The 144,179-nt window shown below is 44.6% G+C and overlaps 1 pseudogene; it reads right to left on the bottom strand.

Annotated features, from left to right (window-relative positions):
- Window positions 1–99,855: 99,855 nt before the first annotated feature.
- Window positions 99,856–100,723, bottom strand: LOC138515616 (acyl-protein thioesterase 2 pseudogene; annotated as a pseudogene).
- Window positions 100,724–144,179: the final 43,456 nt, after the last annotated feature.

Raw genomic sequence — 144,179 nt, forward strand, 5'->3', positions numbered from 1 at the left:
CCATAGGAAGCTGGCCCCTGCCTCCCTTTGAAGCTAAGCATGGTTTGTCCTGGTTACTGCATAGATGGGTGACCTGGATGGCAGATTTCAGCCATGACGAGTGATTTTTGCCCATGATGCCATGGCTATCCATAGTCCTTTATAGCTGTGAATAACAGAAAAAATGGGTGAAAAAAATAATGCTTTACCTGCCCTCACCAAGTGCCCACTTCATAGCTCTCCCAGATGGCTTCCTCATCTCCCCTGCCCTCTCCCTTTCCCCCCGCAACACATGCTGTTTCTGTGACACAGTTTGCTTTGGGATAGGCTACAGAAAGCTTTGTGTTGAAAACTCAGTCCATAGACCCACTCCAACTACCAAATTTCACTGCCCTCTAGCAGTCCCCATACCTCCTGCCTCTAGCCTAATGACATTTGCATTGTTTTTGACCTGCAAATAGCTTTTTTCCTGCTTTTCATTTTCACATATCCTCGGCTATAGCTATCTATTTTTGAGCCACCCCCTTCTCCGTAAAATATTTTAAAAACTACTGCATGGAATAACCCCTGAAAGAATTACAAGTCAATGCTTTGTGCCAAGTAGTTTCGCCCCTGGTCTAAATCCATCCATAGGTGTGGGCTGTGTGCTTTGGCAAAAATGTAACTTGTTTGTCTAACGGAAAATGAATGAAAAATAGGCCGTACTTTAAAAAAAAATGTTTTTGTCTTATTAACCTTTTTATTTTTTGACAAATCTTTACGAAACTTACCAGTCTTGGGGGGCTGTGAGTCCTCAATCACTTTAGAAATTCCTGTTAAATCAAAAATGATTAATGTTAGAATTTTGAGGGGTTCCTATGGCAGTCCAACTCACCTTGACTATAGGTTGGAGACCACCGCCCTATAATATATATTTGCCTTGATCTGTGTCTTTTACTTAACAACAGTAGGGTTGTTGATTGTTTTAACTACTTGTCTATGTTTGAATAAAGGAGCTATATTTTTTAAGAACCCTGTGTGGTGACTCATTTTATTTAGGTAGCACACTGCTGTTGTAGCTTGGATGCTTCTGTACTGGTCCACACATCCCCGGCGAGTATGCCTGGCTTCTACCAATGCTACCATAAAAGGTGATAATAATATCCAACTTCATTATTGCACAGGATAGACAGAGCATATACCCCATCTACTAATATGAATTCTTAAGTTGACAAAGAACCGGCCCGGAGAGAACACGATAAGTAACCACTATAATTGAAGAAAATTGGCTTGTTGAAGGAACTTGAGAGGTGCCAATAAAGAGAAATAAGCAAATGATGGGAGGAACATTCCATGCAAATTACATTGATGAAAGATGTATTGCCCCTGGTTTACAGATTTTAATTGAACCCTTGTTTGAGGAGAAAGGCCCGACAATGTTGCAAGAGTAGGGTGATGCCACAAATAACTGTTCCAATAAATTCCTCAATATTCTAATAAAGTATGCATGACTGGATTGAAGCAAGATATTACAGAATATATGAGATTAGAACAAATCAAAGGCCTAAACCGAAGTGAGGAAGGCACGAAATTGTGTAATAACATTGGGATGAGCATGAAAAAGATGAACAAAGATTACAAAGAGAGTTACATACATTTCTTCGAAATAAAGAAGACTACGAGACAGGGCGTGTGTACACGTTTGCAAACAGGTTTGACACCATGAGGAAACAGTCAGTGATACCAATTGAATGACAAGAAGAAGATGAATTGAGACAAAGTGATTTTCCAACGACATGTTGTAAAGGTCCAGGTTCAACGCTGCCGGGGGGGGGTGCATGTACCAGTTGCATAAGTAACGTGTTGATGTCGAGAGTGACATGGCGAGTGACATCTGGGGTGGGGAAAACATTGAAAGTGGTGCTGCTTGAATAAAGTGACAGAGAAGCAGGCGCAGCGTGATACATCCCATTGTGGAATGCAATGAGGTGTGGGCGCTTTGGGTGCAGTACAGGGTAGCTGTTTAGAGCAGGCACCGGGTGGGGGTGCATGATGTCATGGAGTGCATATACTAGGGGGGTCTTTGAGCAATATGTGAATAGTGGAGAAGCCATTTTGTTTGTAGGCCCACATTAGGAAAGCATTTATCGCAGATAGCTCATAAGAAAAGAGCTGCAGGCCTTGTGTGACAAGCAGTTTGTATTTCTTGAACATGATATGATATGATATGGCATTTATAAGGTGTCTGTACATATGTCTGTCTAGCTCTTTGGGTCCAACAAATTTGCATAACTTCTAGCTTGGTTTACACTGCTTTTTAGATAGGTTTTTTGTTCTTGTGATTACTATCAGCAGAGGTCCTCATGTACAGATATCTGAGTCAGAAGCCACAACCAGTGAAAGTCAAGAACCAGTGGGGAATTTCTTTTTTTTTTTTAGAAGAGATGCGTCTATTATGCAAAGATGGCAGCCAATACAAGAAGATACGATGAAGAGGTTGAGGACAAGAAACTGGCAAACAAAGAACCCCAGGCAAGGGGAAAGAGGGCAAAAAAGGAGGTCAGCATCACTTCAGAGAGATCCACATGTTATGGGAAACAGACAGGCAGGAATAAAAAGACCTGATTCAGATGAAGATCATTAATTTGTCAGATCATGTTCTCACTGAGGAATAAGCGTGCATTGATTTTTAGCTATACATGCGCAGGATTCACCTTAGAAATGTCTTCATTATCAACCCTCACAATGAACAATGATGACAATCTCAAACAGGTAAAACAGATATTGCTATCAATGACATTCACATCTTAAGTGGCCTGATGTATTTGGAAAAACAACTAGGTATGGATGACACCACTGTTCCGATTAATTGGGGTCGAATCAATGTTGATTGGCACAAAAAAGTAACTTGAGATGCAAATCAAAATGTAATCTGCCTTTGCAACCTGGCAGTTATATAGAAACTTTCCAAAGTCTCATCATTCAAGATCTTTAAAAATTCAGAAGATCTAAAACTTATGGCATGGTGTAAAATGTGAGTAAAAAAGAGCGGAAGATGCTAGCTGGATTGCAATATGTACCTACATGCATCATAAAGCTTTCAGATAAAGGAAGGAACATAGTTATTATGAACAGGCAAGACTATACACGAAAGGTCAATCGACAACTCAATGATGCAGCTTGTTATGTCAGGGTTTACTGCACAAAGATGATTATAGGTTTTTGTTTATCCCAAAGTCCACTATACCCACAATTTATTTCCTCCCAAAAGTGCACAAGATCCTCAAAAGACCACCATGGATGCCAATTGTAACGTTAGTTTGGGCACTGTATGAAAATGTATCCAAGTATGTGGATGAACTAGTGCTACCATTTGTCTCAACTCTGCCATCTTACGTAAGAGACGCAACTGATTTCTCAAAAAAGATTGAAGATATACCATGGGAAGATAACTTCCTCTTAGCCATTATGAACGTGTTTTCTCTCTATTATTCAATTCAACATGCGACAGGATTAAAAGCCTGTGAATGTTTCCTGAATACAAGGTTTTTAAACTTTCTCAAACACACCAAGATGATTTTAGGAATAATTAAATTGTGTTTGACAAACAGTGTTTTCCTGTTTAATTCAAGTTTTTTTAGGCAGTTGCAGGGAACTGCAATGGTTGCCACAATCACACCAACTATGCTAATTTACCATGAGGTTGTGGGTGAAGTTTGTAGTTTGGTCAGAAGGCAATATCATATACACAGAGAAAATAACGTTGTGGTTACAGTTTATAGATTACCTTTTTATCATCTGGACTTTGTGAAACAACTTAATAAAAATACTCAAAATGTAAAGTTCCCTGTACCCCACAGTTTCAACTGTTTATTATTTCTTCATGTAATAGTAAGACATGAAGAGGACAGAATCATAACAGATTTATACAGAAAACCCACAGGATCAAATGTGCCCCTCCATGTCCAAAGCAGTCACCCAAAGAGGTGATTCTTTGCTAGATATATGAAAAAAGGTCATGTATTAGAAGGAGAACGTGGGTGAAATGGAGAGGGTAATGGGGAACAAGTTGAATAGGTATGAATGGGGTGACATGCTCCTGATATTGTTTAAGTGGGTCTACAGAAAGTGACATAGTTCCTGGTTGCTTTTTAAACCAGTGTTGCAGGTGTCCATCAAACAAATCCAGCGGGCTTCTTGTTGTCTAAGTTTTTGTTCCAAATTACCTCTGCAGGGGATAGGTTTCATATATGTAGCAAAGCTAAAATGCTATCAATCACCTTCGAAGTCAACCCTATCTTATCCGACTTGGACTTTTATGTAACAGTCCAAGCTCACTCATATCGAGCATGTCTCGTGCCTTCAGTTATTAATCACAATTTTTCAGCGTCCTATCATTACATCTACCGTGATTCCAATACAATTTTCTCCCGATCCTTTTGGACTCCGAACGGGAAGGACATTCATTCTGACATAGCGGTAAGAACTCATCTTCTCCTTTGATCTCAGTCCAACCTTTCTCTGCCATTATTTTCAAGCATAATAATGATTTTTTACAAGCAACTGGTCTATAAATTCTATGTACAAAACAAACATATATGTCCAGCCCTGCACTTAGGACTGCTAGCATTTTAATATATAAAACCTTTTCTAGAAAGAAGTATCCTTATCCACTTATGTTTTTTTACAGACCATATTTTGAGCTAAAGACCATGACAGACTACTTCTGATCAAACAGAATTCACCATATTGACAACATTTATTCCACAAACATGTAAGTACCTAATGTTATACACTTGTCATCGCATTGGGTTACATTGTTTGTATGAAGCACTAGACTTAATGCTCCCCCTCATTTGACCTCCACTTCTTCCTTCTTCCTCTCAGGCTATAACAGTACTAACTCATCCAACAATCCTCCTGAAGAACCGCCGTAATTACACGACGGGGAACCACGTGTTGAGGAATTATATAATTTATTTCTGCTCTATACCTTCCACACTGAGTCCAAAACAGGACCCTTCTTTCAACAGCAATATTTCAATTTAAGAAAACCAATTGTACTGATACCAGAAATCAAGATCAATCAACCATTCAGGCCACAGCCAAATTTCTGAATCCATTTCTGCAACCCTGCCTTAGTGACAGCAACTAAGCATATACCAAGTCTCAGCTAATCCACACCCTTCATTCTAACCTAGTGAAAGCAACTAAGGTTATCTGAAGCCTCGACCAATCTGCAACCTTTCTATTTTGCAACTTGTACCATATTTTCAATGCCTAGTGCAAACAACTAAGGACATCAAAATCTGGAAATTGATTGAACTTTCATCGCAGTACAAGTGAAAACAAATTAATCAAGAATTCATCATTGGCTTAGTGCAATCCAACTAAGGACAATACATTCCTGCATGGACAAAACACTTAATCCTGATAAGACTCAAATCTGAATAAGACTATTTTCTCATTTGTGTTCAACTGTCCAATTTTTCTTTTTCTTCCCTATTCAAGACCTGTGTGTCACATACGTGTTCATACTTTGAGACTTGAAATTTAAAAATAAATTACTTCCTGCAAAACTTACTACTTGTGCCAACATATATCCTTATTTGAGAAGCGCGACAGGAGGGCTCTTTTTTCTTCTAGTTTTTTCTAGCCCAGGTCAGCCTCTGTGGCATCCCTCAGTTGCAGCATCTCTAGTTTGTATGTTTATTATTCTGCCTAATATCTTCCACTTAGAGCGCCATCACTGCCTCCAAGGCTGACCCTTCTTTTCTTTCCCATTTTATATGGCATTGTAAATTCCTTCTCTTCTAATATATATGTGCTCTTGGGCTTTGCAACAGGAACACAGAGACTTAAGCCCATCCTGAGTTTCCCAATGTGCTGAATTTCAAGGGTTTTGTTGCTTTACGTTTACTCACCTTAACTGCACTTCAACTAAAGTTTTTCCTTGAACTTCAAGGGTTTTGTTATACCATAGTCTTTTTCATGCCAATTGTATATTTTTTGGTGTCACTTGCCACGGCCCTTGGCCATAGCCAGTGGGCATGGACTTTGGCCATACCCACAGTATATTTTTCAGCGCCACTGTCCATGTCCTTCGGCCGTGGCCACTGTATATTTTTTAGCACCACTGTCTATGGCCTTCGAATGTGCCTTGGCCATGATTTTGCACCCCCCCCTCCCGACGTCACTTTAGCTGTACAAATATAACAAAATGTATTATAAGAATAGTTCTATAACCATGGTTGAATTGTGATGAACTACACACCCGTGGTTATTTATGATCATTGTACCTACAGTTATTGGTAAAAATGGCAAAAGAATTATGCTTTGCCCTCCCAAACCCTCATCAAGTGCCCCCTCATGTGTGCCTGCTTCCTCCACTCTCCTGATAACCTCCTCACCTCCCCTGCCCTCTCCCATTCCCCCCACAACACTTGTTGTTTCTGTGATGCAGTTTCAGATGAAATGTCGGGTAGCATAGTTATACCTCAGTTTATACCTGTGGGTATGTGAAAAATATTTGAGCCCTGGGTTGCAAACTTGGTCCGTAGCCCCCCTCTAACTCTCACATTTTAACTGGTGTCTTCTTGTCTCCCACACCCACCTCTAGCCTTTCTGTTTTTTATTTTCCGATATCCTGGGGTTTACCCTGGGGTATAACATTGGGTATCTCTCACAGGGAGAAAAGAAAAGAGATGGCAGCTGTTTCATTTATAAACACCCGGGTTCTCGAAGTACCCTGGTAGATATAGCTATTTATTCTGGAGAAGGGGAACCCTCTTCTCCATCAAATATTTTTAAAAAGAACTGGACCGAATAACCCTAAACCACAAAAGGATCGTGAGTAAATGCTTCATGCCTAGTACAAATCCATCCAGCGGTTTTGGCTGTGCAGTGGAGTAAATATTGACCTTTTTAAGCCATGTTGCCTAATAAATTAGCCCAAGTTACAAGACCACTTAGAGCAGCATGTACTGAGGGGGCCAGCCCTTTCCTTGCTTTAAAGCTAAGTAGGGACGGTCCGTGTTATTGCATGAATGGGAGACAGTACACAGTCCCGGATGTAATGTGGCAAAAGTAAAGGACACACGTGGGTGGTCAGTGCAACTTGAAAGATAGTACACACAATATACTATTTATGAGGGTAAAACAATAATGTATGTGTACAACTGTAACTAATTGTTTTTCATAAAATATGTTTTGTAACTAAATATATATTACAGACAGAATTGTGGCAATTATGACATATTAACTGTGCATATTTTACTGTGGCCATGGCTAATGTCTCCACCTCTGCGCACCTAGTGCACCCAACTTTTGCTACATCGATGCAACCAGACCCATCCCCTCCATACCAGCCACCCACTTTCTAACCATACTTACATCTTTTGTGCCACCACTGTCTCCCCATCATCTCTTTTCCTACCCACACCTTCTCTGTCCTTACCCAGCCTACTCCCACCCTCTTGACCTCTATCCAGCCAGCCTACAGCTACAGAATCAATTAATGATTCTGCACCATACTTCCACCGTCTTGTATACTGCATATATCTCAAAATACAATTTACACACATATATAAATATGTCAATTTAACAAAATATATTTTTGAATAACTAGTCACGGCTACTTAATAAGCGATGTGATTGGGGGAACCGCACACACGGATAATTGCAGCAACGGCTGCGGGGCGTACCCATGGCTACGAAAGTGCAAATAATTGCAGGGCACACATGGTTTGCTTCTATATATAGGGGCACGTATAATCACGGCTATATACAGGCCAATGGTATGTTGTGTATTTTTCCACTTTGCATAGCCACGGTTATCGAACATTTTTATCGTAAATGCGCCACAGGAATGATGAGTGTTATAGGGGGAATGGGAGTGGGCAGTGGATGTGAGGAGGACATCAGGGAAGTGGGGGGAGGTGGCATAGATGATGAGGGCACTTGGTGGGGGCTTGGGAGTGCAGGAAAGCATTTCATTTTTCCATTTTTCCAGATAGTTGTGGCTACAGAAAAAAGGACACCCCTGGATGTTGCAATACCCACAGGTAGGAGAGCATGCCGCCTGGACCACATAGGTGCATTAATGTATCACTTCAGTTGATTAGCTTCTGGTGTATGCACAGCTATGTGAATATCCGTGGGTATTATGCCATGTATTTCTGTGCAATAATCATATTATTCTGTGGATGTTAGACTGCACAATTGTACATGTGTTTGTGATTCCATGTCCTCCCCTCTAGCCTTGTCTCCTTTTAACTTTTAAAGTTTGGACATCTCAGTTTTCAAGTTAGTAAAACATGTATGAGGGTGCTTATAGCAGTGGGTTGAAAGGATGCAGGTATAAAGAATGTTTGATTAAAAAAGGTTTTGTATTTGTTTCGGTGTTTGCAATTGGCTGGTGGTACTGTTGCAATTGTGTACTTGCCTGTGATAGGTTGCAGTGAAAATGTATCTCGGCCATGTTAGTACTTTGCTTACTATATAGTCCTATTTTTGTTCTATTGATTTTGGAAAATATAAAAACCATAATTTTGTATACTTTTATCATTCGTATTGTAGAGCTCAAACTGTGCACATACTGGGTATGTGGCTAATGTGAAAGTAAGTGTTAGTAAATATTTTTCTATTTATAAAGCTATACTATGTTATAAACACTGCCATCAAATTACATGCAGTGCAGACATAGTACACTGTTCCATTTATCAGTATTATAGACATGTTTTGCAATTGCTTTTTCCTTACTTGTAAATACGGTACAAATGGCGGGGCTCTTAATTCACCTATGCATTTTTTTTAACTTCCACTAAAATGCTGCTAAAATAATATTTAAAAAAAAACAGCATTCATATTCAACCATTTCCCTTTTTCTATGCAGATTACTTTTTAATAAAACATTTGAACATTTTTTTTAAAAACAATATGCACATAGGTTTTGGGAATTAACATATTGTCAGTGTTTTACTGAGTTGCTATTACATATAGTTATTCTTGTTCCTATAACTATGCATTGGTAGTGTTATATTCGGATGCTCTTATAAATAGCTATCTCCAAAATGTGGCATGTTTCTCTATATATAAAGCCACACTATTTTATAAGCACTGCTTTCAGATTACATGTAGTGCCATCATAGTACACCTGCTCTCACCAAGTTCTACTTACCAGTATTGTAGAAATGTTTGGCAACTACATTTTCCTTATTTGTGAAAAAGCTACACATTATGAATTGCTTTACATTTGCAAAAAATGAGGCTAACAAATATATTTTATAAAAGAACGACATTCATATTGAAGTAATTCCCTTTTTCTACACAGTTTACATTTTAATGAAAAACATGAACATTTTAAAAGAACAGTTTAAACATAGCTTTTGCGGAACTAACATATGTGTAAAACTGTAACTAATTGTTATTCTGAAAGTATGCTGTCTAACTAATCATATTTTCCTTTTTTTTTTACAGACAGAGAAGCACAAATTATGACATAATCACTGTGAAGATATTACTGTGGCCATGGCCATGGCTGGAACAATCCAATCGTGGCATATAGTGCAGAGGATTTTAATTACTGAAACATTGGGTGCCAGTGGAAAGGCAGCAGGTGGATTTGAGGTAACACTAGGAGAAGTTGTGGGTTCGATGTTGGTTGGAGTAGCTGCGATGGTGGATAGAGGTGTTGATGGTGGAGGCAGAGATATTCGCCGAAGTAATGAGCGAGGCCCATGCACCCTCAGCTTGTGGTGCTTATGGGCCTACTTGCATGCATTTCCAACATTATTCTAGTGGACCTGTAGAAGATGATTGACAAGGACAGATGTGATCAAGCTCTGTGATGGAACAGTTGAAGGGCTATGTCGTTGCAGTGCAAATTCTTATATAATCACTGTGGACTTATTACTGTGTCAAAGGGTAGTGTTTCTACCTGTGTGACTGTTCTGTATCCCACCTTCTATACGTTTACTCAACCTACCCCATCCTCTCTACTGCAACCACCCACCATACTCCCCCCTGTTTATCTTCACCGAGTTTATCGCACCCTGAGTATCCACAACCACCCATTGTACGGACACTTTTTCTACCTTTATTGTACCCCTACCGTCTCTTCCCTTATCGACATACCCAGTCTATCCCTGTCTGGATAAGTATTAATTCCTGTATGCTTCTTCTGTGGCAGGGATGGATATGGAACTAAAACTCAAACACCTTCTGTCAGACATTATGTTAAAAGTCTGACGGGGAGGAACATATAACACATAGCCTACCTACTCTATAACCACCAAACCTACCCCCACACTTTCTACTCCAACCACCCACCATACTCCCTCCTCTTTACTCTTACCCATGTTACCTAACCCTTACTATTCTTACCCACGGATCCTACTGACACCTTCTTTTCTAACCACCTTTGTACCGCTATCATCTCTTCCCTCATTCATACTGCTTACTATCACTCTCTCTACCCCTACCCAGACTACCCCCACCTTCTTGACACCTACCCAGCCATCTTCTATTTAATATATTTACCCCTTTTTGGGGAATGGTGGTCATTCACAAGGAGCTCTCAGAAACTGTAAAGCTATACCATAGATTTTCTTGTATAGGTTTTTCAATCCATCTTGGATTATCTTTCTCAATGATTATTATATGTGAAGACAGCAATAGTGTATTTCACACAAGTGTTGTATAAAATACAGTGCACTACTTATGAGGGTAAACAAATTAAACAATGTGTACAAGTGTAACTAATTGTTTTTCATAAAGTATGTTCTGTAACTAATTATATATATTTATTTGTTTACAGACAGAAAAGTGCAAATGATGACATAATCACTGTGGACATGTTATTGAAGCCATGGCCAGTGTCTCTACATGTGTGCATGCATTGTATCCGACTTTCTCTACATTCACTGAACCTACCCCACCCTCTCTACTGCAACCACCCACCATAATCCCTCCTATTTATTCTCACCCAGTTTATCTAACCCTGACTACCACAACCCATTCATCTTGCTGACACTTTTTCTATCCTCATTGTACAGCTACCATCTATTTCCACATCGGTATACCATATTTACACCCTCAAAACCCTACTCAGTCTATTCCAACCCTTTTGACCCCTATCCACCCATTCTACAGTTACAGAATGTATTCATGCTTCTGTACCCTATTCCCACTTTCTCTTACACTGTATATATTGCAAAATACAACTTACAAGTAATACAGAATACATGCATGTATATACACATATCACATAGGCACAAATAAATGAAATATAATTGCATAGCCGCGGCTACCCAAACAACCAATGAGATTCTGAGCTTTGGAGACGTGTGTAATAGAAGCATTGACTGGAAGTTGTAACCTCGGATACAGGAGCTCAATCACAGTGCTGCAAATCCAGTTGCCGCTATCTTCACGGTGCACTTCTATGCGCGGCTATTCTGATGCCAATGTGTCTAAGTGTGCATTTGGCAGCTGGAAGCATGTGCCCTTACCGGGAGTCTCCAGTCATTGGAAGATAGCTTGGCCGAGTTATTGTTCCAGTATACAAGCAGCACACTTGGTGTGCTCGAATGGATGTGCCCAATCAGCGTGTGCCTGGTTGTGAGTTTACATTAGCCCCTGGTTGCCAGCTTGACTCATATGAGTTTTGTTTGGTACAGGTTTCCCTGAAAATTAACTGACTATCCAGGGGAATCACAATGGTAGTTGCTATGTATGCACATGATCTGTAGACAACGAGAAATTCCTGTCTCTACAGAGCCCTTGGCTGTATGATGAGTGGTATGTTCTCTACTATAAGAATTGAGTGATGCCATGAGTCCTTTGGATAGTTGACTACTAATAGTAGTGTTAAAAAATGGCAAATTGCTGGTTGAAAAATAATGCAGCTGCGCCTTTTGATTTTACAGAGATATGACATATAGCCTGTGAGCTATTTGGTCAGCTGTCTGGTATCCGACTGATCAGGTGGTTTGACTTAGACAAACAGGTAAGAGAAGTCCACCTACAGTTGATATGAGCACCAGCAATTGTGTGTACTGGTGTAGCTGATGGTGGTTTCTGTACCCTGATTTATCACACCACTACTACACAATCCATTTATATATGTGACTTGTGCACTGGCTTTCTGACGAAGCACTTTGCGTGCATGGTATGTGGATAATACACCAAGCTGAGGGTTATCCCCATGGAAAGATATATTCTGAGTGGTGGGGGCAGGTTGGGGGTAGCTGGGAGCACCGACACCTTACTGACTGTGACCCAGGTAGTAACACATGGGTGTAATTAGGTCTTTGCAATTAATAATTTAGTCCCTGTTAGATGGGCTACACTCTAGTGAGTATATTTTAATTTGTTGTATTCCTTGACAGAAATTTAGCCCGAACCATTCTCGTACTGAGTATTGGGGGTCAGAGGAATAAGTTACATTCAACCCACCAGATGGTTATGTTTCCTGAAGAAGGCTGAGTCGTGGCAAATCATTAGTTGACCCATAGAACCGAAACTATAGTTGGCAATTGGTGATTACAGTACATGCTATACCATAAGAGATGTGTTTTTTTAACAAATATTTTCTGTATTGTAATTTAGTTAATGTAGGTGTCACAACACTGTCTCCACGTAATACAGAGTAGTGGCACATGGTATTAGTCTAATCAGTGCCGGGTGGGAACTGGTTGTACCACCCACCCTTATCTATGGCTTATTGTAATGTTTATTATGTGCGTATGTGAGGAGAGACTGCTTTGTGTTTGATCCTTGGGGTTTGATTGCAGATGTATGCTTAGGGATTTGGTCGTGTGGTGGGTTAGATATGAGCGGTGTGCAGAATTAATTATTTCTGTTGGGTGGATCTATGTGTATCATTATTTGCTAAAAATGTAATACATTTGGATTAATTTTATATTCATCCTTGGCCCATGACTGTTGTTTTGTTCTATGCTGAAATTGTAAACCTTGTTGTCTTAAGACATGAACTTTGTTCGTTCTGACTCTTACAATTGTGTAATTTCTTGATACCTCTGCAGCATGCGTTCTGATTGGTCAATTTTGTATGCACAGATTTCATGGCCCATGTGGGCATAGCCATCTCGCACAGTAATTGGCTGATTGTTTTATGCAAATATATGTCATGTGCACCTGCGGCGCACATTCTGATTGGTCAAGTCTGTGCATCGAATTTGTCATAAGCTTGGCTACAAAATGCACACGGTGGACAAAAAACACTGAGAACCCTGACATCCAGACCTGGCTGTCTGCTATGAACCTCAATGGCTTCACGCAGCAGCTGAACACCTGCTCCAAGTCACTTGGGTTCAACTGCGACCCTCATCGAACTGCACCAGGTACCACTGCAATCATGTATCATTTTTTAATCCTTCTCCTTCATCTAAAAGGCTGTTGCCCTGAAGTTGCCAAGCAAAGTCACTGATGAACTATTCATCTACATTGGACTACGATACACCATAAGTAAGGATGCGTGAAGATGAAAGCTCCAACCATTGCTGGAAGGAAAGAACAAGAAGGCAGGACTTTCTGTCTATGCCCCAAAATCCTGTACCTCCTCCCTGTCAACCCCCTTTGACTTCTACATTTCACGATTGAGCTCAAGACCCTACTCTTTAAGCAATGGCTCCTCCATCACACCTAGGCCAACAAATCCTCCACTCCCTTCCAAACATGAGACTGGTTGGTGTGCTCCCCTTCTGTTTCCTCCCCTGGTTGCCTGTGGATCCCTTGATGCTAAATAGCCCACCCTCCTCCTCCCCTATTGCTAGCTCTCTGCTCCCATGGATCTCTGCCTCCCTCACTGTGCCCTTCCCCCCTATGACATGCAAAGCGTTCTGGTGCTTTGCAAAGCTAGGTCCTAGCTCAGTAAATAGCCTAATAATAATAATGTACACAGGGAGACTACACATAACTACAAAACCAACATTTGAAAGCTACACGCATACTGACATACTACTTTCTGAAAGATTACAAACCCACAACTCTTCATGCAGCCATGCACATGTGGCAAATGATAATCAGGAGCAGGAGTTGTGGAAACAGTGAGCCCACTACCCAGGGGTTGCCTCTCAATGCTGCCAACCAGATGTAAACTGTCAAAAAGAAAAGGTCAGGCGCACACTCTAGTTCCCAGTCTTTTTAATCTTTAAACTAGTAATAACAGGGTTTGATCCCAGCAATGTAAAAAAAGAATAGGGTTAAATCCCAATTGTAAGTGGTAACAGGGTTGGATCCCACAAAATGTTCAAAAAATATACCAGGGTTAAATCCCAACTGCCAGTTCAAATGCACAGTAGTTCTGCTCCTCCAAGTACGTTCGAGTCTCCAACTCTCTTCAGGGAGGCTGTGTTTCTTTTCAGCTGTTGCCAATTGCTTTTTTTAATTACAGTCTCAATGAATTCTAGTCTTTGTAGTGATGGCACAATGTTTTGTTCAGGAGACCAGGAATTAACTCCCCTCCAAACACACACATCTTCGAGGGCATGATAACCCCCGGTGCTGCTGCCTCCAGGACCTGGGCTTCCTGCAACATTAAGTAAAAAAGAAAAGGTCAGGCACGCATTCTAGTTCCCAGTCTTTTTCATCTTTAAACTAGTAATAACAGGGTTTGATCCCAGCAATGTTAAAAGTAACAGGGTTAAATTCCAAATGTAAGTGGTAACAGGGTCGGATCCCACAAAATGTTTACAAAATATACCAGGGTTAAATCACAACTGCCACAAAATGTTCAAAAAATATACCAGGGTTAAATCCCAACTGCCAGTTCAAATGCACAGTAGTTCTGCTCCTCCAAGTACTTTCGAGTCTCCAACTCTCTTCAGGGAGGCTGTGTTTATTTTCAGCTGTTGCCAATTGCTTTTTTAATTACAGTCTCAAGGAATTCTGGTCTTTGTAGTGATGGCACAATGTTTTGTTCAGGAGACCAGGATCTAACTCCCCTCCAAACACACACATCTTACCCAAAATTATGGTTCTCCAAAGTGAGGGCATGATAACCCCTGGTGCTGCTGCCTCCAGGACCCGGGCTTCCTGCAACATTAAGTAAAAAAGAAAAGGTCAGGCGCGCACTCTAGTTCCGAGTCTTTTTAATCTTTAAACTATTAATAACAGGGTTTGATACCAGAAATGTTAAAAAATAACAGGGTTAAATCCCAACTGCCACAAAATGTTCAAAAAATATACCAAGGTTAAATCCCAACTGCCAGTTAAAATGCACAGTAGTTCTGCTCCTCCAGGTACTTTCATAATTCCAACTCTCTTCAGGGAGGCTGTGTTTCTTTTCAGCTGTTGCCAATTGCTTTTTTAATTACAGTCTCAAGGAAATCTGGTCTTTGTAGTGATGGCACAATGGTTTGTAAACTGTCATTTCATGTGTTTTTTCATGGAGAGAGCCCAGGTTTCATGTTTTCTGTAGTATTTGGGCTGCTCTCTTCCCATAGCGAACAGACAAGGAGAAGCTCTCAGAGGAACTTCGGTATGCTCCACCAACAGGTGGAGCGTGTAGTAGGCTGAGGAAGATTTGGAATGATTCCTGTCAGGAGGCTGCTGCGATGCAGCGCCTTCTGGGAAGGTCGGAAGGATATATATTGTATCCCATGAGGCGTGAGAGAAAGAGCTTCCAGAAGATCCAGCGAGAGCAGTCCGGCTCTCGACTGCTGGTTGGAACGCCTTTCCAGCTGTCCTTGTCTCGGCTGGCCTGCCTTTCTCTCCCCAATCCTGGGTTGAGAGTTTGGGCCTGGCTTGAGGCAAGGGATCAAGGTCAGGAGGAGGCCTCAATCCGCTTGTGCTGCTCTGCTAGAGCACGGCCCGGGTGCTGTTCCCGAGTGACGGCAGGTGTTGCTCTGCTGCTGAGATAGGAGGTGGACAGTTTTGATTGATTGATATTTTATTTCTATCGCGCTCGTACACAAGTGTTTCAGAGCACGGCAAAGCAAGGGAAGGGAACAGGGGAGAACAAAACAGCGATCTTACTATGTCCAGTGGCATTGAGAACGCCCAAGTGCATGGGAGAGGGGGGAGGGGAAAAGTGCATGGAAGGGGGAGAGGTGGAAAGTGCGAAGCAGAGGAGAAACAGATAAATAACAAAAAATAAATAATAAAGGCAACAAAACAGTGGTAATGCAGCTAGCAATTTGCAAGTGCTAGGTTTAAGGCAGCAGACAGGGTAGGTCCGATAAGTGCAGGAAGAGAAAGGGGGGGCTTTATGAGTACAGATACAGACCCCAGTGCAAGGGGTGGCCCGGAGGCAGTGTGGGAGGGTGACAGGATGAGCAGGTACCTGGGCCCAAAAGACAGAGGAGGGCCAGGTGCACGGCGCCAAGAGAGAACAGATCAGCAGGGGACAGGGGGAGCGAAGGCAGAAGAAAAGAGGAAGGTCTTGAGGTGCTTCCGGAACCGGAGCTGGTTCCCCTCAAGTTTTAGAGTGGCAGGGAGGCTGTTCCAGAGGGAGGCCCCAGCCGAAGACAGAGATCTACCCCCGGCTCGTTTCTTAGAAAAACGACTGACCCTGAGTGAGTTGGAGGTAGAGGAGCGAAGAGCTTGAGAGTGGAGGTATTTGCGGAGGGATAGCTGAAGGTATTTTGGACCCAGACCCCAGAAAGCCTTGTGGACAATGCAGAGGGTTTTGAATTTAATCCTTGCATCCACTGGGAGCCAGTGAAGAGATTTCAGAGCTGTAGAGATACGATCCCAGGGCTTGAGGCCAAGGACAAGTCTCGCAGTCCTGTTCTGGAGTAGTTGCAGAGGGCGGAGAGTAGAGGCAGGTAGATTTAGAAAGAGGCTGTTACAATATTCCAAGCTAGAGAGAACTAGAGCTTGAGATACCACAAGCTTCTGGGGGAAGGAGAGGAAAGGCAGAGTACCTCTGAGGAGGTGCAGTCGGAAATTTGACTTTTTAGAGACCTCAGAGATGTGGGCAGAGAAGGAAAGGGTGGAGTCAAAGATGACCCCAAGGTTCTTAGCCTCTTAGCCCGCTAAAGTGAGAGAGAGGAGCAAACAAACATTGAACTGTGTAAAAGTAAACGCACTCGCCAGCAACACACATGCGGCCAGTGCTTTGTGTACGTTTTCCTTTCCTGCCAGAGTGAAGTGGGAACGAAGGGGCGAACAAATATGGAACTGTGTAAAAGTAAACCCACTCACAAGCAATGCACAAGCGGGCAGTGCCGTGTATTCATTTTCCTGTCCTGTCAGAGTGAGGGGGAACAAAAGAGTGAACAAATATTGAACTGTGTAAAAGCAGCAATGCACAAGCGGGCAGTCCAGTGTATTCATTTTCCTTTCCTGTCTGAGTTAAGGGGGAATGAAAGAGCGAACAAATATTGAACTGCGTAAAAGTAAACGCACTCGCCAGCAGCGCACATGCGGGAGGTGCAGTGTATTAATTTTCCTTTCCTGTCAGAGTGAGTGGGAACGAAAAAGCGAACAAATATTGAACTGTGTAAAAGTAAATCCATGCGCCAGAAACGCACAAGTGGGCAGCTCCGTGTATTCATTTTCCTTTTCCTGTCAGAGGGAAAGGGAATGAAAGGGGGAACAGATAGTGAACTGTGTAAAAGTAAACACATTCGCCAGCAACACACACGCGAGCAGTGTCTAGTATACACTTTCCTCCCCTGTCAGAGTTAAGGGGAACAAAGGGGCGAACAGATAGTGAACTGTGTAAAAGTAAATGCACTCGCCAGCAACGCACAAGCGGGCAACACACAAGTGTTGCTGGGGGCCAGTATACTGTTTCCTGCCCAAGTGAAGGGAGCAGTCATGTGCCTCTTTGATTTTTTCCCCCTGTGGTGGCTGCAGGAGCAGGCAGGAGTCCGTAAGTGTGGGGGGTTCAGTCACTACGTGGTGTAGTGGTTTTGGTCTCCCCCTCGAGGGGTACTGTTTCTGTTTTTACGATCACTGAGGAAAATAGGGGAGAGCTAGGTTATGTAAACTTTTAAGCGAGGAGAGGTCAGGACTCTGCCAGTTTAAAGGTTAACAATCAATTATTTAGTTACAAGAGTGTATTGGAGCTTCCACTGGTGACCCAATGTATGCTAGGCCATCATATATGTTACAAATGTGAACAAACCGATTTAACAGTGTCTCAACGGTTAACAATCAATAATTTATTTATCAGAGTGTATTTGAGCTCTCTCAGGTGACCCAATGTACGCTATTTCATCATTCATGTTACCAATGTGAGTTAACTGATCTAACATTGTTTCAAGGTTAATGATTAATTATTTAATTAGCAGAAGGGAATTGACCCGCTATCGGGTGAACTCATGTATGTTGCTCAACCGTTTATGTAACAGATGTAAACTGACTGCCTTACCCTCAATGTTATGACCTGTGTAATGTTACAATGTGCTATTTGAACCAAATGTGGCCTGTATAAAACAGGTTGTCAAGCTGGTGCACTGAAGATAAGTCTGTAACTGTTTTATTTTCCCTATGTGCACCCTACCCAATCTGAGCAACCAGATTGAACATATCTCATAGGAGAGGACCCACGCTGCCCAGAGCCCATATCCCCTCTGCAAGCAGGCCATGGACATCATAATAATGCCCACTCATTCCCCTGGGAGATCATTTTGCACATGTGTGTGGTAAAGTGTGATACCCCATTCTCAGGACTCCTACAGGTTGTGGCACACACCACTTTTCCGATATCTATGGGAGTAACAAATTCACACACAAACAACTTTGACGCTAGGAGCATGTGACACCACAACATATGACAACTACAACCAGGCATATTGCATATGCAGCCTGCCATACAGAGAGAACAGACCACACACACACAGACAGTGGCCCTCATTACAACCCTGGCGTTAAGGGATTAACGGCACCGTAAAAGGTGGCGGCGCCGTTAACCCCTTAATGCCTGATTACGAGGTCCCTTTGCGGGTTGGCGATTTTAACGCCTGCTTTTTGCAGGCGGTAAAATCCAACCCGCAAAGGGACCTTGGTGCTAAGTACGGTGCCACAATTTGCGGCACCGTTCTTAGCGCCTTCCCCATTTCCATTGAGCCCTATGGGGCAAAAATGGGAATGGGGAAGGGCCATGGTGGCATGGGGAATTACCGCCCCGCCAACCTCGGAATGGGGCGGTAATTCCCCACTCCGCCATGGCGGAGTCGGTAAGTTACCGGCATGGACCATGGTGCTATTAGCACCATGGTCCAACACCAGGGTCGTAATGAGGGCCAGTATGATGAAATGACTACTGCTCTGCAGGAGTACAGAGAGGAATAGTAGCTTAAATGACTATTCAGTACAATACTAGTACTAAACCAGCAGTGGTGCCAACCATAAAGGTAAACCAGCCACAGCTCGACAGGTATAACTCCTTTGCTTTTTGTAGTAATGTGGGCCGAGGGCCGGGTACATTCTTAGGAGGGGTATGAAGTGATAACAGGAACCCAAACAACTTAAGTACAATAATCCAAAATGAAAGTCCTGTTGGGTCAATGCAGTGCTTGAAGATGTGGCTAGTTGAAGGCTTCTGCAGTGGTGAGCTGGTGTTTGAGTCGAGGCTGTGATGAGCGATGCTAGTTGAAGCAGCGTCATGCAAGGGTGGAAGGGACAGGCGAGCAATTTAAAGTCATGTAGTGCCTAAAGGAGCAATGAAGGTCCTGTGTCATTTTGAAGGGCGTCGATTATTGTTTGTTTATTTATTTATTTAATATGCATATAGCCAAATTAGACTTTACATATATATTTTAAAATCATCCTCTCATCTTACGTCACAATAAACAATCTATATAAAAATACAACAAACTACGTAAATCACAAGAAAGTAAATAAAACAGTTCTAAAATTTTATAAAATACATCCTGAGATAACTGTTTAAGGATTGCAAGGCAATACTCATAAAAATGCATCATATGATAAATAACGTTACGATCATGTCCTATTAAAGGTTTTTCCAAAATCTCTTCCATATTGTTTAGATCACAGTTGTTGTCGTATACTTTGACATATCTCAATCTTATGACAGATAAACTTTCACAAACACAAATCAAATGATGGTCTGTCTCAATAACATCATACCCACATAGCCAACATCTTCTTTCTTTTCTCATAATGCCAAGTCTAGCCCCCAAGATTTCAAGGCATTCAGACATGTTAAATTTGAAGATCAGATAACAACGAATTGTGCTACCATCACGATATGCAGTTAAATAGGATGGAATACCAAAACAGTTCTCTATACTGTAAAAACATACACCTATTACTTTTTGTCGCTAATTGCATCGTGTCTCTTTCTTGGCCAAATGCCAGTATCTCCTTTTTCTGAAAGAATTTAATTTTCACAGTTGAGTATGTTAGCCAACCAATAGCATTCTCTTTTGTCCCTTTGTAATATGTGGATTTACACCAGTTAAGTGTTTGTAAAACCTGATTTCAGTCTACAATATCAAATGTCTTGAACATGTCTACCATCAACATTCCATTAGCTAAAATACATAACTTTGTATATAGCATAGCAGCCATGTATTCCACAACATCACAATGTAGTTTAAAGCTGTCAGCTGCTGTTGTGCTATCTGATTACAGGGAGTCCGAATAGCTCCCAAAAGACAAGGTGAGTCCTTTTTGCTTTGTTCTACAAGTCCATTGAGTTTGACTGGCACGACACCACATGTTTCTTCATATACAGTGAGGAATCTAGTCCCAATGCAGTTGGCTGACTGGTCAGCCTTGGTTCACAAGGATCTGTTTGTGATCACTGTGACTAAAAAATACTGAAAGACAAAATACCAATTATATTTTCCCCCACAGCCCTCCCCATACTCCCCTTACATAATCGATTATCCTTACCCATCTCCCACATATAACTGTGCCGATTTTTTTAAAAAAGAACGTAGGCATTTTGGCATTCTTTTTTTGCACTTGCACTAAATGAGTGATACCGTCCACAATAGTTCACTCTCACTGTTCCCTTTGGGATTGTTAGGAGACAGAGATCACCTGTTCCTTGGGTCATTCTATCTACATCTCACTGGTGGAGAACTTTAAAAATGGACAGCACTCCCATTAGAGGTCCAATTAATTATGCTTGATTTCTTCAACGCCCACAGATGAATCAAGGAAGGAGTGGGAGACCGCTTACCTATGAAGATTTATTGTCAATAGGGATTGCACCAAAGCGAACCTGCTGGAAGGGGTCCCATCCCTGCTGCTGTAACAAGTGTCCCGTGCTTTATTACATCATATGCAGAGTGCCTTTTCCTGCAGGAAATGGAGGGAACATGAAGGGAAAGATCCCCAACATAAAAAACAACCTGGTGGAACCCTATCTCAGGTCAATCTCTCTCTCTTTGACTATTGTAACTCCACTCTTTCCGATGCCTGCTGACTTCAAATGCTCTCTGCAGTGCACCATCCTGGTGTGAGACTGGCCTTTTCTATGTGGCGGCTTTAATAATTGTGTGCTCTTTCCAGTCACCATACCATAACGATAACCATATATGGCTTGCTGTTACAGATTACCCTGCCACCCGACTAATAAGTCAATAATTATAACGTTTTAGTTCAGAGTACATATGGCTGAAATGGCTTTGGGTCAAGCAGCTGTTATGGATTCACAATTGACCTTTGAACCTGCTCTGTGCCACTGGAGCACAGGAGCCAAGGATGTTAGGTGACTGGTGCAGCTAAAGCACATGAATGCAGTATGTGTTGGCATGGAGATTTATGAAAGGATGGCCTGATTAGCAAACCACTTGTTTGCGAGCAGAATGAACTGCATCATTGTATTATTTTACATAAATGAAAACCGAAAAAGCTATGGCCTTAACATCCTTAGCAGATGCCATTATCTCTCTCTCTCTCTCTCTCTCTCTCTCTCTCTCTCTCTCGATCTATCTCTCTCTCTCTCTCTCCCTCTCTCTCTCTCTCTCTCTCTCTCTCTATTTCTCTCTGTTTCTCTCTCACACACACAAATAATGCTAATTCACCAATCATCCCCTCGTGCTCTCCAGCAGCATAAGCAACAAACCCAGCAGAATAAACTCAAGAGTCCTATCCCACGTACCCTAGGCAAATAGCAAATAGGTAGAACTTCAGTGGCTTCCCAACCACATCTCAGGAATTATCTTGCAACCAGCACAGTATGTAATTTCAAGCACACCACACCATAACCCCATATCATGATCAAGCATAACTCACTACCAAACATGCAGGGTCCCTAGTAGAATACTGTGGGATGTTTTTACCCATGCATCCGAGCCCTACCACAGAAACTGTGCATTACTGGCATTGAAAATATCATGATGGCCAGAACTTCCCAGAAAATGCACAGGGAAATGCATGAAGAATAGGCTGCCACCCATTTTTGCCTATGTTGTGGGCACAGAAGGGCCCTGCCTAAAACCACCATTGGGCTACACACAGTAGCCTGAAACCATTGCAAAAGGGGCAATGCTGATTGCCAAAAGCAACCCATAACTATTGGGAATTTTCTTCATGTCAAATATGGCTAAATTATGGGCACAAAATTATTTTACTGCAGAACCACACCAGTGCCATGTGCTGAACCTGGGTAATATACTTCCATGTAAAATCTCTTGTTTGAAATGCATTAATTCAAGACTGATCCAAAAAAAATGCATGCAGTACCCGCTTTGGAGATAAGGCGGCGCTAGCGGTCTAAACTCTGACAGGGAAACTGTATTTAGGAGTTGCAAGAGGGGCAGGGACTTAAAAGATTGTTAGTTCATTGAAAATCTAACCACCTGCTGTTCCCAGAGACAATCTGATTTGATCAACAGGCCAAAAGGCTGGGAAACCTTCTCACCTCAGAAAGCCCGGGATATCACATGGTCATGCTAACCAAATGCAAAGTGGCCCCCTGGTCTGTTGACCTCAGCTTGCTGGTGCCCACATAAAAGACCTTTTCTCTTGAATAGGGTATGGTGATTTTGACTGTTTCCTGTCAACAAAGATCTGCCAGCCAGGAGAGACATGTGATCACTGTCATCCCCAAACTTTGGGGGCGGACTCAAACACTGAAGTACTTTGAATTGAAAGCAGATATATATTTTACAGAAACACTGTTAACTCTTGGTAACCAGATGACAGAAATGTGAAATTTGGGGATCCTTAAAATGAAAACTTTGCCCACAATTCAAGCCCAAACTCCAATTTGTGTGATGTTCTGGGGCAAAACCCCGCTATTTATTGATACTACAGACTGTGTGTTTAAGCTAGAGACATGGGAATTTACTGGAGTATGTATGGACAGGCCGTGTATATGTGTATAATTTTTAATGAAAAACCAATGTTGCATAACCCACTAAAATCGAAAATAAGTTGCCATTTCTTTACCCAAGCTCCTAGAAACGCCAGAGTCAGAACAGTGCCTATCTCATGTGATATATGTTGTGTGTAGGTGATGTAAAAACAACTGTGTATTTGGGAAATATGTATTTGGATCAAATATAGATTTATGTGTAAAGATGACAGGGGAGGGCCCCCTGACTCATCATGATGACAATCCATTTCCTTCCCCCAATCATGGGAGAGGGGAGAACTGGGCCAATGACAAGTAGAGAGGGGCAGGCTTAGCTAGGCCCAGGCACACACCCATTTTCAAAACACATAAAAAGAGACTGCTGGGACAGGTAGAGACATTCAATTCCATTTGCTGCGGAGCATGCTGACCGACGACTTCACATCCAGAGATCCAGACTTCAAATCCATCAGTCTCCAGAACCTGTAGCAGAAATTAACTGTCACCTGTCATTTTGAGTTTACTTTAAATCCGAAAAACAACCTTTATTTAATCGTCCGTATCTCTGGAACCATTTGGGCTAGGAACGAAATTTAACTTTCATCTGAAAGCTTAGAATCTAGGCTTTCCAACCAACCTAGAACCGACTTTTCCCGTAATCGCGAGACACGCACTCGCGAAATTTACAGCGATTTGCGATTTGGCCCGATTTCTTCATCTGTAGAAATAAGCAGCTTTTTGCTTCTCTTTGCTAAAATTCGTTTGCAATCTGCTAATCATTCATAGAGTATTGCTAAAGTGAGCCTGAACTAATACCAACACGCATCTCCTACTCACCCTGAATCTCTAGAGGGAATTAAAATCAGTTGGCACATTTCCCATCCATTGCCATCACATTTAAAAAGCATTTTGGGCCTGTGTTTCAAACTCCTACCTGTTTCCTCTAAGCTTGCTGGGGGGGCAACTGAATTTCGCATTGTATTTGATTGCATTCCTGAAGACTGTGTGCTCCCCTTCCATTTCTTACATTGCATAGGGTGGGTGAATTGTCAAGGAAAAGTGATCACATTGTCTTTTGTTGAAATCATATCAAGTATTTCTGTACTGCATTTTATTCCTCATTGCATTTCCTTGAAACCATAAAGCATTCTCAGCTACCTCATCCTCTATACTACTCCTAAGTAATCAAGTGTACCACTGTAACATTACCCATTGTGGATCCACATCATATGTCTCAGTGTACTATCAGATATTAATATATTATAAAAGTGTGATAGATATATATTGTTGAATTGTCCAAATAAACCTTTTAATTTGCAAAACAAACCTACTTCTTGGCTCAGTGGGGTCAAGGGGATTCTAAGAGGGGGGTGTTATACAAGGGTTGTCATCCAGAGTACTGAACTGGATATAAAAATACATCAATAAGGGTTTTCCTCAGCATCCCAGACTAGGCATTGACTTAGCTGTGGTGTTGATTGAATATCGCTTACAAAGGTGGGGGCTCGTCCGGGATATTCTGGGTTAGAGTTACCACTTGTGCAGATTAATACAGTGTGACAACTGACCAGATAACCATATCCGGTTAGATCACTACGCTGTTTTACACTGTGAAAGCATCCCTCAAAGGGAACGCTCTAAGCGAACGGTCTGTTTTGCAAAATAAAATACAAACTTCTGTAAGTCAGGAAGGAACTCAAATTCCAGAATGACGACCTTAGTAGATATGAAAATAGCCAGAGAGCACTTCTTACATAAGCTATTTGTGAGAGGTGAGTGGACTCATCAGGACCAAACGGTCTGGTTGCAGGCAATCGCGCAACAGGTCACTGAAACAGGGTTAGATATATGGGGAGATCAGGGTCCCCTACATGTGGCCCTGGGTGAACTATATATAGCCCCTAAAGCCAAAGATGAACATAATAAGATTGCCAGGATAGCGGCATATTTGTATCTATATATGGGAGCCATGCAGGACAAATGTGCTGAAGGCCAAGATCTGGCAAATAGGCAACAGATGGCGTTGAGCAGGCCCAATCTTATCTGGACTCTTCTGAGCAGAGGCTGCTCAGGAGCCAGGAGTCAGAAAAGGACAGCAGACAGTACATCACTAAAATAAAGGAGGATATGGATGTGCTGCAACAGGAAAAGGCGGACCAGGATACCAGATTTCTGGCCTTGCAGAAGGAGTACCAAGAAGGTTTGGACTCCCTACTGCAGAGCCAGAAAAAGCTGGAGCAGCCATTAGATTTCAATAGGGCATGTGCCGAGCTGGTAGTCACCGTGCAAAGCCACCTAGATAGGGAGAAGGCAGAGAGCAATAAACTGATTTTGAAAGACCTGGATACCCAGGCAGAGTTTGACCAGGAGCGCCAGAAAGCTGGTGCCTTCCAAAGGCAAAGGGACGACCTGGCGGCACAGATGCAGGCTCTTAGTCAGAAAAGGGATACCTTAGGCCAGGAAGTCTGCCACTTAAAAAGGAAAATGGAAGAAAATCACCTGGCCCTCCAGGGACTGGGTGACCTCCAAAAAGAACACCAGAACTTGTTAGAGCACACCAGGAGGGTGGAGGATGCTCTGGCAAGAAATGAGCAGGCCAATAGGGACACAGCTCAGGAGGTAACCCTCCTGCAGCAGAGACTGGCCCAGTACTCCAGGACCAATCAGGAGGCACAGAGAGAAAATGAGGCTCTCTGTCAGCATAATGATAGGCTCCAGCAACAGGTAGCGATGCAGGAGAGACTGATAGAGTCTAGTAAGGCCTTAACTGAGGAACTGAAAGCGCAGGCTCTTGCATTGCAACAGGGAGCAGGGGCTGATAGAGACGAGGTCCGCTGGGAAAGGGAAACGCCTGAGCATAACCTCAGGAGCCCTGGTACCAGAGGCCTTCATCTCTCCCAGTCCCTGGACTCTGCCACCCCCATGTCCCCTCGCGCACATGAGCCCAGGGCCACGGAGATGGCAGATTACTATCCAGCTAGAAGTATGGGGCTCATAGGCCAGTACCTCCCAGGAATGGATGGGCGGGCATCCGGGTATGGGCACCCAAGCACAGTGCATTTTAGTGGGGAACCCCAGGAGAGTAGGCCCATTAAGGGCATCCTGAAAACCTCTGCCCAGTTAGGTCAGTGGGGGGGTACCCATCAAATCCTGGCAGCAAGGAGGGGTCTGAAGACTCCTCTGAGCATTACAGGTCACAGGAGACCAGGTCCCCACATTCTGCCAGCCATTCCCAGGCTCGCAGAATCCGGGAAAACCTGGAAGATCAGACGGGCACCTCTGGGAGCAGCGCTTCTGAGTCGGAGGATGCATGGACCAGGGTTACCCGAACCAAAAAGGCCAATAAGGCAAAAAGGGCCTTGCTTAAGGACCCATTGAAACAAATAAAGGCAATGAAGAGTGTCATCATGCCTTATCATAAGATTCTGTTTGGGAACACTTGGAGCTCTATGAGCAAATGATGGAGACTTTCCATTTGAAGGACAGCCAAAGCTGTATTCAATATGTAAAGTGGACCTTCTCACCAGAATACTCCAGTTTCTTTGCGGGGCTGGCGGATCAAAACCATTCAATGTGGTCCACATACAGGGCGGCCATCGTGAAACATTTTTCTGTGCACAGAAATCCTCAAGAGGCTTGCAAGGCAGCCTACAATTTGCAATGTGGGGAGGATCAGGCCCCACAAGAGTTTGTGCAAGAATTAAAGCGTGCTTTTGCGCAGACCACCAGAAGGGTGCGCACGGATAGCAGAGAATTTATCAATACGTTTTTCCATGCCTTACCCAAATACATAATGACCCAGCTCGTGAGAGATTTTCATGAGAAAAGATCTTTAGACTGGGTCAATGAACAGGCTACCCGGATCTATGAGGTGCAGAAGCCTATCGAAAATAAAAATAACACGCCGAAAAACCCCAAAACCAACAGCACCCCTGCTGCTGCCAAGGTGGCAGAGGTAAAGGTTGCCCCCGTTTTAGATTTGGAGATGGGGGGGCCTAAAAACCTGCATGCACCAAATAATTCACATCCCAGAAGGCCCTCGGGCCAGTCAGAGACAGGGAGTCGAGGAGGTAGTCCCACAAATGGGGTCCCCCGCTCCCCTGACTATGTAAATCCCAGCTACAAGGGAAACCGACCAATCCTGGGTTATGTGTGGACTCCTCCAGCCCAAGGGGGGGGGAATCCAGCCAAGCACCTAACCCAGGGAACTTCCCTCCCAACTTCCCACAGGAGGGCAGAAATTCTCCAAATCCTGGGCAGAACTTTTTCCCCAGGTATCCACCCAATTTCCAGCCCCAAAATCATCCATCCTTCTTTCCCCAATTCCCTGAGCCCAGACAACCTAATCCGGGAGAGGGGAGGCCAAGGGTGGAGGGGTACCAAAATCTTCCCAACCAGGGGTACTACCAGAGAAGGGATAGCTACCCTTCCCGGGATCAGCCCAGGGGAGAAAATAGAGCCCCTTATTAGCCTGAGCGGGTTTCACAACTTGAGCGCCAGGTCCAAAATATGGCACGGGATCTGGGTCACATACTGAGGGCTCAACAGAACCCTCAGATGAACATGCCACAGCAGAATGCCCCAAACTCTGAACCTGGTGCTCCAGAACAATGACGGGGGCAGCACCCCGATAACCCACCGGTTCCCAGGGAGGAGGCACAAGGGGAAGGGGGGTGTAAAGCCTTGGAGGAAGCTTCCTTCCCAACTTGTAAACAGCCCCAGGAAAACTAGGAACTGGAAACACAATCTCCTGCCCCTGAAAGCCTGCCTCCCAAGGAGCAGAGGGGGGGTAGGAGAAACAAAGGACCCAAACAGACCCACTTTGTGGAGGAGGTACAGGTCTTCCAATTTGAGGGAGAGGGATCCTCAGAAGATCCTGGGAAAAGGATCTTCTCCTTCAGAGATGGGGGAACTCCTCCCAAGGAAAAATGGGTCCACAGGGATGCCAATTCAGACTGGGGAGATATGGAGACTGAGCTGCCGCCGCCCATCATCTCATCCCAGAACCAACAATACTAAAATCCCAAGGGTCAAACCCATCCTGATGACTGCCTCCAAAAAGGGCGGGGCGGCCCAGAACCGGAACAAGGGGAACCCACAATGGCTCTGATCTCCAGTTGCCAACTTTTTCTTTCAGATTCCCAAGGCTCTCCACAGAATTCTACCCAAATCTCTTCGCTAGCAATGTCCAAAACCAGAAAGTTAGCCCACCAGTTGTCCAAAAATGTGCATTATCTGTGCCCCCTTGAGGAGAAGGAGGGAAGATACTATGCCCCGGTACAAGTACAGGGGCAGGGTACAATTTTGGCACTGGTGGACACTGGATCCCAAGCTACCCTTCTGTCCAAAAGGGCCTTTGAGGAACTAAATGCAGGAAGGGGGGAGAATTACTGAATTCCTCTCACCTCTCTTCCTGGACAACTGCAGAACTTTGACGGGAAGGAAATTCCCGTTGAGGGGACTGCCGACTTGGACATTAAAATTGGGCGACACAAGGTGAAACGCCCGGTCATAGTAGTGATTCCAGAGGGCACTCCTTGTTTACTAGGGAATGACCTCCTGAGAAGGTTGTCACACCTAATAGATTGTGTAAACAAGGTCCTCTGGAACCAGACTAGCCGACCAATAAAATTAAAACAGAGTGTCAACCATGTTAGTTTAAACGGCACCTGCCACATGGTTGAACAAAAATCTGACCAAGTAGAATTTCACTTCCAGAACAACCAAACTCCAGACGTGACAGTAATAGCAGTAGGACAACAGACTGGTGATGGGGGGTCCTCTCTATTTCTGAAAATCAACCTTCTTTCCAGTTTAAGGTGGTATTCCACCCTGGAAGGAAACACCCTGAAATTCTTTACTAATCCACAATCAGAAACTCCCACTCCTATAGTCCAGAAAGTTGTGAAATCAGCTCAGAGCCTGGCTGATATTCAGCAAATTGGAGAGCAGCTGTTCATGCCTGTTCAGTTAAATGATGGGAAGGACTCTGTTCTGGCTCGAGTGTGTGTGAAGAATGGTAAGAGCTTCATCAGCGAAGCCATGTCCGCCAACTCCCAAAAGATCCAGCCATTCCCACATTAAAACTGATAGACAAATGGGAAATGGACCTGGAAGCACCTAATTCCAAACATCTCCTGCCAAGCAGGTGTATGCTCAAAATCTCCATTGGCAACAAGAGCATAGTCCATAATTGTTGGGTCGTGCGAGACGTCACTGCCGCCTTTTACTTAGGCAGTGACATTCTCAATCGCTTTGCCATTAGTTTGGACCTAATAAACTTCAAAGCTTGGTCCCGATTAGCGGATAATCCCATGGGCTTTGATGATCCAGAAAAAGCATTTAGGTCAGCTCAATTGCTACCTTATGCAGTTGAAATTCAGATCAAAGAGGAAGTCACCATCCCAGAAAGGACCCGACAATTCTCCCTGGAAGTGAAAGTTAGAAGAGGACAAAAATTGAAAAACCCTGATGCTTATATACATCTAAATGCTTCTCTCCAACAGCAAGGGTTAGGGGTAAACCCCACACCATTAGTCAACATAGAACATGACATCATTCCAATAGAAGTGGATAACAGCGACTTAAAGAGTATTACTCTAGCCGCAGGCACCATTATTGGAATGGCCATTGATGACTGACATTTCTCCATTGATTTAGGAAATTAACTGTTAGGACCAATCCCCAAGGACTGTTTTGACAGTGACAGTGATGACAATACAACACCAGACAGGATTTTCACCCGGCATGGGGGGAACTTCCTGGTGTACACTTCTTGCCCTTATGGTAAGGAAGATGTGACTTGTGACTTCAGGAGGGATGAGGTGATTGTCCAGGTCCATGAGGGCTGCCTTTCCCACCTGAAGCCTCCAGTCCAAATCAGCACTCTAACCAGGGACTTCTCCACCCAGCTGGAGGAGGCCGCTGAGATAGACAAACCAGAATTCTTTCCAGGCTTCAGGCAGATGGTGGAAGAGAGAGTCAACCTAGCTGATGCCTGTGTGACTCTGGAACAGAAGCAAAAGTTGAAACAAGTTTTCTTGGATTTCCAAGATCTCTTTGCGGTAGACTCATATGACTGTGGTTGCACCGACATCCACACCACAACAATTCCCACGGACCCTGGAATGACTCCAGTGTTTGTGAAGCAATATCGCTTGCCTCTCGCATCCATGGAGTCCCTTACTGAAATAATTAAGAACCTTGAGTCCCGGGGAATAATCCGTCCAGTCCCCAGCACTTTCAATAATCTGGTGCTGGAAATATTGAAGCCAAACGGCTAGTGGAGACTCTGCGCCGACCTTAGGGAGCTCAACAAATGGGTCCATACTTCCCGATGACCCCTGCCCTACATTGACCAAGGGCTGGCCCAGATTCAGGGGTCACAGGTATTCACAGCAATAGACCTGACCAATGGATACTGGACCGTGCCTGTCAGTAGGGAGGACCAATACAAACTGGATTTTACCTTTGGGGGCCAGCGGTACACATGGACCCGGACTCCCTTCGGATACCTCAACTCCGGCAATGAATTCAACATTTTCCTACATAAGGCCATGCCCGACCTGGGTGCGAGGGGTAACATGGCTTATGTAGATGATGTCCTCATCAAAAGTTCATCTGTGGAGGAACACATAGCGGAGATCCGTTATGTTCTGACACAGTTGAGGGCCGCCGGAGCAAAACTTTCCTTTCAGAAAGAAAAGTGGTGTAGAACCCGTGTTAATTTCTTGTGGCATGAGATTACTCCTCAGGGTCTCTGTCCCCAAGAAAAGAAAGTGGAAGCACTCCAGAAACTGAAAGACCACACAACTCTGCGGGAACTAAGGAGCCTCCTTGGACTGACTAATTACAGCAGAAAGTTCATTGAAGGCTACGCAGAGATCACTAGACCCCTGATTCATCTCTTGAAGGGGGGGTCAAGTGGGAATGGGAACAATCCGAGGCAGTAAGACAACTCAAAAGAAGCCTCTCACAAGCGCCTTGCCTAGCTTACCCTGTCAGAAACAAGGAGTTCTTCCTGGAGACAGGGTTCTCTAATATGTGCTTGACGGCAGTATTATACCAAAAGCATGACAAGGTCAATAAAGTAAACTCCTATGTGAGCAAATCTTTATCCTCTGTGGAGGAAAAATTCAACGATTGTGAGAAGGCACTCCTGGCAACGGTGTGGGCATTAAAGAATTACCACCCGTTTATCCAGGGGGAACACATCATAGTGGAGACTCCACACCAGCCTCTGCAATATCTCCAAAGTGACAGAATCCGGGCCGGAAATGTGAGTAATTCCCGAATGACTTCCTGGATTCTGTCAATGCAAGGCTTTCCTGTGGAGGTCAGATATGGCCAAAACAAGAAGAGTCCCCTCGCACAAGGTCTGGCTGACTTGCATGATTGTGCCAGAGAAAACTGTCTCGAGGACGAAAGTCTAAAAATCAAGGACAACATGGAGGCATACCTTAATTCCCCACACAAAGTCTTTGAACAAGACAAGTGTGAGGGAATGCCCACTGTCTATGTGGATGGATGCTCTTACCATGTTGACAACAACGGGGAGAAAGAACTGGTGGCCGGCGTAGGGAATGCATGGGTGAAGTAGTTTCCAGAACCCTCCGCTGGATACAAAATTGGTCCCCGAAGTAGTCAGGTGGCAGAATTGATGGCTGTGCATCAGGCCATCCTCACTGCTGTCCAACATCAACTCCATGAACTGGTCATAATCACAGATTTGGATTATGTACGGAACGGGTTCGTGGAGCACCTGGTTAATTGGAAAACCAGAGGCATGTTAAGTGCTAATAACAAACCCTTGAAACATGGGAAGTTAATCCAAAACATTGATGATCTGGTCACATCGAATGGGATGACCATCTACTGGAAAAAGATCAAGGGTCATTCCAAAATAGAGGGACCAGACAAAACTGGAAATGACTTAGCTGATCAGCTGGCCAAAACCGGGGCCATCCAAGGGGATTTAATAGAAATAGAGTCCCTGTTGGGGGAAATCCAGGTCACTGCTATCACTAGGTCCCAGACAAATGCTCACAATGATCTTTCAACTGCACAATGGAGTAAGGAGACCCCAGATGCTGATTTAATGACAGCTCAGAAGGGGGATCCAATTATTGGTAAGTTTTACTAACACCTTGAGGACCCTGAGAACTTTCCCCTGACGGATACCGATTACATTGGGAAAGAGGACCTAAGAGTGTTGATGAAATCTCCAAAAATGTTCCGAATCCAAGACGGTTTGTTGGTAAGGAAATCCCAAGCTGGCCATGATCAGTGGGTGGTTCCTACCTCATTCCGAAGCCTGATGTTAAGTCACACCCATGATGCGGCCACCGCCGGTCATAGGGGGTTTCACACAACACTGGAAATCTTAAGAGAGGTTGCATACTGGCCACACATGCGGCAGGACCTCGACCAATACTTGAAGGGGTGTCTTGTGTGTGCACAATTTCAGCCATCATCCCTCACACACCGTGCGCCTCTCCAAAAGAGGGGGATGACACTGCCATGGTCAGATTTGCAAATCGACTTTGTAGGCTCTGTGATTCGCTCGTCTAGAGGAAACAAGTACATGTTGACCGTTACATGCTTGTTTACCAAGTGGGTGGAATGTCTCCCGGCCCCAAATTGCAAAGCAGAAACAGCAGCTGCCCTGATGATTAACCACATCTTTTCCCGTTTTGGTCTACCTCAAAGGATTGAGTCAGACAGCGGTAGCCACTTCACCAGAGAAGTAATTACAAAGATGTGGGAGATACTGGGGGTTAAAAGGAAGCTACACACTGCTTACAGGCCTGCTTCTTCTGGAGCGGTAGAACGCTACAACCGGACAATTGTGAGCATCTTAAAAAAGTTTGTGGCAGATTCTGGGCCAAGTTGGGATATCCGATTACCTCTGGTCCTAATGGCCATCAGATCTACCCCTTCATCTGCAAACAAAATGTCACCATTTGAGTTGATGACGGGACGCAAGATGGTGCTTCCCCAGCATTTGCTCTACAGGACCCAAGAGCAGACACTGATAAATGCCTCCACAACTCATGAGTATGTGGAGAATTTAAGGAAACACCTTCAACATGCTTTTGCCTATGCTCAGCGGAATCTAGAAAGATCAGCCAAGAGCATGAAGACCCACTCCGACCTGAAGACCACCCGGAAGCAATATAAGGTGGGTGATCGGGTTTATCTATACAATTTCCAAAGAAACCAGGCCAAACAGAGAAAATGTTTGCCTACATGGAAGGGACCGTTTGAAATTATAGACAGGATCTCCCCTGTAGCTTATAAAATCCGCATCCCCAAAGGCGGTTTGGCAGAGGGGGAAGACAAGTGGGTCCATATTAACCAGCTAAAGTGTTGCCATCCCAGGCACACTTTGCAGCAACTGGAGGAGTCCTCTGCAATAGCAGAGGGGACCGCTCCAGATTAATTCAGTTCCAACCCTAAAATATCCCACATATAGTCTCTAAAATATTATACTCTTGTAAGCCACTGTCTTTGAATGATAACTTGTACCTCAAAAGTAAAATGTTAGGTATATTAAAGTTTAAAATGTATATGTCTGCCACACCATTAGTAGTGATGGAAAAATGTCTACGAATAGGTATTGTCGCTTTTCCTTTGTCGTCCTAGGAGAAAGAAAACCTGGAGACTGGCCAAGGAGAACGATCCAAGGACCGGGAGCAAAGATCCGAGGGGCCCGGGGTACCGCCCAATATTCCCATCAGGACCGGCGAGGAAAACCGATCGATCTAACCGGATGGGGGAAAAGATGCTGAACTGTGCCATCTACCGGAAGAAGATGAGGAGAACATCCCAGATCTTGCGAGTTCCATCTGTGAAGGATCAGAATGGCCATCGCAAGAAGGGGGGGCTTGTGGGATGTTTTTACCCATGCATTCGAGCCCTACCACAAAAACTGTGCATTACTGGCATTGAAAACATCATGATGGCTAGAACTTCCCAGAAAATGCACAGGGAAATGAATGAAGAATAGGCTGCCACCCATTTTTGCCCATGTTGTGGGCACAGAAGGGCACTGCCTAAAACCACCATTGGGCTACACACAGTAGCCTGAAACCATTGCAAAAGGGGCAATGCTGATTGCCAAAAGCAACCCATAACTATTGGGAATTCATTTTCTTCAGGTCAAATATGGCTAAATTATGGCCACAAAATTATTTTACTGCAGAACCACACCAGTGCCATGTGCTGAACCTGGATAATATACTTCCATGTAAAATCTCTTGTTTGAAATGCATTAATTCAAGACTGATCCAAAAAAATGCATGCAGTACCCGCTTTGGACTCAAGCGGTCTAAACTCTGACAGGGAAACTGTATTTAGGAGTTGCAAGAGGGGCAGGGACTTCAAAGCTTGTTAGTTAATTGAAAATCTAACCCCCTGCTGTTCCCAGAGACAATCTGATTTGATTAACAGGCCAAAAGGCTGGGAAACCTTCTCACCTCAGAAAGCCCAGGATATCACATGGTCATGCTAACCAAATGCAAAGTGGCCCCCTGGTCTGTTGACCTCAGCTTGCTGGAGCCCACACAAAAGACCTTTTCTCTTGAATAGGATATGGTGATTTTGACTGTTTCCTGTCAACAAAGATCTGCCAGCCAGGAGAGACATGTGATCACTGTCTTTGGGGGAGGACTCAAACACTGAAGTACTTTGAATTGAAAGCAAATATATATTTTACAGAAACACTGATAACTCTTGGTAACCAGATGACAGAAATGTGAAATCTGGGGATCCTTAAAATGAAAACTTTGCCCACAATTCAAGCCCAAACTCCAATTTGTGTGATGTTCTGGGGCAAAACCCCGCTATTTATTGATACTACAGACTCTGTGTTTAAGCTAGAGACATGGGAATTTACTGGAGTATGTATGGACAGGCCGTGTATATGTGTATAATTTTTAATGAAAAACCAATGTTGCATAACCCACTAAAATCAAAAATAAGTTGCCATTTCTTTACCCAAGCTCCTAGAAACGCCAGAGTCGGAACAGTGCCTACCTCATGTGATATATGATGTGTATAGGTGATGTAAAAACAACTGTGTATTTGGGAAATATGTATGGGATCAAATATAGATTTGTGTGTAAAGATGACAGGGGAGGGCCCTCTGACCCATAAACAGACCTCATCATGATGACAATCCATTTCCTTCCCCCAATCATGGGAGAGGGGAGAATTGGGCCAATGACAAGTAGAGAGGGGCAGGCTTAGCTAGGCCCAGGCACACACCCATTTTCAAAACACATAAAAAGAGACTGCTGGGACAGGTAGAGACATTCAATTCCATTTGCTGCGGAGCATGCTGACCGACGACTTCACATCCAGAGATCCAGACTTCAAATCCATCAATCTCCAGAACCTGTAGCAGAAATTAACTCCAGAATTTGTAGCAGAGAGGCCTGAAGCCACCAGCTGAATCCTCTTCAGCATGCCAAAAAAATAACCAAACTATTCAACAGCCGGGCGAACTGTTTGATGTTTTGCCGAGAATTTTTGCAAGAACCTGTAGCAGTACCCAGAAAGCAGTGTTACATCCAGAATCCAGAGAGGCTAGACCAGCAGAGCAGAGCTGACCCAGATCGCTGTGAGCAGAACCGGTGCCTGATTGTCCCGCCGAGCAGACAGAGCCGCAGCCGGACGTGTTGACCAGATCCGTGACGAGGCCTAGTGCAAATTTATATTGTGAGTACCTAGCAGAACTGTGCAGAACCAATCTCTTAGTTAAAATAATCTAATCCAAACTATTTTAACCTAAGTAGAACTGCCTCCTAGAAATCGTGTCATCTGTCATTTTTAAAGCTGCCCATCTGTCACCTGTCAATTCTGCAGCTGCAAGCTGTCACCTGTCATTTTGAGTTTACTTTAAATCTGAAAAACTACCTTTATTTAATTGTCCGTATGTCTGGAACCGTTTGGGCTAGGAACGAAATTTTAAAAAGCTTAGAATCTAGGCTTTCCAACAAACCTAGAACTGACTTCCTACTCCCTATACTTTTCCCGTAATCGCGAGACACGCACTCGCGAAATTTACCGCGATTTGCGTTTTGGCCCGATTTCTTACTCTGTAGAAATCAGCAGCTTTTTGCTTCTCTTTGCTAAAATTCGTTTGCAATCTGCTAATCATTCATAGAGTATTGCTAAAGTGAGCCTGAACTAATACCAACACGCATCTCCCACTCACCCTGAATCTCTAGAGGGAATTAAAATCAGTTGGCACATTTTCACATCCATTGCCATCACATTTAAAAAGCATTTTGGGCCTGTGTTTCAAACTCCTACCTGTTTCCTCTAAGCTTGCTGGGGGGGAACTGAATTTCGTACTGTATTTGATTGCATTCCTGAAGACTGTGTGCTCCCCTTCCATTTCTTAAATTGCATAGGGGGGGTGAATTGTCAAGGAAAAGTGATTACATTGTCTTTTGTTGAAATCATATCAAGTATTTCTGTACTGCATTTTATTCCTCATTGCATTTCCTTGAAACCATAAAGCATTCTCAGCTACCTCATCCTCTATACTACTCCTAAGTAATCAAGTGTACCACTGTAACATTACCCATTGTGGATCCACATGATATGTCTCAGTGTACTATCAGATATTAATATATTATAAAAGTGTGATAGATATATATTGTTGAATTGTCCAAATAAACCTTTTAATTTGCAAAACAAACCTACTTCTTGGCTCAGTGGGGTCAGCGGGATTCTAAGAGGGGGGGTGTTATACAAGGGTTGTCATCCAGAGTACTGAACTGGATATAAAAATACATCAATAAGGGTTTTCCTCAGCATCCCAGACTAGGCATTGAGTTAGCTGTGGTGTTGATTGAATATCGCTTGCAGTACACAGCATACCATAGAAAAAGGGATCCAACATATAACATCAGAAGCAATGGCAACTATATCCTCCTTAAACTATAACACATTAAGTGAATGATACCAAAATGTTTAACAATGGTTGGGATACCCAGGCACTAATTAACTAAGCCAACACCACAATTATCCTATGGGGAAGTTTACCACAGGCGACTAATAGCCAAACAACATCATCAAACCATAAAAACATTTTTCATTCGGCCAACCACACTTAAGTCACACACCTATGAATCTAAAGCTCCTAAAATGTATGATGAGCCCCCATCCTCCGACCCTTTACAGGCAAGTATAAATGATTACACTACCTCAGTAAATAACAGTCTAAAGAACTACTGCTAATTAATCCTAACATTACTGTGGCCAATAATATTCATGGGAGTAATGAACCCCATTACACTACTAGGCTAATTTCTTGAATCCTTTATCTTCATAACCAGGGTTCGTAGCTCCAGGGAAAACTCCATAAGGGTCCTCATCAAAAATAAGCAGCAATCTTAGAGACATGTGGATTGCCTCAATTTAAATCAATTTAAATCAAGATGCACTGGAATAAGGCATGGCTTCATGCACGATATGTGTTTCCCACCAGCTACCATGAAAACAGTGCACATGAGGGATGTAGATACTTGGTTCCATGAGAGACAGCACCTGACAAATGACAGGGATTATGTCACATATCAGGAGCATTGCTGAATTGTAAGGCAAGAATGCACCGAAAGCCCACAAACATGGTTCTGCAGAAAGGTAAATATCACAACAAAGTTTTCCGAGAGTATCTTTTAAAAAATAAAACATTTGTAATTTATCAGGATGGCCATGTGTTTTGAATGGTGTGCCTCCCTGCTACCGATGAAGAAAGGAGAATGTAGATAAGAAGATTAACACTTCTACTCTGATTCATGGAATTATTTGCACCGAAAATGCAGATTTGCACTCCTTTCTGCCCGAAAATCCCTGTTTAAAGTATATGGATTTTAGGGCAGAAAGGAGCGCAAATCTGCATTTTCGGCGCAAATAATTCCATGAATCAGGCAGTTCATTGGAAAAATTATTATGTGAGGAATGCTGGTAAGTCCAGCAGAAGACTTAGTTTGCATTGTTGAAATGTATATGAACTGTAGTTCAGTTTTGAAAGCAAACCATTGTTAATTGTATAAGTTTACATACAAAGTGCTCCAAATGCAGCACATGAGTCGATAATCATGAATTAATGAAATGACTTTTTTTTAAATACAATATTTCTTTTGGGAAGCATCTCCTGAACAAAAAGGAGAGAAGTCATTGTAAAATATTTGATGACAATGGCTTAGACTCCTTCAATGCAGTATAAGTGAGTTACCCTTTCATGCATATACAATCATATGTTGTTTTCAGTTAGCTTAGTGGATTTGGCTTGATCAATGCTATTTTCCTAGTGATTCGATCTCAAGTTAAACTGAATTGTTGCCATGCCCTCATCTTGAAATGGGGGAGGTTTAACTATTCCAGGACAAATGTGGCTGGGCCACCTGGAGTGAATATGGTTTGTTGGATATTAATCATAAAACACATTGGAGTTGGAGAACAACAGGCCCTTTAAACCAGGTCCCAAAGTTCATGAGACAGATCTCACTTATTTCAAAGACGTATTTCTAATAAATACTTTCTAAATTTCCAGCAGTGTCTGAAACATGTTGCTTGTGCTGATAAGAATTAGGGCTGTTCACGTGTTATGATCCAGCCTGTAAAAACTAATCGTCTTCAAGGATGCATTATTCCAATTTAAGTGTCCCCTTTGACAACATTTAAAGCTATAAAGCTGACCATGTGCTAAGAAATGAAGAATAGAATGTGGGGCGTCTCGGAGCTTTTTGCATTACTCATTCTGCTGAACATAGGGTTTTACAATTCTAAGAAACAGAACTTAAGGCAGGAACTCTCTTCCAAGAATATAATGGGCTGTTTGAATCAACACTATTCATGCTTTTAAACGTGATTTGTGCTTAGCCAGATTACCTAGAAAGAAATGGGAAGGTGTTTTATGATTGTAAATAATGTTTTTAAATTATGAATATGAATAACTTCATGAAAATATATTGTATGAACTTATGCTGCATGCCCCAATATTCATAACTGCTGGGGATCCCAAAAATCCATGTTTCATCATTGTGGCATGTTGCTAAAATGAAATATGGAATCAAAATAATTTTGCATTCAAAAGTGTTAAGAGCAAATTAGCCACCACACCATTCCTTTTCATGTATAGACATGTTGACCAGCCCGTGAATATTGGGGGGGGGGTATTATATGGGAGTGTCTGACTGTTAAGTAAACCAACGGAAAGAGTTGACTAATCCTACATTGTGATATAATGACGGCAAAGCATGGGAATATCACCCATTATTAAAACATAAACACACAGGGAATAGAGAGTTGACTCTGGAATAAAAAGCTTCATAGAAGGGATAACACCTGATTCAAATGGATTCAAATGGATGAGACTTGAGTCTGGATATCACCTTGAGGATATCGTCCTATTCTCGAGGAAACTGTTTATTGCCTTTGGTAGACCTGCTTTCCAAGAGGGAGAAAAGACAGACAGGGAGTTTCTTGAAAACTCACAAGGGTCCATCCTGAATCAGCATCTTAAAGAATGTTTCCAAAATGGGTATACACAGTCCCCTGGGAGCATTGCCCTGTTAGGTCCCCGGAGTGGGAGAGAAAGGGACAAGGTGGGCATTCCAAATGTTATATTTCAATATTTTTGTGTGAAATGCAGCAGTGCTTTCTCACTATATTTAAGGCTTAGGAGGATTTTAATTCTTGTAGAAAAGACAGCATGTTTCTGCAAACAGATCAGAGGGCTGATATATTATTATTGACAGAATGATATGATGTTGTTGTTCGCTAGTGTGAGGTATATCATGCTTTCACTGTACTAAAGCTGAGGGCGATTACATTTAAATATGAAATAAATTGCTTTCTCTGTGATGTGTGCACTGTGTAAAGCAGGTAACACTTCATTGGGAAACAGTGGACTTGCAGCATTTTGTAACTGGTAGCTAAAATGAACAGAATCCTGCATTATTCACAGGTATAGTCAAACATTTTAGGCAATAAATCGGGTGCCATGCCATGGAGCCTTAATAGACAATTGATAAATTAACACCTCTGAAAGCTGTAGATATTTAAAAAGACAAATGGGAATGCAAGGTTTAGCATTGTTATTCCTATAGAAAAGTTGCACTTCCAAAAGAAATGCTATTAGTTCACCATGGATTTTCTAACTAAATATCTCCAAGGAAATTGAGGGCACTGGGGGGATCTGGTTGTCGTCCTTTCAGAAAGTCAGATTCCTGGTTGAACACATAGAGTAGATAAGTCAATATTGTGTGTTGTAAATTGATAACACCGATTTGCTAATCCAAACCAGCAGAATTAGATAAAACTCATTGTAAAATGCATTCAAATTGCAACTCCACATTTGCACATTTGCACACATAGGATGGAGGAATTCGTGTAAATGTTCTTGTCTAACTGCTAATTTGCTATGACATTTTTCTCTAGGATAACAATGTTTATTATTCATATTGTAGAAAGTAAAAGTTTTAATTTGCCTTCTATTAACAGAAAATTATTTTTGTAAGTGTTCAGTGAAGAGACCTTTCATATACTGATCCATAAACAAAAAGGTTTTCATAGCATTGACAATGCCGCTTCGAGGGGGCATTGTATCATTTAGGATTACAACTGTTAGAAATATATTTTTATTGATATACTGTGACTGAATATGTGTGCTACCTCATAGTGAAATTGTCACAGGGATGAAAATTGTAATGGTGTAAACAATATTCTGTATCTTATTGTGATGAATTTCTCTACAGAAAACCACTTGATGTTCTTTACATTTTCAATTATGCACACAGTTTGTTTCTTCTCCCAAAACTGTGTGGTGGGATTCTATGCCAGGGGACATTATATTCGGCACTGCCATTTAGTGAAAAGAGCAGCATATCAACAATACTCTCAATGAGGAGCACTTCACTCACGAGACACACCTCACAGCTGAATAAGTTGGAAAATGGTGCTCAAACAACCTTGACAGAGCCCACTCCAGTAGTCCTGCTGCAATCGCTTAATGTGCGATCACCACAAAGTCCTCCACTGTTACTTGCCTTGCTGACCCATTACTGAAACCAACCCCACATCAGATGCTGTTCAGCATCTATGCCAGTTGTAGGAAAGGACTGTGATGCAACACTAGAAAACCTGCCTGCAGTCCCACCCCAGCACAATTCCAATACCTTATTCCATGCATCCTGAAAGAGCATATTTATGGCAGCACACATCAGGACCCAGCCATCACTGTCACCTGTCATAGCCCCAGCATTCTAAATGTCCAGGCTGAAACATGCCATCATGTGTTCGCAGATGCCATGGTGATCGGATATCCCACGTGTACCATATCACTACCACTGACTCATGGCCTGATAAACTGTACTGACCACTGTTCCCTATGCTCTATCTCACACCTACAAGCCAGTAGAAAGGTGATGGATTCACTACAAAGCCAAAGGCAGACTCTGAAGCGTCGCTGTTCCATGCTGCAGTACAACACAAACATCTAGCTTCCACTGGGAGTAGTGGACAGTCAAAAGCTGCCCACCCCCCACTGCAGCACTGCTCAAAGTCCCTCTGCTTTTCATGTCATTTTCACTTGCAACAAGTTAGGTAGCCACACGAAGCGGGATAACGCCAAACTCAGGTATTGCCATATTTACACGTCATTTATATGTACAGTGGCACAACAACCAATGGGCCGATCGGGCTTTACGTTTATTTGACCTGGCTGACCAACATAGCCGTAGATGGACAGAAAGACACGGCAGCTGCAGAGTTAACAAATATCCAGCAATTACTAATGCAAAGGTTTTCATTGTTAGCAACTGCATTCGTATGCATACATTTTTAGGCAACTTAAATCATGATGGGGGATCGTACGTGCATGTCAGGGGAGTGATCAGACGGGTGGGGGGCAGTAGACTGCTCATTCTCACAGCAGTCATTAAGTATGTGGTTTCACGCGGGAAGGAGAGACTTAACTGCTTGTAACATTGAAGCTGTGGCGGTATAGTCTCATTAGAATCTGCCCACACACAAGTAAGTTTGCCCCTCCACCCGTGGCTCGACTCCTAGTATGTAAAGGGTTATCTCCCCTCCCTTAAATTGTAGCCTAGGTGCACCCCTGTATATGTACACATCCAACATTACACTTGAGTATACACATGTGGCACATTCCAGAGCAACAGGGGTGGCCGTACCACGCTGCTCTATGAATATATCATATACGGCCTAGTTTGCAAATGCATGCACCATGAAATCCGAGAAAAATAAAATCTTCACGTGCTATTTTATCTTCTGGTATTTTTAGTTCATATGCAGATTCTAAATACAAAATAAAATAAAAATCGAGCATTTTGTTTATTATATATTCACTGCGGTTCCAGGAAGAAATTTTTCGAATGTTATGCAAGTGCTTCCTTTTCTTGCAATCTCAACGTTATTCCTTTTTACCAAAAGAAATGGGACACACCGAATAGGGCACAGTGCATCTTCCAGAGTAACGGTCTACCATGGCGTAAGGGAAGGTATTCACTGAAATCGATGTTACATTGAAGCGAGTCATTTCTGTAAACTTCATCGAGACTGGTGTGTTTACAGGCAGCTGGTCTTGACGATCTGCTGAAGCAAGTGATATAACAAATGGTCCCTTTTATAACTATGTCAAAAATCACTTCTTCGTTGATACATTTTGGAAAATCTGCTTTAGAATGCACCTTTTGGCGTTACTTTTTTAGTTAAATTATTTTGAGCTTTAATTTACCCTCCCAACAGTCTAGGCAGAAAGGTGGTTTCATGCGGAAGCATCGCCCACTGACTGCGCTCTCAAGGAGACATTTCACCCTCATGATCTGCGCGAAATGCACGAGGGATTGCGTCTCTGGCATTGCTTTTCATTTTCGGATTTTTAAGATTCTCGAGTCTACCTCTCTAGGAATTAACTTTGGAAAAATTCGTAGTTCACAGAGAAGCATTATGCAAATGCTTCAGAAAAGGCCAGCCACGTGTGCCTTCGTGTATTTGAGAATTAGCAATGTGCAAAGACAGGCGCACAGTATGCATAGTAACTTACAACTACACGGTATGATTAGTAATGTACAGCTACATGGTATGCATAATAACTTACAGCTAAACGGTATGCATACATAGTAACTTACAGCTACACCGAATGCATGGTAACTCACAGCTACACCGAATGCATAGTAATTTACAGCTACACAGTATGCATAGTAACTTAGAGCTACACGGTATGCATAGTGATTTACAGCTATACCTGCATAAGCTCGTTCTCAAGAGTACTTCCCGGGAGGATAGCTGAGCAGCAGTGTGCGCGTCGACAGGAAACAACACAGGTTCGATCCCCGGTCCGCGCTTAGACATCTCTGGGTGTTTAAGCCCGTTATAAATACGTAACTAAGACAAAAACATAATTAGCAACTAAGAAAAACAAACAATTCTTGTAACAGCACCTCGATGTTGTGTGAGCGCTTTATAAATGTTAAATAAAATAATGCAAATATTGCAGAAAAACACAATTGTAACTTGCATAATTATATGTATTTTCCAATGACATTCTCATTCTTCTCTGCACACATGCATGATATAGGCAAAAGTAGTGCAGGTACGTTGGTATATGTAGGATAAACCACCTCGATTGGCGGCATGAGTGTATTAAAGTAGTTGTAGCAATGAGAAACAAGTATTGGCAATACCAACCAATTTGGCTTTCTTATAGGCATGGCAAAAGCCCCTACCAATGGTATTAATTTGGGATTGATGACAGCAGTTGCCAAAAGGGAACCAGTACATGTGCATCCAATAGGAGTGCCCGGTAAATGCATAATATGTCTACAGAAGCTGCAACTATTGGCTTTGCCAATGCTTGTTGTTACCAGGACTTTAGTGAAGGACAAGAATAGTGCTTATAAATAGAGTGGCTAAAGCCAGACCTGGTTAAGTCATTTTTATTACCCCAGTAGCGCATGTACAACTCCAATTAAGTCATTCATTCTCAGAAGACTGCTATGAAAAAACACAGGCATATACTTCCAGTGCAAAGTTTAATGGTAAGGCTTGATTAAAGCGAGCACAGAGTTCCCCTGAGGAGGTGTTTTGGGTGGAGTAGGGGTAGGAGCTGGGTGGAAATGGGCATAGGGATTAGCAAGGCCATGGGTTGTCAATGGATGGGCAAATACACCAAAGAACACCTACAAGCTTTGTGTCTCTCCGCATATGCCATGTCTCCCTGCAATAGTTTCAGCTAATATGTGGCGCTAAAGCACTACCTAAGGAGCTAAACTAAAAATGTAATCATATGTAACATACGAGTATATTTCCGTATTGCAAATCTAGACATGTGTGCTGTGCATAGTAGAGTATGCAAATGAATGAAGAGAAATCCAGGCCTCAGCGCACTGATGCATGTGCGATTTCGGCACGCCTAAGTGATGCACACGTTGTACATGGTTTTCTGTGAGTACAAAGACGAATATTTGCGTTCGCACAAGGCCGTGGCATATGCATAGTGGTGTAAATGCTGTAATTGCTTAACTTTTGCAAATCTGCGCCAAACTGCTATAAAATAACTGTAGCAAATATTGCGGAACTAGTGGAAGCAGGTGGACGATATGTTATTGCCCTCCCTTAAGAGCTAATGGATTTTAGTTGTCTTTTACTTCCGGGTTGTTGCACTCCGGCTGCATATCGTGTGTGAGACTGTGAAAATGCTCTTATGTTCACTCGCTAGCGGATGTTCGCTCTTCCTTGCTGCCTTTTTCTCCTGGGCTTTGGATGGGTTCATGACTGGGTCAATTTTCCAGGCCAGCGTTCCAGCCTCTCGTTGGGGAACCATGAGAAATGTTAACAACCGTTGTTTCCAGATCACATTCTTCTTCCGAAAAATCTAGGATATTGTTGCGATGTGAGCACCGAACCACAGGGCTCGCGCTGGGTCACAGTCACACTATAATAAAAGAGTGGAGCGTTGTACCGCTCCGCAGTTGCTGACAAGCTATTGGTCCGTGCGGCTACTGAGCAATGGCCCAGATGGCCCCCCTGCTTCCCACGTCATCCTCGCACTGTGGGCGGCCAGACACAGCAGCCCCCTAATAATCCGTGGAGCCCAGAGCCGGCTGACCTGTTACCTTGGTGGTCTGATGAAAAGACTACCGGAGGCGTGCTCTTATGGTTGGCAATAAAAAGGCTGTGTTTTTTTATTGCAAACAGTATTGTCATTAAACATTTTGGTAAATGTATTTATCCAAAACAAACACACAATGATAAAGAACTGTTATCTTTTGGGCACCAGGCTAGTGGCATCGACCTGGCCCGTGCCGCAAACTTCTTCGCACGACTTTGTGGGCCCTGTTCGTTGCCTTGTTGCTCAGCTCTTCTCCTTTCCGTTGGGGTGTTAGGTTTTGAAAAAAGAAGAAAAGTCTCTTCTGCGTACACAGGATGACTGATGGTGCTCCGTATAGAGTACCAAAGAGAACTGGTTTCCTTCTGCCTGTCCTCTGCTTATATTCATTTTGCAATGCCCGAAGGCGTGCATGTTTCCAGGGAATTCCTGTCCCTCTGGCCGGCTGCCGCCGACGGCCGTTCACATCTAGGTGTGGCCTTAGACCTACCTTCCTGCCATGCACCTTGCACCCAATGAGTCCCCCATTGTTGCACCCCATTCCCTGTGGTGTGATAGGTGTTTGGGAGGGGGGCTATCAGGAGAAGCGGCGCCAGGCTGCCTCACACTTCCTATTTCCAGCAAGGGCTGCCTGCCGTGCCCTTGCACGATACAACTGCTCCCTTGCCCTGCCCCCTTGATTATCCCCATGTGCCCTTGAGCTCCCTTGGTGCCCAATTCCGCAGCAGTTGGCTACAACTGGCGATGAGGGGTCATTCATGGGCTGCTGCTGGCTTCTCTGGTGCACTCATGTTGGCTCCCGCCTTGAGGGGTGAGCCTGGACCTGCGCTGTGTGGTCTGCCAGGGACATCAATGAACAAAAGAATAATGCTCCCGGGTGGTGGGGCCGAGCCATGGTCCCTGCAGCCTGGGTGCTGCTGCCAGAGCATGGCACTCAGGCCCTGAGGCTGACCTGTGGTGCCGGCCTTTCCAGCCCGCCATCGTCAGTCCCTGCCTGGGTGGGGCAAGTAGGATACGCAACCCATGATGTATCCAAAGAGAAAACAAACAAAACATTAATGCCCACCTGAAGGGAGAGAGGTGGCGTAGTGAGGACCACTGCTGCCTTCGTAGCCTGAGCTCCCGCCTGTGGGAGAGGAACAGTGCTGCCGCCATCGCATCCAGTGTGCATGACTCCTGAGGGAGAGCTTCTGCCGCCGCCACATTGAGTTAAGGTAATATTACCACCTGAGGGAGACAGGTGGCATGGACCACTGCAAGAGAGAGACATCTGCCACAGCGCGCCACCTGCCTTGTTGCATGCACAAAGCTCCTGCCTGGGGGATTCTGAATGTGGCACAGCCCAGACAGTTGCTGCATTAAGTAAGTGAGCTCCCTCCTGGGGGAGTCTGTCATTGGCGTGGCCATCCTGCTGCCTGGTTCACTATCATACCAGCACATTCCCAGCCATGGCTCTCCTCTGAGAGAGGGCTCATGTGGCTGGGCTGAAGGAGGGGGGGGGTCCTGCTGCCATCCCTCCTCCAAGAAGACTGCAAAGTCAATTGCCTACTCCTATCTGGGGGATATGTGCTTCAAATTAAAGTAATCCTGCCCAGAAGACAGGTGAATTGACTGAAGGTACTCCTGTCTGGGGGAGAAGCCTGTCCTTCTGCATGATGTTATGGTACTCCTGCCTGGGGAGAGGTGAATTACCAGAAGGTACTCCTGCCTGGGGAGAGGAATCAGCCTGTGCCGTTTCAGTAAAGTGGAACTCCCACCTTGGGGAGAAGACAGAGACGCGGCCTGCCTTTCTGTTAATTAAAGATACGCCTGCATGTGGCGCAGGCTGAGTGCCACTGCTGCAGTGTGACGAAAGAGGAGCAAGGAGTTGGCGCGACCTGGACTGCTGCCTTTCCTGCGGCATCCATCACCACAAATTGCTCCCACCTCGGGGGAGACTGCAGATGGTGCTACCTGGACAACAGCCACAGCGTACACCCGCCTGGGGTAGATAATAGCGGCGCAGCCCTCATTGCTCACTCAGCATTGGAACCTTTTCCTGTTGGGGGAGAGAGAACATATCATGGCTGTTGCCACTGCCACGTTGGGTAAATGCGGTTGACCACTGGGGACGGAGATGGCGCGCCCTGGACCGCTGCCTCTCCTGCGCCCCACCCATCATGACAAACTGCTACCGCCTTAGGAGCCCATAGATGGCGTGACCTCGACCGAAGCCACAGCGAATCCCCGACCTGCGGGAGAAGATGACAAGGGCACAGCAACATTGAGCTGACTGCTGCTCTTCCGTGAGAGAGTGCTCATGCGTTCAAGTAAAATGTGGGTGTGGAAAAACGGACAGCCCAGATCACTGCTGTCAGCTTCCCCCGCCCGAAGGGGGTCACAAGGATAGGATCCACCCCTTTACCCTATGTGAGAAACATGAGGTTATTCTCCCATTAAGATCTCGAGAATCCCTTATTGAGGTGGCCAGGACACAGCCATCGCTGTTGGATCCAGTTCCTGGGGGTGGACCACTGGGGGAGGATCACCTGGGTAGGTCAACCTGTGGTTATGCTCGGGAGAGTACGTGATATTGTGCCAGAGAAGGAGAGAAGGGTGAGATATCTGAAGCGTTCATGGGCAGTATTGCATCTGTCTCCCTTCCTCCTGTTAGAACACTCTGGCCCAGTTCCAACTACCCCTCCATACGTAATCAGTCCTCTACCGTCCCAAACCCAGTTACACTCAAAAGGCATAACTCCCAGGATCCTTGTTTCACCAGTCTCCATTCGAATACACCCTGTCCTTCTTCTTTCCGTTCCTCTGATTTTCATTTTCCGCCTTCCCAACCAGATCAGAGAAAACCCTACGATTCCCGCAATCCCTTTGTTCATGTCACAACCCCAGCCATCCCTGCTTATCCTGCAAACCCTACCAATCCCGTCCCTCTAATTGTCATTGTCCAAAATCTCACCCTACTATGACAGAACAGTACTGTTCCCACCATTCCCTATGTTCTGTTCTTCATTCTGGTCATTCTCGTCCATTACACAAATCCTTTTCCTCATCCCGGCCCATAGGATACTCTGACACTCCAGCCCCCACCCCCTTTTCCGACATGAATACTTTTTGTTACTGTGATAGAAAACAGACTAATGATGAAAGTGTTTACCTGACATGTCCCAAACAAAGGGTCAGGCAGAGTCAGGTAACCACGCATACCTGATGGCCCTTCCCTTTCCCAAAGGAATAAAAGGTGGAGTAAGAAAGCACAGTACGAGCAAGGCGAGTACAGCAGACAGCATGGCGAGACAGCTACCATGCAACAGTTCAAAAGAAGGAGAAAGGTGTCAGGAATCGACAGGGTGACCTTGCCCTTTTCGAACCAGGCCCACAGAACCTTCGAAGAAGAGAGCCTAAGACTGCGAACAATAGCACAAGTTTCCAGCAGCAGATGTCAACGTACACGCAGCAAGCCTATGACGATAAGCAGGAGTGAGGGAAGCTCCTGCGCCCATGTTACCGGCCTTGACTCCTGAGAAGCTAAACGCCAAGCGGTTCATCACATCCGTTGAGTCGAGGGGGGAACCGATAAGAACCGGGCTGTGTTGAGTGACAATCACAGGAGTGGCAAGCTTCGAACAAAAATTATGGAACTTTGAATGTACTGTTGAAAGGAGAAGAGGAGACCAGTTGCAGAGGGAAAGCAGCACCCCGTGGGTGCTAATTCAAGAGACTCTGGTCGAGCCCCATATGAGAGAAAATGAAAAACACCAGAATGTCGGAGGAGGGCCAGCAAAATAGGTCAAAGTGGTCATACAGCGGGTCAAGCAAAATCCCTGTACGCCCTCTGATTCCTTGTCCATTCGTAACCCAGTCTGATTCAGCTTTGGACATGCTAGTATAAAGATAAGATCCATACAGAGCACATGGAAGCCAAGAGGATGCTGGATTTTTGATTTGTATACTGGCATGTCCAAAGTTGAATGGTTTTGTTAAGGTTATGAATGAACCAGTCATGATAGAGCCATCAGGCAGCCTGAAAGCAAAGCCTCCTCTCATGTCTATTAGAGGCAGTCATGAGTGTGAGACTGGATGTGAGGGAGAGGGAGTGAGTGGAAGAGAGAGTGTGTGTGTCGACCAATAAGATTGCACATGTAAACATTAACACTTTCAACACCAGAGAAGATATCCAGTGCATTCCTTGTAAAAGGTTAATCTAAGAGAAACGTCTTACATGGATTCAATTATTGTACAATGGCATATAACGTTTTAAACGTAATTTTTAGCAAAAAGTTAGATTGACTCTGTGGGAGCTGAAGATCTATAAACCACAACGTTCCTACACTCGTGCACACATTGTACAACCTTTTCAATAGACAACATATGTTATTTCGTGTGCACAGAACCCATGAGTCGTGATAATGTTATTTATGGGAGCTATGCTTCAGTGTATTAAGCAGCTCCCCTATAGTAGTAGTAGCGCATGTCAAATTTTAGTGAATGCATAATTACGTGTGATAAATACTGTGTTAATCTGTCGGAATAATACCCCGACATACAGCACCCCACATTACAAAGTTACATATTATTATATGCAATGTGTTTAATTCTACGACTTATCATCAAGCTGAGATCGGAGACACGAGGTACACACAGTAAAATGCACTAATGTACTAAATGAGAAAGAACGTGCGCCTATCTGCTGCAGCTGTGCCTAAAAAGCAGTCCCGCTGTTTTGTTACAAATGGAGGCATTGTTCTCACCCTTACCAGCATTGCTCCTCACTTCATGGAAGTGTTAATTAATAAAGCATGGGTGCAAAATACAACCTCTGGGAATCTGGAGGCAATGCGCCAAAGAGCATGTTTGTGGGGTACTTGCATTAGTTTTATTTTTACATTACACTCGGTATAGATATTTCGATTGATCCCGGCTGGAGAGTTCAACAAAAGTTATTTTTCCTCCTGCCTAACATTTCATTCGAACACCATAACACTCCCCTCCACATCCCCAGACACATGGATCGCTCACCTAAAATATGCACGTGTCATGCGTACATGCAACCTACCTACAACCGGTAGGATAGCTCCGTGGATTAAGCACTTACCGCTGACATGGAGCCAAACTGCGTACTATTGAAAAAGGTAATTATAACAGCTGCTGTTAATGTTCTTATATTCACGGTAATCCGGCATGAAGCGCTGTATTGAAGCCTGATATTATTGGTGCAGATAACATCCAGTTATCTTCTGTGGTACATCCATGCAAAAATAGCTGCATGCTTTGTAAGACGTGCATGCACACGTTTTATTCTTCCTATGCAAGTTGGCGTCTTAAAGTAATGTTTATGATGAGGCAGAAGAAGCCCCCTTTGCAACCACAGTCAGAATTCCACATGCTTTAGAATGCAGCGATTGTTTCTATTTTTTAGGATCGTACATAGCAGTTTCTACCAAATATGAAAGTACCACAAAACAAAGAAATGCTGTTGTGTTGCGGCCTGGGAGCCAGAAAGAAGCAGGGGGAACACATAAGTTAAAGGCAAGTATTTAATGACCAGCAATACACCCCAGCATGTTTAATGAACAGGAATGCCCTGAGCGCTTCAGTCGCCCCTAATTGTTCTGGGCAATGCCGCAGGGCTGCCCAAGGCGAGGCAGGGTAACTGATGTTACCATCCAGCAGGCCAGGAGAGGGGCAGCCCCCACACCCATAACTGCTCCTTTCCCCCCACGGCTGCAGAGACACGCAGTCTCTGCCACACAAAGCCAAGGAAGGGTGAGGTGTGAGCAATCACCTCACCCTTCCTCTAAGCAACAAGGTGCTAAGCACCAGAAAAAACCGACAGTCGGGCAGGGCTCAGGTTCAAAGACCTGCCCATGCTCAGGGAGCCAGACAGTCTGCTATCCGGCATGGGGGCAGGAGCACAGCCCACACCACTATGCACATCAAAGAACCAGGGCTCCCCTGGGTCTTATAAATAAGAGCTGCATGCTCTAAGAAAACACAATCTGTTTGTGGACCCTGAACGGGGACCCAAACAAACAGGAGGTTCGCTGTTCACTCAGCATCTTCCACCACTCTTTGCTTCTTTACCACAAAACCCTCCCACCCTATAGAATAAGGGAGAATAACAAAGGAAAAGAAGTACAAGGCACTGTCAGGTGCCCACAACAAGTCGTTGGACAAGAGAAGGCAGCACTGGCCAGAGGGGGTAACCTCTGGACCCGGTGCCCAAAAGTATGATACTATTATGATACGTGATTATTGTTATCTCCATAACCATATATGCACAATAATCCTAACAATCCTACGGCCTTTTATTGCCAACACTTGACAAATGTTGTGAGCCAAATTATTTACTGGTGAGATTAAGGGGTCGGCTAACACAAGTTGCATGCATATGGGTTCAGCAGTTATTGCTCTTGTGCCCCCTGATCCATGCCATTGTTCTAGAACAGGGTGGCTCATGCAGCAGCTGCATGAGGATATGCAGATACTACACATGCCTGTCAGTTAGCTCAGTCAATTAAGTGCTGGCTTCTGGACAATGCTAAATCTGCAGTTCAAGCTTAAAACATACAGGAGACTTTCAACAAACAGCAGCAAGCATGAAATCAGGGTACAAGAATTGGGTGCATCATGACAGCCACGGACGCAACAGAGCTAAGCACATAAGGACTGTCTGCAGAGGCACACGGCTACTCACTGACCGACAGATGGGCCCCCTATTGTGTATTGTTTACCCTCCTTTCTTCCTCATTTACCTTCAGACTTTGCTTGGGAGAAAGTTTGGCATTGGACGGTCACTCACACCACAGCGAGATCAGAGCAGTGTCTCAGGCAGCACTGTAGCACACAGCACCTCTTGCGCAGGCTGCCTGTCTGCACCTTCGCCGTGCATGTTGAGTAAGCAGCAGGCTGCAGCCAATAAAGAGTGAACCACCCAGGGTTGCTCAGGCTGGCCTGGATGTTTCATTCAGATCAGATGATTCGTTCGGATCGGATGATCATTCATATTCATTCTCCCCCAAGCCCTCCAAAGAGGCGCTATGCCACAAGGCCTACCAGGGAAACTGCCGGTGTCCCGGTAGGCCAGTCCGGCACTGATAAACACCTGTGAACTGTGATCACTCTTGTCTGTCTTACTTGTCACCATGAGTTCCTCACACCCACCATCCTCATGGGCGGGCACAAAAGTATCCTGAAGGACCACCTTAAGTAACAACCCTTCCAGGCCTTGCCAGAAGCATCACCCTGCTGAATCGGGAACCATGGGAACAGGTTCTTTGAAGATCCTCTACCGGCTCCTGAACGGTGGCCTGCAAGCTCAGCCCAGAATGAGCATTGTCTTGCTTGTGAGACGACAACCGATGTGGCCTCCGGAGTACCTTGGTGTGGCTTTGCCAGCTAATGGAGTGCTCTAAAAAAGAGGGACTGTCCCCATTACCTAACTGCCGATGTGGCCCCAGTGTCCGCAGTGTGGCTTTGCTGGCTAGTAGGAAAATCCTTACTCTTTTCTGTACTGCTAAAGAGGAACTGTCTCCATTACCAACTTGCTGTTGTGGCCCCGTTGTCCACGGTGCAGCTTTGCTGGCTAGTGGGAGGCTCTCTACTACTTTTGGGGCTAATAGTGTGATCAGAGTGTCAAGGTCCTGAATGCGTGTAGTGTAAACAAATGTGCTATCCTTAAAGTGGACTGCGTAGCGAAGTGTATATGAAGCTGTTATCCTGCGTATAAGATAGGATATCATAATTGTTTGCTAGAACTACCTGTGGGACAAGTAGTTACCACCATCACTCACGAGCTAACAAACCAAGCCAACAAATGGTGATGGTGGGCCTCCAGTAAATAGTGTACAGGGGAAGGCCCCAAAACGACCTACGAGTACAATGTGAGTTTTTATTAATTATGATAACCATGTTATCCTGCGTATAAGATAGGATATCATAATTGTTTGCTAGAACTACCTGTGGGACAAGTAGTTACCACCATCACTCAAGAGCTAACAAGTCAAACCAACAAATGGTGATGGTGGACCTCCTGTAAATAGTGTACAGGATAAGGCCCCAAAACGACCTACGAGTACAATGTGAGTTTTTATTAATTATGATAATGCATGCCATTTGATGTGGTCGTTATTGTGCGTGTTACTTGTCTTTACCTTTGGCATTGGATGTTGTGAGCTCAGCACTGTGCCACAGGACTCGTGCTGAGTCACATGTTGTAGATCACATGGGTGAACAGGTGACCTGCTCTAATAAAAGAGGTGAGCGGTCTCCTGCACAGCAGTTGCAGCCACATCACCCGTGTCAGTGTCATTATTGCAGCCCAGCTGCGCAATGGGCCCAAAGGACTGCCCTGCCTCGCAGGGCATCCTCACACCGTGGAGGCTGGACTGACCGGCCCCCTAACAGACGTCTTCAGAATCAGACTTTGCTGCCAGAAACTGTTATATATAAATATGACTTTGCAAAAACAGAAATAATAATGCATCTGTAGACTTAAAATTCTCAATTAACACATTAATGAAGTTCAAAGAAAATATGACATCTGACGTAACACAGGAGGACAGAATGTTTGCATCTTTCATAGCTCAGCCTGTTTAAATGATATTATAGAAATCACCTATTTCTGTACCTGCAACATCCTTGCAGTAGACTAAAGGGCAATCTCTGAAGGGAAGAATGGTCCAGTTTGATGTTCCAATGTCCACCAGTTTGATGCATTCCCAGGCAATGCTAAATTAGATAAAACAAGTTCCAATGGTACGCACACCAATTTTAGTGGGATTCGTTTCCAATTTATTGCACATTTTAAAGGTCAAGTAGAGTGACTTGGAGTGTGGAGGAGAAAAATGCAGCTCTGGCACAAGAAGCTGCTACTATAACACAATATGTAAGTAGTGTCCTTAAGTGTCAGACGCTCCCATCCCCTCAGCATAGATACTGTACAAGGTCAACCAATAGTTAGATTATGGTAAATATCTTACATTCGTTTGCAGAAATACATTTGACATATCAATACCAGATTGTCCATTTATATCTCTATTTTAATAAACAACAAATAAAACAGTGAGCACCACAGATTTCGGGATCAACCTTTTCGTAAGGAGCAATATTCTTTAACACAACATTTCATGAATCATGAATCATCTGAGTAATAAGTATAGAATATATCAATTTTAGATCAAAAATTACTTCTGGATTGATTGTAAGTGATTTCAACCCGGCACTCCACCTAAGTCAATGCCTAGCATGTGATGCACAGTTGGAACCCTTAATTATATATTTTTATGTCTAAAAGTTCTTTTATTTCTGAATCATGTACCCTTATATCACGCCCCTCTCTTTGAATCTCCCCCAGTCTCACTGAACCAAGAAGAAGGTTGTTTTGCAAAATTAAAATATTTATTTTGGGAATTGAACAAGATGTATGTCACACATTTATGAATTTGAACAATATGTAGATATCACACTATTCATATTTACACAATGATCACCATTGGATGATGTCACAACAATCAACAATCTCTTTAATCAGTAGGAGTATGGATGAGAAAATAATGCAGCCTAGAATAATACTTGATATGGATAGGAACACAATGCAGCACAAAATAATACTTGATATGGGTTCAATCCAATGCAAAGTCACTTTTTCCCCTGATACTACTCAATCCCCCCTAATATGCAATATAGAGATGGAAGGAGAGAAAACAGGTTTCAGGAATATACAATCTCAACCAATACAGTTTCAATCCCAGTTCTTCCCCAGCAAGCAGATAGAAACAGGAATGATTTCAAAACAGTTTCAATGCTTTTGAATGTGGTTTGGAATGAATGGGAAAAACACTGGAAAATGGATTTAATTCACTTAATAGTATTCAAAAATAGTGGTAGCCGCTTTGGATAGTTCCAGGTAAACACTAGCAATGATGATTGGATAACTAGCAGATTGAACATTGAATTCTGAGTTCAGATGCAAAGAAAAGCTATTTTACATGTGATGAAATTGAGCCAAATGCAAATCCGCTGCAAACTTTTCAGCGGGCGAGAAATGCGATTGCGGAAAATCTATAAGGAGTTGGAATGCGGTTTGAGATTTGTTTGAAAGCTGAGGATGTTAGCTTCAATTTCACACTCGTTACTAGCATGTACGGTTCAGAAGTTACAGAGGTTTTAGTAGAGGTCGATTTTTCTCAGAAAGAGTCAGGATTTACAAATGAAAGATGCGCTTTTGAATTACAAACAAGAATTTTCTGTACACTCGGGAGTCTATGAAGATGCAAGCTACCCAACGGGACAGCCACCAGATCAGGGCACCTCTGCTCTGACTTTTGCCCACCAAGACACTTGTCTTTCTTCAGCAAATATATTAGTGCAAAGATTATGTCATCACTACCATTAACAAAGGACTATATGGATGAGGGAAAGATTCAGAAAAGACAAAAGAGATTCTACAATGCAGTTCTGGATATGATAGAATGGTTTGGATAGTATTACTTAAAGATAAGAGATTGGCTAGGACAATTATATGCTAGATACTCACAACTATGGGTTGTGCAATAGGCACGTCAAAGATCTGGTCAAAGATTTGGACTGGAATCTGCTAGCCCACCGGACAGGATTCAGGCACCCAGTTCTGCACTCAGCACGGCACTCTGGTCTCTGCACGGCCTCTGAAGTGGATCTGACGGGTTGATTCTGGGTTGATTTATCAGGTTATAGCTCTGCTCTACTGGTATGGATCTCTGGGTTCTAGCAAGAGTTCTTGGCAAGAAGCAGAAACAGCACAGCCAAGCTGTTGAGTTTTTGGTTTGTCCCTTGGAAGTCTGGGGTTAAAATCAGGTTTCAAAATTTTAAAGGCCAGCTGAGAAACGTTCAGCTTTGGAATTGGGCCTTCTCCTTTCAGAGTTCTGGAGTCTTGGATCTGGGTTCCTCCTGCAGAGCGCTTCACCAGTAAATCAGTTAATGGGTGAATGTGTGTCTCAAGGTCCTAAACTGACCCTATTTATGTATTTCCCAAAGTGGTGAGTAGGCTGAATTATACTAAGCCAACCCTCTAGGAATCTGATTGGTCAGAGTATTTCCCCTCTTGATTTGAGAAGGAAAAACTTGTGTCATAGTGATGCTGCATTTACAATCCAGGGAGTACCTCCCCTTTGTTTCAGTAAAGTAAATCTATTTTTCACATAAATCATATTTACAATATCACCAACTTGCTAATATTACATATTCTCATCACAGATTTAGTACAGCACATATCTGTCCGAGTTCCATCTCAGTGAGAGCTTTAGTTCAAATTTTACAGTTTTTCATGCTTTTGGTTGGGTACCCAGTGTCAGATCTGTCCATTTCTCCACACACATGCGCACGACATCTGGGCATAATCCTGTGAAGTTTCATATTTGTAGCATTATCACAATTGCTACAACATCACCATTTTGGTAGTCCTGTCTCTGAACATTGCACAGATTTCAGAGTAGTTTCAAACTGTGAGCAGAAATGTAATTTTAACAACACTATATTTACAGATTTTTACCAATTTTGTTCAGTTCTCTGTGAGTCTTTTTCCAAAAAGATATTTTCTTGTAATCCACAATACACAAGTCTGTCTGGCCCCACCTCCAAGGTTTGGCTGAGTCCAGAGCACTCCCGGGCTTCCTTCCTGCTGGTAGTTGTTTTCTGTTGACAGTTGAATCTGAATATCTTTTTAATCAAGGGAGTCTTTTGTCTCTCCTCAGAGCAACAGGCCAAAATCTCCTCCCACTTCCATTAACAACTCAATGACAGTTCCTGAGCAGAGAGCAGGGGTAAGATTCCTTTCTTTGGGGCAAACTTTGGAATATGCCTTTGGACTACTATGGCTAACATTAGTTCACTTTTAAAACCCCTTGTTTCAAATTGTCTTTTCTAAATAAACTTACATTTTCAACAAATATATACACAGATCTCATAATTCCAGTCTTTTACAAACATAGAGATTGAATTGTAGCATCCTATATTGCTTTTGATGGCAAGTCTCTTCTTTTCCACAATTTGATCTTAATGTACAAGCTTAACTAACAGTATGAGTAAATGACAGCTCTGGCACAGGTAGGTGAGAGGCGATAATGTGCCCATATCTGACAGATTTTTCCAGGCAAGCATCTTTTTGAATGTGGATTTTCTTATGATGAAATGTGCTTCTCCTGACATTGTGCTTAGGTGGATTCTTTAAATAAAGTGATGTTTACCACCCAACAAGGATTTTGGATCTTTCCTCATGTTTGGGAACCATGATTTTTCACTTTCCACAGCCAAGGAAAACAGATTTTAAAGCACTTCTGGGTTTTCCTGGCAATACAGCACTGCTTTTTCAAGTAGTTTCATTTCACTCTGTGGGCAGCCCAATGACAGGTTTTGGCAGTGTGGTCTCCTGTTTTACCACTGACATAGGCAAAATTGATTGGCGGCCTATTTTTCAGGTTTCCCTCTGCACTTCTCAGAGATTTTTAGCGCATAGAGCTTTTTGGCGGCCATCCAGTTGTTTCTGATGAAAGCAGCACAAAGTGATGTTGCAGGGCAGAGTCTAGTGGGTCAGAAAATCCCACAAGCCCCCCCTTGCGATTTGGCATTGATGTCCATCAATGGGAAGTTGCAAGACTGGGATGATCTGTCTCTTTTCCTTTGGTTCCAAAAATGACAAAGTTCATCATCTTTTATTCCATCAGGGGTGGATCGACCAGTTCCTCGCCCAGTCCTGGTGTGGGTATGGAGCGATACTCTAGGCCCCTTGGATCTTTGCTTCCGGTCCCTGGGTGGTCCTCCTTGGTTTTAGTCTCCATGGTTTCCAATTAACTAGGATGACAAAGCAAAAACATATTTATAGACATTTCCCCACCACTATTGATGTAGTGGGGCGGACACATACATTGTGACAATCAAGATACATTTTCTATTTGTAAGTTATTGACTATATATGGAATATTTTATAGTTGAAATTCTAGGGTGCTGGAGTGACCCCCTCTGGGGTTCCAGGAGACTCCTCCAGTTGCTGCAGAGTGTGCCTAGGATGGCAGCACTTCAGTTGGTTAATATGGACCCACTTATCTTCCCCCTCTGCCCAACTGCCTTTGGGGATGCAGATTTTGCAGGCCACTGGTGAGATTTTGTCTACAATTTCAAAAGGTCCCCTCCAGCTGGGCAAAAATATGCGCTGTTTGGCCTGGTTCCGTTGGAAATTGTATAAGTAGACCCGGTCTCCTACATGGTATTCTTTTCTAGTAGTCTTCAAATCATAGTGGGTCTTCATGCTGTCTGCAGATCTTTCTAGATTTTGCTGAGCATAGGCAAAAGCATGTTGAAGGTGTTTTCTTATATTTTCAACATACTCATGAGTTGTGGAGGCATTGATCAATGACTGCTCTTGGGTTCTGTAGAGCAGATGCTGGGGAAGCACCATCCTGCATCCAGTCATCAGCTCAAATGGTGACATTTTAGTTTCAAATGAAGGGGTAGACCTGATGGCCATTAGGACAAGAGGTAATCGAATATCCCAACTTGGCCCAGAATCTGCCACACATTTTTTTAATATGCTCACAATTGTTTTGTTGTATCTCTCTACTGCACCACTAGAGGCTAGCCGGGAGGCAATGTGTAATTTCGTTTTGACCCCAAGTATCTCTCACATCTTTGTCATTACTTCGCTAGTAAAGTGGCTACCTCGGTCTGACTCAATCCTTTGGGGTAGTCCAAAACGCGAGCAGATGTGGTTGATCATCAGGGCAGCTGCTGTTTCTGCCTTGCAGTTTGGGGCCGGGAGACATTCCACCCACTTAGAAAACAAGCATGTCACGGTCAACATGTACTTATTTCCCCTAGAGGAGCTAATCACGGGCCCAATATTATCGACTTGTAAATCTGACCAAGGAAGTGTCATCCCCCTCTTTTGGAGTGGTGCACAGTGTGTGAGGCATGTTGGCTGAAATTGTGCACACATAAGACACCCCTACAAGTATTGGTCGAGGTCCTGCCACATGTGTGGCCAGTATGCAACCTCTCTTAAGATTTCAAGTGTTGTATGAAACCCCCTATGACCACCTGTGGCCTCATCAAGGGCGTGACTTAACATCAGGCTTCGGAATGAGGTAGGGACCACCCACTGATCAAGGCCAGCTAGGGATCTCCTTACCAACAAACAGTCTTGGATTCAGAACATTTTTGGACATTTCATTATTACTCTGAGGTCCTCTTTCCTATGTAATCGGTATCCGTCAGGGGAAAGTTCTCAGGGTCCTCAATGTGTTGGTAAAACTTACCAATTTTTGGATCCCCTTTTTGAGCCGTAATCAAATCAGCATCTGGTGTCTCCTTACTCCATTCAATGAGAGTTCATTGTGAGCATTTGTCTGGGAGCTAGTGATGGCAGCGACCTGGATTTCCCCCAACAGGGACTCAATCTCAAGTAGATCCCCTTGGATGGCTCTGGTTTTGGCCAGCTGATCAGCTAAGTCATTTCCAGTTTTGTCTGGTCCCTCTACTTTGGAATGACCCTTGATCTTTTTCCAGTAGATGGTAATCCCATTAGAGGTGACCAGAACATCAATGTTTTGAATTAATTTCCCATGTTTCAAGGGTTTATTAGTAGCACATAGCATGCCTCTGGTTTTCCAGTTGACCAGGTGCTCCACAAACCCGTTCGGTAAATAATCCGAATCAGTGATTATGACCAGTTCGTGGAGATGATGTTGGACAGCAGTGAGGATGGCTTGATACACAGCCATCAACTCTGCCACTTGACTACTTCGGGACCAATCTTGTACCCAGCGGAGGATTTATTTATTTTATTTATTTTACATGCGCTCACACAGCCCGCAGGCATTGAGGCGCTGTTACAGGAATTGTTTGTTTTTTAGTTGCGTAATTGTTTTTGTCTTAGTTGTGTATTTATAATGTGCTTAAACACCCAGAACTTTCTAAGCGCGGACACGGGGATCGAACCTGTGTTGCTTCATGTCATCTTGTTTCCTAGGCACGCACGTTTGCGATGAGCTATCCTCCAGGGTTCTGGAGTCTCATTCACCCATGCATTCCCTATGCCGGCCACACGTTCTTTTCCCCCGTTGTTGTCAACATGGTAGGAGCATCCATCCACATAGACAGTGGGCATTTCCTCACATTTGTCTTCTTCAAAGACTTTGTGTGGGGAATTGGGGTATGCCTCCATGTTGTCCTTGATTTTAAGACTTTCGTCGTTGAGACAGTTTTCTCGGGCACAATCATGCAAGTCAGCCAGACCTTGCGCGAGGGGACTCTTCTTGTTTTGGCCATATCTGACCTCCACAGGAAAGCCTTGCATTGACAGAATCCAGGAAGTAATTCGGAAATTACTTACATTTCCGGCACGGATTCTGTCACTTTGGAGGTATTGCAGAGGCTGGTGTGGAGTCTCCAGTATGATGTGTTCCCCCTGGATAAACGGGCGGTAATTCTTAAATGCCCACACCGTTCCCAGGAGTGCCTTCTCACAATCATTGAATTTTTCCTCCACAGAGGATAAAGTTTTACTCGCATAGGAGATTACTTTATTGACCTTGTCATGCTCTTGGTACATTACTGCAGTCAAGCATGTATTAGAGAACCCTGTCTCCAAGAAGTACTCCTTGTTTTTGATAGGGTAAGCTAGGCAAGGTGCTTGTGAGAGGCATCTTTTGAGTTGTCTTACTGCCTTGGCTTGTTCTGGACCCCACTCCCAATTGACTCCTCCTTCAAAAGATGAATCAGGGGTCTTGTGATCTCTGCGTAGCCCTCAATAAACTTTCTACTGTAATTAGTCAGTGCATTGAGGCTCCTTAGTACCCGCAGAATTGTGGGGTCTTTCAATTTCTGGAGTGCTTCCACTTTCTTTTCCTGGGGACAGAGACCCTAAGGAGTAATCTCATGCCCCAAGAAATTGGCACGTGTTCTACACCACTGTGCCTTTTGAAAGGAAAGTTTTGCTCCGGCGGCCCTCAACTGTGTCAGAACATAACGGATCTCCGCTATGTGTTCCTCCACAGTTGAGCTTTTGATGAGAACATCATCTACATAAGCCAGGTTACCCCTTTCACCTAGGTCGGGCATGGCCTTATGTAGAAAAATGTTGAATTCATTGCCGGAGTTGATGTATCCGAAGGGAGTCCCGGTCCATGTGTACTGCTGCCCCCCAAAGGTGAAGGCCAGCTTGTATTGGTCCTCCCTACTGACAGGTACAGTCCAGTACCCATTGGTCAGGTCTATTGCAGTGAATACCTGCGACCCCTGGATCTGTGCCAGCCCTTGGTCAATGTAGGGAAGAGGCCATCGGGAAGTATGGACCCGTTTTATGAGCTCCCTAAGGTTGGCGCAGAGTCTCCACTGGCCGTTTGGCTTCAATAGCCCCAGCACCGGATTTTTGAAGGTGCTGTGGACTGGACAGATTATCCCACGGGACTCAAGGTTCTTAATTATTTCAGTAAGGGACTCCATTGATGCGAGAGGCAAGCGTATTGCTTCACAAACACTGGAGTCATGTCAGGGTCTGTGGGAATTGTTGTATTGTGGATGTCGATGCGACCACAGTCATATGAGTCCACGGCAAAGAGATCTTGAAAATCCAAGAAAACTTGTTTCAATTTTTGCTTTCGCTCCAGAGTCTCACAGGCATCAGCTAGGTTGACTCTCTCTTCAACCATCTGCCTGAAGCCTGGAAAGACTTCTGGCTTTACTATCTCAGTGGCCTCCTCCAGCTGGGTGGAGAAGTCCCTGGTCAGAGTGCTGATTTGGACTGGTGGCTTCAGGTGGGGAAGGCAGTCCTCGCGGACTTGGAAAATCACCTCATCCCTCCCGAAGTCACAGGTCACATCCTCCTTACCATAAGGGCAGGAAGTGTACTGCAGGAATTTCCCCCCATACCGGGTAAAGATCCTGTCTGGTGTTGTGTTGTCATCACTATCACTGTCCAAACAGTCATTGGGGATTGGTCCTAACAGTACATTGCCTAAATCTATGGAAAAATGTCAGTCATCAGCCGCCATTCCAATAATGGTGCCTGCGGCTAGAGTGATACTCTTGAAGTCGCTGTTATCCACATCTATTGGAATGGTGTCATGTTCTATATTGACTAGTGGTGTTGGGTTTACCCCCAACCATTGCTGTTGGAGAGAAGCATTTAGATGAATGTAGGTATCAGGGTTTTTCAATTTCTGTCCTCTTTTAACAGGGAGAATTGTCGGGTCCTTTCTGGGATGGTGACTTCCTCTCCAATCTGAATTTCAACTGCATAAGGCAACAGTTGAGCTGACCTAAATGCTTTCTCTGGGTCATCAAAGTCCATGGGATTATCCGCTAATCAGGACCAAGCTTTGAAGTTTATTAGGACCAAACTAATGGCAAAGCGATTGAGAAAGTCACTGCCTAAGTAAAAGGACGGCAGTGTCGTCTCACACGACCCAACAATTACGGACTATGCTCTTGTTGCCTATGGAGATTTTGAGCAGACACCTGTTTGGCAGGACATGCTTAGAATTGGGTTTTTCCAGATCCATTTTCCATTTGTCTATCAGTCTAAATGTGGGAATGGCTGGATCTTTTGGGAGTTGGCGGAACATGGCTTCGCTGATGAAGCTCTTACTGTTGTTCACACACACTCGGGCGAGAACAGAGTCCTTCCCTTCATTTAACTGAACAGGTATGAACAACTGCTCTCCAATTTGCTGAATATCAGCCAGGCTCTGAGCTGATTTCCCATCTTTCTGGACTATAGGAGTGGGAATGTCTGATTGTGGATTGGTAAAGAATTTCACAGTGTTTCCTTCAAGTGTGGAATGCCACCTTAGACTGGAAGGAAGGTTGATTTTCAGAAATAGAGAGGACCGTCCATCACCAGTTTGTTGTCCTTCTGCTATTACTGTCACTTCTGGGATTTGGTTGTTCTGGAAGTTAAATTCTACTTTGTCAGATTTTTGTTCAACCATGTGGCAGGTGTCGTTTAAACTAACATGGTTGACACTAATTTTATCGGTCGGCTAATCTGGGTCCAGAGGACCTTGTTTACACAATCTATTAGGGGTGACAATCTTCGTAGGAGGTCATTCCCTAGTAAACAAGGGGTGTCCTCTGGAGTTACAACTATGAACGGGTGCTTCACCTTGTGTCGCCCAATTTTAATGTACAAATCTGCAGTCCCCTTGATGGGAATTTTCTTCCCTTCGAAGTTCTGAAGTTGTCTAGGAAGAGGGGTGAGAGGAATTTGGTAATTCTCCCCCCTTCCCGAATTCAGTTTATCAAAGGCCCTTTTTGACAGAAGGGTAGCTTGGGATCCAGTGTCCACCAGTGCCAAAATTGTACCCTGACCCTGTATTTGGACCGCGGCATAGAATCTTCTCCTCAAGGGGGCACAGATAATGGACGTTTTTGGACAACTGGTGGGTTAGGTTTCTAGTTTTGGACACTTATAGAGAAGAGATCTGGGCAGCACTCTGTTTGGAGTCTAGGGAATCTGAAAAGAAAAGGTGGCAACTAGATATGGGAGAGGTTTTGGGTTCCTCTGGTTCTGGACCGCCCCCCCTTTTTGGAGGCAGTCACCAGGATGGGTTTGAACCAGGGGATTTGCATGCTGGTGGTTCTGGGGTGGATGATGGGCAGCGCTAGCTCAGTCCCCACATCTACCCAGTCTGTATTTGGATCTTTTGGGACCCATTTTTCTTTGGGAGGAGTTCCCCCATCTCTGAAGTTGGAGATCCTTTTCCCAGGATCCTCTGAGGATCCCTCTCCTTCAAATTGGAAGATGTATACCGCCTCCTCAAAATGGGTCTGTTTGGGTTCTTTGTTTCTCCTACCCCCCCTCTGCTCCTTGGGTGGCAGACTTTCAGGGGCAGGAGATTTTGGTTCCGATTTCCATGGACTTCTTACAAGTGGAGAAGGAAGCTTCCTCCAAGGCTTTACACCCCGTTTCCCCTTGTGCTCCTCCTTGGGAACCAGTGGTTTGTCAGGGTTCTGCCCCCGTCATTGCTCTGGAGCACCAGGTCTGGAGTTTGAGGCATTCTGCGCTGGCATGCTCATCTGAGGGTTCTGTTGAGCCCTCAGCATGCAACCCAGATCCTGTGCCATGTTTTGGACGTGGTGCTCTAGCTGTGACACCCGCTCAGGCTGGTACTGGGTCCAGTTGTCTCCCCTGGGCTGATCCCGGGAAGGGTAGCTATCCCTTCTCTGAAAATACCCCGGGTTTGGAAAATGTGGGTACCCCTCCATTCTTGGCCTCCCCTCTCTGGATTGGGTTGTCTGGGCTCAGGAAAGTGGGGAAAGAAGGATGGATGATTTTGGGGTTGAGAGTTTTGCTGGTACCTGGGGAAGAAGTTCTGTCCAGGATTTGGGGAATTTCTGCCCTCCTGGGGAAGTGAGGAGGGAAGTTCCCTGGGTTACCTGCTGTTTGGTTGGATCCCCCCCTTGGGCTGGAGGAGTCCACACATATCCCGGGATGGGTCTGTTCCCCTTGTAGCATGGACTTATGTAGTTAGGGGAGTGAGGGATCCCATTTGTGGGACTACCTCCTTGGCTCCCTGTCTTTGACTGGCCCGAGGGCCTTCTGGGCTTGGGATTATTCTGCTGTGCAGGCAGGTTTTTAGCCCCCCATCTCCAAATCTAAATTGGGGGCAACTTTTACCTCTGCCACCTTTGCAGCAGCAGGGGTGTTGGTTGGTTTGGCGCTTTTTGCATTATTGTTGTTTTCTCTGGGCCTTTGCACCTCATAAATTTCGTGTGGCCTGTTCAATGACCCAGTCTAGTGATCTTTTCTCATGAAAATCTCTCACTAGCTGGGTCATGATGTATTTTGGTAGAGTGTGGAAAAAAGTATTCACAAGTTATTTGCTGTCCGTGCATACCCTTCTGGTGGTCTGCGCAAAGGCACGCTTTAATTCCTGCACAAATTCTTGTGGGGCCAGATCCTCCCCACATTGCAAGTTGTAGGCTACCTTGCGAGCCTCCTGAGGATTTCTGTGAACAGAAAAATGCTTCAAGATGGCCGCCCTATAAGTGGACCATCTAGAATGATTTTGGTCCTCCAACCCCGCAAAGAAGCTGGAGTATTCTGGTGAGAAGGTCCATTTCACATATTGAATACAGCTTTGGCTGTCCTTCAAATGGAAAGTTTCCATCATCTGCTCAAAGAGCTCTAAGTGCTCCCAAACAGAATACTTAGCGTTCTCATGGTAAGGCGTGATGACACTCCTTATCGTATTGATATGCTTTAAGGGGTCCTTAAGCAAGGCCCTTTTTGCCTTATTGGCCTTCTTGGTTCGGGTAACCCTGGTCCACTCCTCCTATGACTCAGAGGCACTGCTTCCAGAGGTGCCCGTCTGGTCTTCTAGGCTCCCCCGGATTCTGCGAGCCTGGGAAAGGCTGGCAGAATGTGGGGACCTAGTCTCCTGTGTCCGGGGGCGCTCAAACAGAGTCTTCTGATCACTCCTTGCTCCCAGGATTTGATGGGTACCCCCCTCCCCACTGTCCTAGCTGGGCAGAGGTTTTCAGGATGCCCTTAGTGGGCCTACTCTCATGGAGTTCCCCACTAAATTTAACAGTACTTGTGTACCCATACCCAGATGCCCGCCCATCCATTCCTGGGATGTGCTGGTCTATGAGCCCAATATTTCTGATTGGATTGAAATCTTCCATCCCCGTGGCTGTTGGCTCATGTGCGCCAGTGGACATGGGGGTGGCAGAGTCCAGGGATTGGAAGAGATGAAGACCTCTGGTTCTAGGGTTCCTGAGGTTATGCTCAGATGTTTCCCTTCCCAGTGAACCTCATCTCTGTCACCCCCCGCTCCATGTTGCCATGCAAGGATCTGAGCTTTATGTTCCTCAATCAAGGCCTTGCTAGTTTCTATCAGTCTCTCTAGTATGCTACCTGTCTGTAGAGCTTGTCATTGTTCTCACAGAGAGCCTAATTTTCTCTCTGTGCTTCCTGTGTTGTTTTAGAGTACTGGGCCAGTCTTTGCTGCAGGAGGGTTACCTCCTGAGTCTGGTCCATACTGGCCTGGACCTTCCTTGCTAGAGCCTCCTCCACCCTCCTGGTGCGCTCTAACAATCTTTCATGCTCTTTTTGGAGGTCACCCAGTCCCTGAAGGGCCAGGTGATTTTCATGTAATTTCTCTTTTAATTGACAGACTTCCTGGCCTAAGGAGTCCCTTTTCTGAGCAAGAGTATGCCTCTGTGCAGCCAGGTCGTCCCTCTGTCTTTGAAGCGCACCAGCTTTCTGGCGCTCTTCATCAAATTCTGCATGGGTATCCAGGTCTTTCAGGATTAATTTACTACTCTCTTCCTTCCCTCTGTTTTGGTGGCTTTGCAGGGTGACTACCTGCTCTGCGCATGCCCTGTTGAAATTTAGTTGTTGCTCCAGCTTTTTCTGGCTCTGCAGTAGAGAGTCCAAACATCCTTGGTACTCCTTCTGTAGGGCCAGCATTTTGGTATCCTGTTCTGCCTTTTCCTGCTGCAGGATACCCATGTCCTCTTTTATTTTGATTATGTACTGTCTACTTTCATTTTCTGACTCCTGGCTCCTCTGTAGCCTCTGCTCAGCAGAGTCCAGATCAGTTTGGGCCTTTTCTAATGCCTGCAGTTGCCTGTTTCAGGGCCATATGTAATGGACCCTGATCTTGCCATGTTACTAACCCTGTTGCAGTGATCTGTTCTGTGAATGTCTGCAATCACACATTCTGATCCTGCTCTGTCCATTCACCCCCAACAAATAATTTATGCAATAGGTGTTCTCTAGCCATGTTCATCTCTACCACAGTCGCCATTCTGGAAATATTAATGACAGAAGTTTTATTTTATTTTTACAAAACAGACCAATTCCTTAGAGCGTTCCCTTTGAGGGATGCTTTTCACAGTGTAACACAGCATGGTAGCCCAGCAGGGATTATGTACCCCACTAGTTAGCACACTGTATTAGACTGTCACCAGTGGTATATCTAATTCTGAAATCTCAGATACGAGCCCCCAATCTTATAAGTGATTTCAACCCGGCACTCCACCTAGGTCAATGCCTAGCGTGTGATGCACAGTTTGAACCCTTAATTATATATTTTTATGTCTAAAAGTTCTTTTATTTCTGAATGAGGTACCCTTATATCACCCCACCCCCCTGGTCTCAATGAACCAAGAAGTAGGTTGTTTTGCAAAGTATAAATATTTATTTTGAAAATTGAACAAGATGTATGTCATACTTTTATGAATTTGAACAATATCTAGATATCACACTATTAATATTTACACAATGATCACCATTGGATGATGTCACAACAATCAACAATCTCTTTAATCAGTAGGAGTATGGATGAGAAAATAATGCAGCCTAGCATAATACTTGATATGGATAGGAAAACAATGCAGCACAAAATAATACTTCATATGGGTTCAATCCAATGCAATATCACTTTTCCCTGATACTACTCAATCCCCCCTAATATGCAATATAGATATGGAAGGAGAAAGAGCAGGTTTCAGGAATATACAATCTCAACCAATACAGTTTCAATCCCAGTTCCCCCCCCAGCAAGCAGAGAGAAACTGGAATGATTTCAAAACAGTTCAAATGCTTTTGAATGTGATTTGGAATGAATGGGAAAACACTGGAAAATTGATTTAATTCATTTAATAGTATTGAAAACTAATGGGAGCCACTTTGGTTAGTTCCAGGTAAACACTAGCAATGATGATTGGATAACTAGCAGATTGAAAATTGAATTCTGAGTTCAGATGCAAAGAATAGCTGTTTTACATGTGATGAAATAGAGCCAAATGCAGATCCATGGCAAACTTTTCAGCATGCAAGAAACGCGATTGCAGCAAAACTATAAGGAGATGGAATGTTTTAGATTTGTTTGAAACCTGGGGATGTTAGATTCAATTTGTCACTTAAATTTTGTTTCTAGCATGTACGGTTCAGAAGTTAAATAGGTTTTAGTAGAGGTCGATTTTTCTCAGAAAAAGTCAAGATTTACAAATGAAAGATGCGCTTTTGAATTACAAACAAGAATTTTCTGTTCACTAGGGAGTCTATGAAGATGCAAGATACCCAACTGGATCAGTGCGCCTCTGCTCTGACTTTTGCCCGCCAAGACACTTGTCTTTCTTCAGCAAATATATTAGCGCAAAGATTATATTATCACTACCATTAACAAAGGACTATATGGATGAGGGAAAGATTCATAAAAGACAAAAGAGATTGTACAATGCAGTTCTAGATATGATAGAATGGTTTGGATAGGATTGCTTAAAGATAAGAGATTGGCTAGGACAATTCTATGCTAGATACTCACAACTATGGGTTTTGGAATAGGCCCGTCAAAGATCTGGTCAAAGGTTTGTACTGGAATCTGCTATCCCACCGGACAGGATCAGGCACCCGGTTCTGCACTCAGCACAGCACTCTGGTCTCTCCACAGCCTCTGAACTGGATCAGACTGGTTGATACTGGGTTGATTTATCAGGTTACAGCTCTGCTCTACTGGTATGGATCTCTGGGTTCTAGCAAGAGTTCTTGGCAAGAAGCAGGAACAGCACAGCCAGGCTGTTCAGTTTTTGGTGTGCCCCTTGGAAGTCAGGTTTCAAGATTTTAAAGGCCAGCTGAGAAAGGTTCAGCTTTGGAAATGGGCCTTCTGCTTTCAGAGTTCTGGAGTCTTGGATCTGGGTTCCTCCTGCAGAGCGCTTCGTCAGTAAATCAGTTGATGGGTGAATGTGTGTCTCTAGGTCCTAAACTGTCCCTATTTATGTATTTCCCAAAGGGTTGGGTAGGCTGAAATATACTAAGCCCACCCTCTAGGAATCCGATTGGTCAGAGTATTTCCCCTCTCCTGATTTGAGAAGGAAAAACTAGTGTCACAGTGATGCTGCATTTCCAATCCAGGGAGTACCTCCCATTTGTTTCAGAAAAGTAAATCTATTTTTCACATAATAATAATATTCACATCACAGATTTAGTACAGCACTTATCCGTCTGAGTTCCATCTCGGTGAGAGCTTTAGTTCCAATTTTACATTTTTTTGCACTTTTGGTTGGGTACCCAGTGTCAGGTCTGTCCACATTTTTGCACATACATGCACATGACATCTGGACATGATCCTGTGAGGTTTCATATTTCTAGCATTATCACAATTGCTACAACATCAACATTTTGGTAGTCCTGTCTCTAAACATCGCACATATTTCAGAGTAGTTTCAAACTGTGAGCAGAAATTTCATTTTAACAACACCATATTTACAGATTTTTACCAATCTTGTTCAGTTCTCTGTGAGTCTTTTTCCAAAAAGATATTTTCTTGTCATCTACGATACACAAGACTGCCTGGCCCCACCTCCAAGGTTTGTCTGGGTCCAGAGCCCTCCCATGCTCCCTTCCTGCTGGTAGTTGTTTTCTGTTGACAGTTGAATCTGCATATCTTTTCAATCAAGGGAGTCTTTTGTCTCTCCTCAGAGCAACAGGCCCAAATCTCCTCCCACCTCCATTAACAACTCAATGACAGTTCCTGAGCAGAGAGCAGGGGGAAGATTCCTTTGTTTGGGGAAAACTGTGGAATGTGCCTTTACCGTAATGTGGCTAACATTAGTTCACTTTTAAAACTCCTTGTTTCAAATTGTCTTTTCTAAATAAACTTACATTTTCAACAAATATATACACAGATCTCATAATGCCAGTCTTTATCAAACATAGATATGAATTGTAGCAACCTATATTGCTTTTGATGGCAAGTCTCTTCTTTTCCACAATTTGATCTTAATGTACCAGTTTAACTAACAGTATGAGTAAATGACAGCTCTGGCACAGGCGAGCGTCAGCAATGTGCCCATATCTGACATATTTTTCCAGCAAGCATCTTTTTGAATGTGGATTTTCTTATGATGAAATGTGCTTCTCCTGACATTGTGCTTTGGCGGATTCTTTAAATAAAGTGATGTTTAACACCCAACAAGGATGTTGGATCTTTCCTGATGGTTGGGAACCATGATTTTGCACTTTCCACAGCCAAGGAAAATGGATTTTGAAGCACTTCTGGGTTTTCCTGGCAATGCAGCACTGCTTTTTGAAGTAGTTTCATTTCACTCTGAGGGCAGCCCAATGACAGGTTTTGGCAGCGTGGTCTCCTGTTTTACCACTGACATAGGCAAAATGGATTGGCGGCCTATTTTTCAGGTTTCCCTGCGCACTTCTCAGAGATTTCTAGCGCATAGAGCTTTTTGGTGGCCATCCAGTTGTTTCTGATACAGTGATGTTACAGGGCAGAGTTCAGTGGGTCAGAACATCCCACAAGATATAAAAAATGTTATGAGATAATCTCTCTAGTGTTTTGTCATTCATCACCTTGCTGACTTCACCGGGGAAAAAAACCAGCAGATGTCTTCTCTTTAGTGCATCAATGAGCTTTTCCTTATTGTGGTCAGCGAATCACTCCACCTACTATAAGAATGGCATGAAAGATAGACTCTATCTTTAATAACTAAACAAATGGTATATGCCAGACAATTCTGGTGCCTACCGCTCAATTAGGAGAAAAGACTCAAATTCCATTCTGGGTACTTGACCACTCATTGGAGACACAGCCTTCCGCAATGGCAAAGTGGGGACCTGCAACTGATCTGTATCAAATTGGATAAATGCAGCAATCAAGTAGGGGCCACTCAATGTAACTGTAATTCTAGTCCTACAGACAAAATATATGTATGTATCACTCAGCCATAGTAGGTGCGTTGGGAGACATCAGGATCATTAAATAAATGTTCACCCTGTTGTGGAAATACCATAAATCATGTGTTGATATAGAATGAACATGATCCAAGATAGACGGATCAAAAGTATTTTCATAGGGCAAAGAAAGTCACCTAGCTTTATATCAGATTACAATTCTCACCTGAGAATCACTTGGAATCAAAATGGCTGTGCAGGTGTTGTATTTACACCAGCTAATTGGTTTAAGAAGACTATCGGTTCCATCAAATAAGGATAAAAATAGGGAGAAACCTCTCAGCGTAATCTTTATACTTGTAATTGATAGCCACAAATTCAGATGTATAAGTGTGCAGGACAGACAATTATCTGTTGTCTCACCATCTATCACTGTGGAACATGCTCTGTGATCTCAGAGCGAACACACTCTGGATCCAAAATGGCCACTGTATATAGAGCGTGAAAGACATGGACGCTGTTGGCTGATGACATCAGTAGAATTACGTTATCATGTTACATTTGAAAATAGGTCTCTGTGTTCACGGATCTTAACCAATAATAATTCCAAGTAGAAACCTTCAATCTGCACAATGAATTCTACTGTTGATATTGATTTCAGTATTATAGTACTGCTGAGTTATTTGCTCAGCTCATATCATGTACCTATATGACATATTTCGACTGTGAAGTCAGCAACAATGAATTGTAAAGAGAGTACTCACTATTGCCTAACAGTCTCCATTATACTTAGTCATTTCTGTTGTGAATGTGATACATCTCCAAACCAGTTTATCAAAAGTACACACATATAATTCTAATACTATTACATTATTTAGTATCATTATTGGGATATTGCATATCTTGTCTCATGTATTTGCAGATCATTTGCAATTCCCAAAGCAATTAAATTGTCAATTGATCGGGTTGATACATTGAGAATTCTGCATCTGTGTCTGTGAAGACCTTTCCAGCAATCAAATGATCACATCATTAATTGTTTTCTAGTGTTTCAACTCCTAGGATTACAGAATAATAGAGTTTAATGCTTATCCATTATATGTCACATACTATTGGGTGTGAACAACCAACAGATACACAACTGAGGTAATAACATCAATGTTGATTGTCTAGCCACATTACGTATAGATACCATGATAATTGGGTACTGTTCAATAATATCAGTGATTGCACAATATTAGGCTTGAGTTCTGAATACATGCTTTTGGATGTGAGAAAAAAACCAGATAATGGATGGACATTGTTACATCAATGTTGCACATCTAGCATCATCACTTATAAATGACATGGCAATTCTCCAATAATACTCAGTAAGTATCTCACATGAAGGGAGCCAAGGAGAACTCTTTATTCATGCCTGAGGGGTTTAAAGAATCTGATTTAAAGATCCAAAACATCCCTCTTATAAATAATAGATCACCTGGGTTGTCTCCTGTCACTGGTGTTGTTAAACCAATTCTAGTATCGCATATCTCAATTGGGCTATGGTGGGCCTCTTGTTAGAGAAGTGTCTAGCTTCCGGGAATTTTTTATTATTAGTTCATATTTTGGACCTATGTGCTGGAAGTTGTTCTTTCATTTTTCTGGTATTTTTCCCTACATAGAATGGGTCACATGGGCAAAAGAAGCTGTAGATAATATGCTTGGAATCACAGGTGGCATAGTGTTTGAATTAAATCTTTTGGCCAGTGCGGGGGTGTCTGATGTGATCACCTTTTTGTATATTGTTACAGTGACTGCACAGTAGACAAGGGAAGGTCCTATATTTGGGCCTGGTTAGGCAATATTAGCTCAATTGGTCAGATCTTTCTGCTCTGACCAAGCTATCCCTTATGTTGCATCCTCTGGTGTATGTAACCATGTGTGGTTTAGGAAAAAGCTTAGTGAGCTGTGCATCTAGTCTCATGATCTTCCAATTCTTTTTTAGGATGTGATTGGTCAGAGCACTATGTCTAGAGAATTTCATGAGGTGTATCAACTGTGGCTCATCTTTCCTACTCTTGCGTTCTAACAGGATTTTCCTAGTGAGTGTGTTACTTCTTATTCTAGCCTTCTCCAGTACTGGTTCTATATACTGTGAAGAATCCACTGAGACTCTGCCTAAAGTCTCCTCCCAGGTGGCCTGGGAAAGACTTACCCTTCCTGATCCTGACCTTGGGGAGTTGTACTGCGGGAGGATCGCCCCCGAGGAGACAGGGCCCAGGGTGATGATGAAATCCTCTGGGATGAGACACAGTATTTAAGTGCCTTCCTGGATTGCCAAAACAGGTAATGGCATATTGCCATTGTAAGGTTCCTGACCCACATATAAGACATATGACACATTTTGTTAAATCTGAGCAAGCCTTATTAACACAGAACTTTCATAATATTTCAAGACATACACCCTCTTTACTCTTAAAGTTATAATGCAAAAAGATCTACAGAAAATGCCTTAAACCTAATATCTTCCTCTGTAACAACTAATTCTAACAGTACATCATTTATGAATTTTAAGGGAAGGAAATCTACCCTTAAAATTAACCCAAATGTTAAAAAAAAACTACTTTGATGAAGGGGAAAACATGTCCCATAATCCCATGAGTACTGGGATGAGGAAGAGGGCTGAAGAGGCATGCTGTAACAACAGTCAGGCAATTAAGCTTTACAGCAATTGCAGACAGCCAGGCAATTGTGCCTAACAGCCCATGCCTGAAGGAACCTGGGAGGCATAAAGGACCCATCAGGTGCAGGCTGTTGTAGAAGGAGGAAGGAGTGGAGGTATCTGGAACTGCCACTAGAGGCTAGAAAACCAAGCAGACATGGTAGAACCAAAGGGACACTGGAACGTGGAGACAGCAGATTTCACCTGCTTGTTCTGAGAGGGCCCTGTTTCCCCAAAATCTGAAGTGCAGAGACTACACAGCGGAAGGCATGCAGGAGAGCTGTCTGTCTCCATATGAGTCTGGTTACTGTGGTTGCAGAGCAGCTGACATGCAGGAGACTGAGGCAAGATGCAGTTGCCCACCGTGAGTCTTGGGAGCCGGAGGGGCTCCCAAAATGTGTGGCCAGACCGTAGACACCTTACAGAACAAGGATGTGGGTCCCCAGCGAGCCAGAAGCAGTAGAACTTGTTGTACAAGGCGTGGAAGCAGTGCGACCCACAGACAATGTGTCAAATAAGCTGGTGAGTAAAGTATGGCTTTCTAACAGAGTGCGCAAGCCTAGACGGTGTGGGATGTCTTAACCCACTTTTACTCTGACATGCTGTATCACTATGTTCTGATAAATATTTTAACTTTGCAAACCAGCCTGATTCCTGGTTCAGTGTGACTGGGCGGGTTCCATGAGAGGGGCGTGATATGAGTGGTACATCGTTCAGAATAAAAGAACTTTTAGACAAAAATAAATAAGGATTTCAGTTGTGCATTACACGCCAGGCGTTGACTTGGGTGTGTGCCGGATTGAAATCACTTACACCGTAAACACTTACCAGTTCGCTGTTCACTCACGTAAGACTTAAAGCGAGTAGAAGTTGTTTGTTGCATCCGAAATACCTGAACAATAGAGATGTAGTACTTGCGTATAATGGGAAAGTAATTTTCTTTGCTTTAGAAGCTAAAATTGTTTAAACCAATTGTTCAATCATTTAAGACTTTTAATACTTGAAGGAGTGGTCGCATGTCCTTAATTAAGGAAGTCAATGCTACTAAGACAATTACCAGATAACTAACTTTGACAATACAAGTGTTACAACCTTTAACTTGTGAAAACGACATGAATGAGTGGTCGTGTGTGCCTAATTGTGAATTTGAAAGACAGACTGAATTCTATTCTTCATCTTAACCCCAGCGAGCCAGAAGCAGTAGAACTTGTTGTAAAAAGGCGTGGAAGCAGTGCGACCCACAGATCATCTGTCAAATAAGCCGGTGAGTAAAGTATGGCTTTCTAACAGAGTGCGCAAGCCTAGCCGGTGTGCGATGTCTTAACCCACTTTTGCTCTGCCATGTGGCATCACTGTGTTCTGATGGTGCCAGAAACATCAAACGGCCGCAAAACCCTTGTGCGCGCCAAAACCTCTGAAAATCACGCTTGGCAAAGCACAAAAAGATGGCTGCCCAATTTGCTATGCATGTTGTCAGTGGTGGAACAGAGATCTCACTCCTGAAACATGTCACTGGGCTCCACAACATGTGAAGATGGAGTACAGATGGAAAGGCAGTGCTTTGCTAACTGAAACCCCAAAATCCTGCTTTAAACCCTGTTTCTTTGTGGCTGAAACTGCAGAATGCCGGTAAAAAACACCCTCAAACATCCAGAATTCTTGCTGGGTGCTACAATTCAAGAATTGAAGAAACCATTGTGAACTTACAATGTCCTGAAAAGCTGAAAGCATCAAGGGATTTCCACAGCAAAAGTGGCCTGTCTGTGGATCTGTCAAAATCTGGGTGCAGTACCCTTGGCCGCCTGAATGACAGCTGTCAGGGGCCTGCAGGATTAAACTTTAAATCTGCATAAACTAAAATCAAATGTTTGCAATCTAAGAGGCGTGTTATTGAGAGTAACCTATCTGGTAATTGTTTTGATTCCATGGTTTAAAATCTTGAATACGTATTTAGCTGTGATTTGATCCCACAAGTTTGTTGTATGCTAAGGGAAAATGCAACAAAATTAACAATTAAAATAAAGCTTGGCTAAAGCTACCAAACCGGAATAACAGCTTTCCCCACAGAGGCAAGTCCTCTCTCTCCAGCTCCGTCCACCAGGAAATCACACCAAAGCTATAAGTATAGGGTTAGGGAAGAACCTGGTATGCAGTGGGGAAGGAAACAATGAACAGCTGCAAAGCAGGAAATGCTAGGTGTGAGGATAGTCACAAATGGACTCTGTCCCAGAACCAGATTCCCTACCCTGACCAGAATCTTGATGGACCAGAATCCTGACGGTTCCGTTTAAAAACATATCTAGTGAGTATCTATAGATAGATCTGTGTCACTAGCATATGTACCTTGCCTAGTTAATCCCTATCTTAAACCCATCCTATCTTGTATTCAGAACCTACATTGTTAGGAGTGTTTTTGAATTGTCTAAACTATGTATCCTATCCCTCCTATTTTCCTCCTCTACTAGTATTGTTAAAACTATCTTAGCACTGATATTTTTCATATGAAGAAGGCGAGCTCCTTGGCAGGCAGTCACCCTGATCAAGTGGCTGTGTTCCTGCGTGGTATTCGTTTATTCATAGTCATCCTCTAGTGTAAGAAATCCAATTTGTCATTTTAAAAGTGCATTCCTGTTTTCCATTCTTGCGCCTATCTCCACTAAAACGTCCATAACTTCCTCAGTTTTCAACTTCTGCTTGTAGCTAACATCCACAGCTTTAAATCGCATCTAGAACCACATCCCAAATCATTACAGTTATCCCGTTATTGCGATTATCGCGCAGTGAAAAGTTTGCCACAAATTTCGTTTTAGGGAAATTCTGACACGTGTAAAACAGCTTATGATTGCTCTCGACCTTAATTTTAAGATTTCAAATTGTTTCTTGGTAGTAAATCATTGCTAGTGTTTGTGTACAACTATCCAAAGCAGCGTCCATAAGAATTATATCATTTTCAGCAATTTAAACCATATTTAGTGTTTTTGCCCAATCCATTTTCAAGATAACTTTAAAAGCCATTCAGACAGCTTGACAGTCAATTTTGTTTTCTCTTGTGTTTGCAGGGGGAAAGTGGGATTGTTATTTTGTTTGAATTCTGCCATTCCGCAATACCTGCTCTGTCCTCCTATCTCTTTACATTGCCTATTGGGGGGTTGAGGGGTGTGCAGGGGGAACCTTTAACCACAGTGCTATCTGATCTGCACAAAAACACAAAAGTATTCTTTCGGTGCTCAATTGTTTGCTCACTATTCTCCTTGTGTATTAAAGAGATTATTCAGTGTTACATCACCCCATTGGTGATTATTGTGTACCCATTAAAACATAGTGTGATAAAATTGTAAATACAAAAACAAATATTTTAACTTTGCAAACCCGCCTGATTCATGGTTCAGTGTGACCGGGGGGTTCCAGGAGAGGGGCGTGATATGAGTGCTACATCGTTCAGAATAAAAGAACTTTTCGACAAAAATAAATAAGGATTTCAGTTGTGCATTACACGCTAGGCATTGACTTGGGTGTGTGCCGGATTGACATCACTTACACCAGAAACAGTAACCAGTTCGCTGTTCACTCACATAAGACTTAAAGCGAGTAGAAGTTGTTTGTTACATCCGAAAAACCTGAACAATAGAGATGTAGTACTTGCGTATAACGGGAAAGTCATTTTCTTTGCGTTAGAAGCTAAAATTGTTTAAACCTATTGTTCAATCATTTAAGACTGTTAATACTTGAAGGAGTGGTCGCATGTCCCTAAATAAGGAAGTTAATGCTACTAAGACAATTACCAGATAACTAACTTTGGCAATACAAGTGTTACAACCTTTAACTTGTGAAAACGACATGAAAGAGTGGTCGTGTGTGCCTAATTGTGAATTTGAAAGAAAGACTGAATTCTATTCTTCATCTTAACCCGGCATATCTTTCATTCATAAGAAGTTAAAGTATGTAACTACTGAAGAAGAGAACAAGCATTGTCCAAGCCAAGAGTCTCACCATATTTACAGTGAAACCAACATTTCTTAAAGTTAAGAAGCAATCTAACTATACTGTGAAGTTAATAACTGTTCATTTGCTTAAGATACAAGTGTGCAAGCATTACCTGAAGCTATGAGAGTGGCACCAATGCTTCTGAGTAATTTCTTGGGCTGATAAGTGGCAGAATGGTACAGGTAAAACTGGGGAAGGGAAAGTGGCTGCTAAAAGATTTATGCGCCCAGTCACCTGAGGGTTTGGCTGCCCTTTACAAATAAACAAACTAAACTAAACCAACTAAACTTGTAAGGACTATGCTGAAGTAGACACAACCTGTAGTGCCAGAGACTGTGGAGGCCAGAGAGAAGTTTGTCTTAATGTTAGACCAGAAAAGTAATCCCATAGCCAAATGCTTCGTATAGTATGTTGGCCAGAAGCGAATCGCACCATGTGACAAACATTGCAATACAAGAATCATGAATGTAACCAAAAGGAGTCCATTTTGTGAAATGCCGGCCATTTTCTTTTTTCTTTTCTGTTAAACGCTTTGCTAATATATTCTATGCTTTTGATCCGCACACAGTGCGAGGCCACGGCTTGAACGCAGAAATGCTAACGCAGACAGGAATGTCGAACTGTGCAGAAATACATTGTTTTTCTCTTTCACTAAGTCCTTGAAGTCGAGCAGAAGCTGCATCTAATCAGTATTCCAGCTGCTGGTTTGTCTTGCAAGCACTGTTGTAAAAGGCAGTTAAACATGAATTATATTCTCCTAGCGGTGCTCCTTCGCGGAGAATGGTATTCTCTTCTTCAGAACTATCTGACCCTTAGCTCATGAGCCGTAACACACAGATAACGTAGTATGGAATGTTTCTCTGCTAAGAACAAGATATCTTTACCAAGCCAGAGCTCCATGTTCCCCATAACAGAAAGCTGTCTTTGCTGCCTTTGCTAGAATCACTATGTTTAGACTGAATGAAGACTTGTCATAACATGTCATAATTGTCAATCACTGAACCCTAGCCTGTATGACATGTATGAGGGTGGGTCGAATTGCCTTAACAAAAGATAATGTATGATGTATATATATTGCTGCTTGAGCGCTGTTCGCTCTCTCGCATCTCACGAGGTCTGGGAACACACGTCGTGAGGCGTTGAGACCCAGTCGGCCGACTGAAAAACTCTGAATAAAACCAGACTTGTTTGGAAAATGAACCTCGCGTCTGACGTGTCATTATAGTATATGGTTATTGTGCCATAGTTTCCATATGCAGTATTTATGGCCTAGCATGTCTTCAGGGCACACCCAGGTTGTCATTGTGGCAGAAAGATAAGAGTGGCAAATAGGCTGCCCTTTTGAAAGACAGTTATTCGGAGGAAGAGTGCCTTGCCTAGTTGATGTTGTTGAAGTAATTTGAAGTGTATCTTGTTGAAGCTTGTCTAGGAGTACAAATCACTGAAGCTGTGGTAGTAGTTCCAAACACTGGAGGTGTGGTGGTATATCTGGTTGTCAGTAGATGCAACATTGTAGAAGTCCAAACCAAGTGGAATACTGTGAGACAAAGGTGAACGTTCTCATAGTGGATCAAGTAGAAGTGAATTTGTTGAAGTGGAAGCAGCAGCACTGAGAAATCATCCTGACAAATGTACAAGAACTGTGTATCACTAATACTTGTGGATATTGAATTTGCTTTTGAACTGTGTCAGATCTGGGCAAGAAGTGGCAACACATTGTGGATGGGATGGGATTACCATTGGTGCAATGACATTTGTGTTGTCATCTTTGATGTCCTGGGTGTTAGTCTTAGCAGTGCACGCTGGTGGCACGAGTTATGGTTGCTTAGCTTACCATAACTGGCGAATTTCTGGGGTTTTTCGGTTTTACTTTATTGTTAGATTTGTAGAAAAGGGATATTTACATTTACCATAGTTTTGCAACACATTTACTGTTATACCACTGCCCAGCTCCCTCAGATCAGGTTCTTGCACCCTGTGTTATAAGGCTCGTTGAACATATTCTGAACTCATTTTCCACATGCTTTTGTATGGATGTACATACCACCACAGAACAGCATGAACATGTGTGGTAATTAGCATGTCCTATCAGACTCCAGAATGGGGACTAACTGAAGCGTGCACATAACGTGGACTCATATGGCCCCTTCCGGCTACTGTATTTTTACCTCTCGTTGAAAGGGTAGGTAATACCTCCAAATTCATAATCATACTCTTCGAATTTTTGGGAGGTAGGACAGTGCATTCATTGGGCCTCATTACGACCCAGGCGGTAAGGGTTTTACGGCGCCGTTAACAGTGCCGACCCTTACCGCCTGAGTACGAGGTCCCTTAGCGCCATGGCGGATTTAACACCTGCTTTTAGCAGGTGTTAAAATCCATGGCGCTAAGGGACCATGGAGTTAATTACGCCACCGTAATTTACGGTGGCGTAATTAACGCCTTCCCCACTCCCATTATGCCCTATGGGGCACAAATGGGAATGGGGAAGGGTAAATGGGGATTGGGGACTTACCGCCCCGCCAAGGTCGGAATGGGGCGGTAAGTCCGCCAACCACCATGGCGTAATATGGTGGTAAAGTGACGGCCCAGGCGGTAACTTACTGCCTGGGTCGTAATGAGGCCCATTGTGTGTAACTGAGCATGTCATATAGTTGTGTAAATAAAATATCTTAGAAATCTTTTGAGGCACGTCTAGATTATATTCAGTGGCTGTAAACAAGTGTAAAACATGTTTATGACAAGGCAAAATACTTTTAGCTTGCAATGGCATAATTCTATGAATGCTTTGGAGGCATAAGAGTGCATTCAGTGTCTGCAATTAGGAGAATAATCTTTTTGTGACAAGAGAGAAACAAGTTTGCAGAGAGAAGTTCTTAGAATTCTTTAGAGACATGAACAGATTTGATGATATTCCATGACTGAGGCTGAACCTTAGTGTACCATCTATTTTTGTAGAAATTGAGAGTGAGAGCTTTAAGGAAAGACAGATCCCTGCGCTGATCTATGTCCGAAACGAATAGCTCCTCCTGCTGCCAGTTCCAGGGTTCCTGCGGGACAAGCTACCAAGGTCCCAGGTGTGGAGCTATGAGGAAAGGATGGAAACCGTGTCTGTGTAGTCGCTGGATTCATGAAGGTTTCACTCATGCTGTGGTGGCATGGGAAAATGATGAGTCTTGATACTTGATTGTACATGTAGTCTTGATTTAATGGGCAAAGAATTGCCCAAGTTATGGGAGCACCTTTCATGCTATTCACATGGGGAAGGCCAACATGTGTTTCGTCCAAAGGGTCTTTATCAAGGCTATGCTGTTTTGGCAAAGTGAGAGTGCATGTTGGTGACGTGGTGAGTTGCCGTGAGTAGTGATGTAATCTAATGTAATGTAATGTATTTGGTTCCATAGCGCTGGCAGCCCGTGGGCATCAGGGCGCTTTACAAGACAAAATGTGATAAGGCAAAATACACTTGTCGCTTGCATTGAAAAAGTCTTTGAATTGTTTGGTGAAAAGAAATCATGCAATGTCTGGAACTATGTGTCATCATAGTACTAGATAGATGAGAATCTCAGTGATATGCCTATGTGATATAAACACACACACAGATTTCCTTGGCAGTAGAAGAATACATACCAATCTCGAGTGCCAAGATGTCTGGAGCACTTACACATGCTAAGAGGAGGTTAAGACATGTGACCATGTTTTTTTTCAGCCATAGCAGTTGTTTTGTGCACCACACAGGAAGGAATTGTGCATGGTAAACTGAAGGCATTAATGTTGCATTCAGCAGTGTAAACAGAACAGTAACTCAAAAGTAAATTGATAAAAATAATCCAACTGATCAATTAATCACTGCACTTCTTTGCAAGGGAAAACAAGGATTATTACATGCAAAAAGGTCTCAGATGGTCCCCTATAACCAAACTGACATAGAGCTTGTCATGCCCCAAGAAGTTAAATAGTGGAAAATCGCAAATGTGCATACTTGGTTTACAATTTCACCCAACCACCCTCATTGGCTGCCACCTATAGAACATGCTAATACCGCCTATAGTCCCTGGACTGATTGGCCATACCTTATCTAAGCCCACTTCTCCAGACATGTGTCCCACTACATCATCACTATTGAATCCAGGTACATGATTGGTTAATGACGATATTTACACACTTATAAATCGTGGCTGACACGTGATGTGCACCATTCCAATCCAGACATGATCAAAGTAAACTGGTGAGCCCAACTCAGATTTAATTTTTAATAAAATGGCCTTCTCATTATACCAGAGGCCGCGGCGCACACAAGCTGCATCCCCAACCTTATACTAAAAGTATTGACATCACTGCTGCTCCTCCTGTCCTAAATCACGCTACGTTCCCGACACGACTCCCACTTATCACCATGAAACCCCAGGTGCCAGTAATGACATGACTGGGGCACCATTCTTGAGTCAGAATTTCAGGGATTTATTTGCTTTTCTTTTGCATGTACCTGTAATTAAAATGGGGTGACTGCTCCTTGGGTGGGGGCAGTAGTGGACTAAATCTTTGCCTGGCCTCTTGGCATCACAAAACACCATGTCCTATTCTCATGAATTTGGCTTTCAAAGGGTGCACCCATACCTGTTCTCCCCACACCTAACATTCTGTTCCCTCAACGTTCAAGCCCTGCACCTGGATACAATTAGTGTTTATCTGTGCACCGTGGGTACCTCTGACCTCAGCTTCTCTCCTGGGGGACGGAAAAGGGATTGCTCTTGGGACTGATCTAAATGGAGCCGCTGCTCCACATCAAGGCCTGTGTTCTATTCTGTTTGTTGTGTACTAAGCCTTAAAATCCAATACGGAGGCACTCTTGCCATGTTAACACACTGACCTCACTCACACCACAGTACCTTGCAGACTCCATATTCCACCTGCTGCAGCTCTTTCCTCGTAGCTCACTACAGAACATAACTTCATATACAACTACTAAACATCGGGCCTATACACTGCTTTATTTATAACCTCTGCAACGACAACATTGATATTTTATTGCTCCTTCCGTTTTACTATATGTTGGTATCTAATATGTGTAAAAACTAAAAAGAGATATGTGCGCCTTCCGCGGAGCTAAATTCACCCTGCTCACATGAGAGTACATGCTAATAGGTTTTCTCTGCCCTAACCTTTTTGCATTCCTGAGATGCTGTACGTGCATTTCAACAGCATTAAGAGATAGCAGTAAACGCTTGGGCTTTGCAGTCACAGGATAATGAGGCCATGGTTTTTATGGAACAAGGGTAAGAGGTGTAGATTGTATATGCTGAACAGCCTAGACAAAAAAACATAGGACCTCATCAAGACTTGGGCGGTAATGCTGGCGGTATTACCACTGGTGGTATTAGCCCTACCGCCGAACTCCCCGGTGCTAATAGCGCCGGATCACGAGTTCGGCGGTAAAGTAAATCCCCATTCCCCATTGAGCCCATTCGGGAATGCCTTATTCCCCATTGGGCTCAATGGGGAACATTCGCGCTCTAACCGCCGGCAGATTTCCCGCCGGCGGTAATAGCCTGAATTTTTGGCGGATTTCCTCCCAGCTCAGAGCTGGGCCGAAATCCGCCGAAGTCCTGATTTGGCAGACCCTTAAATCTGGCGGTAATAGCGCTACCGCTGGATTTAAGGGTTACCGCCAAAGTCGTGATGAGGCCCATTGTGTAGAAGAACATTGTAAACCAGGAGGTGCCACAGCATACAATGTAAAGGAGTTTGATGCACCAGGAGGAGATGTGAAACACAGGGTAGATGAGCATCATGAGATAGGAGGAACAATATGTAGCATAGGAGAGCAAGAAACAGGAAATGCCTGCTTTCCTCTAGATCACATCCAGTGATTCTGAGAAAAAAGGAGATGATAAGTGTGACAGTGTCAGGGTCATGGCCCTGTCAAGGGGGACAGGCATCCGTCCCAAATTTGGGTAAGAAGCTTACTAGGAGGTAACCCAGAGCTAGCCCTATCCTAGATGCATGGAGTGGGATTTGAGGGAGAGGCAGTCCCTGAAGCCCCTTTAAGTGCTTTGAGTATAAATGTGGCTACCATTCTTTGTCACATGATGTCTCCCAGTACTTTTCTGCCCAGAGTTCACTTTTGTCTCTTTCCAGGACAACAACTCCTAAAGTGCTCCACATCACAACCAAGAAAGCTGAGTTTGGAACCTGGGCAATGGAATCAACTAAAACGGCTTCAACTAGAATTTTTCCTGCCAAACAGACATCAGGCACTCAACCTATCACATCCAGACAGACCCCAGGGACCCCTAAAAATGAACTGAGGGTGAGAAGTGACTTTAGGGGAGCAGGATAGACACAGAAACATTTCTTAAACCAAATTGGAAACACAACTCACTAGCACATGAAGAAAGCCACATGGAAACGTGCAGACTAAAGGACCAAAGGGGGGGGCTAAAAAAGGGGGTTTAAGCCCAGCCTCTAGGGAAACAAATGGCAAAGATTGGCACACAGAGTCAGGTGAGCACTGGAATCAATGGAAGGGGGAGGGGAATAGAACCAGGATATGACAGTATAAGAGGAGACGGAATGAGAGGTAGCGTGTTGCTTGCAAGGGTGCGGTCAGGCCGTGTGGACGTGAACAGAAATATCAGGCAGAAAACAGAAAGTGCAGCAAAGTGCCTAAGAGTTGGTGGCAGGGTTGGAGTGCAGGTGAGGTATTCATTATGAGAGAATGTCACCAGTTGCACTTAGTGTGGAGTGAAGTAGAAAAATAACATTTGGGTCTTGCAGGGGTCCAGGGAGGGAATGAAGTGCCATGACAGAAGAATCACGAGGGTGAGATTAGATTTCAAACTGTGTACGTGATAAAAAAAAACAAAGTCCCTTATACTACGGATGAAAGCAAAATGCTTGAGTCACTCAGTAGTAGGAAATGTGTAGCAATTGAATCACGAGGGTGAAGAGCTTGTTTTTCTGCAAATGCTTTTACCAAATATGTCATGAGCTGTGTGCAAAGGAGTCATGCAATAAAAAGCTTGACTCTGGTAAATCAGGGTAATATATCACAAGTTTAATAAATGTATCTATGATGTCACTATAAACTGCCTATTTTTTTTTTAAAACATATTTTATTGGTTTTTGGTGAGGAAATATGTGCAATACAACATGAAATTAAGCAGTGATGCAACAAAGGAGGAAATAGTGAAGGGGGAGAACAGAAAAGTGGGAAGGAACAAACAAAACAACAACAGTCTTCTTGTGGTAGCGAACATTTCGGTGGATGGATGGGTCGAGGCCAATGTCCCAGTCTTTCAGGAAGCAGGGGAGGTCACATACAGGGTCTGTTGGTTCGGGCTAGGTGCAGGGAGTTAGTGTCGGTATGATGCTATGGGATTTCAGGGGGGTTTGTAGTCAGCGCTGAAGCATATGTCTCTCTGGAGGGCCTTCCAGGATTCCAAGGTGCTGCTCTCTGTTTCGCCGCTTCATGTGGTTCCTTCTTGCCAGGCTCTGGTTTCGGCTGCCGTCCATCTCTCCATCTCTTTGAGCCAGCGTTCATGCCTGGGGCCCGATGGCGTCTTCCATGCCATCGCAATGGTTCTCTTAGCCAGGATGCATGAGATGTCCATTAACCGAACAGCATGTTTGAATTTGCTGGGTCTGGGGTACTTCCCTAGTAGGCACTCGCTGGGAGTCCATTCGTACCTCCGCATTCCGGTGTCCATGCAAGTCTGTTTAGCTTTGGACCATAGTGTCATCGCCCTAGTGCAAGTCCAAAACATGTGGATCATGTCCGCATTATCGTTCCCACACCATGGGCATGATGGGGAGGATGACTTGTTGAAGGAGGCGACCCTGTGTGGGGTCATGTATGTCCTATAGAGGACGTTCAACTGAATCTGGCCGAATCTAGCGTTCCTAGACACTTTTTTGGGAAATATTAACACTCTTTCCCATTCTTTTTCCGTGATCGGGGTCTCGAGGTCTGCTTCCCATCTCGCCCTCAGAGCTCCGCCTTTAGGGTTGGGTTTATCACATAGTCTGTTATAGAGCCTGGAGACTGGTCTCCAGCCGTCCGTGAGGTCGTGCATTTCTTGTAGTAGAGGGTCAGGGGAGGGCTCTTCCAGCCAGCTGTTCCATTGTTTCTTGGCGGTCTGCTTGAGGCGGTGGTACCAGAGAAACTGGCCTGGGGGTATTCCTTCAATGGCCTTTAGTGATTCAAAGTCCCTGAATTCCCCATCCTCAAACATGTCACCCCATTTGTATATGCCGGCTTCTTCCCACCTCCTTGCTGTGGAAAGGTCTGCCTCCGTTCGGCAGGTGTCTGCCAAGATAGGGTTATCCGGAGAGTACGGATGTTTCGCTCGCCTGATGTAACAGGACCTGGCCCATATCCTCCTACCTAGGTCAATGACTTGTAAGGTGACCGGGGATTGCCGTGTGGGGTGCCATAGGGTTTCCTTGGGGATCACGTTGTTCGAGGATTGCCTCAGTAGTTCCGTTTCAGCCGAAGGTTCGTCCGAGAGCCATTTCGTTATGTGGCTTAACTGGGCAGCCAGGTAGTATAACTGGAGATCTGGTAGCTTTATTCCTCCCTCTTTATGCGGCAGGGAAAGGATGGATAGCGACAGTTTGTGTCTGTGAGGTCCCCACAGGAAGTCCTTGATGATTGCCTCCAGTTTCTTGAAGAAGGGTGGTCGGACATAGTGACAAATGTTCACGAAAAAGTATAGGAATTGGGGGAGTATGATCATCTTGACTATCGCTGCTCTGCCTACCATTGCCAGCGGGAGCTTGGACCAGAATTTTATAGAGCGTCGAAGACGCGTGGTGGCGACTTCTGTGTTGTGTTCATGCGTGAGTAGCGGGGTGTGGCTCACGTTGATCCCTAGGTACCGGAACTTGACCAGTTGCCACCCTATTCCTACTGCCGGGAGATCGCTTTCTGGTATGCCGCGTAGGCCCGCCAGGGGGAATGCGGAGGACTTACTTCTGCTGAATCTGATCCCGGAGTATTTTGCATAATTGTCGAGCACCTCCAGTGCTGTTGGTGAGTTGACCTTGGGGTTTCTCAGGTATAGAAGAACATTGTCCGCGTATAGGGATATTATGTGGTGTACATTGCCCACCTTGATGCCAGCGTCGAAGAGCTGTTGCCTAAAGTATTATGCGATCGGCTCCAGGCCCAGTATGTACAGCATGGGCGATAGCGGGCACCCCTGTCTCGTTCCCCTTTGTATTTCCCAGGCTGCTGATACCATTCTTCCTGTTTTCACTCTTGCCATTGGGGAATTATAGAGGACCTCGATCCACCTGATGAAGCCCCCTCCGAAGCTGAATCTCCTCAAGACCTCCCTAATCCATTCCCAATATATGAAGTCGAAGGCCTTGATAGCGTCGAGCGACAACACTGCCAGGTCTTTGTCTCTTTCGTATGTTTCGGCCATTATATGTTGTAGCCTCCTAAGGTTAGCTGTGGTGTTGCGCCCAGGCACAAATCCGTTCTGGTCCTCATTGACAATGGATCCCACCACTCTGGCCAATTTGCCAGCTAATATGGATGTGAGAATCTTAGCATCATAGTTTAGCATGGCCAGGGGGCGATAGAATTCACAGTCGGTGGGTGATTTGTGTGGCTTGAGCATGGGAACGATTATGGTCTCTTTCATGGTGTTGGGGAGGACCCCGTGCGTGTATGCCTCCTGGTAGACTTCGTGAAGGACTGGGGTGAGGATGGGCTCCTACGTTTTGTAGAACTCAGATGGGAGGCCGTCGCTGCCGGGGGCTTTGCTGGTAGAGAGTGACCTGATTGCCCCTTGCACGTCCTCAAGAGTGATCTCCATCTCCAGTTCCTCTCTCTGCTCGGCTGATATTCGGGGGAGATCTATCTCCTCAAGCGATTCTATAATGTCCTCCGTGGCAATTTGTGCCTCCTGGGCATACAATTTGGAATAGAATCTGGCAAATGCGTCGTTGATCCCCAGTTGTGTCGTGTGGGATGTCCCATCGGCGTCCCATATCTCCATTGGGAGGTGCTTGGGGTGTTCTCGCTTGCAGAGCTAGGCCAGTAATCTCCCCGGTTTGTCCGATTCCCTGTGGGATCTGATGGTGTATGTGGTGAAATCGAATTTCTCCAGTCTTTCCCATGCTTGTTGGCATTCTACTCGGGCTTCCTTCAATTTGCTTTCGGCCTCTGTGGAGTTGTCATGGGTGGACTCTAGTCGGGAGATCTCTGCTTCTTGTGCTTCAAGTGTTGTCTTTAATTGCCTATGAATTCCGCCGGCTTACGATATAATTTCTCCTCTGGTCACAACCTTCATAGCTTCCCATAATGTGCTCCAGGAGGATACCGGCCCCTTATTGATTTCCAGATAATCTTCCAGTTTTCCGGCGAGGTCTTCCCTGAACTCAGGGCCTTCAAGTGCCGCAGTCGGCATCCTCCACATAGGGATCGGGGGTCTGGGTCCCTTCTGTTGCCATAGCATGGTTAGTGGGGAATGGTCGGAGATCGTTCTCCCCAGATATTCTGTGGCTGCGGCTCGTGGGGCGAGCTCCTTGTTGATGAACAGATAGTCAATTCTTGTGTGGACTCCATGCGGAGCTGAGTAGTGGGAGTAGGTCCTCTCGGGTGGGTGGTGTTCCCTCCAGATGTCCACCAGGTTGAGCTGCTCCAGAGTTTCCTTCAGGGCCCGGGCTGCGAGGTTGCTCGGGTGGGGGGGAGGCAGTGATCTGTCCATGCTTGCGTCAGCGACGCAGTTGAAGTCGCCTCCCCATATAAAGGTGCGATCCCGGTGTTGAATCAGCTTTGCGATCATTGTGGTGAGGTACGCCGGTATCCCGTGATGTGGGAAGTATGAGTTGACCAGGCAAACCGGGGTCTGTTCCATTGTGCCCCAAATCACTACATATCTCCCTTCTTTGTCTAGTTCACACCCCTCGATTTGGAAGGGCACGTCCGGGCTTATCCATGTTAGAACCCCTCTCGCGTATTTGGAATAGGGGGACCCTCTCACAGTCCCGGCCCATCGGTCTGCAATCTTGGACATGGCCTCCGTCGCGAGGTGGGTTTCTTGAAGCAGTGCAATCGAGACTTTCTTCCTTTTGAGATAGGATTGTATGCGATTCCGTCTGAGGTATGAGCCCATGCCCCTCACATGTCATCACGGTAAGTTGTGCCGCCATCGGGTCTGAGTTTCGGGTCTGGCACGGGACTCCGTCCCTAGGGTTTGGCTCTCCTTTAATCCGCAGTGAGCGGGTTGCAAGGGAGACACCATTGGTTCCCGAGCTCCCGGGTCAAGTCCTGGGCCCACCCCGGTCTTTATTAGCGAGAGAAATTTGAAGACTGTGCAACTAGTGAAACTAATAACAAAACTCAAACTGGTGCGCCCAGCGACTACAACATTGTCGCGGTGCTCAGGCGCTCTCGAGCCGTCGAAGCCCATCCGGGAGTCAGGCGCGAGCTGGGTCAGGCGGGTGCCTGGACCGACTGGATTCTACGCTGGGGGTAGGGCTAGTGCCTGGTGGCGGAGCCGAGCGAGGCTGTTTCCTTGTGATAAACTGAGATTGGATTACCTTCTGGTTTCCGGCGTCTTATTTGCTGGTTCTTTACGGTTACTTGAGAGTTACTTATGAAATCTGAGGGGGTTAGGCCTCAGTCCGTGGATTGTCCTTGCCGTCAGCCAGATTATTGTCCTCTAGCCACATGTTGGCTGCGTCTGGATTGTCGAGGAATACCACTCTCTCCTTATAAATGACCCTAAGGTGCGACGGGTATAGTAGCCTGTATTTTAGGTTCAGTTGGTGGAGCCTGGCTTTTATCGGGACAAATGAATTTCTCTCTCTTTGCACCTTCTGCGTATAGTCCGGGTAAATGGAGATTTTGGAGTCCCCTCTTTCGGTGGGGCCACCCTCCCTGGATTGCCTTAAGATTCTTAAGTTTCTCTGTCCTGAAAGTTCAGTATCTTAGCTATTGTTGGTCTACGGTGCGAGCCCGGGGGGGGGGGCGCTTCTGGAGGGACCTGTGGGCCCTTTTGACCGAGAATCCCTCGTCAGTCTGCCAGCCCCAATTTCTTGTAGCAGAAGGGTTTTGACGAAGGATGTGGTGTTTGCCCCTTCGCTTACCTCCGGGACAGCTAGGATCCTAATGTTGGCCCGTCTGGCCCGGCCTTCGGCCTCTTCCGCCCTCTCCTCCAGGAAGGCGACTTTCCTCTTCAGGTGGGCGAATTCAGACTGTATAGCTGTGGTGGGCGCAGATGTTTCCTCTGTTGATTGTTCAACGGTCGTTACCCTCTCAGCTAAGTTGCGTGCGTCCTGGCGAATTAGTTGGATGTCTATTTTGAATTCGTCGATCTTGGAGTCTATGTGCGTTTTTAGTGAAGCTATGGCTTCCAGTATTTGAGAGTGATTATCGGCGGCCACGCCTTCGCTCGTCTGGGCGATTTCAGAGGGACTGGCCCTGGCTTGAGTGGGGGTCTTTACCTTGTTGGAAACAAAGGAGTCCATGGTGGCAGCTCTGGTTTTGTTCTTGGCAGCCATCTTGAGGTGGTGGTTGTGGATGCCCTGGGCCTCGGGAGCTAGGTAGCATGCGGGGTGATATCGAGGCCCTCTTCCGATGCTGGGCTTGGGGCAGGGGGCCCAAGACGGTGTTTTGCCTGCCCTCGGACCTGGGCGTGCAGGCCCCTCGGGGTGGATATCAGAAGAATAGGCATATGCGGGGGGCCCCTTTCTCAGGTGTTGCGAGGTCTCACGCACCTTGTCTTGTTGGACCGGGCCGGTGGAGTGTCCCGCGGCGCGTCTGTCTCCTCCTATGCATCGGGTGTTGGGCGATCTTTGCCGGAATCAGATCTGGCTCCGTCCGGTGAGATGAGCCGCAGTGCAGTCGTTTGCGGCCCCGGGGAACCCGGGATTGGGTTTGTCGATGTGTCCTTGTCCACGATCGCCCAGCCGCAGAGGTGTTCGCCGTTCCGGAGCTTGGTTCACCTCAGTGGGCCGTGCGTAACTGCGGCGGGGCCCGTGTGGTGCGCTTCCTCAGCACGTGTGATCCGGCCCGGGTGACCCCGCACTGTGCGATGGGAGAGCATCCGGGCTGCGGGCCTTGCGTTAGTGCCAGTTGGGCGGCCCCTGGGGGGGGTCGCTCTCCTTGTCGTGCCTCTGCTTCGCCCCTCCAGGCCCGGGAGTCCATTGGGGGAGGGGTTCCCCTCAGAGGCTCCGCTATGCAGTGCGAGGCGCCATCTTGGATTCAATCGGAGCGGAGGGGGGGAGAGCCGTTTTAGGGCTACGGTAGTGTCTAGGAGGTCCGATTCAGTGGGCCCAACGGTGGTTCGGGTTCAGGTCCGCTTCGCACAACAGCACGTTTTTCTCCGAGGGCTGGTGCTTCACATGAGCCGGAGAAAAGGATCAGGAAACGGCGTCTCGGCCGGAGCTCGGCAGGTCAGCTACCCATCGCCATCGGCGCCAAGCCACGCCCCCAATATATAAACTGCCTATTGAGTCCTAAAAGGAATAATGAGGGGATGAGGCGATTTTGCTGACCCAACATTGTCCAAATTTATAATGTGTCAACAAGGAATGAAGAGACTGACCAAGTGGTGCTGTGAAGAGTGCAATAAACTTTTATTCAAAAGAAAGTTAACCCTATCTATCCTTAGCTCTAATGGGATTTCCATAACTAAACTGGAGAAACTGTGGTGCTCATCTGTAAGTCCATGTAAGTCCAAATCAAAAGGCACTGCCACAGTCAAAAAGGCTCCGACGCTATCCCTGTCACTATGATAAAAAAATAATACTTTTCTGGCTCTGCTCATAAACCAAGAGAATGACTCCTTTCACCTGAATGTAAAGTGTCCCAAAGAAGCCAAGGTTTCTCCAAAATAAAAGTTCTATAAAGTTCCAAGCTTTTTGTGACTCAAAACAAAACAAAACAGTTCTACAGGATCCTCGCGGGGCTAGAAGAATGACTACCTTCTCTTAGTTGGTTTCTTAAATTTTTCAGCAAAACTTTCAATTCCTTTACCGAGGTTTTTACAGATTCGACTTTCTTTATATTCTTTATCCTATCCCCACTGGTACGACAAAGGTGCTCCCTGAGTTCCTCTCAACTCTACAGTGGCACACCTCTGAGGCGCTTGCCAGGGAATTGTGGTTTAAAGTCATTCACTACTTTCCTGATTTCTTCACATTTACAGTCTCAAGTATTCTCAGTTCCCCGGATGTTGTCAGGTCATTTTCCAAAAAGGTTGTGCCGGATTTTCAGCTTTTCATAAGAGAAGACAACGACAAAGACAAAGACAATGATTTTCTTCTTATTTCAAAAGGGAGTGTTGACCCTGTGGAGTGAAAGGACTGGATGTTTGACAGGATCTGGAACAATCATAAGTTTGGAATAGTCTTTTGATAGAGGGTGATTGGTTTTTGCTCAGAAGACCATCCCTAGATGATTTTGGGGTGTACACAGGAGAGCTTCTGTTTCCCATGTGTTTTGGGATGTTACATCTTTGTCGACGATTGTCCTCAAAAGCCCCCTTAAGAACATTGTTCTCGCCAATGATTCTCCCTAGGACCCCTGGAAGAGTTTCTGTTCCTACGACGGAGTTCGAGAAGATAATCCTTCGAATAACATTTTGAGGATTTAGGGTTGGAGTTTTCAAGACAGACTCAATTCATAACCACTGAGGTGAGTCTTACTTCTCTATTAGTTACCTGTTCTTTATATTTGTTTGTTTAGTTAACAGTTCTTTATGCAAGCTTGTTGTTGCCTGTTTTCCAAGGCTCTCCTAGCTTTCCCTTGGCTCCCTCACAGACTTTTACCAACTCCCGTTACATGCTCTTGGAGTCGGGATGCTTCACAGGTTCTTCCTGGGATCTTGTGATGACCAATCGTTTTTCTCTTGTCAGGTACTTGTTTGCTGCGCCCTGTACTACTTGTTGTTCTGATGCTGATAATGGACTCGGCCGTACCTTCTGTACGGTCGTTCAGCCAGCACCACTCTGGAGGCAAGTTAATCCCGCCTATGCACAACTTTGCAAGAGGCTGGGGTTGATGGTCTTGGCCCAGTTGGTGGACCACTTTGTCCAATGACTACAGGTCATGCCACCACAACCAAATCTCTATTCTACAACACTTTCCGGGTGTCTCACAAATGACATATGTTTGTTTCGCTGGGACCTTATTCTGATTCTCCTCTTTCTCTTGGCCACCAGCCACAAGGTTTCTTTTTTTAAATTTTTTTTTTAGAGGTTTAGAATTTTTTATCTGACACGACAAAAACAGGTTGTAAAGGGAAGACAAAAGAAAGCAGAGGAACCCAAGGAATGGATGACCGTGTTTGCTAAACTGGTATCAGCATAACATCTGTGCAAAGACCTATGCTCATCCGGCTAAGCCCACAGATCGCTGTGTGCGCACAGGACCATCACTGCTAGATCAGTGCATATGCAGCATAATCTGACACATCTGTGCACACACAACCACTAACCAGACATCTTCACATAAACACCACTCAGACAAGTCTGTGCACACCCACACAGAGCAGTTAATTCCAGAAAATTGCCAACATACAACAGTCAGGCAGATCACAGCACCCATAAATCCCTCCATCCCAGATCTGTGCTCATTTGGCTGCCACCCACAGGTCTATGTGTACACATTCTAATTGCAGCCCTGGATCTGGGGACACACACCGTCTATGTGCACACACAAGCTTCCTGCAGGTAATCAGCCTTTCTGAAAAAAAATCTGTACCCAAAGAGTTGTCCCTTACTTTGAGCTGACAGCATCCTATTGGTTGGTGTGTACATGAAAGTCTGATGTGTGTGAACCCATATAGATTTAATATCCCTGCACACAGAGCCTCTGGACAATAGGGCACTCCAATAATCGGTACCAACATGTCCATTCCAAAGGTCTCTGCCCACGCATCTCAGACCTGTCGCAGGATGTCCACTGATATCTACAATGCTATATAGAATGCTCTAAATTCTTTAAAACAAAATGTACATAAAAGTGGAAAAAGCGCTTCAGTCAAAGAAAGATCAATGGCTTTCAAGGAAGAACACATGTTAGATTAACTTGTATAGATCAATATTTCCACCAATGGAGTCTCAGCAGCTCTTTGGGTGTTGCGCTGTCGCTGAAGGACAAAGGTTCTAGCAAGGCAACAGAGGTCTATATGTATCAACCCAAACACTTGAACCTTATAATTATTGCTTTTTACTGTGTGATGCAGTAAGGCTGGTGCTGCCACCATGTGCTGACATTGGTGAAAGATGAAAGACTAGCTCAATATTAGTGGTGAGCGGACACTGTATGCTGGCAGCAATGGGGCCCGGCTGTGACCAGTAATGTCAGCAAGATAACACTGCACACACCGATGTTGGCCAATACGAGAGGCAGACTGACACCAGTGTTCCCGCACCTGGCAGAACATGGTGACTGTGGCTCAAGTGGGGTGCCACCTGTCACCAGTACTGATGGTAAGCTAACCCAGAGCCCAGTTGTCACCCAATACAAAGGGTGGGCTGATGCCAGTAAGCACCAGCTGTCAACTTGTGCCGACTGTGGCACCAGTGAGGCCCGGATCTCACCATGCACCAATGGCAAGCTGACCTTGTGAGTCAAGCTGTCCTGCGATGATGAGGATGGCTGACACAAGTGATGTTCAGCCGTCAATCAACATTGGTCAGCAGGATCGCGGTCATCCAATACTGACAGCACGCTAATACTGGTAAGGGCAGTGAGGTAATATGCACAGTGGGCTGACAAGTGACAATATGCCAACTCAATACTGACAGTGGGCCAAAAAATACAAGGCGATTTGTCACATTCCGACAGTGATCTGTCCCCATTAAGGCACTGCAGTTACCAGGGGTAGAAAGGACACATGGGCGTCCAGCTAGTGCCCTACGAAGGAGTTTGGGCTTAGATGACTAAACCCAACTATATCACAAAACTGGACAGCAGACGGTTCCCATTGTCCACTAATGCTCACAGTGCTAATACACTTGCTAGCCCACCCAACTCTCAATGGCCAGGCGGCACAGATGGGGTAAAGGCGACTACTTAAAACCAGTGCTGAAAAGCTGTCTTGGTTTATTTCCATGTCACCCAGACTCCTGCAGCCCAACTGCCACTAAATGCAGGCTGCGGTCTGCACCACTGATTATCCTATGCGGATTCTAGAGGCCCAGCTGACACCAAATACGGATGGTGGCTGACACTAAATGCTGATGGTGACTAACAGCCCAGCTGTCGTTCACAATTAGGTCTGTAGCTGCCTTTAGCACCTTTTGTCTGATCAAAGACAGTTCGACTCCTTTAGATTGTGGATTAGTAGTTTTACTATTATCCCTGTGAAAGTGTCCCATCAGAACCTTGACCAACAGCAAGCCCATGATACCATAAACAACAAACCACAAGAGTGACAAGCACATTCTGCAAGAAAATCTCTATAAACAGCCATTCTGGCTCAATGATTTTAGGAAGTTCACAAAAAACAGTCCATAATGTGCCCATTATAGGGCAACACCTGCAGAGGAAGTTCATTACTCGAGGGTTTAAAGGAGGGACATTAACGTACACTCTGATAATGGGACGCTGGGCAGCACTCTGGCAGAACAGAAGCTCAGAGGCATGTGTGACCGGGACGATCACCAGGGACAGCACCTGGCAACTCAGAGCCTCAATGTGTGCCAGGCCTGGCACTGGAGACAGCTTGTGGGAGCAAGGCGTGCATTCAAGGTATGAAGGTGCAAAGGGGCACTAGGCACAGCTCTGGCAGCACAGCAGCCCTATATCCCCAAGTTGCGCATACAATTAAAGATAAACAGGGACATTGGGCACAGCTCCTGCTAGCTCTCTGTCCTGAAGACTGTGTGAAGGGTGCAGCTCATGGTAGAGCATTGAGCTTCAATGCTTGCATGAAAGATGAGCTACAACGTGCAGGGATACCAGACCATAAGTTACCATGCCAGGGAGCGCTTCAGCTCATGGTAGAGCATTGACCCTCAACACTCGCATGAAAGATAAGCTACAGCGCGGAGGGATACCAGACCCTAGGTTACCATGCCAGGTAGCACTGCAGCTCTTACCACTTGGAAAGATTAAGGTAGAGCTCTGTGCCAGTCAACTATTAGTGTGCATGCAGAGCAAGTGCAGCAAAGTCCTATGATCCGAGGTGTGAGCATAATGCACACTTTGGGGCACAAGTAGACTGATCAGGGTAATTATAGTCCGTTTACCGATTTGACAAAGAAGGTCTTCCTATTACTGTAAACACTAGCTGACAGCAGCCCCTCTCCTACACTCGGGGTGATGTAGCACACAAGCACTTATACTAGGCATACAAAACCAATAACTGACTGAAAAATGATATTCTGGCAAAATGGAGGTAAACTGCACAGATGAGGACTCTCGTTTGTGATGTGACCCTGGCACCAATAAAACACGGGCCTTTGAGCAGCAGCAGACACTGGTGCACCAGAACTCTGAGTGCAAAAGCAGTGTATATCCTGACAGAGAACCATGGATCACAGTCCAGTACAGTATGTCAGGCAAAAGCTCAGAATCCTCGTCCAATTCACAGTGCGTGAAAAACAATAACTCTGGCTCCTGGTCCAGTACATATCCTGCTAGACAGTAGTCCAATACAGATCAGGTTCAACAAGAGCTCATGGGCCTAGTCCAGTTCACATTGCGTGAAACAGCTCTGGGTCCTGGTACAGTACATATCTTATCAGAGTAACTCTGGAACTGGCCCAGTACACATGCTAACAGTCAATAACTTGGGTTCTGATCCAGGTTACAGTCTACTGTTATTCTTGGTCACGGGTCAGGGTTGGAGAACTGTACCCACAGCTGGCCTGGACAGCATGTCTCTCCTGAGTGAGTGTAGCTGGTACTGGGCCTTCATGTGTAGCAGTGCAGATCACCCCATCCCCCCTTAGGAAACGTCCTATTCTGGAATAACACATTAGACATCTTGTCGGCTTCCTCCACTTGCAACAGCAAAGCATTCACTGCCAAACAGATAATATTGCATACACCCACAAACAGCCACCCACCCAACCAACCAGACGCAATCTTATCCATACGCAATGGAGTACCCAATTTTCAACACTTATTTCATAAATGATACTCTGAAGGAGGTTAGTCCAGAGCTTTAAAAACTGGTGAGGAGCTGCTTGTACATTTTAAACAGCAGGCCCAAATTAATGAGACAAATTCCATAAGAGTCTCCATAATGCAGGATTTGACCATGCTGTCCCACTCTCCGAACTAGTGCTGCTTCACAGAGGCCGCAATACCTCATCAGCATCTCGCATTCCTTCACATCTAAACCTAGATTGAAATATTTCTTTGTATAAACCATTCAGGTGTACATTATAGATGTTCAACATGCTTACAAGATAACCAATGACAATGCTAAGAGGTTAGCCCTTGTTTTTTCTTACCCACAGAACTTGCCTTCATATTGTTGTACAGGTATCAAACACTTGTTGTAAAAACAATAGGAGACGACCTTTGCATAAGAAAGCAGAGGGATTGCATACGAATGGAGCAGTCATTGGTAACAATCTTGCCCCAGGTGTACACAAAACAAAATCCAGAAATACAAAGCCTCATCCATATTTCACCAGAAATACAACGCCTCCGCTTAGACTAAACTTGGCCTAAGTGTCTTCAAACAATAGGACGAGCAATGCTAAACTACTGCTAGGAACAAAGCTGACCTAAGTCTTTTGCTTGCACCGCAGAACAGTCGCTGGGACGAAGCCTGCCCCAAGTGTCTTCAGCGTCACAGTTCCTAACATAAATGTCTGCAATGGAGATACACTAATGAAGCACCTTTTAAGACACCAGGTCTAAATGCTGAAGGCAGAGGAAGAGAGTGATGTGGAACAGGGCTGCCATGGAAGGAGACGAGACAAGTGGCACAGCGATGCAACTTTGAATACACCCAGGGTTTTCACTATAGACAACTGTCAGTGTCAAGGCAGACATGCACATTTACTGAATACAATCTATAAAACAGTTAATACATTTCTTCAAAAGGGCACCATCATCAGAATGCAGTCCAACAAAAGATGTAACCCAGAAGCCACCACAGCAACAGTGACACTGGACTCAAATTATCACAGGTTTTTGGAATTTGTGGTGTCCCTTCAGTGCACAGCCTCACTGAGCACAATTTCTAAAACAATCTTGGAATTTCCTACATTACAAACAAAATGTATTTAAGACACCAAATACAACATGTTAATTGTACTGGAACTCCTGCAGGATTAGCAGCCATTAGGAAATACATTCTCTGTGCTCCTTGCAGCTAGTTTCGAAGGGGGGGAACAGGGTGGAGGCATGCGTGCTCTGCACAGACAGATAGCCATGCAATATATGCAGCGTTGAAACACTGTGCGCTGTTCTGGAGGGAGAGAGTTGTGCTCCTTGCAGCTAGGTTTAGGTGGAGGAGCGTGCCTTACGTAGACAGAGCTACGTAATTGCTGTATGAAGCTGGTAGTTGCTGTGTCCTGTTCTGGTGGGAGCGAGTTGTGCCTTTTACAGTTGGGGTAGGCTGGAGGATCTATGTCGTTTGGAAATGGAGGGTGTTCAATGTTCAACACATGTAGCTCAAAGAGGTTGGAGGGATGCCATGTTAGTACACAGCTGAAAGGAGCTGTGCGTTGAGCAGTTGGAGGGAGCGAAGCACTCTAAATGCATGTTTGTGGCACCAGTAGCTAAAACAGATTCTAATACAGTGTGCATCGTCTTCGCCCTGAGTGGAGTGAGATGATGAGGTTTATGGTACAGTCAGACAGAACAGCCCTTTCTAGCTTAACGGCTAAAGCCCTAATAGTATTTTGAGGTATTTTGACATCCAACTAGGCGAGACATTAAAGATAGTGCTAGTGACTTGAGGGATCCGGCATGCTGTAGCTAAGTGGGCCCCGATCTCATGGGCCGTTCAGCGGGGTGAGCCTCAATGCCAAAGACGCCGTAGCAGACAAAGTCCAGATACAGGAGGTTCCATTGGAGCGGACGAAAAGCGAGGCTACATATCTGTTGGCCGTCACAGAGCAAGTCTACATTCTATGAGAGTTGCTGCCGAACAAACCCTGAAAACATGGCAACTGCAAGAGGGAGCCTGGCACTGGTTTAGAACTAGCCCCAGAACGGCTGTTGATGCAGACCAAATCACAATGCTTAGGTTTAGTCCTAGGAAGCCATGACAATAGGGCAGCTACAGGAAAAGGACCAAGCGTTGTAACTGAGCTAGGATGAAAATGGTACTGCTACAGATTCAGTAACCTGGCAGGTGGCCAAAGCGATTAAGGGCTGAACCTGATCCAGCAACGGGGCGCGGCCCCAGTGACCAATCATTAACAGGTGATCAAAACAGACGGGGCCTGAGCCTCAGTGCCACTGACAAGCAGTGTAATACTGCAACCGTAACGAGAGAAGCGGTCAAACACTGTGACCCACCAATAACAATGACCAGACACTTTATTTGGAAACACTGACATGTGGTCAGTGCTCCAGGGACATAATGAGACAATAGATGGCAGATCAACAAAGTGCTTCAAACAGAATACAACAGGTGACTAGACCGGGACCTATCGCAATGCGTAACCTTAGCACAGTCTCAGCCACCCAAGAATACACCATGAAGGGAAGGACTAATCTTAGAAAGTTTCTCCCACCCCCAAAGCAGACAAGAAAATAAGGGCTAGGATGCAAAGGAAGGCAGATGGCCACAACACCACACCCTCCTCTCAGCCCTACACCAGAAGGCATAAGTGGGCCTGTCACCACAGCACTTACTGCCAAAGCACGTGAAGAGACAAAGCCTGAACACCAGAGGCATCGAGCATTCCCCTGGGAGAACACCAGAAAGCTGCAAGGCTTCCGCGAAGCAGAGGGTGATTTACCCCAACACACTGCTCATGAGAATACTCCAGGAGTCTAACTGAATTCCCTCCTTACCAGGCGTACCTTCAGCAGCTGGACTTGTGTCAGGGAGAGGTGCAGATCCATATACGCACGCTACTGCTGGGCAAATGTGGAGGAAAAGCTGGAGATGCCACACAAGTGCTGGACTGAGGTGGAGGACAAAGAAAAATCCACAAGGCGGTGGACCGAACAGAGTATCCAGACGTGTAAAGGATACAGTTGGAGGGCAGGTGCAAGGTTCCACGCAGATGTATAGGACTGAGATGGTGGGCAGACACAGGAGGTATGACAAACAAAAAGTTGAGGTTGGTTGGCATGGCTTCCTTTTGTAGATTTCATGTACCGGTTAAGAGGTCAGAGGTTTCAACCTCTCTTCTGCCTGATACAGTCTGAGTGCTTCTTCTAGACTCTGGGAAGGAGTTTCTCTATGAAGTCTTTCACAGCATCCATTTCCTGGGAACAAGAGCTATGCATCACACCAGGATAGGTTTTAAACTGGACTTTCGAGGGATTCACAACACACTTGAGCTTCTCTGAGGTGAGTACTCCGAAGCGGACAGGAATCATGGGGTCCATCTCATCATGACATTGTAGGATAGGAATATCTTTGTTCACACCACCGCCAGAATCCTGAGGAAATGTCTGCTGGAGAGGCAACCAGCAGCTGAGACCCACAATGCCGGATAGCTTGTGTGGGCAGGTGAGAGCTGTGTAGAGTGAAAGGGTGCTTCCCTGTGGAAAGCCTCCCACTATGATCCGGTTTGCTGCGATTCCATTCTTCATCTCGTGCTCAATAATGGCTTTAATGCCATCCGATGCTTTTTTTTATTCCAGCCTCGTCTTCAGAAGCATCAGGGCACAGCCCCATCAAGTCAAACCAGGAAGGCATCACCATCTTCATATTGAGGGTCACTGGAATTCTTGGCGCATGAGGACATATGTACTTCACGTAGGGAAGCCGGATCGCAGACAATGCTTCTGCCCAGTCATGCCCTGTGTCTCCAAGACCATGTAAGAAGATTACCGCTGCTGTTTCCCACTCAGTGCCAGAGACAGTCACAGCATCAGTGAGGAGAGGAACAGACATGTTGTTACTGCACTGAGGGAAGGCGACACATTGCACCTTCTTTCTCTCCCCTCCTCTGTCTTTCCTCTCCTCGGCTCTCACTGTCCCACAAGGTTTCTTTTGTATAATGCTTAGCATTCTGCCTCTGCCTGGGACGCCTTCTCCACTTTCTGTTTCTGCTTCCACTACTGCCAACACCTAGTCGGCCTGTCAGACGTTCTTGTGCGTTCTCTTGAACCACCCCCTCCATGACTCTTCCTTGAGTCTCTCGAGTCTTCCTTCGGCATTTAACTCTGCATTGCCTCGATTTTGCTTTCCAATTCCAACTTCCTCTCTGTCTCTCTCTCTCTCTGTTTCAATCTCTCTATCACTGTCATTTGTTTTTGGCGTCTTGATATAGCAGGGTCTTCCCAGACGTAGTGTCAGTTCTGTTGACAGCAGCTTGTCAAGTGTTTTTCCTGCTTTACTGTAGTGTTCTCAGGTTTTTCCTCGTCCCTGTACTTATCTCATTAAGATTGTCTGGCCCAGTACAATAACACATGGTTTCCGATGTAAGTCTAGGGCAAATATGTTTGTTGCAGTTTTGTTCTCTTATGTGATTTCTTGTTATTCCAGATCATTTGACGAGCCAGAGCCAGGAGTACAGGAACTTTCCTGATCCTCCGGTCTATCTCTGCCACCCTGTGGGACTTCACTGGTGCTTCTCCTCGGAGTGCAAGCGAAACCATGAAGGTAAGCAGACACCATGCTTTGCTAATGTCTGTGCGCTCTGAAGGGTGAGTGCACTGGGGAAGGTTAAAGACGGATGTGAGAGGTCAGAGACTGGAGGACCTGGATGCCATTTGTTAAAATGTAAACTACTTGAAATGAAAGTATCTGGTTAAATATGGATTGTGGGGAACGGGTATGGGACTGGGTAGGAGTCCCATTGGCAATATTGTTTATGAATTACAGGTTCAAATACTGTATACCGAGCTGTTAAGAGTTGGGAACCCATTGGCTTGTTACAACCGATGATGATTAGGATAAGGGACCCATTGTGTTTTCAAGAAACCAGTGATGGAAATTGAGGCATCGTTGCTAAATAGAACTTGTACACTGCAGGAACTGTATTTTTGGAGTATGGCCTCTGTGTTCTGACCTGGGGTGCTCACTTGTGAGCATGATTTCAGTGTTTTGGTGAAGAGACACCTGCCGGGGTGGTGCTAAAAGGCTTTTACTTGGTGCACTACTGAACCCCCTGACCTTACAACATGGAGACACCACTCGAAATAATGTGTAAAACGTATCCACCCGATAAAGATAAGGTGTGTAAGTATTGTAAATAATGGGCACAATGCACTAGGAATTATACTATAGCATGGCCAGAGGGAGCTTAATTCTATATGATATATCATAATCACATGCACACAATAGTACAGGCTACAATGTCAGGAAAAAAGGAGGAGAAAAGGTTAGATGTATTAAATGTATGGAAATGATATGGGAAAGACAGTGAGGAGCGCAAGGAGGAGGACATGACAGAATCTACGACCCCCACTGCACCACCCTCTTATGAGAAAAAGATTGATTCTGATTTTATGTTCCCACTAGGACAACCAACTAAGACGCCGCCCATATCCCACAATACTGCTGAAATAGGGTTTACAATGCCACCCATTGATTAGTCCCATCATCCAACAGACCACCCTAAACCAAGTGAGGGAAAAACAAGATCTTCTTCTTCTTCTTCTTCTTATTATTATTATTATTATTATTGTTGTAATATTCGGGCGTAGGCAGAAAAGGCTTGTTTTCTGGTCTTTTCCTTTTTGTAGTGACAGATTTAAAGTCTGCACGTGTTCTGGCTTCTGGTGGTGCGCTGTCTGTCGGAGATGCTGTGTTTCTCCACGAGGTAGCTAGGTGACTTGAGGGCAACTGCCTTACTGATGATAATGCAAGCATTGAAGGTGATTTGTGCATGCAGTGGCAGCCAGTGAAGGTTGATGAGTGCCGGGGCTATGTGGTTGTATTTGCATAGACCCTAGATGAGGCATGCAGATGCATGTTAACACTTCTCAGGGGCACAAGGGAGGACGACAGGAGGCCTTCAAGGAGGGCATTGCCCCATCCAGGTGGGATAGGACCAGTGCTTAAATGGTGGATCTAAAGCTGTCCGGAGAGAGGAAGGGTTTGACTTTCCACAGGAGGGAGAGCTGATACCAAGCTGTCTCAGGTTTCTTAGCTATGTGTGTCTTGAAGGAGAGATGTTTGTCAATGTGGAACCAGAGGGACTTGACACAGGAGGTGAGCTTGGGTGTGAAGCCCTCAGAGTTCATGGTTGATAGCCATGTCTGTATGTCTGGGTGGTCGGTGTTGTTGATGAGGAGTAGGAATTTGGTCTTGGAGGGGAAGACCTTCAAGAATACACTGGACAACAAAGACTGAATCAGCTCTTTGCTCTGCATTGTCCAATTACAGACCCAGGCCCACAAGTACTAGCAATACCACAACTAACACTTCTTGTCCTGTCTGGCTGACACTCACTATCAAATGAAGATGGTCTGCCTTTTGCATTTGAGCCAGGGCAATGTGTTTCTAAATTTCTAGCATGAATGCCCAAATAAATATTAAACATTTAAGTAATGTATGCTAGCAGGGAGGCAAGATGGCCAGTGAGATTCTTATGTTGTCAATGGGCTGTGCTGGCAGGTTGCCAGGCATGGGTTTTTGTTGTTTCTTTGGAGTAAGGTAAGGAAGGAATGGATTATTTATTTGGTCATTCCTGCACATGTTTGACTCTGCGAGTAAAGCCAGACCCCCTGATTAGTCTGTATCAATCAATTATCTAGCTTCACCGCCTCTTTCCATCTGTCTATAAGCAGAAATGTTACGACCCCCACTGCACCATCCTCTTATGAGGAAAAGATTGATCCTGATTTTATATTGCCACCAGGAAAACCAACTAAGACGCAGCCCAAATCCCACAATACTGCTGACATAGGGTTTACAATGCCACCCATTGAATAGTCTCATCTTCCAGCAGAACACCCTAATCCAAGTGAGAGAAAAACAAGGCCTTCTTCTTCTTTTTCTTATTATAATATTTAAGGAGCATGGACGTAGCATTGAGAGGTATACAACAATACAGATACACAATGCAGTGCTTTACAGAGGTATACAACAGTACAGATATATAATGGAGCACTTTGAAGAGATAACAGAACAGATATAGAGTAGGGCATAGGATACAGGGGGGCAGAGAGGAAGGATACAGCTATTCAAGGTGGCAGGGAGGAGATAGCGAATGGCATCTAGCGAGTCAGGTGGTGTGGGGGGGCCATGTGATGGCCTCGGTGTTCAGGAGTAGAGACTCCATGAAGAGGTTGGTCTTTAGTTTGTTTCTGAATTGTAGGAGCATGGGGGTCTGATGCTGATGGCTAGGAGGTTCCACAGTCTTGGGGCATAGGCAGAAAAGGCTTGTTTTCTGGTCTTTTCCTTTTTGCAGTGACGGATTTAAAGTCTGCACATGTTCTGGCTTCTGGTGGTGCGCTGTCTGGCAGAGATGCTCTGTTTCTCCACGAGGTAAATGGGTGACTTGAGGGCACCTGCCTTACAGATGATACTGCAAGCATTGAAGGTGATTTGTGCATGCAGTGGCAGCCAGTCAAGGTTGATGAGGGCCGGGGTTATGTGGTTCTATCTGCATAGACCCTAGATGAGGCATGCGGATGCATGTAAACACTTCTCAGGGGCACAAGGGAGGATGAATGACAAGAGGCCTTCAAGGAGGGCATAGCCCCATCCAGGTGGGATAGCACCAGTGCTTAAATGGTGGATCTAAAGCTGTCCGGAGAGCGGAAGGGCTTGACTTTCCACAGGAGGGAGAGCTGATACCAAGCTGTCTGAGTTTTCTTAGCTATGTGTGTCTTGAAGGAGAGGTGTTTGTCAATGTGGAACCAGAAGGACTTGACACAGGAGGTGAGCTTGGGTGTGAGGCGCTCAGAGTTCATGGTTGATAGCCATGTCTGTATGTCTGGGTGGTCGGTGTTGTTGATGAGGAGTAGGAATTTGGTCTTGGAGGGGGTGGCCTTCAAGTATACACTGGACATCAAAGACTGAATCAGCTCTTTGCTCTGCATTGTCCAATTACAGACCCAGGCCCACAATTACTAGCAATACCACAACTAATGTTTCTTGTCCTGTCTGGCTGAGACTCACTATCAAATGAAGATGGCCTGCCTTTTGCATTTGAGCCAGGGCAATGTGTTTATAACTTTCTAGTATGAATGCCCAAATAAATATTAAACATTTAAGTAATGTATGCTAGCGGGGAGGCAAGATGGCCAGTGAGATTCTTATGTTGTCAGTGGGTTGTGTTGGCAGGTTGCCAGGCATGGGTTTTTGGTTTTTGTTGGGTTTTTTGGAGTCAGGAAGGAATGGATTATTTATTTGGACGTTCCTGCACATGTTTGACTCTGTGAGTGAAACCAGACCCCCTGATTAGTCTCTATTAATCAATTATCTAGCTTCACTGCCTCTTTCCATCGGTCTATAAGCAGAGATGTTACGATATTGAGTTAGATGGAACATGATGACACAGCATGTATCAGATTTCAAATCTTTTAACTATTCTAATGTCCTAGTTAAATATTTGTACTACTTTTGCATGGGGGGATGAGGTTTACTGTGGCCCTGTTCTCTAAATAACAACAATCATTACTGAATTATAAGCTGTATAAAAAGAAAGTAATGTGAATAATATTGATTATATATACTTTGTAATGTGAGTGATTTAGAGCTTGGTATTGGGTATAGGTGTAAGTTAGGTTGGGGAGGCAGCAAGTTCCGTCTTGTGCCACTGCATCATCTTCTAGAGTACTGTACTTGCCCCCAGGCCAAATGTTTAAAGTTCTCCCTTGTGTGTGGTATAAGATTTATATTTATATTTTGAGGTGGGAAACAAATCTTCTGGGGTTCTTTATACATGCATTATGAAAAACAAAGAACAATTTAAAGTCACTTCTGTCACCTTCGTGACTCTGATGCTTCGATTGTGTCAGTGCTATACTTGCCACTTATGTGCCTTTTACATTTTTGACTGATGAAAATAAAATATTAAAATGTAAACATCAAATAACACCCAAATGTATATTTCATTTTAACATTTTTAAAACAACTATTTCTGAGAAAGAATATGTAGAAAGTCATACAAATGCACATTTACTAAGAAAAATAGACTCAAATTTATTTGTACAAAAAATACATATATTTATAAAAAAGAATCTGTTTATATATTTGTACAAAATATGTGCAGTACATTTTCTTTATAAAACTCATTTTTGTTATAGGAAAAACATTGTTTTTAGAAATAATAATTTAAACTTGAATTGAAGACATTTTGAAACTACACCACTTCATTTGAAACTTGATGTCAATTTTTCAACAATTTCACCTTTTTTTGTGGATATACTCCATGGTGTAATGAGGCATACCAAAAGCAGTGTGTGTTCTAGCTTGTTCCCTCTACCAACATTCTCATTTTGAGCAAGTACAGCCAGCCTTGTTCTGGCCTCCATACCGTCTATCCTGAAATGCAACCTTTTAGGCCTGTACTTTAGGCACATATTATGGAAAACCTCTAAATCACCAGTTAGGCCCATGAAATTTCTGGTAAGTGTTTTGTCGCACACAGTCTTTTGAAGGGCTATGTGAGGAGCTATGCACCAATCACTTTTTCTTACGATCATGCTATTCACTCTTCACTCAAAGATCCATATACATACTTGTGAAAATGCTCATCATCCACCCATGAGTGTATGTTTGAACTATGATTGACCATTAACACCTCTTTCAACCAGAATCTGGATGGAACCCTCACATGTTTTTGAAGACCACCATAGATGGTTGCTGATGGACTGTGACCATTTTAAAATTTCTTCTGACCCCTTTTTTTTACCAGCAGCAGTGATTTTTTAGGAAATTGATTTGGTGACGTACTATACACCCAATTAATATCTTTTGTGCGGGAACTACTCTCTCATGACCTTTGCTATTCCCACATGCCTGCATGTGGCTATCAATTCTATTTGCAATCTTCTTGATTGCAGAAGTTCAATGGATTTAGTGAAACCATATTTATCCATGGCAACAGAGGTTGGCAGTCTGCAACAGCCAACCCAATGTATGTATGTAATAGCTGGAAACTAATGAAACATACCGCCAACAACACTGGTCCTACCTTTCCACTTTCCCACACTTGTCCCAAAGAAAATGGTATCTTACATGTGTGGGTGCACCTACCTGGGTGCAAAGGGAAAAGGCTATACCACTGGTATCCCAAAGAGTGTCTGGAGAGCAGATTGTGCTGGAATTTGCTCTTGTGGACAACCCACTGTTGTGGGCCTGGGGTGTCGCAGACACCCAGGAAAACAGGGAACTGCATGAATTTCTGAAAAGAAGACACTCGTGGGAATCCACAGAGGTCTGACTTGCGCGAATCACCCTAGAGTGTATTACCCACAAGCCCCGGCAAAATCCTAAATTTAGGGAACAAACACAATTTACAGACATTTCCGACCTGGAAACTGCTGAAACATGCTGCCAACAACACATGTTGTACCCTCTCGCGTTCCCACATGTGTCCTGATGAAAATGGTACCTCACATGTGTGGGTGAACCTACCTGGGCACAAAGGGAAAAGGCTAAACCACTGGTAACCAATTTGCTCTTGTGCACAACCAACAGAGTTGGGCATGGGTGTTGCAGCCACTAAGGAAGGCAGGGAACCCCATGCATTTCTTAAAACAAGACACCCATGGGAATCCACAGGTCTGACTGGTGTGAATCGCCCTCGAATTTATAACCCACAAGCCCCAGCAAAGTCCGCAATTTAGGAAAACAAACACACTTGTCAGAAATTTCCCACCTAGAAACCACCGAAACACGCCACCAACCCCACATGTCCTACCTTCCTGTGTTCCCACAGGTGTCCCGACAAAAACAGCACCTCACATGTATGGGAACACCTACCTGGGCGCAAAGGGAAAAGGCTAAACAACTGGTGACCCCAACTGTGTCGGGAGAGCAGATTTTGCAGGAATTTGCTCTTGTGGACAACCTACAGATCTGGGCCTGGGTTGTCGCAGCCACCAAGGAAAACAGGGAACCCCTTGCATTTCTGAAAAGAAGACACATGTGGGAATCCACAGAGGTCTGACTTACGTGAATTGCCCTAGACTTTATAACCCACAAGCCCCGCCAAAGTCCGCAATTTAGGAAAACAAACACAATTTTCAGACATTTATAACCTGGAAAGCACTGAAACACGCTGCCAACAATACATGTCCTACCTTCCCATATTCACATAGGTGTCTCGATGAAAACAGTACCTCACATGTGTGGGTGCACCTACCTGGGAGTAAAGGGAAAAGGCGAAACCACAGGGAACCCCGTGTATTTCTGAAAAGAAGACACTTCTGGGAATCCACAGAGGTCTGACTTGTGCAAATCGCCCTAGAATTTATCACCCACAAGCCCCAGCAAAGTCAGACATTTTGGGGAAAAACACAATTTCCAGACATTTCCCACCTAGAAACCACCGAAACACACCTCCAACAAAACATGTCCTACCTTCCCATGTTCCCATAGGTGTCCCAACGAAAATGGTACCTCACATGTGTGGGTACACCTACCTGGGCGCAAAAGGAAAAGGCTAAACCACTGGTGTCCCAAAGTGTGTCGGAAGAGCAGATGTTGCAGGAATTTGCTCTTGTGGAAAACCTACAGATTTGGGGCTGGGTTGTCGCAGCCACCAAAGAAAACAGGGAACCCCATGCATTTTTGAAAAGAAGACACCCATGGGAATCCACAGAGGTCTGACTTGTGCGAATCGCCCTAGAATGTATCACCCTCAAGCCCAGGCAAAGTCTGAAATTTAGGAAACAAAACACAATGTTCAGACATTTCTCACCTGGACTCTACCAAAACATGCCACCAAAAACCATGTCATACCTTCCCACATTCCCACAGGTGTCCAGATAAACACAGTACCTCACATGTGTGGGTGCACCTAACTGGGCGTAAAAGAAAAAATGTTGCCCATCCACGAGTCCAACAGCAGTCCCTGGGAGCCCCGGCAGAGTCCCCATATGTTCTCAGAGGGAAATTCTGTAATGCTGCCCAGCTAGAGCTCCAGGATGGTTGGGGGTGATGTACCTGGCCTTGGGTTCCTGTGCCTCATGTGGGTTGACCATCCACAAGTCCACCAGTGGTTTCGGGGAGCCTCAGCAGGCTCCCCGTACTTTCCCAGAGGGAGAAGGTATAACACAACCCAACCAGAGCTCATGGATGGTCGGGGGTCATGTCCCAGGCCTTGGGCATGCATCTCCCATGTAGGTCGACCATCCCCAAGCCCAGCATTACAGATTTTCCCTCCAGGGAAGAATAGGGATCCTGCAGGACTTGAGGACGGTCGACCCGCATGGGAGACAGGTGGCCAAAGCCGGAGACATCACCTCCGACCATCCTGTAATTCTGGCTGGCCTGCATTACAGCTTTTCCCTCTGGGAAATGACGGGGACCCTGATGGGGCTCCCTGGAATTGCTGCTGGGCTTGTGTACAGTCAATCCACATGAGGGACAGCCGCCCAAGGCCAGGGACATCTCCCCGACCATCCTCGAGTGCTGGCTGGGCTGCATTACAGAGCTTCCATCTGGGAAGAGAAGGGGACCCTGCCGGGGCTCCCTGGGAGCGCCGCTGCACTTAGTGATGGTTCCCCCATAAGGGAGACAGCCGGCCAAGGCCAGGGACATTACCCCTGACTATCCTGGAGCTCTGGCTGGCCTGCATTACAGCTTCTCCCTCCGGGAAAGGTTGGGGACTGCTGCTGTGCTTGTGGATGGTCAACCCACATGGGATACAGCCGCCCAAGGCTGGGGACAGCACCCCCAACCATCTTGGAGCACTGGCTGGCCTGTGTTACAGCTTTTCCCCACCAGGGAGCCCTGGCAGTGTACCAATACCTCCCCAGAGGGAATAACACAGCCCAGCCAAATCTCAAGGACAGCTGGAGGTGATGTGCCCGGCCTTCGGCATCCGTCTCCCATGTGGGTCTACCGTTATCAAGCACATTGGCAGTCCCAGAGAGCCCCTGAAGGGTTCCCATTCTTTCACGGATTGAGAAGCCAACCAGAGCTCCAGAATATTTGGGTGATGATGTCCCTGGCCTTGGACAGCTGTCTCCCATGTGGGACCACCATCCCCAATTGCAGCGGCAGCTGCAGGGAGCTCCAGCAGGGTCCCCATCTCTTCCCGAATGGGAAATTCTATAATGCAAGCAAGCCAGAACTCCTGGATAGTTGGGGATGCTGTCCCTGACCTTGGGTGGCTCTCCCTCATGTGGGTTGACCATCCACAAAACCAGCAGCAGTTCCAGGGAGCCTCGGCAGGGTACGAGTCCTTTCCCAGAGGGAGAAGCTGTAACGCAACTCAGCAAGAGCTCCAGGATGGTGGGTGTCATGTCCCTGGTCTTGGGCGCCTGTCTCCCATGAGGGTTGAATGTTCCCAAGCCCAGCAGAGGTTCCAGAGCGGCCCGGTAGGGTCCCTGTCCTTGCCCAGAATGAGAAGATGTAATGCAACCTAGCCCGAACACCAGGATGGGCGGGGTTGATATACCTGGCCTTTGGCGCCTGTCTTCCATGTGGGTTGACCATCCCCAAGCCCAGTCTGGAGCTCTGGCTGGGCTGCATTACAGTTTTCCCTCCGGGGAGGGTTGGGGAACCTGCCGGGGCTCCTGGGGACTGCCGCTGCACTTGGGAATGGTCGCTCCACATGGAAGACAGCCGCTCCCAGGGAAACACCAATGTTCTGTTGTCATGAGGGCAGTTTGTGGCCTGACCCTGGAATTGTGTCCCAGCCCACCAAAATACCTCCCCAGACTGCCCACTCCTGCCCGCACCACCAACAATCCAGCCCCACTAACAATGGGCCCTAACTGTAGAATAACACAAACACTACTTACATAACGTCGAAGCTCCTTGCGTAAATAAACCTGTAAATGAAACAAAAAACATTAATTATCTGTGGTCAGCCCAGCAAAAACAAATCATAACTATAATGCTCTGATCACCGCCCCCCACTTTCAAGCCATCCCTGGTGGTCTAGTCACCCCCACTCCCAGTAAATACACATTTTCTCCTTCCTAGGGGCAGATTGCTAGATTGCACTAGCAATCTGCTCTTAGAGAGGGCCAAATGGCATGCCCCATTCCATTTGGGATGGGGGAAAGGGCCACCCCCCTTTCGATTGCAAAGTTCCCTGGTGGACTAGTGTGCCCCCCAGCCCCCACAACAACCCCATCAAAAAAAAGATTTTTTTGTGCATTATTATTGTGTATTACTGTGCCCATCTTCCCCCAGGGGGTTGGGGGGGGGGGAGCGCCATCCCCTTTCCATTGCAACATTCCCTGGAAGCCCTCCCCCCACCCCAAATGGATGGGGGTGTCTAATGTACCCCTTTTTAGGGGCAGATTGCACTAGCAATCCACTACAATCTGCCCCCAGGAAGGGCTACATGAGATGCCCAATCCATTTGGGTAGAGGGAGTGGGCCACCCCCCTTTCCATTCCAAATTTCCATGGTGGTTTAGTCTGTCCCCCACAACAACCCCGCCAAAAACATTTTTTTTGCCCCTTTCCTAGGGGCAGATGGGAACATTAGTGTCCCCATCTGCCCCAGGGGGGGCAAAACGTACTTCCCCATGCTTTGGAGGGATTGAGAGATCCGCACCCAGCAATGCTTCAAGGAAGGTGTAGTTGGAAAGGGGGGAGTCTCTCCTTTCCAAAGACACCTCCCTCGATCAAAATGGCGTAGAAATGTCTGAGATCGAGGGAGGAACTTACCTTCCATTTCACTGCCGCAGCCAAAAATGGCTGCAGCAGTGACATTTATATTCAGTGTCACATCAGCACGCATTACGCACGCTGACGTGACACTGAAGGAAATCCAACACCCGGGCCATTAGGGGGAACCGCCTACTCACATAGCCCAGGGGTTGGATTTCGGTTTTGTGCGATTGCTGCTTGTGGCAATGCTGTGCGTTTAAAAATGTTTCTTTTTAGGAGCATTTTCATGAATTTAAAACATGCATATGTGCATTCATAGCAGCACTGTTAGTAACTTTTTTTTATAAAAGAAAGGAAAAGCAGATGGAAAGGATTTGTGGAACACTTTTAAGTGCCACATGGTGTGTGGAAGTTTATTATGTTGGAAGTATATATATAGCTGCTTATCAAGTCTTGGTTTCTTTCTTTGCATTCTGCGACTTGTAATACCACTTCTCCCATTACACAATTCGGACTACAAGTCCAATAATGCAATAGAAAACCAGGACTGGATTGGAAGATTTAAAAGTGTTCCATGTATATGAAATGAAAAATTGAAAAATATGCGCGTTTAAAAATATTTTTTATAGGAGCATTTTCACTAAAGTTAAGAAATGCATATATGCATTTACAGCAGCACTGTGTGTAACTTCTTTGTAAAAGAAAGAAAACACAGATGCAAACGATGTGTACAACATTTTTAAGTGCCACATAGTGTGTGGAAGTTTAATATCATGACTGTACATGCATACTTGCAATCTGTAGGTGCTTATCAAGTCCTAGTTTTTTCTATGCATTCTGGGACTTAGGTTTTCAAATAGAAAACGTGCAACTACAATTCCCAAAATGCAAAGAAACAAACCAAGACTTCATAAGCACCTACATATTGGAATGGATCATGTTGGCAAGTATACATGTACTGCCAACATATTGAACTTCCACACACCAACTGCCACTTAAAAATGTGCTACAAATCTTTTCCATCTGCTTTTCTTTTACAAAAGCGTTACACACAGTGCTGCTATAAATGCACATATGTATTTTTTAACTTTCATGAAAATGTTCCTAAAAGAAACATTTTTAAATGGTCTTCATTTTCCATGTTTTATTCCATATAAATGTCAAACTTTCCAACCTCACTTATTACATCCCTTATAGTACATCCCTTACACCGCCACCATTCTCCTCCTGCTCATACATATGTTCATACCGCCAAAGTACCTATATAGAACACTTCACCTTGCATATTAAGTACTCATCTTTCCCAACCTCTACTATAACACACCAAACACTGCTGCAACAACAAACCGTCATTGCATTACCACTAGGCCACAGTTTCCATATTCTTTAAAAACACTGCAACGCATTACAAAAACATTACACCACAAACAAAGCACTTCTTTTATTAAAATCAGCAGCACAAAAATAACCTAGATATGCACCTTTTTCTCACACCCATGTTTGCCCTGTTCCTTCTAATGTTCCAAACAGCACTACTCATACTCTAATTGTTTTAACAACATAGTTAACACACTTTCGTACACCACCCATAACACAACTGTATTAACTCTTTTAACCTAACCAACACCTCCTACCTTCATAAATAACAAACTTGCTTAATAAAAGTATGTACTTTACCATTATCACATATACCCACTAACTTTATTTTACAATTACAGGAACGAAGAAGATAGGTAAAGACAGCTACCAAAAAAATTACATTTTTCACATCCTACAAATTAAGTACATTAATATATCATGTGGTTTATAGTGACTATGTCGAATGTCACTTTTTTGAATGTCATTTTGTCGAATGAATAATGCCGGGAAAACAAAAGTTAAATGTTTTTTTTTTTAATTGGGGGGTTCCCCCAATCCCCTGTTTATTTTGTATTTACACTGTTTTCTTACAAGCTAAACCCAAAAAAAACATATAACATTAAAAAATGCATTCGACATTTTTTTTTTGGCAAAAATGTTTTCGACGAAATGGCATTCACATTTTTTTTTCTTTCGACAAAATTACGGGATTCCATATAATGTATATCTTTCTAATGGTATCAATGTACATTCACTATCTGTTACCCCAGAGTATTCTTTTCAAATCAACATTTATTTCACTCATATATTGCAACATTTACTCTCTATTCCCATCTAAACACCACTATTATAACATCCACTGTTTTCCTCAAAACATCATAATGCCCCTACTTATTCAATCACACTACCACTCCCTTACTCACTAACCCAAGCCCATCACACCTGTACAGACTTTTACTCTTACAACCTTCACAACTACACCTATTATCCCAATATACAATCACACCGCACTGTATTCATCTCACAATCACACCCACACAACCATCCACAATACATGCATATACCTTCCACAACTTTCAAACCTAAACTTTCTTTTTTTCCGACAGAACAAAATGCCTACTAAAAAGCAACTCCATAGAAAACAAAGAATAATTAGAGCAGATAATAATAAAAGCAAACCATATCATCATCCACCTCTAAAACAGGTATAGAAAACATTAAAACAAAGCAGCTAGCAACCTCACTCAACAAAACAAAACCAGCGACTACTAAAAAAAGTAAGGTGCCTCTTGCAAAAACTAAAAGTATAAAAAGATGTACAAGCAAAAGCAGACCTACTAACTAACCTATATCTACCAATGTTTTTTTATTAAACTTTTATTTAACTTTGCACAGTCTTCACATTACAATGCTTTCGGTTACAGTATATAGTGTTCCAATTATGCATGTGCATAGTCTGGCAGGTACTCATATAACATTCATCATATCACTTCGAGTTAGCTGTCTTCCTCTCACTCTTATCGAGCAGACATTGTCTGAATCCACCCCATATGTTTTTCGGCTGGTTTGCCGGAGAAAGTAAAGTAGAATAGACATCTTCATTATCATTTACCCAGGTCATATCACATATCCACTCTTTCAGCGAAGGGGGGACCCTACTTTTCCAGCATATCAGTATGGCACGCTCGGCTAGGAGCAGGCCTAGATTTAGGAGTCTGCTGCGAACTGGGCTCATTTTGCCCACGTAGCCCAATAAGCAGAGTCCTGGTTCCCACACTATGGGTTGATCAACCATTTCTTCCAATTCCTCACATACACTGTGAGCTCACCACATGACCACAACATATGCAGTGAATCCACATCCTCGCTCCCACATCTGGGACATCTCCCCTCTGATATATCCTCTTGAGGCGGGCCGGGATGATGTGCAATCTGTTAACTATCTTAAAATGGATTAACCGATACCTGGAATTGCAGGATATGTGTTTTGCTAGCCTGCAGAGTTGCGCCCAGTTCATGTCTGTAAATTTGACCCCCAGGTCCTTTCCCACTCCCCTTTAATTTCTGGTGCTGGTGGCTTTCTAGTTGACAATGTAATTTTATACAACGCAGAGACTATCTTCTTCGTTGTACTGGGGGAAAATGCATACCTTAAACTGGAGTGCAAGGGTGGCTCACTGGGGAACCCACCCCACGTGGTCGCAAGTGCAGAGTACAATCTGAGATACTGCAATTTCTGTAAAGGGGTATCCCCAATAATGGTTTTGATGACATCCCAGGTGACAAATTCGCCATTGCAGAACAGATCTCTGAGGTGTTGTATGCCCTTCTCCCGCCAGTGTTTAGCAAGGTCCTCGTACAGCGCCGGGGGCAGGTATGGCGCAACCCTGACCGGCATGTCTGAATTATACATAATGCTATTCCTAGGATGACAAACCAGCATCGACCATGCCCAATGTGTGACCCGGACTTGGTCCATTTGGTTATCGCCCCCTGACTTTCCCTCGGCTAGCCCATGTAGAAGATGAGCAGGGTTTTTATTTTGTATCTCCAATACTACATGAGACGCTTCAGGTCCTCCCTCCACCCAGTACACCGCATAATAAGCCCGCGTGGCGAGGAAATAAAGTTCGAAGTTGGGAGCCGTTAGCCTCCCTTGTTCATACTGCATTGTGAGACGTTTCCAGCTCGCTCGCGCTTGCCCCTTCCATATGAACGCTGAACATGCCCCTTTTATCCTAGATAGTAAGAGTCACCCCAGTCACAGCGATACAATGCTAAATAGATAGAACAGTTTAGGCAGAATGATCATATTAATCAGCGCCAATTGACCCATAAGTGATATCGGGAGTTGATTGCATCGATTTATCTTGGCGCAAAGCATGTCTGCCAGTTCGTCGTAGTTAAGGGTGCGTACCAAATGCGGTGTATGAGCTATTTCTACTCCCAGGTATTTCACCCGTAGAGGGGCCCATTTGAGTCCATATAGATCTACAGGTTCCTTTGTCACTTCAGTCAGGAGGAATATTTCGGACTTGCTAACATTTAACCTGAGCCAGAGTATTCCCCAAATTCTCATACTGCTGCTAGCATTCTCTGCAGATACTCTCATGCTCCCTCACATATAGCATCATTTCAGCAGCATAGAGGGTTATCAACTCCACTGTCCTAGATATAGTTATCCCTGCTCGAATATGCCACTCTCTGAGGACGTCAGCCAGTGGCTCTATAACCATTGTGAACAGTAATGGGGATAGCGGGCAGCCTTGCCTTGTACCTCCCGCCAGTGTCAGAATTGGCTATAGTGCACCATTAATACTCACCCTCACGAATGGCTACGGGTTGAGGATATGTACCCATTTGATAAAGTTTGGGCCAAATCCATAATTACTCAGCACTCTAAATAGGAAGGGCCAGTACACCGTATCAAAGGCGTTTTGCATATCTAGGGCGATTGTGGGTCCCTTGGTGTCTTTCGGGATTCTTGCTAGTATATTATAGCATCTCCTTATATTAGTTGTCGTGGATCTGCTCTGTACAAATCCCGCTTGGTCTTCATGCACCATGTACGGCATCAGAGGGTTCAGCCAGGAAGCTAGTATTTTAGCGAATATCTTCGCGTCAGTGTTGATGAGTGATAGCGGACGGTATGATCCACACTCCTCAGGAGGCTTCCCAGGCTCCAGTAATAAGGTGATAATCGCCTCTCATGTTGTGTCTGGCAGCTGGCCAGTTCCCAACGCTTCAGTCCTCATCGTGAGGGGTTGGGGAGCCAGCACGTCCACAAATTCCCTGTAGAATTCAGCATTAAGACCATCCGAGCATGTTCTTATATCCTATTTTATCTCTTGCAGTGACGCCGGTGTGTCTAAGGTCTCTCTTGCCTCGCTTAACAAAAGTGTAGTTGGTATCCTAGCCAGGTAGCTATCTATTTCTCCATCTGTGGCTGTACTCTGGGGGAGTATAATTTAGCATAGGAATCATAGAACACTTTGCTAATCTCTTCCTGTTTTGTAACCACCACCCCATCATTCCTGGCTATGCACGGTATATTTGTGCACCTTCTCTCGCTGCGTACCATGTGTGCCAAGAGCTTGCCCAGCTGTTCCTGCTCTCCATACCTGCGTGCCGCAGCTGGTCTGTCAAAATATCACATCTCCCTGTCCGCTGCTTCACGGAATCCGTCTAGCTGCATTTTAAAGTCAGCTTTTGATCTGTGCCATCGGTGTGATCGCGTATTGTGACTGAAGGTTAGCTAGCACTGCTTCCCTCCTTTCGAGTTCCCTGCGTATGTCATGGAGTACTCCCAGCTCAGCGGACATAGAAATACCTATGATGTAGTCTTTGAATGCCTGCCACAGGACCGCCTGTTAGGACACAGACCCCACGTTGTTATCAAAGAATTCGACAATATGTTGCGAGAGGTTAGTTCTATATAAAGGATCTGTCAACGCTGCCGCCTTGAGCCGCCAGGGTGCCTTCTGTGGGGTTTCCTCTGGAATATCTGATAGTAATGCTATTGGGGAGTGGTCTGACAGTGTTCAGGACAGTATCTTGGTTTCTGTTACCCAGCCTAGTGCCCTGTGGGATACCAGCCAAAGGTCTATACTAGAGTGCATATTGTGCACTGATGAATAAAAGGTATAAGCGCTTCTTGCCCCACGTATTGATCGCCAGGCAGTCCCAGGTCAGTGATATGTGTGTGTATCATGCATGCTATGCCTGTCATGGATCTGGGTGCAGTCGATGTTCTGTCCAGTTCCGCATCAAGTATGGTATTAAAATCCCCTCCACGTATGACCTGCGCAGTGGGGTATTTGGCGCATTTCTGGAAAACATCTGCATATTACTCCGGATCATCTATGTTGGGACCATATACATTGATCAATAGGACTTCTGCACTGCCCAGTTTCCTGTGTACCGCCACATATCTACCCCCAGGGTCGGTCTCTTCAGCGTAATGGGTAAATGGCAATGATCTATGTACCAGGGTCATACCACCCCAAGCCCTTGTGGAGTAAGAAGTGTAATATTGATGATCCCCCCACCCGGGGGCGGGTTTACTTGCCTGGTGGTCGAGCAAGTGCATCTCCTGCAGGAATAATAACTGTGCCCCTTGCCTATTCACATATGCTCTTATCTTCCTCACCTTCACTGGCATTCCAAGGCCTCTCACATTCCAGCTGAGTAGCTTTATTACTACTAGCGCTTTATCCGCCGTCATCTCCCATAGGTTTCCATGTCATCTGCCCACCCCTGAGCAATCTGCCAACAATACAGGAACTTCTTCCAGTTAATCTGTGCATTTTTCTAACTATTTCATCCCAACATTCGCCCTCGACCCCCTCCTCCTCCCTAATAGTTCCCCAAACTTCAACTATGCATAACCTTAAGCCCTTCCCTCCTTCCCCAACCCATACACACTTAACTAAACTATGCACTCGCATTGGGTCGGCCACTGCGGCAGCGGCCAGGGTCCGGGAATTGCATTAATGTCTCGCCAGGAAAAAAAGTTTTTCTGCATCACCAATTACGTTACCAATATTCATAATGAAGAACAACGGTCTACCAGGCACTTCTCGGCCATCCGTGTTCTGGGTGAGGAGCTCCCCATGGTCAATTTTTGTCCACTTCCAGTGGTTGCTTATCGGTCAGGGGGACGTTTCCTTCCATGAAGGCAATAGCCTCTTCTGGGAAAGTGAAGAAGTATATTTTATTTTGGTACTGCATACGTAGCCTGGCTGGGTATAGCATTGCGTATGGTACCATGCGTTCTCTTAGAATCTTCTTTACTCCTGTAAACATGTGTATTTCCTTCTGGACTGCCAAGGTGTAGTCAGGGAAAATACATATCACACTGGACGCCATCTTTAGTTCTTGCTTATCACGTTCAGCTCGTAACACCAAATCCCTGTCCCAGTAGTTCATAATCCTTGTTATTATGGGCCTAGGGTAGGCTCCTGGTTTGGGCCGTGCCACCAAGGATCTGTGAGCACATTCGACAATGAACATTGATGACCAGCCAGGGTCTCCAAGCAGTTCTTTTAAGAGCTCCTCAACTGCCTGTTCCATCGGGCCCTTCAGTACATCCTCATGGACCCCTATAATCTGTATATTATTTTGGTGGGATCTCGCCTCCAAGTCCTCACACTTCAGCTTGACAGCACCCAGATCTTTTGCCATGGTCGTCACAGTGTTCTGTAGTGCCACTAGCGTGTCTTCCGCTGTACTGATCCTCATCTCTGTCTCTGTTATGCGCTGTGTGGCTTTTTCCAATTGGGTGTGGATTGTTGTGATATTAATGTTAATGCCATCGAGCTTGTCATTAATAGCTGCAAAACCTTGTTGCATTGAAGTGAAGACGCTCTGCAGGTGCATGGTTACTGGTGTCAGGGTTAATGGTTGTGAGAGCAGCTATCCACTGTGCCGCCCGCTTTTGTGGTAGATTGAGTGAACCTATCCATTGGTCTGCTTTTCTTAGAAGCTGCCCCTTTGGGCACTTTATTGGACTCCGGGGGCAGACCCCTTATGTTGCAGGGCTTCTGCTGAGAACTGAGGGAGTTCGGAATTTTCTACGCTTGGGCCTTCCCTGAGTCTGTGCTCTCTTATGATAGAAGAGGATGGGGCCTGCGTGTATAGTGTCGTAGCCGCTTGTGCCCAGTGTCGACGCTGAAAGTGTTGTCCTCTAACCTCCCTTGGTCTCTTTATCTTCCCAGCAGATCAGTTATGTATACCGGCTCTTTCCCCCATTTCGCATCACCAGTTTGCAGCGTTGCGTTTACCCCCAATGCAGTAGTCCCCGATTGCTTGCACTCAAAATGTAACTAAAGCGCTGAGGGGCGCAGTCGCTGTGCAGCAGGTTTGTATAGAGCGACCTACAGGGCGTGGAGTTCCCCCGGTCTTGATGGCAGCTGTGTGCTGCTTGTTTCAATGCCTTGAGGCCTACAGTTCATGGGGCCATCCTGCAGTGTCCATTCAGGGGGAAGAGCTGTGCTTTGTTTGCTTTGCTGTGGCACAGGTGGAAGAATGAAGAGTTCCAACACCGGCCTCCAGAGGGTCTAATTGTGCTCCCTATGCTCCGGGAGGGTGATATCTGGTATTATTGTGCTCTCTGGGTGTCCAGGAGTTCTCACCCCCGGCTCGTGTGCTGGATAGTGGGTTATCACACCCTATAATCCAGTTTCTGCCTGTAGATTATTGCGTACGCCATTGCCTGTGTAAATACGCCCATGCAGTAGTCATGCCCATGCCAGGGGGAAAAGGAGTGCCACATTTGCACTTAAGACTAGTTTTCGTGTCCCCTCTCATGCACCCTTCATGCAGGGGGATGTGGTCGACCCTCCCCCCGTTGGTTGTGCTTACCGTCTTGGCACTGTCCACGGACACCGTGGGCCCTGGGTAATACGGGTGATGATGGTGGTGAGCTGGGCACCGCCCAGCCACAGCGTGGAGCTCCGGCTGTCCGATCACATGTCTCCCCATGCGTCACCTCAGTGGATGATGGCCGGTTGCTGCGGGTCTCGAGAGGCCCTCTCTTCGAGTGTTCCCCGCAGCGGCGATTATGTAGGGCAGGCGCCGGTCTCACAGGAAGCTTGGAGCTCGCCAGCCCTCTCCGATATTTGCCTCTGGCAGCCGCAAGGTCTCAGAGCACGACAGGGGTCGGTCATGCCATTCGGGCTTGGATTAAGGCTTTGAGCAGGTCACTGCGCACCCTGCCTTGGTGATCACGCTGCCTCCCAGCCGGAGGTGACTGGCAGGGAGCGGCTGTCCTCGCTGTTACAGATATTGCAGGCCTGGTGACAAAAATGGTCGTAAATTCAGGTCCACAAGGTAAAATTCTGTGATTGTTTCACCAGATGTGCCCGGTACCTTTAGACGTCTTTGTGTGCAGTTTTTAGGCAGCAAAACCGGACAGTTTCACGCTTGATTTTCATCCAATACCCAGGCTCGACACTGGAGCATACACTCAAGGCTGCATCTAGCTATGTGCGCAACAGCGCCCCCTTATATGTTTCTACCAATGTTAACATAGCCATAGTAAAGCATTCCGAAAAATTAATTTGACAAAACATCTTCCCCAGTAGAGTTCTTCACAATCTTATAGACAGCTGATAAGCCACAATCTACCCTTATAAACTACCACAGAAGACTAATCCGCAAAGCTCTAATTGACATCGCATTTCTACTAAAGAAAACATTGTTTATATTGATTTTAAACAGAATGAAACCACTAAATAAATTAATCAATACATTACCAAAAGTACTTCTAAACATGCACAATGGTAATATTGATAACTTTTCAAACTTATGTGAAGGTGAATGGATTCACACAAGCAGCACAGAACCGTAATTCAATGAAGAACCAAGAAAACCAATTGCCAAAGACAGTACTGGCTGAGGGTATGAAATGAAAGATATCATTGTGGCATAAGAAATCCCTATAGAAAGAAACGTCCCCAACAAACTTTCAACCAAACGTTCCTTTCGCCCAAACAAACCACCCAGTGTACAAATGGACATGCAGCTCAATGTACACCAACAATTCCTCAATCACTATGTGAAACTAAAAGACAAAAGTAGAATGAAAACTTTACAAACCATAGACTCCTGTCCACTGCGCAGCCACACTGCACGGACATTCATTATCCTGCATTTCAGGAACTGTTTGCAAATGCACCTTCCACCACATCAAATTGTTAGCAATACCCCATTCCGCTATATGAAATCTTGTGCATAGACTGTACTATGCACAAAGTCCTGCTCTCCAACTCCAAAATGTAAATAACATTATCCTATGTGGAACAGCCAAAGAACTCCTTCAAGAAATAGAGCACATCCAAAGTAAATATTTTGGACTCACAAAATTCAGTAACTTCAGAAAACATTAGCAAAAGCCTCACAAACTCCAACCTCTGAACAACCACATACAAAACCGAAATAGCTACGTTTCAAACACCTCTGCTGAAATACTAGACAAAGCATGTGTCTATTGTCGCAGAACTTTTTATAAAATGAGCACACAAAAAATAGTAAATATGGCTTACAAAATAGAGGACAATGAGGAAACCCAATGGTTCCAATTAGCTTTTAATCTAACAACAGAAAATAAATACAAAAAACCTGACCCCTCAATAGTTTGCATGTACTCGAATACAAAGCTTGACAATACCTAAATGCCATCATGTGCTATCACTAATAACTTAGAATATTCCCACTTCCAAAGGCTCTCCAACTTCTTAACTTGTATGAGAGCATTATAATTCAAACAGTACTCCAATTTCATGCTATGATACACCTTCAACCGAAAACAGCCAAATTGCCTCCATCTGAGTTACTAAAAGGCATTTGTGGCAAAGTAGTATATTTGCCATTAGATCTTAAAGAAAATGTAGAATCTCTAGGAGTAGACTGGCCAATAGATCAATCATTGATTGTACTAGTTAATGGTGTACCACCAAAAGACAAAATGATTTGGCAACAACTAGTCGACTTAAAGAAAGTTAGGCAAGCTCTACAATACCTAAAAGAAAACAATGAATACTACAACGATATAAACATAGAAGTAAACTTAAGAGAAACCACCCAAATCATTCAAGATTCACCAGCAACAGGCCAATTTGAACGTGTAGATCCTGTTACAGAAGCCAACATTTTATACACATATACAATTCACCCACTACACTCCTAAGACACCATTGAAGATGCATTAGAAACAAATCAAATACGTCCAGCCACATGTGGGGTACAATTACCAACCCACCAGAATTCCCCTTCATCACCAGACTACACTTCAGCAGTGAGCAGCAGAATGGCTGTGCTAGCACTGTTGAGCACCATTGCCTCACATCAAAACTGTGTTTTGAAGCTACATAAATGATGGCTGCGTTGTCCTGCCAGGCACATATGGGGCAAGATGAAACACAGAACACCCCGAGAAATGCTGGCAGAAAATTCTTCATTTGCACCACAGAAAAGAGGTCAAAGGCAGCTCTGCTAAGCTGACAGCTCAGAATTTCCCTTTGAAAAAGAAAGCATTCTGCCTTTTAAAATGACTGCGCCCAGATGCTCTTTTTCATCCTTTCAACTGTACACAATTTGGTTTCAGTAAGACCCAGCTATGTTCATCCACATTCAGGTTGTGCTCCAGAAAAAGGCGGCATTCCTCATTGAATGACAGGCTGTGTCAGGTAAGATCGGTGAAATAGCAAAGAACTTCCCTCCAAGCCGTACGCAAAACGCTTTACTTTTTGCAACAAAATATCACTGACAAGCCCTTCACAAGAAGCCCTCTTTCTTTCTGTGCTTATGTCAGTTTCATTGGACCCTTGCTTTGGACAGACGCCTGTAGGGTAGAAATGACTAGGGCAATGGAAATGCTCAAAACACATATACAAGAGAAAACCACATTTGAAAGTGACATTTAAGGAAAATTGACCACGTGTAAAATTGTGCTTTTGACAAACGATGTCGGTTAAAGGTGAAATGTTGAATTCAGGCCCTGTCCTTGCATAGAAATGTGATGGGGGTTTGTTTAAAAACATATATAGGATATTTAATTCCAACAGACTTGCTTTCTGGTTCAGAAAAAAAAAGAAAATGGCTGTAGGGGCCAGCAGAACGGGTTTTTTACTGGCCCTGGCTTCAAAGGATCTTGTTTCCTGGGAACAGGATATACCCCCCTTCAAGTGGACCAGCCCCCGGGGCATATGAATAGGCAAGGGTAGAGGATCTCACGCCCTCGTCAGACAATGCAGCAGTGCTCCAGCCTGGAACAAAGGATTTCCAGGACACATCGGTGTAACTTTCTGGTAGCACCTCCACTCCACTCAAACTGAAGAGCTTCAAAGGCACCTCCATGGCAACGCTGGATTTAGGCTGGCTAGAGCCTGACATTTGGCTGTGAGTAGGGAAAAATGCCCTTGTTTGAAAGACAAAGCCGGCCCATTTGGGGCAAAAGACTGTTCTTATTTAATAAACTTTAAGACTTTTATTTCTGCAACCGGGAAATGCAGGAATGTGAAAGTTTAACAGTTTCAATGAATTTTTGTGTCATTAAAACACGACATTGTAATTTTCCCTAGCATGTAGGGGACGCAAACGCAGGAAAATGTAAATCATGGGAAAAGTATTCATGTTGCAACTTTGAAATTTAATGCAAAGATGCTCTATGATAATATGTACACATATATACAATTATAGAATTTTAGGTGAAATATTTCCCACTATAAATTGTGAAAGATTATTAGAGCGACTAAATGACACGGTAAAAACTTGGGACTTGGAATGCCATGCTCTGTGTGAGATATGTAATCTTCCTATGTGATTTTCAAAAGTGCCACAACTGTAAAAATGTGCAATTTATGTCATAACTGATTTTGGCAAAAAGAAATGTGGGATGGCTCTGTACCTCATAAGAACACACCCTATAAAGCTGAGTCCCCTCCTTCAGTCCAATCTGCTTCTAGGGAGGAGGCGACATACATAGGCTGACCTATCCGATTCTTAGAGGTAGGTCTAGCTTATTCTGCCCCATAGTAAAATCCTGTGATGTCATGCTCCTTACATAAAGGGGAGGCAGGGGAGCTCTGGACACTCTTCTGAACTTTCCAGATCGTGTGCATCCTGAGATCCAGATATTTACTACTCACCCTGCAAGATTCTATATTCCACTCCCAGTCCAGGGCTAGCTGGCATTATCCAGGCAGAACCACTAATTCAGAAAAACACCACAAAAATCCCAATAATTCAAGGAGAGGCCAGCTGATCCATATCATTGTCCAGTGACCCGGCCAGGCCCAGCTGTTCTCTTCTAGGAGGGCCCACCGCTGTGTACAGTGACCAGACCTTGCTTCGCTGTTCAGACACCTGTTTGGCAGTCCCAGAATTCAAAATTCTAGTGCTTATTGTAAGTATTGCCCCATCCCATAGCAAAACATAGCATATCCCATTCTGATATCTTGCCCTTTGTTCTACCCTAAAAGTAATCCCGAAAGTACATGAATAACTGTTTAAAATTGTCAAAAAACTCTGTGTATCCTGTTCCTTGATTTCCAGGTGTTAGCGTCATTCTTTACCGTCCTGATAGTCAATTGCATAAATCCTTAGTAATATTTTGAATTAATTAATTAATTCCCACATAAAGAGAAATTGGCGTGGGGGTTAAAACTGCAGCTTAACCTTTCCCATGGGTAGCATTTCTCTTCTTGATAATATAGTCAAAAAATATACCTGTAGTATCACTTTGTTACGCTCACCTGGCTCCCACAGAGGCGTTGATTGGAACTGGACAGCTGCGGTCTCCACCAATGTGACGCGTAGGCCCGAGATGACGGACTGGACTGGCCCACCTAGCTTCGTTTGCTTGGCCTGTAGGAATATTCTTTTGCAAATGGAGAAAGGGAATTAACCACCCGTGGAGTTGAGCGTAAATCCCCCCACCCCTGTTGTTCTCCCCACAGATCACCTTTGATGTCCCCTCTTATAGTCTCACCTAATGGTTTGAAAAGATGAGCTCTCCATCCTGCATTGAGCGCAGGGGCGCGTTGATAACCAGTTGCTTCACTGGCTCGAAGGAATTGGTGAGTTCCAGAACAATATTGACTCTGAGATTCCCGGCAAGACGCCGTAAGTATAAAGTTCGTAAGAGTTCAAATGCCTGACTTTCACTCTTGTCCGATTCCTTGCAGGTTGCAGCTTGACCCTAATGAAGAGTTCCTCATGGCAACCGGTAGTATTCTGGTAAGGATTTGTATTTTATTTTCCAACACAGTTCGATAAAATAATGTCAATATGTAACCTGTTGCTTTCTCCCTTATTCAGGCGCTGAGAGAAAGTATGAAGTCTTGGGGAATAATACCGGCGGCGGCAAAATCAGGTAAGTCTATTGTGGTGAGGAGGGTTCCCCTTGTTAGTCCCTTTGTTTCACCTTGCTATCCTTTTGTTTCCCCTTACGGGCCGGGGTTCGGCGAAGATGCAGTGGACGCTGCGCTGACCCATGAAGAGGAATAGTACCCCGGTGGTAAAATCAGGTAAGTCTATGATGGGGGTAACTAATATTCCTATTTGTATTCCCTTGGCTCACCTTGCTGTTCTTGTCTTCTCCTAGGTGCAGGAGTGCGGCAGGAACATGCAGGAGGATGCGGTGGAATGTGAAGATGCTGCGAAGGCCGGTGAGTTCAGCGCGGCGCTGCAGCAGGCGAGGCGACGGGCATAAAATAACTTCTTTCTTCCAGCTCGAAGGCGCGATGGATCGGGAATTTAGGTAAGGATGAAAGGTATTGCTCTTGATCTAACCTTTTCTCCTTCTTTCTCCCTTTTTCTAGGAGCTCCAAACTCGAGGCGGGTCGTGGCAGAAGGCTGGATGCAGACTTGCAGGCATGGTTTAAATAGCCTCCAAAGTAGTCCCAGGTAAGTATTCCTCCCCAGTCCCGCCCAAGTAAAAAATATTCCCTAAGTAAAGTAGTCCCTTCCAAGCCTCTTTTGGCTTGGAGCTCTTGCAGCATGGTCTGCATCAGGTAAGTTTGCAGCATGGTCTGCATCAGATAAATTTTAATCTATGAGCCTGGCGCCATATGCGCCAGGACTGACTCTCCATATGATCCTGGCGCCATAGGTGCCAGGACTGGACCCAAATAGCCCCTAGCAGGGGTTTTTGGGCTTGCTTAGGATAACTTGATGCCTGCTTCCGGGGTTGCTGGACTTGGTCTGGGTCCCTGGGGGTAGGCATCATGACAGCACTCCCCCCCAAGGCCCCTCCTAACGTCGTTCTTCCCTGTGGTTTCGGTTTGTCTGGGAAATTTCGGTGGAATTTTTTCACCAATCGGGGTGCATGAACATGGTCACTAGGTTCCCATGACCTTTCCTGTGGTCCGTAACCTTTCCAGTCGATTAAATAAAAGAGTTTTGACTTCATCAGCTTGGAATCCAGGATGTTCTTAACTTCAAATTCGGGTTCTCCGTCTACAAGGATAGGGTCTGGTGGCTTGTTTAGTCTTGTCCCTGGTTGCACTGGCTTCAAATGTGACACATGAAAGACGGGGTGAGTTCGCATATTAGTAGGTAAGTCCAACTTGACAGCTACCGGGTTGATAATGGCCTTAATAGAGTAAGGTCCCAAATATCTGGGGTTAAAGGTCTGTGTTCCCTTTAGAGGTATATGTTTTGTGGCTAACCATACTTGGTCCCCCATCTGGTATTGTGGAGTATCACTTCTATGCCGATCAGCATCTTTCTTGTATTTTTCTTTCGCCTGTTTTAAATGTGTAGTTGCTACCTTAAAGGCTTGGGTATTCGTAGCATGCAGATGGTCCACTGCGGGCAATTCTAATTGTTGGGGTGAGTCAAGGTCTGAGGTTCGAGGATGGTGCCCATATAAGGTATAAAAGGGGCTTTGTCCAGTTCCAGAGTGTACTGAATTATTGTATGCATATTCGGTGATCCAAAGAATGTCTTTCCAATTACTTTCAGTCTGATGTAACATATAAAGCAGGTATTGTTCAAGAGTATGGTTGGTCCTCTCCGTTTGACCATCGGTCTGGGGGTGGTGACTGGTCGATAACCTCACATCGATTTGTGCCAATTGACACCATTTTTTCCAAAAATGTGAAATGAATTGACTGTCCCGGTCAGAGACCAATATGGACGGAAATCTGTGTATGCGAACAATGTTTTTGAGGAACTCCTTGGCCAGGGTTGAAGCTGAAGGTAATCCTTTTAAAGGAATAAAGTGTGCCATCTTGGAAAAAAGATCCACAATAACTAGAATGGTGTTAAATCCATTGCATGGGGGTAGATCAGTAATAAAGTCTAACGATAAGGTGTGCCATGGTGTAGGCGGAATGTCTAAAGGTTGTAAGAGTCCAGCTGGTTTTTTCTTTTGACTTTTGTTTTGGGCGCAAATGCCACAAGACATCACAAATGATTTAATATCCTTTCGCCAGGTGGGGCACCAGAATTGTCTTTTAATTTTAGCTTCAGTTTTTGCAATACCTGGGTGCCCCTCCATTAGGGTATAATGATAACGGGAAATGACTAGCTCTTGTAGTTCCTTGAGTGGCAGAAATAGCCGCCCTTGGTAATAAGGCAGATCATTGGTGACAGAGTAGTCCGAGCCTTTTTTTACCCAGTCCTGCAGGGCTGTAGGATCAAAGAGTTGCTGGATCTTTACCTGAATGTCCTCTAGTGTCTGTAGAGTAGTCATGCCAAGAATTCTTTGTTCGGAAATTATAGGTACTGGTTCTGGGTTCACTTCTGCCTCTCCCATCCCTATTCAGGATAAGGTGTCTGCTTTACCATTCTTACAACCTGGTCGATAGGTTATTACGAAATCAAACTCGGCAAAGAACAATGCCCATCGGAGTTGACGTGACGATTGGGCCTTGGCTGTCTTTAAATACTGTAAGTTCTGGTGATCGGTGATCACAGTAATGGTATGCCTGGCACTGAGAAGATAGTGCCGCCAAGCCTTGAAGGCAGATTTTATGGCTAATAACTCCTTGTCGGTAACCGCATAGTTTAACTCCGGTGCCGAGAACTTTCTGGACCAAAATACTACTGGATGAAGCTGGCCAGTTTCAGGGTCCTTTTGAGACAGGACAGCTCCCATGGCTAGACTGGATGCATCAGTTTCCACTATGTATGGAAGTTCAGGGCGCGGGTGCTTTAATACAGGTACAGACGTGAATTTCGCTTTCAGCTCTTGGAAGGCATTTTCAGCTTCTTCAGTCCACATAAAGCGTTTATTTTTTTGCAAGAGTGCTGTGATGGGATGTACAACGTGAAAAATCCGGGATGAATCTGCGGTAGAAATTGGCAAAGCCGAGCATGCTTTGTACTCCTTTAACTGAACTTGGTTATGGCCACTTGAGGATTGCGTCCACCTTTCGTGAGTCCATTCGGACTCCCTTTGGGGTCAGGATAAACCCAAGAAATTCAACTTCTGTGGCATGAAAAACGCATTTTTCCAGTTTTGCATATAGTTTGTGCTGGCGCAATTTCTCAAAGACTGCTCGGACGTGCTTCACATGGTCAGATTCTGAAGAGGAGTATATTAGAATATCATCAATATATACGACAACACAAACGTCAATGAGTTCACGAAGGACATCGTTCATGAAGTATTGGAAGGCTGCTGGTGCATTGCACAACCCGAAAGGCATCACCTGGTACTCGAATAACCCATACTTAGTGCGGAAGGCAGTCTTCCATTCGTCGCCTTCTTTTACACTTACCAGATGGTATGCCCCCCGGAGATCTAATTTAGTGTATATATAAGCGTCCTTCACTTGGTCTAGTAGTTCAGGGATCAGAGGCAATGGGTATTGGTTCTTAACAGTTATCTGGTTCAATGCGCGGTAGTCTATGCACGTTCTGAGGTCACCTTCCTTTTTGGGCACGAAGAATAAAGCTGAAGATGCAGGGGACTTGGATGGGCGAATAAAGCCATTGGCAAGGTACTGGTCTAAGTATTGTCGTAGGTGAAGGTTCTCAGGTTCCGTAAGGGAATAGATCCTGCTACAAGGGGGTTGTGCACCGGGTATGAGATCGATTTGACAATCGTACGATCTGTGAGGAGTTAAGGTGTTTGCCTGTTCTTTTTGGAAGACATTGTGGAATTCTTGGTATTCTGGAGGTAGTTGCATTACTGCTGTGGTTACTGTGGCCAGGCCTGCGTTCTGACTTTTCTTTGGGTAACAGGTTTGTGCACAATCCGGGAAGGTTATTCTCTTCTCTCGCCAATCAATACAAGGATTATGTGTTTCCAACCAAGGTATCCCCAGTATTATTTGGAACTGTGGGGCTTTGATTAGCCCCACAAACGCAATAGTCTCTAGATGCCCATCCTGACCCAATAGTATCATCTCTGCAGTGGAATGAGTTACAGGCCCAGAGGCAATTTCAGTTCCATCGACTGTGGTGATGACATCTGAGGTGGTTTTTCGGCAGAGAGGTAGATTCACCCTGGAAGCCAATTCATAGTCCACATAGTTTCCTATGGCCCCGCTATCAATGTATGCCCTGGATCTACGAGGACCATTGGTATGATGAAATGCAAGGTCTGAGTATCCTTCTTCAAGCTCGGCAAGCAGACCTCTATGCTTTTCGGGCGTGGTTGTTTCCCGAGTCTGACTCCATATGGCTTTTATCAGCAGCTCCTACCACCTTCTTGGGTGGTTTTACATGGCAATCCCGTAGAAAATGACCAGAAGTTCTACACTATAGACACAATTACATTTGCCGTCTCCTTTCTCTTTCCTTCTGGGTTAAGGATCCTTTAACACCTCCGATTTGCATGGGTTCTGAAGCATCTGCTCCTTTGGGGTTAGCGTGGGTTTTGACCAACACCCGGTTCTCAAACTTGGCTCGATCAGCCTTTCTGTTCTGAAGTCTGTGATCTAACTGTACCACTAAGTCTATATATTCAGCGCAGTCTTGAGGTGGGTTCACGACTTGAGCCAAGACATCCTTGAGTTCTCCTCGAAGCCCTCGATAAAATAACGTGATTCGTTTTACCTCAGGCCATCCAGTTTCCACTATCAACCTATTAAAGGTTGTGATGTAGGATAGAAGGTCCTGGTTACCCTGTCGTAGGGACAAAGGTTTGTTATCCAGGGCCTGTCCATGGGAGTGCCGGGCAAAAAGTCTTTCCATGCTCGTTTGAAAGCCCTGAAAATCCCGAAGAATTGGGTCATCCTGAGTAACTAGTGGAATTGACCAATCAGCTGCACTGCCGCTGAGATATGACAATACAAAGGCTACCTTGGCTTGATCGTTTGGGAAGGCTCCAGGTCTGCATAAACAGTGCAAGTGGCATTGGTTCATAAACACGGCAACCCTTTTAGGATCTCCGGCAAAGCGTTCGGGTGGAGCTAATGGAATATTTCCTGGTAGGTTTATTTGCACAGGGTTACTCGATAACACAGGAGCTGGATTTCCCCCGGAACCAGGTAGGGGTGCTTGTCCAGCCTGGCTTTGCAATAGTTGCCTAGCAAGGTCATCAGTTCGCTCCTCTGACAAAATCAGTTCTCTACTAAGAGCATTGGTTTCTTGACAGGCGGAATGCACTTAAGCCCTCGGTTCCCCTAGTAATTGTGCCAATTGGTCAGTCTCTGAGGTATTCATAACGCCCGGGTGGGAATTTATGGGTAGGCTTCGTATTCTGTTACGCTCACCTGGCTCCCACAGAGGCGTCGATCGGAACTGGACAGCTGCGGTCTCCATCAATGTGATGCGTAGGGCCGAGATGACGGACTGGACTGGCCCACCTAGCTTCGTTTGCTTGGCCTGTAGGAATATTCTTCTGCAAATGGAGAAAGGGAATTAACCACCCGTGGAGTTGAGCGTAAATCCCCCCATCCCCGCTGTTCTCCCCACAGATCACCTTTGATGTCCCCTCTTATAGTCTCACCTGATGGTTTGAAAAGATGAGCTCACCATCCTGCATTGAGCGCAGGGGCGCGTTGATAACCAGTTGCTTCACTGGCTCGAAGGAATTGGTGAGTTCCAGAACAATATTGACGCTGAGATTCCCGGCAAGACGCCGTAAGTATAAAGTTCGTAAGAGTTCAAATGCCTGACTTTCACTCTTGTCCGATTCCTTGCAGGTTGCAGCTTGACCCTAATGAAGGCAACCGGTAGTATTCTGGTAAGGATTTGTATTTTATTTTCCAACACAGTTCGATAAAATAATGTCAATATGTAACCTGTTGCTTTCTCCCTTATTCAGGCGCTGAGAGAAAGTATGAAGTCTCGGGGAATAATACCTGCGGCGGTAAAATCAGGTAAGACTTTTGTGGTGAGGAGGGTTCCCCTTGTTAGTCCCTTTGTTTCACCTTGCTGTCCTTTTGTTTACCCTTAGGGGCCGGGGTTCGGCGAAGATGCAGTGGAAGCTGCGCCAACCCGTGAAGAGGAATAGTACCCCCGGTGGTAAAATCAGGTAAGTCTATGGGGGGGTAACTAATATTCCTCTGTGTATTCCCTTGGCTCACCTTGCTGTTCTTCTCTTCTCCTTAGGTGCTGGAGTGCGGCGGGAACATGCAAGAGGATGCGGTGGAATGTGAAGATGCTGCGAAGGCCGGTGAGTTCAGCACGGCGCTGCAGCAGGCGAGGCGACGCGCATAAAATAACTTCTTTCTTCCAGCTCGAAGGCACGATGGATCGGGAATTCAGGTAAGGATCAAAGGTATTGCTCTTGTTCTAACCTTTTCTCCTTCTTTCTCCCTTTTTCTAGGAGCTCCAAACTCGAGGCGGGCGTGGCAGAAGGCTGGATGCAGACTTGCAGGCACAGTGAGCGTTACGCTGCTGGATGCAGAATAATGCGAAGCGTGTGCTGCTCTTCGGGCGTGGTTTAAATAGCCTCCAAAGTAGACCCAGGTAAATATACCTCCCCAGCCCCGCCCGAGTAAAAAATAGTCCCTAAGAAAAGTAGTCCCTTCAAAGCCTCTTTTGGCTTGGAGCTCTTGCAGCATGGTCTGCATCAGGTAAGTTTGCAGCATGGTCTGCATCAGGTAAGTTTTAATCTATGAGCCTGGTGCCTATGGCGCCAGGACTGACTCTCCATATGAGCCTGGCGCCATAGGTTCCAGGACTGGACCCACATAAGCCCTAGCAGGGGTTGTTGGGCTTGCTTAGGATAACTTGATGCCTGCTTCCGCGGTTGCTGGACTTGGTCTGGGTCCCCGGGGGTAGGCAGCATGACACACTTGTCCTCTCCTTTCCAAAACTGATTTTCCTTATGCAACTGTTTTTCGTTTAAAAACCGAGTTTCCTTCATTGTTCAGAATCCCATCCAGTTATCCATTTAGAGTTACCATTTAACTTTTATATTATCCCTGTGATGTGCATCTGTCCCTCAGCATAAAAACCACATTCCTATTCTGTCTATTTCACCTGTTTTTCAAGCTGTTTTGTCATTTTGAACCCGTGTAAATTAGCAAATGCAATTTCTACGCGTGTGATATGGCTGCAGTGTGTTTTCACTTTCAAGTCGATTTTCTGAACTGTATGTATGTTGTTAGTACCTTGCCTTGCAGTTTGCTAGTGTTCTTCCATCCCTGATACTGTTATAACTCATATTTACCTCATTCATTCAACCGCACATGTAAATTAAATATTTGGCATTTCCGAGTGCTATTTTATGCAATTGCAAAGGATTTTAAATCCTCACATTTCGTGGGGGAAGGTCAGATTTTAATTCTGTTTGTTGCCTAGTATACCTCATTCCTTGCTACTCCTTGCAACCCACCCAAAATTCGGTTAATAGGGGTTTGAGGGAGTATTACAGGAGGAAATCTTAATTGGGTGCTACCTACCTGAAAGGTAATATTGCTCTCATTCGTTTGTGCTTCGTGTGTATTATATTAGAAGGTCAAACTAAGTATATTCTATCATTTTATAGTGTAATCATCACCACACTGGTGATTGCTGTCCTATATTATATTTGTGGGATTTCATTTGAATTTTAAAATAAATAAATATTGTATTACTATCCACCGGCCTGGTTCATGTTCCATTGTGGTCAAGGGTGTTTGTAAAGGTGGGTGTGAGATGGGTTGGGTACCTTCTCAATCTGAATTCTTAGAAAATAAAGTAAAAGTATTTTGATTGTGCGCTGCATCCTAGGCCAGTATCAAGAGTCCCGGTCTGGTGTGCGGCGCCCCTTTAAAATCCTTAACACAAAGACTCGCCAATGAATATATGGGGAAAAAGTGTAGCAACACATTCCTTTCCTCTGCTCTTTCCTACAGGAACAGGAGGAAGATATGATGGAATATCCACAGAAATTACTGCATCAGAATACCGCTCTTTACAAATGTATTCTGAAGAAATATTAAGACTGAAGAAAGGTCAAAGAATGATTACCTGTCTCCACAAATAGTTTGGATGTGGGTGGTCACAAAGAGGTTAGCTGGGCCTGGCTAGCTAGTGCATTAGTGTTGAACAAACCAAGTAATTAGCTGGGTTTGGTGGAAGCTGGTGTGGAGATGGTAATGGGCTCATGGAACACAAGAGTATTTTCCCACTTTTTCCATTCTGGGAATAGACTTTTTGCTAAAGCCAATTTGCTATTGTTGCAAGAAAGGTGGCTCAAAATGACACCTATAGTAGACGGGTTTACAGTTTTGTGTAACCCAACCTCGATAGGACCCATAGGAACTAATTTGGTGGGCCTTATGCTAGCCATACAGAATGAAAAGGGGTGGAATTTAAAATCCTGGAGAGACCCTAATAAATGTATAAAGGTGGCTAAGTTACATTGGGATAAAGAGCTGTACCCAAATATGGGCACCTTTGCAATTCTCAATGTGTACTGGAACCCAGTGACCATTTCAACCTCAGACTTTTTGGATGACATATCGGAGGTGTTGGGTGGCTGTTTGTGTGAACCTGAGATTTTGGGTATAATTCTCTGAGGGAATGTTAATATTATAACCAAGGGATTTTACCAGCTCAGTGTGAGGGGTTGCATCAAGAGTGAGAGGAAAACTATGGTCTACAATGATGTATGCCAAAGGCTAAATGGCAACCATCATATGGCTAAATAGGCTAAATGGCAACGCCAAACGGGATACCCCACTTACTATCATATGAGGAAGAGCAGTTCATGCCTCAATAATTAATTATATACATCTGTCTGCACATTTTGTTTAGAGAGTAAGGAATTTGGAAATCCAGCCCTCAATGTTAAGCTATCATAGGATTTTAGAGGCAAAATTGATTATTCCTGCTATTACTGATCAGGCCAATTACCCGGCTGTAATCATTTTGAATGGGAGTAGAGATTAGGTGAGCTGGAATGAAAATGCAATACGTGGACTTAATATACGGCTAACAATATTTTTGTCCAAAGAGAGTCATAGGGGGTCATTACAAGGTTAGCGGTAAGGGATTAACGGCGCCGGTAAAGGTGCCGGTGCCGTTAACCCTTACTGCTGCATTACCAGGTCCTTTAGCGGGTCCCGCTAAGGGTGGCTGGTTATTAACGGCCCCGTTGTTAGCATGGTCCCCATTCCCATTGTGCCCTATGGGGGCTTGAATGGGGATGGGTCCCTGAATGGGGAAATACTGGGTCCTCCAAGGTTGGAATGGCCCAGTAATTCCCCATTCAGGGAACCCGGACCTGGTATGCGGTAAGGTGGTAGCTATGGCGCTAATAGCACCATGGCTACCTCCAACCTCGTAATGACCCCCATAATGATGCTCTGATTCATGAACCCTATGTCCCGGTACTGAATCTGTACTGTACTAACAAAAGACGGAATTTGAAGCTATAAGCATAAGCATGCGCTTGACCTACGAGTGCAAGGGAAAAAAAGAACTAAGATGTGCACTAAAACATTCTAAATATCATAAAGAAGTATATATACTGTCGAAAAAACTTCTATTCAGAGTTAAGGATTGGTTACGAGGACACAAAGCCAGATTGGCCCAATTGTATGTAGAGGCCATGCTGGTGGCGATATCCGCTCGTAGTACGGCAGAAGTGTGCAAGATAATAAAATCTGCAGATACCCACAGATTGCTTTAATAAGTAACCCAATATCAGAAGGGAAGTGGATAGAACACTTCAGTAAAATAATTGCCGAACTGTCGGTCTAGAAAAATGGACACCTCTCACGATTGACGGCAAACATATTTTTGTGGCTGAAGACCAACCGTCTCATGTACATAACGATAGAAATACAGGTTTCCGAGTTTGACCAATGAGTGGCCATTTTGATGTAACAAGGATCACCATTTTGTTTTCTAACGATTGCTCATTGCTTTCTATTCAAACTGCTTCGCAGCACATTTCTGCTTACTCTGCTCGACTGTTAACATTGTTGTCTGAACGTGAAAGGACAAGGCCGCAAGGCTGAGAGGCTAATAAGGAGTTCGTTGAAACACAACGTAGGCAGCTTTAGAGAGGAATGCCTGGCTCCATCCCAAATGTAGCCTTGAAGGAAAGCCGCAGGGCATTTAATCATTTCACAGCTGCCTATGGTATAGAATGTTAGAATAAAGCAGCTAAAGGCTTGAATTATGGTCTTCTTACGGCCCCCCTTTTCCGAGCCCTGTAGAGCGGGTCGGCTCCCAGGACACGAATAGCACCTCAAAGATAGCAAAGTCTGGAATGTCACTCTTCCCCTGTATGTAGCTCGCTTACAAGAACAGAAGCACTGTGTTCTGTTCAACAAAGAAAAGATGTCTCCACACTTGCAAGGTTGCATATTGTTGCTAGAATAGATATTTGAAGGTGTCATATTCGTCGAAATTGTCCATCATCAAACCGAGTTCAAAGAAACCCAATGAAGGGGGGTGTTAAACATGTCACAGCTGATTGTATGATATGCATTTTGCATATATGTAACTGATGTACGTAATTCGCTCTCTTGCGTCCCTCGAGGTCTGGAGATACACGTCGGGAGGCGTGAGACCGAGTTGGCCAACTGAGACTATTTGCTTTGCAATAAACCCTAGCTTTGGGAATACAACCTTGTGTCTGGCGTATCTATCGTGTGTGGTGATTTGCTTTGTTTCCATAATGCGAGGGACCCCTGGGGCCCCTTTCAGAACGAATGACTGAAGACATTTGCCCCATTCCACTGAAGGCCACAAACTGGCTGTTGGCCTATGACCAAAAGGAAATTATCTGTATCATTAATAAGAGCAGTAAATCCAGGACCCCGGCCCAGATGGGCTAACCAGTGCCATCTTGAAAGCCCATCCAGAATGGTGGGCAGAAGTCCTGGATACTATCTTCGCTTATGTCATTGAGAAAAGACGTATCCTGAATACATAGAGGAAGGTGATTGTCATTCCGATTTATGAACAGGGCGATAGGACAGATCCCCGAAATTACAGACCTATCACCCTTATGGATTCTGCCGGAAAGATCTTTGCCTGTCTCATGTTGAACAACAATTACATTTGTGGGTAAAAAGTGGTGGCCACTTTGATAAGCAGCAGACAGGATTCACAAAAGGGGTCGGTAACCCTCTTAATGGGACATTATTAACCTTGTGTAAACAAAGAGTCTTTGAAGAAAAGAAAGAGTTCTTTTTGGAATTTATAGTCTTCGAACTGGCCGTCTTCGAACTGCCATCGATAGCGTAGATCAGAAGTGTTTATGGAGGAAACTTAGAGAAGGGAACTGCCCTTCTTTTTTGGTAGACATGATGGAAGGTCTTTATTTAGGAACCTCTATGCGAGTCTGCCTAAATCAACAGGGAGATTCAACAGACAAGGTTACTGCAGGTAGATGATTGAAACAGGGGTGCATTTTGTCCCCTGTGTTGTTCAAACTCTACATTTCGGATCTCCAGTTCATACTGGACGCATCTGGAAGTTTGCCTCCCACTATTAATGGCTACCCCATACCTAGACCTCTCTATACAGATGAGTTCTTCTTGTTAGACCAAACTCTCATAGGACTGCAAAGACAATTGTTAGCCTTGCAGGTTTAATGGAAAAGAGAATAAACTGGGATTTTTCTTTCAACAACACACATCATGTACTAATAAGGAAAAAAGGTTAATGCTGCAAAGTGGATACTTTGTAAGTACAATGTTAGCTGTAATAGATATTTCAAATATTGGCTTTATGATAGACTAGGATATTGACATATATGATGAACTATCCTAGCCAATTATGTGTTTTACACGTTTTTCTTTTTCTCTTTCCTTTGTGTTCTGTTCACATGTAAATAAGTGTTTTATGAGATTGATATTTTGTTGATTGTATTTTAAGATGAATAATTGCTTTATGCAATGTGTGTTTTAATAGATTCTAATAAACATTTGTTTTTTTAGCGAAAGGTTTGGTTTTCCAAGCCAAACATTGTAATAAATAAAAATTAATAAAATGAAAAAGAATAGAAAAAGGTTGTAGTTGGTTTAAATCTAAACGTTATCAAGGAATGCTAATGCTCATGACCTTGTATTGTTACAAGGTACTCTCTAATGTTGACATTAAGGGATTTGTGTGTGACACAAGGTTTGAACTGTTTATTTGACCTGTGGTCTATTTCAATGAGAGCCAAAAGTGAAAACACACATGGGGTTTAATTTCCGTTTTTGTTCTTCTTAATGTTGATTCCCAAAAAGTGAGTCTTTGCATTGAAGCTTTGTTTTGTGCCAAAGAGAAAGTGGCGGGTGTGCAAATATAAATTGAACCTATTTTTTATTAAATATATATTCTGTCTCTACATCTGACTGGTTCTTGGCTTCACATTGCTTAAGGGGGAGGGATTCATTGGTTCTAGATGAGCCACAGACACGGCTGAAAGGGGCCCCTAGGGTTTCTCGTGCTATGGAAACAAGGCAATGACCATACACGAAAAGATGCGCCAGACACAAGGTTTCAAATTCCCAATGCTAGGGTTTATTGCAAGCAAAAGATAGTATCAATTGGCCAATTCTGATCTCACGCCCCGCGACGTGAGTTTCCTAGACCTCGAGGGACGAAAGAGAGAGCGAATTACGTACATCAGTTACATATATACAAAATGCATATCATACAATCAGCAAAGTCATGTTCAACACCCCTCTGTATTAAATTCCTTTGAACTCGGGATGACGATGGACAAATCCGACGAGTATGACGATTATAATGTTTTCGATGTCTATTCTAGTAACAATGTGCAATTTAGAAAGTGCGGAGGCATCTTTTAGAACACAGTGGTTCTGTTCTTGGAAGCAATCTGTACACGGGGGAAGAGCCACATTCCAAGCTTTGCTATCTATGAGGTACTATTCGTGTCCTGGGAGCCGACACGTTCTAAAGGGTTTTGTGAGGGGGGGCTGTAAGAGAAGCATAATTCAAGCCTTTAACTGTATTATTCTAACATATTCTACCATCGTACAAGACTGGCTGGCAGCTGTGAAGTGATTAAATGCCCTGCAGCATCCTCCCAAGGCTACAGAGAGGGAGCGTGGGCATTCCTCTCTGGGCTACTCATGAGGAGTTTCAGCAAACTCTTCAGTCCCGCGACCTTGTCCTTTCATATTCAGACAACAATGTTAACAGTTGAGCAGAGTAAGCAGAAACCGCAAGAATTGCAAGCTGCAAAGCAGATTTTAGACAAAAAGCAATGAGCAATGGTTAACAAGTAAAATGGCGATTCTTACTACATTTAAAATGGCCGCTCGTAGGTCAAGCATAGCAGTTCATATTTCTCCAATTTGGTGCATAAGACGGTTGGCCCACGCCATCAAGTTAAGTCTATCATTCAAATGAAGGGTATTCATTTTTCCAGATTGACAAACCCTCCTTTTGGCCGTGTGCCAAACGTCTTATTTATTCATTGTATCCTCTTCTGAGGAGGAGTCTGGGGTATCTGCATCTGAATCATCTCCATCATCAATGTCTATCGCCATGAATTGTTTTACTATTTTTGTTTCCTCAGTGTCTCTGTTATTCCGGCCATGCGTTTGTTTTCCTCTCAACACCATGTGCATTCATCCCTTAGTACATACATCAGTTATTTCAGTGCATATTATTGGTAAGCATTGTATGCAACAGCAGCATGTTATGAATATCCCGAGTACCATCATTAGTATCGAAATTAACTTCCATCCCCAAGACCACAATAATCCCCATAACCAGGATTCTATCCCCCAACCCCCTGCTTCAGTAGAGAGTGTGGAATTTATGACATGTAATTTCCGGATCGCTTTAAATATCGTAGGGGAGTAGTCATCTATATACACACAGCATGCAGTTTTTACGAGCTTTCAAACTCCCCCACGATCAACTAATATTATATCGAGAGCCATCCTGTTTTGAAGTGCCATCAGTCTTATTCCTTTTTCTTCTAACGTCATATTCATTAAAATATCCGTTGTGGAATCTATTGTTTTTTGTAATATTCCAGACAGTTTTCTTATATTGTAAGAGTTTTCTATTTGGGACAAGAACGGTATAAATGATTTGGCTATATCCATTGCTATCATTCCATCCTCACTACTCCTTTGAGTTCTACCTTTTGTTCGTCTGGCTACTTCTGCTGTCTCCAGGAGGAACACTCCTGGAAACAGTAGACCCAGGTAGCATGTACCTCCCCAGTTCCTAGGTAACCATGGATATGCTTTTTCTACACATATAAAATAAACAGGGTCTCCCACGTACACGGGTTCTATTTCATGTTTTAAAACCACTATGTTCAGGCAATTGCTAAACGTTTCTTCTTTATTGGAACCCTTTTTCTGTAGACATAGGGGAGCAGTTTTGGGGCTGTGATCCACTGCATAGGCAGGGGGCATAGCATCTTTGTTCCATTCATCCCTCATCCAAAATGTCATTACTGATGTTCTTTCTGCTGGCGGGGTTGGTCTATTCTGCTTATGTAATCTATCTAGACTTGTTATTTTTCGTGTATTCTTTCTCACGGGTTCTAGTGCAAATACGTAAGCTTTTTGAAATATGGAACAACCCACAGGTCTCATGATTACTTCCTCAAATTCATTCATATCGGTCTCATCTAGCTGACCCGTATTACTCTTGTTCCATTTCCCAAAGAACATTGCACTTAACGTTACTTCACAGGAATAAATCAATGGCAATGGTTGTGCATACCAGCCTATCCCTTTCCCACCGTGTTGTGGTAAATGGGCGCAAAACCAGCAATCTTTTTTCTTTAACACCGCATGGGTCATGTTCATGATGAGCAACAATGTATTGTTGCCGTAACCTTCTCTATGTCTTTCTTGCATTGGGGGCAAAGTACCAGTGATTACATGAACCGGGCTTTCAGTAGCTGTTTTTGGCAAAACTGTTTCTAATGGGTGTACGTACTCCAGGAACCATAGTGTAATAGCTGTTATTGTTGGTACTATCATACTTAAGAAACATAGGACCAATGTCCAAATCAGTACCTTATTCCTTTTACCATGCTTTTTCCCTAAATTTACAGTCTCTAAATCTATTATTTTTTTTTAGCAGGGGTGCAGGAGGAGGCTGAAACCGGTCTTGACTTGTTCTTCATCGTCCTTCTTCTTGCTGGCGAAGTTCGTCGGGAATGTCTCTCGTTCTTGATGCCAGAAAAGTTCAACAAAAAAATGTCACAGTTCAATTCTCCCAGCCTTTTCACAGCCTGGATCATTTATCCACTCCCAAGCAAGATTAGTTGTTCTTTCTCCCACTGCTCAGACGATTTCTGAACAGTTCTTTATTGATGGAGTACCATGTGCATCCAGCTTGTCCCGCTCTGGCTTAGGACACATGTACTCCATCAGCCTTAGTACTTATGTGCGTCCAGCTTGTCTTGCTCTGGCTCCTGACACATGTACTTTATAACCGCACCGAGGAGCCGTGAGTTTTGAATTGTCCGACTTGCACAATTCTCACACTTCTCTCCTCTACGCCCCTGGTTCCTACTCGTCCGTGAGTAGAACCAAAGGCCAAAAAGAAAAGCACCAAAGATCTGTGGATCACTTTGCCTGTCGAGGCCGCAGATTATGTTGATTCACTCCTGCTATTGTATGATCCGTGAATAGTGCCCTTGCATTTCCAGTATCAGGCTCAGTGTCAGCCTGTGGCACAATGATGTGCAGCGATGGGCGTCGTGGCAATGATGTAGTTTCTTTCTCTGGCTTTGGTGCATTCGCGAGAACTGGTGGGTGCCAAAGGGGTCCACGCGTTGTTTCTGCTCGTGTTTGCAATGCAGGGTTTTTGTCGTTCGGCAGTGATGTTGTTTCCGCTGAGCAGCGTTGGGGCACTTTTCACCCTTTCCCCTTACTGGCAGCCTTCTCAGGCTCTGTTTCGAGTTTCACTTCTCGTTTGCGCTTTGTTTCAACTTTCACTTCTCGCTCAGGCTGATGCTGTGGCACTGGACTGGCAACAGTTTCTTTCGTTTCCGAGACCGTTGTCTTTTTCCCGTCGTCTGGATCAGGCAAAGTTTTCAGTGACGCTGGGAACCTTTTGGCATGGGTAGCATGGATCCATGCCTTGCGTCCATCCACTCGGATGGCCGTCTGTGTTGCCAAAAGTACTTGATAGGGGCCGTGCCACCTGGGTGCTAATGCTGTCTTCCGTTCAAAGTTTCTGATTAGCACCCAGCTCCCAGGCTCCAGTGAGTGCCCCGGTCCTGTATATCGCATTGGCAACGCCTCCTGCACCTGCTGATGAATCAAACGCAACTTTTGTATTAAAAGTCCACAGTAAGTGCTTAACATAGGATGCTCGACCTCACATAATTTTCTGGGCTGCAGTGCGCACCATACATTTGCTGGTCCCCCCATTATAATCTCATAAGGGGAGAGCCCAGTCTTAGCCTGCAAAGACGTGCGCATACACAACAGCTACACAACAGCGCTAGGGGTAATGCATCCACCCAACTCAACTTGCTCCCAGCGCAAATTTTCGCTATCTTTGACTTCAGGATTCCGTTGTGTCTCTCCACAAGCCCAGCAGAACTGGGATGCCTGGAACTGTGGAATCGCTTCTCTATTTGCAGACCTGCACAGATCTGTAGCACTACTGCGCCCACAAAGTGGGTGCCGTTGTCTGACCACAGGATGCAAGGCAACCCAAACCGGGAGAAATACTCCTTCAGCATTACTTTTGCTGTGGACATGGCAGTACAGTTTTTTAAAGGATATGCCTCCACCCACTTGCTGAATGCACAGATTACCACTAACACGTACTTGTAGTTCTGGCACCTTTCCATTTCTATGAAATCAAAATGGTCTACCTCAAACAGCATAGAGGGGGGCCGAAACTACCTGCTGGAGTCACGGTTCCCTTTCCTACATTGTATTGCAGGCACGTGATACAATTCTGCACTAGCCTTTCTGCATTCTTTTTTATGTGCTCTTTCTTCCATACTGTGGATAAATGCTGTACCATTTTCTTTGCACAAATGTGGGTAGGGCTATGTGCCATTATAACCATTGCAGTTACGTAACAATTTGGCAACATCCAGTTCTTTGTTTCCTTGTCCACCCAACATCCTTCCAAATCTAACTAAGCAGAGCCCTTAGCCCACCCCTGAATCTCTTCGGTCGTGGCCTCAGTCTGCACTGCATTTCTTTGACTGTGGCAACTCCATTCTCTATCATACAAGGTAATTCCTCAGTCTGTACTGTCATCATTTATTCCCCAAATCTGTGGCTGTTTGCTTCGCAATCCTGTCTGCAAATGCGTTTCCCTCTCCCACTCTGCATGTTACTTTCTTATGCGCCTCGCACTTTACTATAGCTAGGCGCTTTGGAAACGTGAGCGCAGACAACAATCGCACAATCAAAGGGCCATGCTGAATCCTGGCTCCATGTGATGTCAAGAAACCCCTCTCAGCCCAAAGTCGGCCAAAATTGTGAACCACGCCAAAGGCGTACTGGCTGTCAGTGTAAATATTTCATTCAGATTCTCAGAGAGTTCACAGGCTTGGGTCAGTGCTATTATTTCTGCGGTTAGTGCCGAATTGTAGGGGATCCTTCTGCTCTCTACAACTCTCTTTAGGGTAGTAATTGCATATGTAGCCATTGATGTGCCATCAGGTAATTTAAAACAAGAGCCATCCCAAAATAACTCCCCATCTGGCTCTTTTTGTCGGATATCGCTCAAATCAATCCTTCCCTTTGTTTCTTCTTCAGTGATCATTAAACAATCATGGGGTGGTGATTCGTTGTCACCAATTTCTGCTATGGGCAGTGGCATTAATTCTGCAGGATTCAATGCGCTACACCTTATAATTTAAATGTGGGGTGCAAACAAGACGAGCTCATATCTTGTCAGTCTAGCTGAGGTGAGGTGTTGCGTCTGCGTCCTATTTAATAGAACGTCTATAGCATGTGGCACCATCAGAATTAAAGTGAGCCCCAATACCATTCCTTCCGTTTGTTTCACTGACGCAGCAGCCGCTGCGACGGATCGCAAACATCGTGGTAGTGCGTGCGCTACAGGGTCCAACGCGCAAGAAAAATAGCCGCACGGCCTATTTCTTCCACTTTGTACCTGTGTCAAAACCACCAATGCACATCCTTCACTCTCACTCACAAATAGTCTGAAGATCTTTTTATAGTTAGGATTGCCTAAAACTGGCGCAGCACACAATGCAACTTTAAATTGCTCAAACGCTTTCTGACATTCCTCATCCCACTGCAAAGGCATCTCTGCATCCTTTTTAGTCAATTTTATCATCGGCTTCACAATCAATGTAAAATTACTGATCCACTGCCGACAATAAGAGGCCATGCCTATTACAGCTCTCACTCCTTTTTGAGTTTTTGGAATAGGCATACTAGAAATACTTTTTATGCATTCTGGTGTTAATCTTCTCCCTTCTTTCGAAAGTAGGTATCCCAAATAAGACACCTCCTTTTAGTT

Source organism: Ambystoma mexicanum, chromosome 6q, assembly GCF_040938575.1.
Source record: "Ambystoma mexicanum isolate Mex_15411 chromosome 6q, UKY_AmexF1_1, whole genome shotgun sequence".
Lineage (NCBI taxonomy): Eukaryota > Metazoa > Chordata > Amphibia > Caudata > Ambystomatidae > Ambystoma > Ambystoma mexicanum.